The sequence below is a fragment of the Xenopus laevis genome, chromosome 1L (genome assembly GCF_017654675.1).
Source record: "Xenopus laevis strain J_2021 chromosome 1L, Xenopus_laevis_v10.1, whole genome shotgun sequence".
In the NCBI taxonomy this organism is placed as follows: Eukaryota; Metazoa; Chordata; class Amphibia; order Anura; family Pipidae; genus Xenopus; species Xenopus laevis.
Window position 1 is genome coordinate 163815716 of NC_054371.1, and position 126295 is coordinate 163942010.

Here is a 126295-nt window from a genome sequence, read left to right on the forward strand (position 1 = left end):
ACATTATGTTTTGTGCTTCTGTACCAGCCCAAGGCAACCACAGCCCTTTAGCAGTAAAGATCCTTGTCTCCAAAGATGCCCCAGTAGCTCCCCATCTTCTTCTCTGCTGATTCACTGCACGTGCTCAGTTCTGCTGTCAGTTACTGATAATTACTACATAGCAGCTAAGAAACCAGTGCAATTAGCATCAAAATTTAAAGTCAGCCCTGTAGGATCAGATTATATTACAGTCCAACCTCATTTTCTGTTGTAATTTACAACCCCTAAGCTTACCTTCTCAACAGCTGCTCAGAGCCCACTGAGCATGTGAGTGTCACAGACACTTTCCAAGATGGTGACCCCCTGTGACAAGTTTGAAGTCCTGTCTCATTTACCTAATACCCTGGGACGGTGCTCCTGTTAGCAGAAAACTGCACCAATACGGGTGTCTTCTCAGCAAGCACCATTGTGCAATCTTCTTCTTTTTTAAGGTGGGTGCGTATGCACAATAGCATGCAAAGTAGAACAAGAAAACTTATTCTATGTGCATGCATCAGCCTTAATGCATTGAAGAAAGAAGAAACGGAACAATATGATCGCTCTGAAAATACCCTGTGCAGTGCAGGTTCCTGCTAACAGGAGCCCCAGCCTGGGGTATCAGGTGATTACAATCACTTTGGGGGTGCCTAAGGGCTTTGTTATTTGATTATTCCATTATACGCAACTGTACCCAAGTTTCTACCCGAACATGAAACAAACCATAACATTTCTGCAAAGCACTGATGCAACTTAAAATGTCGCTGTAGAAAATAAAACGTTTTTTCATCTAGGATGCTTATTAAATGGTTAATTCTGGGTTTGTTTATATCCTTTTAATTTTTTACTATCAGTCCATGAATGTGTATCATTCCCTGAATAATTTCCCACCATATCTACAGGAAGGTTATTCACGTGAAGTATTGCCTTCTCTTTAAATAGGTTCTAGCCACAATTTCTTTCTATATATTTCAATAATTCTATCATATTGCACTTCTAAGCTGTACACATTGATCACAATACTCATTTTATGTAGTCCATGACTCCTCTTGGTTGCCCTTCTCTTTACAGTTTCTATTTTATTAATATATTACTTGTGGCCTTGAATGGAAATAAAATGACTTAAATGGTGTGTTTTATATTTAAATGTATTGCAGTAAAGGGAGCTGCCATGCAGTACCAAGTGTATATTAAAACACTGTTGTTCACTGATTCAGCGCTGGTATTGAATTCTCTGGTTTTCCAATGCCTGGCAGGGACAGGCAGCATGAGTGATTTGGTTCCACAAGGGAAATTATTGTTAGGTCACAGTAATGAAACATTAAATAACCGATAAACTAGAAGAAATGGATATTTGAGAGCAGTACCTATATTTATTTGTCACATTTAACGAGACAGAATAGGAACTTTAAAAGCTTTGAACTTTTTTTTTTAATTAAAAGTACCAAATATCACATTTTCAGGCAGGAATTAACAGGAAAAGACAATCATTGTTTATATCACTGGAGTTCTCACGTATCTCGCCTTATAGAAACAACTTTGGCTAGGGATGATAACCCTGCAGTGGTCAGTAGACATTTTTGTAACTATAACAACCTAATATTTTCTCTTTGAGAGGGAATAATGATTGATAATACATGGGGCTAGGTTCAGTAACCTGCACTGATCATTTTCTTTATTTCCTGTTATAAATAAAAACCACAGAATGCAGCGAAACATTCATATTTGTTAATTTATCATAGGAATGAAAACTGGAATTAGGAATTTAAGCTTTTTTTCTGACCTGATTAAGCCTGCTAATATTTCAGGCAAAAGTGTACAGTATTGCAGCTGTTATACAGAATGTTGAGGACCTGGGGTATTCCGGATAATGAATATTCCTGTAATTTGGATCTTCATACCTTGAGTCTATTAGAAAATCCATGTAAACATTAAACCCAATAGGCTGCTTTTGTTTCCAATAAGGAAGAATTATATCTTTGTTTGATTATTACAGAGAAAAAGGAAATCATTTTTAAAAATTTGTATTATATGGCTAAAATTAAGTCTTTGGGAGACTGTCTGGAAACAGGTTTCCAGATAACAGATCCAAGATTTTCCCATGATTAATTCAAAGTGATCACTGTGTTAGAAAGGGCATGTACCTATATTAAAGGGACAGTGAAAATGAAGATATTGAGGGACTGTTCTTGTTCATAAAAACAATGGGCCTATGGTTTCTGAGGATGAAAACTAGTTATTAGTCTAATTGAGTCATATATGACAACAATCCAATTCTTCCTTTTGGGCCCCACACAAGCATAACATATGGAGGCCCATTATATGGGAACCATGTAAAATATTGGTATGCAGAGAACCATCGTACTTCTATAAATGTGCCACCTCCCTGATAACTGCCCTGGTTACTGTAGTGAAAGAAAGATGGAGAAATTAATATTATATGGAAGAAAAAGCCCATTTTACTACTGATAAACAACACATCAGTATAACTTAAGGGAGACCAATGACATTAAGAGGACCACTATGCTTTTTCTTCTTCTTCTGTTTTCTATCTGTTATTGTTGAATTAATTGTATCACATTGCAGTAACTGAATGTAAGTGAAATTATGTTCCAAAAAAATGATAATTACCATATGCAAGCTGCAATTTAATGAGTGCAGACGGTGTGACTGTAACTACACTATGCTAATAAAACAATGTCATGTAAAAACATTAACAATATTTAATAAAATATAAACAGTCTCACAAGTTAGTGGGGGGGCAGGCAAGGGGGCATGCCTATAGCAGAGCCAGATATTAATCTGGCATTGCCTTCCTCCAGCAACAATTCCTGTACATGTATGAGATATATAATCCCGAAACCCATTATTCAGAAAGCTCCAAATAACAGAAAGTCCATCTCTAATAGACTCTATTTTATCCAAATCTAACCTTTTTTAAAATGATTTCCTTTTTCTCTGTAATATTAAAACAGTGCCTTGTACTTGATCCAAACTAAGATGTAATTAATCCATATTGGAAGCAAAACCAGCCTATTGGGTTTATTTTAACTTTAAAAGATTTTTTAGTAGACTTAGGGGCACATTTACTAAAGGTCGAATTTCAAAGTGAATTTCAAATTTGATACTTCGATAGTCAAAGTATTTTTTCAATCTAAAACGTCCGTTTTCGAGCAAAGTCAAAATTGGTCAATCGAACAATTTAATCCTTCGAAACGAACGATTTGAAGGATCGTACAAAAAACAACTCCGACTTCTAAAAAATTAGCCAAAGACTCAAAGGGGTTCTAGGAGGTCCCCCATAGGCTAAACAGCAATTCGGCAGGTTTAAGGTGGCGAAGTGTCGAAGTCAACGTTTTTTAAAGAGACTTTTTGAATGGTCGAATTTGTATTTTCCATTCGAAACGAATTTTGGCCTATTCGATGTTCGAAGTACCCGAAAATTACTTTGAATTTAGTTTTTTTTTGGAATGTAGGTACATCTCCCAAATATCACCCTAAGGGGCCCCCACATGCCACTTCTGTAGACCTCCTTGGATCATCACAATGGTTTGGAAATCATTGGTCTAGACCAGGGGTCCCCAACCTTTTTTTACACATGAGCAACATTCAAATATAAAAGGAGTTGGGGATCAACAAAAGCATAAAAAAAGTCCCTTGGTGCCAAATAAGGGCTGTGATTGCTGTAGATATTTGGTAGTCTCATGTCCCAACGTGAGGATCTATTTGGTAGTACACCTGGTTTGTATGCAACCAAAACGTACCTCCAAACCAGGAATTCAAATATAAGAACCTGATTTGAGGACACTGGGAGCAACATACAAGGGGTTGGTGAGCAACATGTTACTCACGAGCTACTGGTTGGGGAAAACTGGTCACTAACCAATGTTCCTTCTGTTTTTTCAGCACAGCCCCTGCCAGAAACAGGAAGCACTCTGAGTGCTAGAGCAATGTTGGAAAAACTGGAACTGGGACATCTAATTAATAACACTTTTCTTCTGGGGGAGATTGAGTATTAATTAGTGAAGCAGTTTTGATTTTGCAAAACAGTGAACAAAAATGGATAATTTGGGGAAATGTAATAAAAGGGGCTAGTTTTACCCAGGTTTAGTAAACTATAACAACCTATCAGCTGTTTGCATAAACTGTGCACCTTTACAGGATGATACCTATTATCCAGAATGCTTGGGACCTTGAGTTTTCCCGCATAAGTGATCATTCCATAATTTGGAATCAACTTAAAATTAATTTAAGCAATACATAAACAATAGAATTGTTTTGCCTCTAATAAGGATGAATATATCTTAGTTTGCATCAAGTGAAATGTGCTGTTTTTTTAATACAGAGGAAAAGAAAATCAACTTTAAAAATTGAAATTATTGATTAAAATGGGAGGCTGCTTTCCCTTAATTCTGAGCTTTCTGGATAATGGGTTTCCAGATAATGGATCCCATACCTGTATTACATTAAACCCTGTGAATGGATTCTATGCATAAACTGGAATGATTTTAATACATTATAGGACTAATATACAACTTGATCCCAACTAAGATGTAATTCATTCTTATTGGAGGCAAAACAATCCTGTTAGGTTTATTTTAATGCTCAAATTAATTTTAAGTAGACAATGTATGGAGATCCAAATTACAGAAAGATCCCTTATCAGTATAACCCCAGGTCCAGAGCATTCTGGATAATAGGTCCCATGTCTGTATTGTTCCATTTTTTCAGGCACATTATGGTTTAGTATTTAATATATAATTCTGTATACATATCAACTGCTAAACCCCAAGCATGTTCCCTTTGTTGCCACTGAGTTTATTTTGTAAGTGCAGTAAGTTGCACATTTGTTGAGTTTTCCCTTGACCCTGCCTCTGCAGAGCACAATCATGTTGTAAGTGTGGGCATCAGCCACATGAGATTGTATCTGCTGTCTCAAACTGGTTTCCTAGAAGGGGTGGCAATTAACGTCATGCAAAACTCAGTCTGCTTGGTAGATCCCATGCTCTGATTGTGCAAGCTCACTCCACCAGCTCTGATTTGCAATGTTTTTCATTATCCCAGTTTGTTTGCCGTTTCTGTGTTGGTTCCCTCCCATCTGCTCTCTCTGTCTCTTGTAAATCGGATCAAGCCTGATTCCCCTCACGTCAAACCACATGATCCCATAAAACATTCATCACCTCTCAATCCCTGATCCAGCTCCATAAAACATTCATCGATGCTTTTCCTCTCGCTGCTTTTCCCATACAGTACAGAGGCAGGAGAGGATCAGTGATTTCAGCACAGTGTCTGACAGCCACAAGAAGCTCCCTGCACGCTGGAGCAGTGTGGGAAACACTGGCACTGGGACATCTAATTAATAACACTTTTCTCTTCTTCTGCTGGAGGATTAAGTACTCCTTAGAAAAACAGTTATGAGTCTGCAAAATGAGGAACAAAAAATGGATACTTTGAATGGATTCTGTGCATAAACTGGGGAAGATTTTGAGACATTATATTTGCTCCTCCAAAGACTGAAGGAGACTGCTGAATGGGGAATTTTCTTTGCAAGATTTCGTTTTTGGAGTGTGATTAATTTTTTTCTCAAGTTTGACGTTTTTCCTGGGATTGCCATCATTCTATTTTCTCTCCCTATATTCCGAGTCTGCGCATTGAGAAGCATTGTTTAAAGAACCTAAAAATGAAGAGAATGCTTAATAAAGGTAGGGTGCTTTAATGTATAAGTAATGACTTGCTCTCTGCTTGTATCTGATGGCGTTTGATGATTTTGTAGGTGCAGTCTGTGTATTCGTGACTACTTTGCACTGTCCATGCTACTCATCTATAGGATGCTCGTTGGATATATATATTTTTTATTTTGGATTATTCTAGTGGGATATGTGTTGCATAATCTGGATTTGGGTTATTTAGCAGATAGGGAGCATTATTCTTTTTGTTTACTTTTTCTTGCACTGAAAATGACTCTCCCAAATACTTTGGTTCTGCAATGTATTTTATTTCATTGCTATTATCATTGTGTGGAGGAGACTCCCATGACTTTGTGAATGCAGAGGTGCTACAGTGGTAAGAATATAAACCTCACCTAAGATAAGGGTGGCTAAAATGTCATGCTGTGCCCTGCTCCACACAAGTCTAGTGCGATCCACAGCACAAAGTAGGTCAGGATTCCAGAAGGACGCTAGGCTTTTCCATTTTGGAGAGACATTCTGTATCTTGCAGTCTATCTATCCCCTGGGTGCTTTTGCCTCCAGTTCCTTGCTTTATGTAGCATGATTAACTCGTTTTTATGTTTGATGATCCAGCCTGGGAATGAAATTATGCCATACAACATTTTACTGAACATAGACCATAGAGTGTGGGAGGAAGTGGCTTGCTTTATGTCGTGTCCTCTACAACTACTTTTAGCCATTTTTTGTTTTCAGTGTCACACAAATTCATGCTGTTCAGCTAAAAAAGCAAACTAGAACTTGCTAATAAACTGCCTCGTGCCTCATGCATAAAGATAAGGGAATGCTGAATGTAGAATCTCTTGTATGTCTTCAAATGAATACGTTACTAAGAAAATCATTGTATATTTCATTTTTACTTTTGAAATTCTGTATTCGATGGGGAAGCGCCTCTCTTTCAAATACAGTATTAACAGCCGCCTTTGTCAGTGTAATATATATTTTTGGGAACCTGTCATATAGAAGAAGAACTGAATTATATTTCATTTGGGAAACTGTCATATAGAAGAAGAGCTGAATCTCATTTTATATATATATATATATATATATATATATATATATATATATATATATATATATATATATATATATATATATATATATATATATATCCACAGATTTGAAGCCTATTCAGATTTGGTATCTTCCAGATTAGTAAATTCTGCAAACCATGGGTTATGCAATAGTCTATATACTGTAGCGCTGCATATTCAACCTGATTGATTATGCACAAGGCAGACTGTGCACTCAGATGGGCAGGATTCAAGAAGTCTGGATGGCTGTAATGTAAATGCTCTGCTTAAATAATAGAGCCAACATTGACACATGCCTGAAAGTTGAATTTTGTAGATGAGAGAGAGAATAAGGTATACAATGACTTCAAGGATTGTATCTATGCTGAGATAACTAGTGGGGGGACAAACATGTATATATATATATCTAGCTATAGATACAGATATATATATATATATATATATATATATATATATATATATATATATATATATATATATATATATATATATATATATATAAATATATAGTTACTGTAAGTGAAACAGACATACAATACATACATGTTATTACAGCTAAAATGAATATCAGGAAAAGATAGGGGTGTGTGCATGTGTTTGTGTGAGTGCATATGAGAGAGAGAGAGAGAGAGAGAGAGAGAGAGAGAGAGAGAGAGAGAGAGAGAGAGAGAGAGAGAGAGTATGCGAACGTTAACATGCAGCCCTTTAATGAGGCATCATCCTTTGTTGCCTATAAAGTGGGCTTTACTGGAAAAGAAGGCTGCATGCTCAATTAAGGCTTTTTAAATCCACCTAAAACTTTGCTTTACCTTTATTCATTCTTCCAAAAATGTGCAATGTAGCTGGAATAATGTGCTTGTTATTGTGTGGTGTTACTGAAAGAAGAAAACTCTTCAACAATATCACTTGTTTAATGCCTTTAATTTAGTGAGTCCTTTTAAAGTCTTTTTTGACAAAACATTCATTTTGGGTGCTCAGTGCAGGCCGGGAATAAAGTGGTAACATGCTGAATGGCTTGTGAAGCCTCAAGAACCTGCATTCAGGCCTAGAGCATTGTACTCACCACCATTTAATAAATGGAGGTGTTCTTGGTGTAATTACATTATGGTCACCCGATTTAATAAAACTAATATAACTGCATCATTTCAGTTAGGATTTTTTTTCATTAAAACATGTAGGTTCCAAAAAAGCATAAGACACCAAATTAATATAAGTACCTTCTGCACCTAAGGAACTATGACTTCCAACAAGCTTGCTAGTCCCACTGAGAGTGCAGAACATTTTTATTCATAATATTTTCTTAATAGTCCCTTTGTGTAACTCCCAGATGTGCTCATTAGCCCTATATGCAGGCTTGTGCATACAGCAGCAAAACAGGAATGCTTTCTGTCGTGACTTTCATATAAATAACAATATTCTATGAATAGTGTTCACCCACACTGGCTTGCCTGACTTTATGTTATAATGCTTTCTATTGAACTTTAATTATGCAACATTTCATATTATTGATTTGTCATTTGTCTGTATGAAAAGGAAATGGGACGTCAGATTAACAGGACTGGGTATTTGAGTTTATATGTAAAGCTCTGTATTTGTTGCTGAATGTGTGAGCACAATGACAGCTTTTCCAGGTCTTATTTATCACTTTCTAAGTGCAAATTAAGTGCTGTACTAATAATAGTCTAAGGGAAGCCTGCCTTTTTTAAACTTCAAGGTTTTTGCTCATGTTTCTGGGAGGCAGGATTTACATAGTGGGCACCCCTAGGCCTGCTGACGTTCATCGCCACTGTTCCCTCCCTCATCTGGACTGGAGCAATGGGGATTGGTGCACGGGAAATTTAAAAAAAACTATTGTATCTCCTGTGCATCCCCAGTGTTTCTGAACCAATGTGGGTGTGGTTGGACAGCATGCCGCCCCCTAAAATCCTGCCGCCCTAGGCCCCGGCCTTGGTGGCCTTTCCACAAATCCGAAACTGATTGCTTGGTGTTTAAATTATGTTCTAGTTGCATTACTTTATTTAACTTTCAGTTGAACACTATTTCTGATTCTGCAACCTATCATTATCAATAAGGCAGTAAGTAAGTCAGCTGCATGGGCAGTCTCCCTAGAGCATTTATTAGCAGTTTGGCAGATCCAACATCTTGGGGGACCCTGCCTTCCTTCCTTGGGTTTCCTTCAAATATCTAGTTCCCCAAAGCTGTCCACATAAAAAATTTTGATTGATTTATGATTTTTTTATGAAGGAAATAAATATTGCCTAGAGATTTGTCAACCAAGCTGGAAAAAACAAGCCAATCAATCAGCCATTAGCCAGCCAATAAATACACAGCTGTATATGTATGTAATTGACTCAATTAATCTACTTATTCAATGCCTTCAGTGGATTTCCAATAAACACTGGAGCAGCATGTTTTTAGATATAGGCAATCCCAGCCATTTGCTTTTAATATTTCTTTTTCTTAAATCCTTGTAAGTCTTCCTCTGTATTAGCTACATCAATGAGCCCTGTTTTTTTACCCAACTAAATCTGGTGGAAATCTGAGCATTCTGATTCAATATTAGAGAAGTGTATGCTATGATTTAATGGGATTTGTGTATTTTGTGATAGTAATGTGTAGGAAATTGGAGGCAGTTTTGTAGACTCTTGGTTGAATGTCATGCAGCTTTGGGGCTCTGTCAAAGCCGGACCCTGTCCTGTTCTTTGGAGAGTCTGCGTACAAAGGTGTTGAGGAAATGCTGACACTATCCAGCACATCTGGGTTTCCTCAGTGGTCAGCTGAGCTGGAACTCCAAGCCATTTGCTCATAATAGGTCCACCATATTCTAACAATGACTATTGCATTATTGCTAGAGTTGGTAAAATGGGCGTATTGGAGGTTGGTAACTGCTGTAGAGAAAAATCTACATTTATTCTATGTGACTGCTATATTCTGTCCTCCATTCTCTAGCTTAGCTACATATACCCTGCGGCAATTAAATCGATAACCATCCTTCATCTTATTATACCCCCAAAGTACCCGCAAAAATAGCATCATTTTTGTACAAGCCTATATGTTGATTTACGGAGAGCTGCCTTTAGTGGGATCCATGCATGGAAGATGTCTATGCCATGTTGAAAAATGGGCTCCACAGAACAGCAGTTGTACCTAGGAAAATTTGAGGCTCCTCAATCTTCGAAATATTATCTATTGGCCTTATAAGCAAGCAGCAATAAGATAAATAGTGTCTGGGAAGAAACCATGCTTGCTGGATGTCATGTAAAGGAGGTCATGATGGAAAACTTTCAGTTATAATTGAAGTACATAGCTAACAGCTGTGATTTACAGTTAAACAAGCACTTATGGGCTAAACCCTGTCATACTTTGAAAAATGCAGACCCTCAAGTTACAGTATTCCTGACTGTGTTTGTGGTTTCATTTAACTTCAAGGAAAATATATTTATATACAAAGCCACTCACACAGCTGTACCTCAGATATAGTAGAATATAATCATACAATATAATGCATGAGCATGAACATGAAACCTATGATTACCTTTCAATGAAATAGTAGTCAGGACAGTAATCTAATGCTTTTAGCTATAATATACTGCTTAGCCTCAGGACCTATAGATTGAGAACAACGAAGGTCTATGTTGTTTATACAAGACTACCAAATGAAAACTCTTTTATATGGCTATTGCAAATTAACAACAGAAGCAGATGATCTTCTTGCTCACTGGTACATTTATTCTACTTTTAGTTAAAAAATTAAGCATAACCGAATGGTTCAAAGAATGTTGTTTACATAAAAAGTCATATGCAGCAATAAACATCAGAGGTACAGTACTTCTCTTTGATCACTGGTGCATTTTCAAGCACTAAATTGCCGCCGTGCAGCCGTGCTCATTACATCACTTCCACAAACTGGGTGGGGCAAATAGATCCAGTGCCTAGGGTGGCACCTAAATACTGCGCTGTCTAGCATTCTCCATAGATTTTTCAAAAGAGCACCATCATGAAGCAGACAAAAATACACAGTGCTATTGATGTTTTTTTGGTGGATGAAGAATGCTTCATCCAAGCCAGTCAGCCATACTTAATATACATGTAATAAAAAAGTCAGAGAAAGCATGTTCTGCAAAGTAGTATTGCACACCTCTCAACTGTCCCATTTTTCGCAGGTCAGTCCTGATTTTGACAGCTCAACCCGCAGTCCTAGATTGTTACGGAACTGTACCGACTTTCTTTTTGATCTCCTGCAATGAACAGCCAGAAAAAGATACAGTTCTAAAACGTAATTGTCTTTTGGCAGAGAGCCCAGAATACATGGCAGGTGCACTTGGATACTTTTTTTAACAATTTAAGATAAGGAAAGAAACAATTGTAACAAATTGAGATAAAAGCAGGTCTCTTGGGGGGACTGAGACTTGCAGCTTAAAGGGCAATTTGCCGTCATGCTGTAATAACACATGAAAACCACAGAAATGTGTTCAAACTTTCATAACTTGCCAGCAAATATTTTTGTGGGTCTTTCTATTGTCAAAATGTTGGGAGGTATGGTATTGCCCCCTCTACTGAACTATTTAATTAGAAATACTGTATATAGAAGATACAGTTAACTGCATGAACTTGGAATAAATTGACTTCTCACATTTTTTTTTTGCTATTAGTTCCTTTTTAACAAAGGCACATATTCAGAAGTGCTTAATAAATACAGGGCCTACCATGGCTCAGTAGCTCTGCAGGGGCTGACTTTACAAAAACAAGAATTACAGAGCAGATTGGACGTTTGTGTAAATCAACTACAAGCCGCTAAACATCTTTTGAACATGAGGTTATGTTAACTAATTTGCTATCTGACATGCAACGCTAGGTCAAATAACAAATAACTTAGAAGGGCTCTTTGTTTTAATCCAGAGAATAAAAACAACAGATGTCAAATATAGAATAAAAACAGTTTACTGGGGGTCATTTCGTTTGGGGGAGGGTTGCAGCTAAACGGCACCCTCACATGGAAACCCCTGTAATTACATTCCCCCAATAAAGAGCTTAGAGAGTCAGTTCTTTTGTCGTTTCCAACTCACTGCTAGAGCGATTGGGGTCATTGACAGACCAGGACCTGGAAATTAGCTTCTCAATGTGCGAACAGGAGGGAGGGTCAGGAAGCATGACTGCAACGCTAATAGCATGATACTTGACAGCATGTAACATATATAACATGTATGCAGGTAGAATAAAACAGAGTACGCACCATTTGGTAAGGGCATAGGAAATAATTGGTTTGAAAAGACTAGTGTATGCAAATATTCTGCAGCCAAATGCATCATAGATAGCATGGAAAGCCTGTTCTCCACTTGCAACACTGATTACAAGATAAAACTACTTTGCCTTTATAGATTTCCCCAATGTTTAAAATCACTTACAGTACATTAGACAAATCCATTCAAAATGATGTGTGACTGTAAATTTGCATTATGCATGAAAAATGGTTTAGTAAATAGAAATAATGCACAGCAAGTCAAACTACTTGATTTTTATATTGGAATTAATCAATCTTTCGTATTTGTTTTGCCATATTTTAAATTGTAGCAGGATTTGTCTACAAAGCTCTATTGTGTGAAAATCCCACTGGCATTCTTTTTACATTTATCTGGCCATTGAAGCCACCTAGTGTTCCCAGTTATATATAGTACAAAAGCAATGTGCTCTGTGTACTGTATTTCCTTATTATTAAGCTGCATAACGGTTTAATGCAATAAAAACCCAAACAACGATTCCAGAAATTACATTCAATTACACAGTAATACTTTCACCAGCAAGTAAAATAACAAGGACGTGAGCATGGAGTATGCTTGTTAGTATGTCTGCATTATATCATTAAAACTGTGGGTTTTATTTGATGTTTACAAGCTCCTGAATAAATTAAATGATGCATTCTTCTCTTTTTCAAATCCTTCATTCTTATCTTTCATCCGTGCTTTTCTCATTACTGATATGGAAATAGTTGAAATTTTATTTTGCCTAATGATTGCTTAGAAATTAGCAGCGATCTAGTGAACAGTCATGGCCTGGTAAAGGTAGAGTTTGCTGTTATGAGTGCAATGTTGGGGTTAAAATGCTCATAGCAGAAAAAAAAGGTTAGAGATGTGGGGGATGCACATAGTAGTATAGAGAGATAGAGAGAAAAAGACCTTAGGAAAAATACTATCGGAGAGAAGAGACAAGTATTGACATGAGAAATCCTCTGTAGCTTGTTTGAAGGTGGAGAAAACTATATGGAACTAAATGAGTGTAGGCTTCTGGAGGGCATCTTTCCACAGTGGCAGGCAAATGAAGCTGGGAAATACAGTCTGCAGTCAGAGCCATCCTCTGGGCCTCATGCTTTAGAAGAACAGTGGACGACCCTACGATAACAATATTTATATTTGATATATGTAGAACAGACAGGAATAGCAACTACTTTAGCATTAGTGATGGGGTACATTTCCATTGTTTGAATGCCTTGCCTGCCCCCGTGATGACTTTTATGGGACTATTTATCATGTTCTGTAAAAAGTGGAGTGAAACATTACCAGTGATATTGCTCAAAGCAACCAATCAGATCATTGCTTATAATGCTTCACTCCACTTTTTACACAGCATGATAAATATGCCCCTTGAGACTTGCTAGCTGCTCCAGGAACAAGTCTTATATCACCTGCTTATGGCATCCATAGAGTGGAGTGAACAGGCTGTACTGATATAGAGAGCCCTGCATTACATACTGTAGATTGCACAGATTGTCCCACCTTCAGTGTTTCTCAAAAGATTTGCACCTGTATGGCTGCAGTCTAGCTACAACCCTGGGGACCAGCAAGAACATTTTTGACACATTTCTAAACACAATTAATAGAGAAGGTACCTTGCAGTATATGGTGGTTGAGAAATTGAAACATACACAATGAGAAGATGGGCTTCAGACTTGAAACCAAGGAAATGAAGTATCATAGTAGATGAGCAGGTGAAAATTTTACCTTGGTTCACTCTTCATCAGTCAGTCTAAGTACTGAAGCAGTTACCAGACATTGGGCAGCTGATAGAGAAATAATGGTATTCTTCACAATTAGAAAGACATTAAGATTATTAATATTTGATTATGTCTGATGTGGTAGAAATGGGAATCATTCCCATCTGCATACACATCCACACAAACTCTGTTAATGCTAATGGAAAGCCATCAGGAACTAAATTAGGGTATTTTCCATTTGGATCCATTATTTCCTATATTTGCTAACTCCACTTATTTTTTACCAATACACTATCATCCCTCTCCTCATTGTAGACAAAAGGAAATTAAAACAACAAACAATATGGAAGAGGAAACAGCAAAGAGTAGGACAGAACAGACAAGAGAAACAGAAATCTTGAGAAGAGAGACTTCTCAAGATTTCTGTTTCTCTTGTCTGTTCTTTCCTACTCTTTGCTGTTCCCTCTTCCATATTGTTTGTTGTTTTAATTTCCTTTTGTCTACAATGAGGAGAGGGATGATAGTGTATATAGTGTCTTCTGTCACTCTCCTTGTGCAAACTATGTCCGCACTAGTCACTACCCATGCTCCTACTTATAATAGAATAACATCCCCAGTTACTGTGTTCATTTACAATCACAAGTGTTCAAAGTCACCATGGTTTTTTACTTCTACTGTAGTGTTATCCCCTACAGTTCCAAAGTAAAGGTGACCATATACCTGTCGGCAAGGTCGACAAACGAGCGGATCTAACGGCTGGGCAATATTGGATGGGGCCGAACGATCAGATTACAATACTACGAATGGGCTCCGACGGGTTGCAGGACCGCATCAACTAGCCGATGCGGTCCTGGATCGTACGAAAAATCAAACTTGACCAATCGATATCTGGCCAATTTTTGGCCTGATATAGATCGGGAGGACCCTGGACCTAACCCCACCTTTGAGGTCAACAGGCATCAATAAGCGTTCTTCTGCACAATTTTCGTAATGAACATGGTGCTCAGAGCAACTATGCGGAAGTTCACACAATGAATGCACCTAAAAAACTGAGTTGTTTTCTCAAGTAAGTCTTGATGTGTTCTCAAATGGGGTTTCTTCACCTACATTTCATTTTATTATAGATTATGATTCAAACCCTATTAGGATTCCCTGGAAAAAAGATTAACAAGTAGTAATGGGCGAAACAGCGATAAAATTGACAAAACGCTGAAAAAGTCAATGGGCGTCAAAATTATTTTTTGATGCAGCAGAATTTTCACCACGCCGTGCCTGGCGAATTTATTCGCCCATAACTATTCACAAGGAACATAATTTAGCACACTATTTTCTATTATCTGACTAATTGTTAATTTTCATTTTAACTGCAATCACCTTCTCACTGCAGGCTTCTCTAGTAGATGGAAACCAGATCAATGTTATTAAACTGCTACAGTTTAATACATTAACCCTTGCTGAGCATTCTCTTTACTAAAGTCTGCAAAAGGGCAACTGTTATACAGTAACTGATATTTTAACTGCGGGCATTTCTCTAAATCTCCTAAGAAATGTAACAGATCTGACTGTCAATTTAGTTTAATGATCTTTTGAAAATAAGAAGGTAATTTTAACTATTTAAATTTTGAAACAAAAAATGTTTTTTTTTAAATAAAATAGCAACTGAAAAAAGTCATTATATATATATTATACTACTTGAAAATAAGTTGTATGGATGTAGACTGCCCCTTTAAATTTAGTGAGGCTGTGTATTGAAGAGGATTGTACTGCACAGCAAAATGACAGAAGTACTTGTGTAGTAGTGTAGAACTATGTCCTTCTTAGACTTCCCTGCACATTGGTGTTCTCGGTCTGAGAATATATAGATATTTGTTTGCAAAATATGGATCGTGAAAAGTTTTTTTTTAATTAATACAGGAAGCAAGACTTACCCCCATATGTAATAAAAGGCACCCCCATATGTAATAAAAGGCACTAAGTTTGCCCAGGAGCAGTAACCCATAGCAACCAATAAGATGTTTGCTTTTAAACAGGTGACCAGTGAATGCTGCCTGATGATTGGTTGCTATGAGTTACTGTTCCTGGGCAAACTTAGTGCCTTTTATTACATTATCCCCTTAGTGCCTGAAATAATTGAAACCTTTCTAGTTGACCAGATTTGTATATGTACACTACATGAATCAGTTGTACTGGTAGAAACATTATACAGCTTCAGGAATGGGTGGAATGGTTTAGCAAGTAATGGAATACAGGGTTATGAAAGAAAGCTTTTAGTACAAATTGATCCAGGGACTGGTCCGATTGCCATCTTAGAAATTCAGGAAGAAATTTGTTCCCCAATGAGGCAAACTGCATAGGATTCCGTTGGGTTTTTGCCTTCCTCTGGATTTACTAGCAGTTAGACATAAAAGGTTGAATTCAATAAATGCCTTTTTTTATGTTAATATGCTATTTCATATTTAGTTCTCTACAAATGTTATGGAGATTTTTGTCTATGGGAAGTATTTTATTATCCCGAGTACATAAAAATACACTAGGAAACATACATTGTGAAGAAAGAATATTACAATTTACACTGGTACAGCAGTGTCCCTCTACCAGAAGGAATTTAGAAGATCCAGATTTCATTCCCTAATCTGTACAGGAATAACTGTTGTCAATCTTTCATAATTGGCTCCATATTAAGTGCTAATACCAGAAGTAAGACTGAGCCCCATGAAGCTACAATGCTTGTACCTGAGTTATATCCCTAAACTGTGATTTAGTGGATTTGTAATCGACTAAAATGAACCTCCCCTTTTTAATCCCTTTGTGATGCTACAGACATTTTGTTTTTTGTTCTGTATTTTACAATCAAAAGAACACATAAAGGATTTTAACCAGATCAGAAGGATTCCCCCCTTGCAGTACATGGTAAGTGGTGTTAGCCTTTCAGTCTTACACTAGGTGGCTGTCTTGCCATTTTTCTCGTGATAAGCAAGTTATGATTTTGAAAAATAATACAATTCATAATAAGGTAAAAATAAAAACCGCCTGCACAGTGAAAATGCAATAACCCACATAATTTTTCAGATCAAAACAATCTGTGGAAATATCACTTCATCCTTAATATTTTACCCACACACACACTGTTGTTAGTTCCAAGTTTAGCAAAAATACATGCAACTAATTGGTTTGATAGCCTAAGCATATTTGGAGGATTTTATGCTAATGAGATCTCATTTCATTTCATACCTGCAGGTTTTTCCACATTGCTGCAATGTATTTTAACTCGCATATGGAGCAGACTTGCTATTAATATAGCTGGCACACATGGCACAACACAGCCGCAGTATTCACCCAGTGGGTAAAATCATGTGGATATCAGATCCTTCATAAGATTTCCTCCATTTGTACATACTGTATATACAGTTGAGCAATGGATGGAAATACGTTTTTTCAGTCAGTCTGTTATCTCTATGTAAAAGGATTTTGAGGTCTTGGGTATTAATGCAGACATTCACAACTTGAGTCTCTCTCTCTCTCTCTCTCTCTCTCTCTCTCCTTTTCTATAAGTTCTAGTTCAGTAACAGCAGGATGTCTACAGGTTACTCACTGAAGGCTTGTGTTTATCCTGATGGGGGGCAGATTTTTCCCAGCAAAATAAAATAAGAATACATGTTGAAGATACAATATTATCACTCCAGTATCAGGTTGCATTCTATGAATCCAAGGATGTTTTGTTTCCTTCAGGATTGCAGGTCCTGGGAATTCTCTAGACCCAAGTTCTCCAACCAAGTCTGTATGAGCTTGATATTATCTGGACCAAGGGGAAGATTAAGGCAAATTACCTGTAAAAAGAATCATGTGTTTTTTGTTGAAACTAGTTTTTGTGTTGAATTGTTTCAAAATATGTCCTTTAAAATGACCAATTCTGCTATCCAGATAAGACAAAAGTATCAAGTTCTATCAATATTCCTACATATAAATTTCACCCTCACAAACATTAATGCAGTTAAATAATTGCAATATATAGTTACACTTTGCATTTAATAGATGATGTTGTTTCCCCCCATTAAGAAAAATAGGAGGAAATGAAACATGTTTCTGTAAGTCGTATACCATGTCTGATGTGGTGACATGGGGGTTTCTATATATACATGTGTGGTCAGAATTATTTTTGGATGTGACTAGATATCATTGTTTTCCTACACTGGAATTAGACATTGACTTTTTCAGAATAGGAGGAGTGACTCAATAAACTAAACAACAGAGCAATTATAATATTGAGTCCTACAGAATAGAAGGAGTGAATTAGTGAGTTAAACTACTGGGCTAACAGACTAAAATCAGATTTGTTTCAGCTCTCTGACCATAGGCACTTACTGTGCTTAAGGCACCAATAGTGTAAAATCAGAAAAGCCAGACGTGTATATGTTGGAAGCCATCTTTTCAACACTTGTATTGTACAATTTATTATATATCTTGTTATTGAAATAGAATATTCTGTCTGAGTGAACCCTCCTGACTTTTGATTCTGTTATCACACTAACTTTGGTCACTACAACCCTGGCCTTAAGGGCAGAGCCACCTATTTGGCTGTATAAAAGAAAGTTTTCTTGGGCATTTCATCATATTAATAACCAAATACAGAAGATAAAATGATTAATAATAATAATTACGTATGCTACTCGTTTCATACATCTAACTAATTTGTGTATTGCAAAATGCCAAATAAATAAGTTGAACCCACAGTACTGTAGGGTATCCCTGTTGCATTGTACAGGGTCAAGCTTTGCCTTTATTTATTATAAATGTATTTGGGGATACTTTCTATTTATAAAAAGGTCTGATCTAGGAAGGAATTCTTGTAGGAACACCCTTTTATATATGCCCATATGAAAGCATAGGATACATATCACTGTACCTTGTTAGTCACATGCTTTAATCATATTGTATATCACCTATATTATATCATTATAAGACATGAGAGCCATGAACATGCTGCAAATGATATAGTGAATAAAGTACCCCCTCTTGTAAAATATAAGGGTATTATAAGTTACCGAGGAGTTTCATGACCATATAAAAACACGAGGCCGAAGGCCGAGTGTTTTTATACAGGTCATGGAACTCCGAGGTAACTTCTAATATTTTCATATTTTACAACTGGGGGTACTTTATTTATTATAATACACAAATTTTAGTGAGTCATGTGACAGAAATGACATCACTACTCACCGTTTATAACTGATGACATCACTACTCACCGTTTATAAGGATATAATTTACAGGATATTCATGGCTTTTGTGTATTATATTCTTATAAACGGTGGTTAATGATGTCATTGGTTATAATCGGGGGTTAGGGATGTAATTTCTGTTACATGACTGACTGAACTTGTGTATTATAATAAATAAAGTACCCCTAGTTGCAAAATATGAGGATGTTAGAAGCCACCTTGGAATTCCAAGACTGTAAAATATATACCTGTGCAGTGATATATAGCAGTGCTTAGTGATGTCATCAGTTGTACTACATACTAAGTGATGTCACTTGCATCACATTTCTACTATATTTAGCATTTAATGTATCTCTATGAGCATTTATCTCTATGGAAAGTGAAAGCATAATAGACAGTTATTTTTGTAGCCCTATAAAAAGTATTGCAAAATTAAAATACCTACAGGTACTGTAGGTTATATTAACCCAACATTTAGAGGGACATAGTTTATCATTGCTGCTTTTCCTGCTACGACATGTTGTGGTTCATGAGTAGCTGTTACAACTGTGCCTGACTGCTGACATTGAACTCTACTTGCATATATAGTATAATCATGCTCTATAGGCAGGAAATTAAAATTAATCATGGAATGATGTATAACATAATAACCATGACCTGGGCAATGTGGCTGAACTCATGGACTGACAATTTCCAATTTTTTAGTGACAGTTTATTTAGTTGCATACGTATACTATATATTCTGAGTTCCTTGCTGGTTATTTGTCAAAATGCTAAATGCACAATGTAATGAACCACTGTATGAAACACATTACAATTTCCAAATGTGTTTGTACTGGTAATTGATGTATTTTTGCTGCTCAAAACCATGTTGATTGTAGTAGTTGACACAGAAAAATACCTTATTATGAAACCTGTGCTGTTTCATAAATATAAGGGACTTAAACCTTTAGTGCAGTTGAGTTTATACATTAATTAATTAATTATCAGACTTTAAATAGCACAATGGGTATAACATTAATTAGTCTTGTATTTGTTTACATTAGTCTTTATTTGTTTACAGTATTTTCCAGTAAAAAAAAAAAACAGAAAATTATATATTCTGGTCAGACGGAGGGCCTTAAGATGAACAGCCTGGTGAGTTTGAAAAGTTGGCTTCAACCATTTGTTCTCCATTTAAAGGAATCTAATAACCTGTATCTTTCAAACGTTTTTTCAATAAAAGAAATGCTGTAGCCTGTATATTTTAACCTCTAAGCCTTGTGGCTAAAAACTACCTTGAACATAAATCCATCCCTTTCATATTGATTTTAGGGGCATCAAAAACCCCCGAACACATAAACTCTGCACTGTGCTTAGAGTCTGTGTGTATTCCTAATTGTATACCAGCAGCTCTCTGCAGGTTATCAGAAATATAACAAAAATCCCATCTACAAAGAGACATCTTGACCTCATGCAAGCTCAATGGCTAACTTTGCTAGCACTATACCCATTGTCTTCCTGTATCTGTGTTATAGGAACTCCTTGTAGCACTGAGAGTAAGTAAAACTTCTGAGACTCATAGCTACTGCATAAAGATGCTGCTTGCCCAGAAATCATTAAGCTGTGGATAGCCTATACACTAGTCAGAATCGTTATAGAATCTCAAACACCCACACCATACTTTTCAAGCTAAATAAAGTAGCTGATACAGGTATGGGATCCGGAAACCAGTTATCCAGAAAGCTATGAAATTACAGAATAGACTCAATTTTATCCAAATATCCCAATTTTTTTAAAAAAAAATCCTTTTTCTCTATAATAATAAAATAATGTTCAGCTGGCACGTGCTAAGAATCACTGTTCCATTCATGGCAGATACCTGGTATAACTCGAATACTTGAAACCCATTTTATGTCATTGTCTTTTACAAACTATTTGTGGTGTAGAACAGACTTATCACTAGTGGTTTGATCACCATTTATGACTACTCGAGAGTTATAAGCGGCTATCCAGAAACCTTAGAGAAGCCTGTGTTGGTTCAGCATAACATGTTAGTTTACCAATATGAGAGGAAGCTTGGGAGAAGTTTTGGTCTGGCGAACTGCTATACTGTTGCGTTGAAAGAGAAGCATATGCCTTTAAGTTTGCTCATGGCTATAATTAAATACCTCCTAAATGTTTACAAAATGTATCACCCTCTTATTGCCAGTGGCAGCAGCTGAAATTATGGTTTCATTCCCAAAAGGGGTAATGAACTAGCTCGTATCTTTGTGTAAGGTACTTGTGCCAGATATGTTTAGTGCTCTGTCCGATGTGGGGCGCAGGCGCAGGGGTGCGCAGGCTTCTGGGCATCTTCGGCGTCTGACGCCCACGTTCGCGTCTTTGCGCGGGCGCGCGTCCGTTTATTCGGACGCGCGCGCGTCTCAATGGACGCGAGCGCTGCGGCGTCACGTTTGGCGCCAAATCTGCCCCTTTAAATAGTCTTCAGCAAAAGCAAACGGTGCTTGGTTATTTCCTTGCTTGGACTCGTTCCTGTTTGTTCCTGTTTGCCTTTTGGATTTGCTTCTCTCGTTACCGACCTCGGCCTGACTTTGGATTTCGCTTGTCTTCTGCTTGCCTACTGACTTCTGCCTGTTTACCATTTCGATAATCTTCTGCCTGCCTTTTGACCTCGGCCTGTCCCTCACTACGTCTTGTCTGCTGCCTGCCTATCGACCATTTGCCTGTTCTAAGACTACGACTTCGCTTCAACTTGCACTTGAATCATCCCTACGGGTTCAGTGAGCTGTACACTAAACAGCAGTTCTAACTGCTCTTCCTATATTGTCTCCAAAGAGCCTGACACTTTGCTCCTGGTAGAGCAACCAGTTAGATATATGTGTTAAGAACCAATAAATGTTTCCTGTCCACTGAATGTTGTGCATTTTTACAAATGGAGTATATTTTGTCTCAGGCTCCACTCTCCATTTTACCACCAAATTCCAAAAAACCCTATATGCATTTTTATCACTTTAACCCTGTGTAAATAATTTTTCTTCAGCTTCTAGTGGGAAAGAATGAATCCTTTGTGCTATCCCTGGTGCAAATGCACCTTCTGTAAGCCTCTTATGCCTCTGGCCCTTGTTATTGCATTTCCTCACTAATATAAAATGTGCAGCCTCTGCAGACTAAAAGAACACTATAACATTCAGTTAAAAATGAACGAAAGAGCTATTTCAGCTTAAAACGGGCTGCCATTTCTATGAGTTTTTTTATTTAAATGTTACTACATCTAAAAGACAATCCTAAAAGGTCTGCACTACCACTTGCCATGTGTTGTGCTGGCAGGCAAATATTTTCCATAGGCTTCAGTACCACTGGCTATAATTTGTGCACCAAACAAAACAACAAAAATACTGAGTCACAATATAATCCTTTCTATGATTCTGTAGAATTTACAGCACCCTGGTACTTCCATGTCCGTGTTGTAGCGTGCCCCAGTGTTATCAATACAGCAGGTTAAAATCAGAAAATGTATTTTAAAAATGTGTTTAGGTAAATTATCTTCAAAACACATTAAATTATAAATCACACCGTAAGGTAGTCCATTTTCAATACATTAAGAGGCCCATTTATCAAAGGTTGAATTTTTTTTAATTCGAATATACAGTACTCACAATTCGACTGGCAGGTAATTTAAATAAAAATTTGAATGTCTAATATTTGATCGAATGGTTCCGACCCGAAAATTTGAATCGTGTTCAATTCGCACGAATCCAGTTTTTCTCCCGAATGTCAGGAAAGCTATTAACATCTCCAAACTATGTAACTATGTAACAGACCTCTGCTATTGACTTGTACATGAACTCGGCAGGTTTTAGGTGGCTGAATATTCAAATTAGTACGGTTTCCATGGTTGAGGTTTGATAAATCTCACATTTAAATTTACATTCGAATAGGGGAATTCAAATTCAAATGTGTGAATTTTGAAACTCGAAAATTCTAATTTGAATTTACTATTCGACCCTTAATAAAGCTGTCCCTAAATTTCCAACCTTGTTAAAAAAAATTCATCCATTTTACAGTTAATCTGCACTGCAGAGATTTAGAACCTGTAAATGATTTCATAAGAGTCATAATGAAACAAAAAGTAAAAAAAATATGAAACATTGATCATTGATTGACTAAATCAGACCACTGAGCATTCACTGCCTACATAAATATATTTTTCTTTTTTATAGGTTTCATTTGATATCATTTGTGTTATTGCTAAATCTTAATTGAGTACGTCTACTAGATATTGCCCACCAAAATTTCTGTTAAACGCGAGGAATACTGAACAGCCAAAAAAAAACTGCTGCATGATTTTACAACATCTGACCTACATACAGTATAGACTACAGATCGAATTGCTCAATGGAATATGTATAGCTGTATAACTGTAATAACTTTAGAGATATACAGTATGTACCTCCATACCAACTCATCTGTCATTTAAACCGGTGGAATACTCTGCAGTAAACATTTGTGCAAACTGTCTAAAGAAACTGATGGCTAAAAAGCTGGAAAGTTCTTTAACCTATATAGGTTGACATATATTAGAGCAGTGACAAATTGTGCCTGTGTATTGTATAGAATAAAACACCTGTTAGCACTAGGTATGTCAGAAATCATCAGTCAATAAAATGTTTCATTTTTAGGGAATGGTAAAATAACAATTTATAAATCAGGAAATGTCAACTCAGTATATAAGATTGACTTCCCCTTAGTACCACCCACCCTGTTAACTCTTAAACAATTACTGGGCTCATTTGCCATGTCCCCTCTTGTGCAATCTGCCTCATTAAACACAACCTAATAGGGTAGTTCACCTCTAAGTTATCTTTTAGTAGGTTATAGAAAAGCTAATTCTAAGCAACTTTTTTTTTTTTAACTGGCGTTCGTTTTTTATTTTTTTAAGTTTTTGAATTATTTGCCTTGTTTTTGAGACTCTTTCCAGCTTTAAAAGAGGTGTCACTGACCCTATCTAAAAATAATTGCTCTGTAAAATGGCAAATTTATTGGTTATGCTACTTTGTATTACTCATCTTTCTATCCAGGCCTCTCCTATTCATATTTGAGTCTCTTATTCAAATTAATGCATGGTTGCTAGGGTAATTTGGACCCTAGTAAACCAAATATATTGCTGAAATTGCAACTGGAGAGTTGCTGAATAAAAAGCAAATAACCCAAAAACCAAGAATAACAAAAAAGCAATTGTACATTGTCTTAGAATATAACTCTGAATCGCAGTAAAACCACTTTAAGCTCACAGCAACCACTAAACACAAAATAAAACTACAACATATAGGAGCCTGTTTATTAAACCTCGATTTTTTTTTGTCAAGGTTTTTAGGGAGAAAATATGAATTTTGAGAGGAAAAAAACTCAAATTTTTAGAGAATTATCATAACCCAAAGCTGCTAAAAATCTGAAAATATGCCATCTTAAATCTGTGGAGGTCATGCAGATGTCCATGAAGTTGTTTCTTGACATCGTGATCTTCACTGGATAATCCAAAGAAGTCGGGAGTTTTCATCCGATAATCTGAAAAAAACTGTACTTGGACATTTCCAGCCACAATTACCTGGCAAGCACTGGCACAAGTAATTTTCAGACAATTTCAGAGTAAGTCAAGAGTGCTATTTCAAGTGCCATGTGCTTTACTGTAATTGTGTGGGTGTGTATATAATAATAAATATGAGTTGAGTTTTGCTTTCAATGCACTTGTCATATATAATGAGAAGAGAGGGAGAGAGAGTTGTGTGCAAACATGATAACTTGTAACTGTCAGACTGTCACTTAGCAGTAAAGCAAGTCTCCATTAATGCATAAAAAAAAGATGCGAATATATTGACAACCTGAAATCATGAACAAGCAGCTGAAAACCATAGGTGTAAAGGCAACTTTTTATTACACTATACTTAATTTAGATATATGCGGCACATATGTAATAAACTGTATTTCCCTGACATGGATCCATCACTGAGACAAAATGAAACCTTGTAATGGCATCTGTGTAATTCCTTTTTATTGGAGTTATATCAGGTTACAGGATATAGACAGCGAATATGCCAAGCTTTAAGAAATTTGTATAGATTTTGGCGAGGCATTGAGATAGATGTCTAATGGCCAATGATAACTCAATTCTTTATGGTGATTTATGCATGTTATTATAGAACAGTATTTATTTATGACTGAACTCGTTGTTATATTTTGGTTGGCTCCCTGTATTTTTTGTCATATCTTAGGGCATCATAATCATAAAACTAGTATGCTTCAAAAGACTCCAAAATGGTACAGTGGCAAATTTTAGGCCATGACTCCTGTCTAAGCAAGTTGCACCCATTTGCAATTCCAGTATGCCTTAAATGCCACCCATTTTCCAGTAAGTCCCACTACTTTTCCAATCAATGGCAAGCAGCAGCTCCATTTAAAGCAGGACAATGTTTAACCTATAAAATTCCTGGTTCAACACACATCACTGACCTGTACAGCCTCTGTATTACTTACATGAAAGTCTATATGGAAAATATCACAAGCAATCAGTGTATGATAGATCCCCTTTAAAAGAAAATCCCATTTTTACTTTCTTTAATGAAAAAAAAAATCTATCTCCAATATACTTTAATTAAAAAATGTTTACCGTCTTTATAAGAAACCTGACTGTATGCAGTGAAATTCCCTGTTTGTTTTACTTGCTCTGACTGCTGAGGATAGGAAACTTCAGACGGTCCCTAACTGCTCTGCAGGGAAACAATCATACTTTCAAATTACAGGGGAGAGCTGAGCTCCCCCCACCAAAACTCGAGCAGCTTTGTTTGTTTCCCTGTAGAGCAGCCGGCGACCGTGTAGAGATTCGTATCCGCAGACCAGTGCAGTCCATATATTCAGATTATTAATCAGTCCTGCTGTATCAGCTACTATGGCAGATATTATTTGACTTGTGCTGTTTTAATAATTTATGACGATCCCAAAGCTTAACCCTTTCAATAGCAGCCCAGACCACACTGAGCATGTGCATAGTCTTGGTCTTGCAAAGATGTTTAAAAAAGTTACAAGATGACAGCCCCCTATGGCCACCTTTGAAAGCAGAAATCATTCATTTAATTGGGCTGCTGGTGCAGTAAGTTCATGTTTATATTTAGTATACAAAGTATGGCATTTCTAGCATTATTCTATTTCAGACTTTAGTTCCTTTAATATGAGTTTTATAGTACTGAATGGATATATATAATGAAAGAAAATGAATGTAGGTGCTGTTATGGAACAGATGAGAATCACATTCAAACAATAACAGTATTTTTATGGATTAAAACTGTTGTTGTGTCTTTAGTTAAAATACATTCTAAATATAGCAACAGTGTTTACTTATTGTAACAAGAACCCAAGCTACATTAGTAGTGTCCCATAACAGCTGGCTAGCTATCCATTTGTTAGTAATATTAGTACTAGCAATTTTTGGATCCCAGATGCATCTATGAAAGAGAAAAGAGCTCCCATTTATGTTCACTGTTGAACTTCCATATGGACTATTTACAAGGCACCTGAATCCCTGATCTTAGGCAACAAATTCTCAAATGTATCATGGAGGAGCTGATAACATTTATTTAATTCAAGCTTTTAGGTTTTCGGGGGTTCTTTTGTTTGTATTTGCTGTAATAATTCAATGCTTTTGTATTAGTATTCGGACTAGTTGCACATTTTTAGTTTTTCAATTTTTTTGCATCAGGCTGTTTTAATTAATCACTTGCCATTTCTGCTTTTAGAGAAAATTAGTTTATTCATGATTTCTAAAAACCACTAAAATCAGAATGCTGATAAATGGGACCTCCTCGATATTTCTGTTCTTAAATTATACAGCGATAGTTTATCCCTTATATGAGTCCTTTACCCTATAAAAGATATGTGCCAGGGTCACATTCATTTGGAACCAATCAACCTCCCTATGGAAGTGTAGGCAGATAATACTTGTGCAGCTACATGGAGACTATATCAACTCCTTGCAGACAGTTTGAAACAAACTTATGACCTGAGCATTGTAAGGCAGAAACAATAACATATTAACATATACAGTATACTGCTCACAGTGGTAGAGGAGGCAAAGTTGAAGAACATGAAGTTAGATTCTTCTTAATATCTTTATATGTTAGGAAAGTTACAGGACTGACCCATAGATGTCCTGCTTTGCAGCATTGCCTCTAAGCTATGACACGACAAGAAATGTATACAAATATAACCACACAAGAAATGTCATGCCTTTGTTCATACTTCAGTATTTGCTCACATTGAATCAACTGTTCTCACAAGGGATAACCAAATAACATTAATTGAATGATACTTTTTTTAACTTATATATGAGTTTTAGAAATTATTATTATTTTCTCTCTTTTGTGATGGTTTTTGTTATTCAGACACATTCTCAATATGGGGGGGAGGTTATCAGTACAATGTATCAGTATGGCAAGACTGCAACATTTTCTCCAGAGCTCAAATGCCAAATCAATAGAGTTCTTGAATTCGCTAACAAAAATAACTTGGTAGCTATTGTGTGCTCTGAATAAATACATCATTTTATCGATCTGCTACTTGAGCTCAGAATAAGCCAAAACATTCAACTGGATTGTGGGAGAATTTGCTGATAGCATTCTAAATATAGATAAAATGATGGGCGGTTATGATTTCAAAAATTTTAATTAATTTTGGGGTTTCTGTGATGTGTTGTCTATTATGAAAGTTAACAAGGTGGTGTGGTGTGTCTGCTAACACTTCATCTTCATTTTTTCAGAAAGTATACAATGCTAGGAGAGGTTATGAATTGTTGTATCTGCTGTTATTTGCGCCTTGTACCATAAACAGTTTTCATATTACAGGTATGGGACCTTTTATCCAGAATCAGGACCTGGGGTTTTCCGGATAATGGATCTTTTCGTAAATTTGGAACTTCATACCTTGTCTATTATTATGAAATTATGTACACATTAAATAAACCCAATAGGCTGGTTTTGCTTCCAATAAAAAATAATCATATTTTAATTGGGGATCAAGTGCAAGGTATTATTTTATTATTACAGAGACAAAGGAAATATTTTTTTTAAAATATGGATCATTTGGATAAATGGAGTCTATGCAAGACAGCCTTTCTATAATTCCGAGCTTTCTGGACAACGGGTTTCCGGTTAACTGATCATATATTTATATATATATATATATATATATATATATATATACATATATATATATACTGTACCATTATAAATTTTGATTTTCTGGTAACATTAATGGATAATTAGTTGATACATTGACTAGTGGTGGCATACAGTGCCACTAGCCTTCCAGGATACACTGCAAGAATTTTACATATTTTGCTGTATTTGTGACCAATACAAGACTCCCAAACAGTTTCTTTTTACATTTCTTTGGTAAGACATTTTGGAAACATTAACCAATCATGTTCAACCCTTCCCAAACCCCACAGGCAATTACTACAAAACAGCAATTAGAAATCCTCCCTAATCAACATTTCTATATTAATCAATAGATCTCTGGCATTTTCCATGTATTAACCTTTGCAGTTTCCCTAAAGATTCTATACAGTTTTTTCAGTTTTTTAACATTCTTTGATAAAATGGTAACCATTGCTGCACTCTATACTCAAGGTCTACTTAAAAAAAAATCACAATAAAGCATAAAGGAAACTCAGAATGGCACTCTGTTGAGTAGGACATTTGCAAAAGCATTGTATTTCCCTAATGCATTAAAGTTTGCATTCATCAATACAAAACCACATCTGTCATTCAGCCTTGCAGCCCGCTGGTTTATCTCAAATGTCACTAGCTTGTATAATGTGTCGTCTGCAAACATAGTAAAATCATTTTCTTTGCCATCTTTAAAGATAGTAATGAATACATTAAAAAGGGGACCCAAGGATAAAACCCCTGAGGTAATCCACTTAAAGCATTGTCTGAACTACAAAATATTTCATTAATCACCACTTTATTCTCTGTATGCTTCATTCATATCCCTATGCAATTAGTTGGCCACAAGTATGCAATCCCAAAAGCTTTACAGAAATCTAAATAGATGATATCCTCTACATATCCAGGTATAAATGTCTTAGAATTTCAAAACTGAAAGCTAGTAATTTGCTTATTTGATATATCCATTCTTGTTCAGGTATGATATTGTTATTGAAACTGTAAACCTGAGTACAATCTGTAATAATATTTGCAATAGAATTTCCATAGTAGAATGTCAAGTTTACAGGTCTATAGTTTCCTGGGCTTAAAAAATTTCATGATTCATATATCCCCACATCTGCAATTTCTTGATCAATAAGCAAAATGCAAAATCACCATTTACAGTAGGGGGCACATTTACTTAGCTCGAGTGAATGATTAGAAGTAAAAAAACTTCGAATTTCGAAGGTTTTTTTTGGCTACTTCGACCATCGAATTGGCTACTTCGGCCTTCGACTATGACTTCGAATCGAACGGTTCAAACTAAAAATCGTTCGGCTATTCGACCATTCGATAGTAGAAGTACTGTCTCTTTAAAAAAAACTTCGACCACCTACTTTGCCACCTAAAAACTACCAAGCACCAATAGTAGCCTATGGTGAAGGTCCCCATAGGCTTTCCAAGCAATTTGTGATCGAAGGAAAATCGTTCGATCGATGAATTAAAATCCTTCGAATCGAACGAATTGCGGTAAATCCTTCGACTTCGATATTCGAAGTCGAAGGATTTAACTTCGATGGTCAAATATCAAGGGTTAATTAACCCTCGATATTCGACCCATAGTAAATGTGCCCCTAAATGTTTCATATGTCCATTATACTAACTACTGTATTTCAAGCATAATACGATTAACATAACTTTTCCTGAAAACAAAAGTGTCTTATGTATTTATGTATATAACGCTACTTACAGTATGTAAGCAACACTGTACCACAGAACAATAAATTACTAGAACAAACAGGGGTCATTACAATAATAAATACAAATAAATATAAAGTTCAATTGCATTAGATTTCCCTGATCTGAGTGTCAAGGAGACAAGAAAAAAAATGTCATTGCTTGGTAAACCACATAATAATAAGCCATAAGAAAACAGTTTAATGAGGTTTCCCCATCACAGCACTCTTAAGGGCTTGTTGGCCTTCAAATTAACTTTTAGTATGATGTAGAGAGTGCTATTCTGAGACAATTTGAATCAGGGATTCATTTTCTGTTATGTGTAGTTTTTTAAGTATTTAGCAGTTCTCCAATGTGGTATTTCAGCAGCTATTTGGTAGCTAGAATCCAGATGTCTATAGCAGCCAGGCAGTGGTGTGAATGAGAGACTGGAATGTGAATAGAAGAGGGCCTATATAAAAAAATAAGAAATAAAATGTAACAATAACAATACAGTTGTAGCCTTGCAGAGTTATAAATAGTCAAAAGATGAAGGTGGCATGGTACATCACATTCACAACTCCATGGACTTTGTCGACAAAGTGTATTGTCGTAAAACTGGAGACTGATGAGACAATCATGTCCTGTGATATGACATCACTATTGACATGATTGAGGCAATTGAAACTGTGAGAATATGAGACATCAGCCTCTGAAGCAGAACAAAGCTAGACCTAGAACAAGTTTGTTTATTGCTGACCTATGTCTTACTACCACTTACTTCAACCATAGTGAAGCTTTTTAGAGACAAAAAACTTGGCTGTGCCGTGGGTTTGCCTGTGTCTTCCATTGTAGTAAACCTTTACATGGAAGAAGAGTAATAGAAAGCCCTGAACACCTTTATGGGAACAGCACCAAGTCATTGGTCCAGATATGTGGATGATACCTGGGTCAAAATGACATCAAGTTCACATACCTCCCAACTGCCCCCTTTTTAGAGAGACAGTCACTCTTTTGACAGCTCATCCCGCAGTCCCTCGTTTGTACTGGAAAGCCCTGTTTTTGTCTGCACTGAACAGGCAGAAATAGAAACAAAATGTCTAACTTAATTGGCTTTTGGCAGAGAGCCCAGAACAGCCAGATCAGCAGATAAGATACTTTTGTAACAATTTCAAGATAAGCAAATAAGTCATTGTAACAATATAAGATAACAGGTCCCTTGGGAAACATTAGACTCTGCTTAAAGGTCAATTGACCTTCATTAGCAAAACTGTAATAACTGAAAAAAAATACATAAATATGTTCAAACTTTCATAACCTGCCAAATTTTGTAAAATGAACACGGTAATTAGGGAGTGTGACCACAAAAATGGGCGTGTTAAAAAAAATTAGGCATGATGTGCTTTTTTGTCCTTCTTTTTATTTCCAAAATGTTGACAAGGGAAAATGACTTTATATTGGCTTTTTTTGGACTGTGCAGTTATACATATATATCATACAGGGGAAACTGGATATTAAAGTATACAGGAAATCTACTCATGCTGATCAGTCAGTATTTGCATTACACTCTGGAACATAAACTGGGGTTATATGAACTAAAAATTTGTGGATACCCAGACTGGGTTTTTCTTCAAAACAAAATCAAAATCAGCATAAAGAACACAGAGCACTCATGGGACTTAATTTATGTGCAAAAATTTAATGATGTAAGTCAACATTTCAATATATGTATATGTAGGGGCACATTTACTTAGGATCGAATATCGAGGGTTAATTAACCCTCGATATTCGACTGTTGAAGTTAAATCCTACGACTTCGAATATCGAAGTTGAAGGATTTAGCGCTATTCGTTCGATCAAACGATTGAAGGAATTGAAGGATTGAAGGATTTAATCCATCGATCATAGGCTAACATTGAGGTTCGGTAGGTTTTAGGTGTCAAAGTAGGGGGTCGAAGTTTTTTTAAAGAGACAGTACTTCGACTATCAAATGGTCGAATAGTCGAACGATTTTTAGTTTGAATCGTTCGATTCAAAATCGTAGTCGAAGGTCGAAGTAGCCAATTCGATGGTCAAAGTAGCCAAAAAAATACTTCGAAATTCGAAGTATTTTTTATTCTATTTCTTCACTCGAGCTAAGTAAATGTGCCTCATAATATTCTGTATCATCATAATTTTTTTATATAGTGCCAGCAAGTTATGCAGAGCTTTATCATTTATAATTGAAATACACTGTACATTTGCAAATATTTTCTAAATATGTGTCTGGGTCTCAGAGCCAAAGGAGATCATGTTATAGTGACCATGTTACTATTCCTCTTCTGTGTGCCGAGTAGAAACTTGTGCTATTTGTAAAGATTATTTTTGTATTGATGGCTGCACTACCTGAGAAGTTTTCATACTGCTTTGTCTTCTTTTTCTGTTAAAGCTACTCTTAAAATAGTTTATTGGATGTTGGGCAAATTGAACTCTACTTGATTATTTGATACCTTTTCTATTTTCCTTTTCCATTTGTAGTAAAAGATCGGTTTCTTTGCCCTTACTTATAATTGGAAGTGTGCAGCATACTTCCACAGTCAATTTTGTGCCTTTTTCCATGGGGATCTCTGTAAACATTGTCACTTTAATCCCTATGTGTACATGAGTTTAGTCTTACTATTGCCATTTTACAACTTAAGAACTTCCAAAAAATATCTGCATGAAAGATATATATATATATATATATATATATATATTTTTTTTTTTGTCTTTCCCATGGAGTCATATAAACTGTATAAGGTATGAAGGCTCATCTTACCGGCAGCAGCATCTTCCTTTAGGACTAAACTTGGAGGTTAATGACCTCAAGGGCTAGAGAAATAATGTATAGCATTAATGTACTGTTTCTTTTTATAAAATTCACTCTCAAAATAAGATCAATACATCTCCTGAAAGAGTCACTCCTGGGAGATGGGTGCTGATGGTTCTCTGTGTTGCATTATGTTTCTGCTAAATCGGTAATATATGCAATCAATATTTATTTTTTTAACCACAAAGAACAATGATGTACTCCTCCAGAAACACCTGTATTCTCTCCGTACCAGCCAAAGAAAGCTTCCGCAGGTTTGCAGTGTATTTATTTTAGCCACTAAAGATATTATTTTTATGTCACTTTGGTTTTCTAAAAGGTGTTAATGGGATCTTATTGACAGACCACAAGATGTAAGTTAACAGAACAGTTTATTACCAACAGGAACAATAAATGTAGCTGACAAACTTGAAGCCAGTCCAGACATGAGATTTGCATGTGCTTCGTATCCAAACTGAAATCTTGAAGAGGTTTTTGATGGTGAAATTTAATATTTTGTGGTTCAACTTTGAGTTAAGTTATAGAATGGCCAAGTCTAAGCAACATTTCAATTTGTCGCCATTATTTTTTTTTTGTAGTTTTTTCAAATTATCTTTCAAATGGAGTTCACTGACCCCCATATTCCAGTCTCTTACTCAATTCAGTGCATGGTTGCTAGGGTAATCTGTACCCTAGCAACCAGATTGGTCAAACAGCAACCTGGAGAGCTGCAGAATAAAAAGCTAAATAACTCAAAAACCACAAATAAAAAATAAAAGCCAATTGTAAAAAGAATATCACTCTATACAACATACTAAAAGTTAACTTAAGTCCTTAATATATTGATAATGGGTTGAGTGCACAGATCCTCTTGTATTTGACTTAAATGGAATTTTCTATCTCTGCCTTTGACATTCAGTTACAGTACGTGTGATAAGAGGGCTCATTTTCAAATGCACTCCAATATTCAGAGACAAATTGCAGTGGGTTTTTTTTTCCAGAATTCCAGCATAATTGCAGGCTTCTGCTAAATTTCATCCAATACCGATTGCGTATGATGCACCAACATGGAGACAAATTAGCTTCCATTTTTGATTAATTGTGTGCTAGTATTGGCATATGATTTCTTTCCTGCATTTGTGTTCACATGGTGTCTGTTTTGGCACAGCATCAATATTAACATTAGTGTACCATTCACTTGTAGGGAACCCTGCAATTACTGCCAGGTCCAAGCTGACAGCAATTCCAGGATACTTTTGTGTTAATGCATGCACTTACAGCTCACCTCAAGTTACAAAGGAGCATGTATGGACAGCAGCATTATAAATTATTCACATTGGTGAATGGTCTTTCATTGAGTATATACAGTACCATTTCATTTTGATTGATCACTCATTGTGTACAGATTTGATTGAATATTGACACTTTGTGGACTACATATATATGAATTTCTTCTCATAATGGATAGGACTTTCACATAAGCTACACAAGGGGTCCTTCATACAGGGATATGCTTTGCCTAAACTGAATGTTTGCCCCACTAATTGCTTCCAAGGTGCTCCTGTTTGCAGATCTAAAACTAACAGACATCATTGATGGAAACATTTCCATATAGTGACTGACACTGACTGGCATTGCCATACAGTGACTGACAAAGCCTGGAATTGCAAAGTCTGTTATCCACAACCCTCAAAACCTTTTTTAGTGTAGGAGGCCTCAATCACAGTCCCATTTAGTGTAACACTAGCATTCATATTGGTTTTGGGGGGGCAGAACCCAGCCCTCCTTTATATTTGAATTCTTCTCGGCAAAATACAATTTCCATTTAATGGTAATGTAACATACAGTATCCCAAATACAGAGCTAACACCAAGGTCCTGGTCACAGCTCACTCTTCTGCCTATAACAGCAACTTTTTACTTTGGTAGGAGCCCTCCACTAATCGGATGCCTCCAGGTCTTAACAAGGACCAAAGAGAGAGTTCTGGGCAGGCAAGGGAACTGAGCATGTACAGAAGGGACAGGGGAGCAGACAGAGTAGATGTGGAATAGGCCGAGTCAAACCAAACAGTCAATGCGGTACCAAATCAGAAAGCAGAAGCATAGTCAAGATCACAGGCCAGGTATTGCAGTACAATAACAGAATCCAAAAGAATTGTCAATAAATGGGCAGAGGTCATTATAGGCAGCAAACTAGAAATGGTCAGGGACAGGCTAGGTCAGGAACAGGCAGACAAACTAGAAAACACACCCAGGAACTATGGCAAATAGACCTATGTTGGGCAGTGAGCTATTACCCATGACACCTGCTGCCTGATACTAGCAGGGAACTCCCCGTTGGGTAAACGTTGTGGTAAATGGCAATACAATATACCTGAATTAGATTCGGAGACTAGGAACGAGGTCCTGGACTAAATTTTTGATCATATAGTTGCATCCAGAGATACACTGGTACAATATAAATTCCTCATTCCAAATATGTTAGCCTAAATGTCCCCAACTTCATCCACATGGTCTGGTCAAGATACAATGGTTTTGGGGGGGCAGTAGCACAATATACCTCTGACACGATGGATATTCCAATAACATCAGGGAGCAGTATATTGTAGGGCTCCTACATAAATACATACATGTTTTCAGTATTCCCCATTTATTGATTTATTTAATTCATTTTGTTTTATTTCACTTATTCATCAATACAAGTATACGGTGTGACTTGTTCATATTTGATCTACTTTAGCTGAATACTTTTTCTCTTTTTACTAAACACATGACATGGATCTTATGTTATAATGTGTTTCTGCATAGATCCATAATATAAAGTTATTCCCCATATCTGTAGGACATACGCATGTGCATACGACTTTGTAGCAAAAAGATTACATGGTATTCTTCATACCCCCTTGAGGCACGAATGCGTTACTGATCTCCTAGCAAATAGATATTGGAGATACAGCGCAGCACTTACATGCGCATTGGAAGAGAAGCCAGGCTGAACCGCAATGACCGGAAATGACGGAGTAGGGCGGTAATATACGCATGCGCACTTGAATAGACCAAGTTGAACCGCATCTTCCGGAAATGACGTAATATACGCATGCGCACTTGAATAGACCAAGTTGAACCGCATCTTCCAGAAATGACGTAAGACGGCGGAAGTATACACTGAAAATACCGGCGAAAGGGTATTTAAACGGTCACTCCACGACGGCAACTCACTTATGCCCCTGAGGAAGCTGTTCACGCGGCGAAACGCGTAGGGCTAGGCGGCATAGGTGGAGGACGGTGAGACAAGCTCCCATACTCCCTACGTAGACAGGCAGGTGATCTGCATGGGATTGGAAGGGAGGGGGGCCTCATTTTGCGAACATCTACTCACTTTATTCTTAAACTATGGAGTTAATTTAGCTACTATTGTGCTACTGGATGTAGGTCTCACCATCCATCCACCTTTGCGAGTTTTTAATTAATTGTTTTTTAAGGACACGGTCTTGCATTGCGTCATTACACGCAGTGATTTTGTTGTTATTATTTGGGTTGTGGAGCGTTCTGGTGGCTCACGTGTTATGTGTTTACAATTTTAACGGCAACATTAAAGGTTAAATTTTAACTACTTCTTTGAATATAGATTTTTGGGGCTGGTGTTCTGAACTGGGTTGCAGAGGGGCGGGGCACGTCGCTCCTGTAGTAGCAGGGGGCACGACTCCAATCCTAGTGTTCTTTCTTTAATTACATATTCCAATAACTGTCAAGCCCCTATGGATGTTAACTAAAGGTTGGTAAAAAAAAAAAAATTTGTGCCAAACACGAAGGCATCATACACAAGGCTCACGTCAAAAATGGAAGCGGCACAAGCAACATTACAGATCAGAGCATGATGAAAGAGGACGTGATGGGCGTCCCCGCCGTGTGTGCAGCAGGCGTCCTGCCACACCACCGTTAAAGCACCAGGTATTCTCACAGGTCTATAAATTCCTTTCTCTGTAAATAGTTAATTTACATTTAGCTTTTGTGGTAGAGTGACCAAGGAAATGGTTACATATGTGTGTTTTGCCTTCTTCCCAGTGGGAGATGAAAGCTCCAAGAAAGGTATAACTTAACAGAGAATGGTTTCTCTGTTCAAAGACTTTAGTTGCCAGATCTTGAAGCTATAGTGTTCTGGAAGGAATAGACAAGCCAGACACTCCATTCCAGTTGTCCAGCTAGCATATTGCAGCTCACATTTCATATGAAGGTTGTCCTGTAGAAACGTATTTAATTGTAGTGGGAATGTTAGGAAGGTCTCTCTGAGCAGGGCACAGAACAGGAAGGTTACCTGCCTGTGTTAAGAACTCCCAGAGGGGCTGGATGTGCTGCTTGCCACTGCAAGGAGCAGAGGAAGCCCACGACTAAGTGGCAGATAGTCTGTCTGAATGAGAAAATGAGAAAGCCAAGAGGTTGAGAAATCCCCCACAGTATAGTGAGTACAGGGGTGACCCTAACTTATATGTTTTCGTTGGTAGAACACAAGGGGCTCAGTATAGAGAGGGAACTAATGATGAGCGAATCTGACCTATTTCCCTTTGGAGAAAATTCATGAAATGATGAAAATTCGCTGAAATGCATAGAAGTCTATGGGCGACAAACTTTTTTTTGCTGCATGAGCTGCCACGACCACAATTTTTTTTCCCATTGGAGTTTATGGGCATCATTTTCACTGCGAAACTTTTGCTCATCACTAGAGGGAACCCATCATATGTGTGAAGGTAGCGCCCAGTAGGCAGGATTTATTTTTATGACTTTGTTTTCTATACTGAAATGGTCACCCCTGTGTTTAAATAAACTGCCTTAAAGTGAAGAAAGTGTCTGTTGTGGAACTCGTAGGCTTACACTTTGCCAAAATAATAGGTTTTCTAAATCGAATTCATCAAAAATATGCACCATTATGCAGCATCGATACTGATCTGTTGCCCCGATGTTGATGTCCATATTGGATCTTGGTACAAAGTATTTGTTTACCTTAGAATTTAATACCAGACATTTTTGTCTGCTGAGCATATCAAAGAAGACATAATTATATAAATATATAGCAGTTAGTCTCATTCCTATTCTTTTGGAATGGTCTTATGGAGACAAGTGCCCAAAAGCTACTTTTGCCTTATTCTAAAATCCTATAGCCAACAGCAGCAGGCACAAGAGCTGTACCCATGCAGCTAACAGATCTGGGGAGTTATATAACTTTATATTTGGAATAGCACAATCTTTAATGTGTTTATATTTTGAAAACAAATATTTTGCTTCATTTTTATAATATACTGTTTATAGTTTTTGTTTCGATGATATTTTCCCTAAAAGAAGGACTTTCTAAATTGATTCACTCTACTCAGTGATTCTAACTAAAAAATAAACTGCAAAACCTACTTTTTCCAATTTCAGTGCAGTCATAAGCCAAATGGTCACTGACATGCATAAAAAAATGTTCTGTGAACATATTTGAAAATATGTGAAATATCTCCATGATAAAAGAATGTACAGCGCATAAGCATTTTCCTTTAAAAGGTGCTATGATGGTATTTATCAAAAGGCCTGTTGATACAGTACGATACATGAAATATATTGCTGTGTTATTCTTAGCCAGATTCTGACAATCTATCTAAATTACTTTTGTGATGAAAAAGCCCCTCAGCAAAACATAGAAAGACACATTATTTATTGCAAGAGAGAAAAATAAGAGTTTACAAAAAATACCCTTAGTCGTTTCCTGAACAATCAAATTCTAATTATGAAATTGTATCACTTCCTAATGTACGAATAGCAAAAGGAAAATGTTTAATGCATATACACGTGCCTTTGAAAGTCAATGGAAATAATAAATATAAGAATTATAGCCAGTTAAACAAAATAACACATGAAGGCAAATGGAATAATTCATTGAAAGGAAACCATTATTAAACAGAAAAAAAAAGAAATAAAATGTTTTCATGCATTTAAAAATTATTAGATTTGTCAAGGACATGTCTAAATAACAATCTTGCATGAAGGCAAATATCTGGAATGCTGCAGCTGATTTATAGCTCCCAGTCCCTTATAAATACCTTTCTCTCAGTGAGTGTATATGGTATCTAAGCTGTAAAGGAGATAGAGATGAATCTATATGTATCCCAGGCCCGTACTGGTTTTAGTCAAATGCCAGAGGGGCTGCTGTAAGATGTCATAGAAAGTCACTATTTTTTAGGCTTGTGGGGGCCTCTGTGTGATTGAAATGATGGGCCTATTTTGAATAACAGCCTGGACCTGTCCCAAAACTTTGAAGAATTGTATCTACATTACTGATATTGAATAAATTCGCCAGGCCACAATTTGCAGAGAATTTCTGAATTTTGCCGCCAGCAAATAAATTTACGAAACTGTGGAGAAAATAAATCGGCAAAAAATCCAATGCATCAAAAAAATTTGGGCGCGCATCAGAATAGTTGCGTGCATAAAAATTGTCACACATCAAAATTATTTGGACAAAAATAGGTGCAGTATAAAAATTATCAGGGGTGTCAAAATTGACGCGCATCAAAATAATTTTGACACCCATTGACCGATGCGTTTCTCAAAGTTTTCACTGTTTTGCAAATTTTTCACGGGAAATTTGCAAATTTTTCACGGGAAATTTGCAAATTTTTCACGGGAAATTTGCAAATTTTTCACGGGAAATTTGCAAATTTTTCACGGGAAATTTGCAAAATTTTTCACGGGAAATTTGCAAATTTTTCACCAAAACTGTACAAATTCACCCATCACTAATCTACATTTGTTAGTTCTATTGGTTGGAAAAGTTAACAAGATTGTGTAGATTGTAGAACTGTGGCAAGCTGAGGGGAAAATCTGTGTCTGCCTGAAATGGTGAGTAAAATCTCAGACAGCCAATGCAATAAATTCTTCAGTGCCGTCACTGTGGGAGACAATGGTACTACACATACAGTAGTATTGTAATGTTGTAACATCAGTTATCCAATTACACATCTTTGCAAGACCAAGACTGTGCACATGCTCAGTGTGGACTGGGCTTCTGTTGGAAGGGTTCAGATTAGGGATCATCATAAATTATCAAAACAGCACAAGTCAAATAATATCTGCCATAGAAGCTGATACAGCAGGACTAATTAATAATCAGAATATGCAGACTGCACTGGGTCTGCGGATACGAATCTCTACATGGTAGCTGGCTACTCTACAGGGAAACAAACAAAGCTGCTTGAGTTTTGGGAAGTAAGGTGGGGGGAGCTCTCCCCTGCCATTTGAAAGTATGATTGTTTCCCTGCAGAGCAGTTAGGCAACGTCTGACGTTTCCTATCCTTAGCAGTCAGAGCAAGTAAAACGAAGGGGGAATTTCACTGCATACAGTCAGGTTTATTGTAGAAACGGTACACATTTTTTAATTAAAGTATATTGGAGATAGATTTCTTTTTCATTAAAGAAAGTAAAAATTGGATTTTATTTTTTTGCCTTTACATCCCCTTTAAGGGGCCTATTTATGATTGATCAAGCCTCTGAAACCTTAAATTTGCCAAGCATTGCTTAGATTATCAGACCCAAAACCCAACATGAATATCTTAACTCAAGTGAGGTTTCCTTAATGCTTGTATGAAATTAGGGCTCACCACAGAAAAACTCACTTTCTATTCATTTCCATGGGATTTTTAGAAGACTATGGGGAAAATTTACTAAAGGTCAAAGTGACTAACGCTGGTGAAAATTTGCCATTGTGAAATCATTTTGGAACTTTGCTGATTCGCCAAACAGTCGTTAGCGAAGGAGATAGACTCTAGCGATACTTCGTTCCCTAACGCCAGGCCAATCTGTGCTCTGTTGAATGAAGGTAAGTATGCAAATTCACTAAGATTTGGATTTTACTGAACATTATCTTTTGCACCAGAATTGCCTTCAGCACCTCAGACCATTTGAAGTGCAACAGAGTAGATAGGAGTTCCTAAAAAAATAGTCCTATGAGTAAAAAAAAACATGGAACTTTAAATTTGTAAATAACATCCATGTTCAGTGGCTAAACAGAATTTATTTCTTCCCAAGTAGCAACTACAGTAAAAAGACGGTGGAGCTAAAGAAAGTTAATTTTTTCTGTCTCAAAAATATTTAAACAATCACTAAGATAGAAGATGTTCTTATACTGAAATCACTTGAAAATCATTGTCTTTTGAAAGACTATTCAGGGAGCTTTTGATTGAGAAATTGGATTTAATTGTACTGGTTCTACTATCCCTGTTTTGATGAAATATGAAAAATGGCAATCACTGGGTGTTTTTTTTAATTGTTGATGCTTTTATTTGACAGACCAAATGTAATTAGAGTTTTCAGTAAGTTATGGAAATTATTCTTCTGATCATTGAGCGATATGGCGTTGGCAGACTTCCCTGGCTGTATCAGAAACTCATTTTCATAATCTATGGCATTAAGATGTGAATATTTTGCTTTTCCTTCTGACAAAGCTTAAATGGTCTTGTTTCCTACCTCTTTATATTCTACCCTTAATGAAGAATTTAGCCACAGATAGTTTCATTGGTCATTTGTTTACAGGGATGACTATGCAAATATAGTGTGGTTATGTCTAAGGTGATATAGCATTCCATTTACATGAAGGCTCAATTGAAATGAATGAAACTCTTCAAAGGGAGCTTAAATCTGGGCCCTTTGCTGAGATACTACTCTCTGAATTCGTATTGAGTGCTGTTTTTGCCCACATTGTAATCACTCATATCTGGTATAAGATTTTTGATACACTTTTTTACTTAATGGTTCCTAACTCTTAGCAATGTCGTTTCCTTGTACAACGAATGTTATCATTTAAGAACGTATACAAAGTCAGATTTCAAAGTCATATAAAAAATCGTTGAATTTCTAGTTTTAATTACTGTATGATGACGGGGTCTGTGCAGTTCCTGGGTTGAACTGCGTCTTTGGGAGTGGGCTCTGATTATTTTTGAAGTTTATCATGTACTGGCCCTTTAAGAATTAAAATTCGACTATTCGCAACCTTAAACCTGCTGAATTAGCCTATGGGGGACATCCTGGAATCAATTTGGAGTTGTTTGGAGACATCCAGAAAATCGAGTTTTTTTTGGTGAAAAATAGAATTTGATTCGAGTTTGCTGGTCGATCCCATTCACCCAAATTTGAAAAATTTGTTATGTTTTGAAAATTTTAAATTAGTATTTTTTTTTTTGGAATTTCGGGTTCATGGGGGTTAATGGGAGTTTTTACAAACTCCCATGAAATCAGAATTCGACTCTTGATAAATCTGCCCCCTAGCGATCTTTAGTGATCTATTTGGCCAGAGGGGCTAAACAATTGTATAACTGAGTACAAATATGTGGTAGATAATATGGCTTTATATTACCATGCTAAGAGACAAAACAATATTTTAGTAGGTGTTGAAAAGAATTAAGAGAAACCAATATCACCAATAATTTTGGCGAGTCTTAAATCTGCAACCTTTATAGAAACATACATTACAAAGGCAGTCTACTGTAATATCATTAAAAACTCATCTTTTAATTGTTTTCTGTCACATATATATTGTTAGTTGTCACTTCTTAAACTGAAATACAGAAATAAATGCCTTTCGATAATATTATTAAACTTGTCAATATAGTGAGTAGTGTTTCCTCACTCAGTAGAAACGTGCACTAATAAAAAAAAGTGTAGCATCGGCACCCTTAAAATACCTCCATACAGAATGAAATGCTAACTCCTGTTCATATTGTAGACTTATTTATCAGTGATATAGACAGAAGGCGCATCCAAATCTTTGACTGATAATCTGTTTCAGTGTACTATCAGGATCGTACAAGAAAGATATCAAGAATCAATACATTTCCCTTCTTACGGTTTCCCTTTTCTCTACAGACAAGGACTTCAGACTGCCTGGCAACTTCCTGTATTACCAGCATTTAGTCCAAGTTTTCTGTTTGAGTAAACACCTTTTCAATTACCTGATATATATTATTCCAATTTTCATAATATAACTGGTGTCCTTTCATATAATTTGCTTATTTTTACTATCCCATCCACCCTATAATAAAATGAATAAATTCAGTTTTATAGTATATTTTGAGTATCAATATACAATAAAGCACAGATTATATATAGTTTATTATTATATACAGTGTCGGACTGGCCCACCGGGACACCGGGAAAAATCCCGGTGGGCCCCAGTCCTTGTGGGCCCCCAAGACCACACTCTACCCTATTTTTTTGCCAGTGATCGGACTTGAATTGTGCGCTATGCTCTGTTTTTTTGCTTCGATTGTGCGCTCCAATAACTATGGGCCCCACACGCTGTAACTAGTGGGCCCCGCTGCTGCTACACTACTCCGCCTGGCAACGCTGCTCATATCTTTGTATTTTGCTCTGGAAAGTTGAGCTTGTTGCAGCTGTGCGCGATGATGTCACTGACTGACCGGCGTCCATCACGTGGGGGGAATCAGAGAGAGGAGCGTCAAGGAGGGATCGGCTGTTGATACAATTCCTACTGGTGCGATGGGTAGATCCTGGCCGCATCTGTCTGTGCTAAATTTCAATCCGCTGGTCAAGTTGGGCTGCTGGTGGTCTGATACTGCTGCCTTCTCATTTTCTCCTCTGCCAGTGCAATCCAGCATCCAGGGAAGATTTGATCTGCTTGGCTCCTACTACAGTGCTGGTAAGTAAATGATCTAGGGGGAGGGGTGGGCCTAATTACCCCAATTACCCACATGGACTGTAAAACCCTGCGTGCCCTCCACCAACTTCTTTAATTTAGTTTAAAAATGTCGTATGGTCTCTTAACTCTCCCACTAAGTTTGCTGCCCCACTTTTTTTTATCTTAATGCCCATCTCCATGCTCCTTTCCAGTTGCTTCATCTCTCCCCTAGTTAAGCAATGAATTATTTTACTGGGATTGGGATGGGAGTGCTTAAAATTAATAAATTAAAAATGTATTAAATAATTGAAATGCTCACTTTTATTTTGTTTTTAATATTTTTATTTTAAATGAAGTGTACCATGAATTTTTAATCAATTAATGAATTATAAGTTGATTAAATTGAGTACTGTGTGCACATATCTCTCTCTATCTCTATATATCTATACTGTATGTATAGACATATAGCTATATAGTTTCACTTTCCCATCAGTCCCTACCCCATCTAATCTGAGATTGCTATCGAATTTACATCAGTTTCTGCATCATTGTATTGAATGCCATTTGTTCTTTATATGTCCTTTATTTTCCCTTGCGGGCTTCCCTGACTAAATGGAGGGGCCCTTCAGATCAAGTAATCTGGTGGGCCCCAGGTGCCCCAGTCCGACACTGATTATATAGTAATAATAGATAGATAGATAGATAGATAGATAGATAGATAGATAGATAGATAGATAGATAGATAGATAGATAGATAGATAGATGATAGATAGATAGATAGATAGATAGATAGATAGATAGATAGATAGATAGATAGATAGACAGACAGACAGACAGACAGACAGACAGACAGACAGATAGATTAGATAGACAGACAGACAGACAGATAGATAGATAGATGATAGATAGCATATTATATCGTTCATTTAACCAATTGTTTGACCTATTGAGTCTTTTCCCAAGGTCTTTGGATTTCTTACATTAACACTTATGCCTATGTGTTTCTCATAATATCTGTTAATATTTTAGGATATACTGTAATGATTACGGTATGTTTATTATGTATGTTTTACCCTTTCGATTTTTTAAGTTACATCTGGATGGTTAACGATTGGTCTAGGATCAATATTCATAGCAAACCATGTAGCCTTTAGATCAATATTTCTATATTTTTGCCTAGTATTATATTGGCAAAACAATAGAACTCTGCTTTTCATGTTTTTGTTGTTCATTTTCTCTGTAAGTTTGACCTTTAGTCCTTTAATAATGGCTGCTTTATGAAACTTGCTTTAAAATGTGTAAATGCTGCATTGACTATTATCATCTCAGATGGATTTGTGATATTTATAAAGTTATACAGATAACAAATATTCTAGAAATGAGCCTATAATGTTTCTTTACTATTATATTTTGTGATAAATGAATGGCCTTAATGTCACCAAGGGATTTTTTCTAAGAAAGTCACTTTATACATTGGCCACACAAATGAATTAGAAAGAAGGTTGTTAGCACATAAGGCAAACCCCAGGGGAGTGACTTGATTCCAGTCTAGGCATGCTCTTCAGCCTGCAAATGCCACTTCTGCCTTTGGACATGACCTTTAGCTACTTGGGAGCCACCATGTTTTACTGCATTTGAATCAGGGACACACATACACTCAGCCGGTAAAGATAAAACTAAATGTAGTCAGACAGGCTGGGTTAGAACCAGTTAGTAATCTCTGATTAGTGAGGAAAACTCAAAAACAGAAACAAGCCAGAGTCAAAACAAGAAAGAGTCAGAGAAGCAGGATTCACCCAGGTACAATCTAACTTGACTTATAACAGCAGTGAGTGTCCTCAGAACTGGGCATTATAAAGGCAGGCTGATGGCAAACTCTCAGGGGCCTATTTATAATGCTGTGTAAAACAAAATTCACCATAAATATGGTGTGAAACACTGTGCAAAAAATTGCCAATTTATCATGGTGTGTGTTATTTTCCACCATGCCAACGTCAGATTTTACACTGCTTCAGACCTTTGTACGTAAGTTCTGGTGAAAGTTGCTCCAAATAAATGAGCCTAAAAAAATGAAGCCCTTTTTATGACGTTTTGTACACAGCAATGCCTAACGATGTGTGGCAAATTATTCTGACAGTTTTTACACCACATGATAAATCTGCCAGTAAGCATCTGTAGCCAGGAGTGATGGGCAAATTTGTCCCGCTTCGCTTAGCCGGAAAATGTGAAGAACTCGAATTTGGACGCTCACGTCAATTTTGACACCGATGTTTAAGGCAATGGGTGTCTGAATAATGTTAACGCGACGTTTTGATGTGCTCGACTTTTCCTGCATGCGAATTTTAGCAAAACTCCCACGAAATTTTGAAGCAAAGTCGAATTTTTTCTCCCATCACTAGTAGCCAAATTAACAACAGCTGGCATAAGCCATGCCTACCAGAAAACTCAAGGATACCAAAGATACCAGGGCCTTAGCTGTGTGTTCATATAAAGCAGAGGTGTTACAGGCTGCATAGTGATCGGCAGGTTATTTGATTCAAGTCCATGCAGGATGTTATAAGTACATTACAAACCTAACCAAGTGTTCTTGGAGATGTACTTGTATATCCACAGGCTGAATAAAACAAATAAGATGATAATTTATTCCACAATTTGCCCAGGTGCATTTGCCTGTAGCCAACCATTCATCAGTTCGTTTTAAACAATGTACTACAAGATGGAAAACGAGAGCAAAGACCTTCTGCAGTTTAGCACCAGTGTTCATATATCGGCATCAAAAAGCATTACCATTGCAAATGTGCGTTGCTAGACTTGCTATGTCTGCCTAAAACTGCTGCTCTCTAGGGCTCCACAATATTCAGGGCCCTATAGCTATTGCCACTATTTGCTCCCTTCTAAGAACAGCTCTGCCTTTATGAATACATTTTTCAGTTTCCTGCAGCTAGTAAGATGTTTGATTCTACCGAACTTAATAACACTGTACTAAAATATATATTCTTCAGCTTTGTGTCAAAGAAATGCCTTTTTTTCCTTATGTCAGCTCCAGTACAAAGATTTTCAGCCACTATTTTTCTGTATCCCGATACATTTGTATGCTTATAACCTATTATTTAAATGTTTTGAAGGTGTAGAGAAAGGAGTGAAGTTGAATTTAGCATAGTCATTGCAATTAGTGAGACAGAGGGGTAGAATTGCATGGTGTACCTGAGTTGGTATTTTTAGAACAGGTACAAGAACATTAAACTTTTCTGCATAAAAATGAATATGCAAAAACCGTTTCCTTTAATACCAAAGGCATTCTATTCCAAAATGCATGGACACTGGATTTATGATGATAGTCATTATTTGATCTTTGAGCTTTGACATAATTAAATCTCTTTTCAGCTGCTTTGGACAAAAGCATGTCTTTTACTTATCAGTAAGGATAAATAAATTATAGAGCATACTACTAGAGCAGCATCTAAAAATACCATCTCATATCATGTACTGGATTTAATGATTTTAAGTAGAAACATACACGGAGCAAAACTGTTTTAAGAGTATCAGTCAGACAAATGAGTGTGTTGCTGCATTTGCTGTCTCTACATTTATACGCATCTGATCAGATTGATTTACAGTAAGGTGGAATAAATAAATAGTATCTTTTTCCATATCAGTCGAGGAAAACAAGAAGTGATTCAACTGAAGTCCTACTGTAATTTTCATAAACAGAAATGGATTCTCAACTCACACACGTTAAATAGGAAATGTTTTTGTCATAATAAAAGAACTTTCATTCTAAGCAACTTTCCAATACACATTAATTAATTTCAGTGGTTTTATTGTTATTTAATGGCTGCTGAAGGGGCAATTTGTCAGTCCATTTTTATTATTTGCACTGCTGGTTCTGTCTCTTGAAATAATATTGCAGAAGGGAATTAGAGTCTTGCTTGGAGGATAGGTGGCTTCTGCTACATAGTTTCAGAACCAGCAGTGCAGAAGGACAAACAAATGCTGCTGGCAGCCTGCTGATGTAGCACATATGATTTCAGGTTCAAGGTTGCACTATGAGAATAACATGTTGCCAAGCAATTTGCCTGCAATCTGCCAAAATTGAAAAAGGGTTAATTTAATGAATGACATTCATTAATGAAAATTGCTTAGAATAACATTTTCCTTATACAAAAAAAAATGTAGTGGAGTCACAAATGAAATGGAAAAGAATTGAAAATTGACTGTGGATTTTATATAATCATATGACTAACCAGTCCCCCGTAACCAAAGCATTTTAGCTTCATAGAACCTTCCACATTGTTAAAGCAGTAAACTCTCCATTTCATGCTATATTATAGTTTATAAGTTATTTTACCATTAACCTCTTCTTTAGAAAACATGGCCCTGGAAAAATAAACTGATTAAACGAAAGAAATAGAAATTATCGTTGAAACAATTGTTCCACCAAAAGCAATTGCTGCCATAAATCAAATATGTTGTTTTGACAGAGCAGTGAGTTGCAGATCCTATTTAAGAGAAATGGATTATTCTTGTATACATTTTTACCAGATTGGTGTAGAAATTGCAGATGGTAAAGGTAATTGGGCCACTGTTAGAAGTTGGCTGGAAAAGCTCAGTCTTTGTGCTGCTTAGCTGAAAATAGACTTGAAAAATGCTCTTACAGGTCTAGAAAACCTTCATATTCCTGCTGGTAAGCCTGAAAGGTAGCCAGACCTTTGTAGTTGTATCGAATTCACAAGGTCTTTTTATAGCATACACTAGCAAAAAAGAAAGGTTTATAACTTATGAAATTAATTGAATCCATCAGCGTTAGTATGTGGATATAAATACTACTTGGATGGACATTATATTTACTAACTAATGGACATTATATTCACTAAATGACTAATTATACCTTTACTTAGTATGACATTTACTGGTGCTCATTCAACAGTCCTATGAGTATCTAAAAAAAAAATACAAAAGTGGACTTTGTTCACGAATCAATGTTTTCTGGCATCAACTTACCCAGGCATGATCTTCTGGGCCTAAATGCAACCAATAGATACAAAAAGAGAAAATTAATTAATACTTACCGAGATTTTCTTTTCCTGGCCATCCCCCCTGGCAGCATAACAATTTGGGTTTATCCCTGCACTGGTCAGACACAGAAGGATTAACAAGCAATTTTACAAATACCCACCCCCTTCCTACCCTCACCAGTCTTTACCTGATGTACTGGTCGGACAATGAAAAGAGTGGGCATGCTGCCGGGGGGTGGACAGGAAAAGAAAATCTCAGTAAGTATTAATTAATTTTCTTTTTTCCTGACCATCCTCTGGCAGCATAACAATTTGGGTTAGTACCCTAGCAATAAAAGTGGCCAACTGATTGATGCTTGATAACAGAATTCTAATTAGATTACAGCTTTGGCCTGCATTACTGAACGCCCAACTGCGCCAAAGACGCAGATCTAATATCTAATTTATAATGTTTGATAAATGTGTTTGGAGTAGCCCATGTTGCAGCCCTGCAGATTGACTCAGCTTGCTTCTGCTGCCTATCAGTACATCCGGTATATGAAGAGCAGTGATGTGTAGTAAATGCTTCTGAGCAAACTCCATGATCAGAAGTAATTCTGTCATCATGTTGAGGCTCCTCATGCCTCCTTGTCTCTTTATATATGTGACAGCTGCCACATTGTACAAACTGACTCTGGCAGAGTGACCCTGTAGCTCTTTCCTGAAAGTCTGAAGTGCAAATGCCACTGCCACTCGAGGATATTTGATGGAAGATAGGACATCTCTCTGGCCAAAGTCCCTTGGACTGACAGATTTGCTACATGGGGTCCCCATCTTTGAACAGCTGTATATATTCTGGTTCCTACAGAGGCATCCCTATCCTTAGGATGAACAGGTTTGCCCACCATTGCAGATGATGCTTCTGCTTCCAAGGCAACCACACTGTCTGATACCAATCCAATCCTTGATGCTTCCACTGGTCTAAAATACACGTTGAATTGGGTGCATCTGCCATCTTACCCATCTTACCAATCCTAAACTTAAATATCTCATAAATCACCTATCTAGTTCCAACATGGACAAAGTCATCTGCCTGATCTTGGAGATTCTTGCTCAATGAAGAGATATCATTCCCAACACTGTGCTGTATAAATATGTCTCTCTCTCTCTCTTGCCACCAATAAGAGGTCATCAAAATAGTGATACACTTCTAGACCCTCTTCTCGAAGCTTCGCAATAACCAGCACCAACACCTTGGTAAACGTCCTGGGAGACGTGGCCAACCTGAATGGCAGGCAGGTGAACTGCATCTTCACGATAGACAGAATCCAGCAGTCTTGAAAATGTCTTGTCCATACTTCCTGAAATTGAAGAAGCCTCGCTCCTACTCCTTGAAGCTGGATGGGCCTCCTGTCATTGTGACTTCTGATGGGACTTGGGAGATCTTGGGGCCCTTGGTCTTTCCACTCTGACTGCCCTGCCTTCCAAGACAATGACCTAAAGATCTCCCTTCCAGGCTTATAAGCATTAAAGTCTTCCTTCTTCTTTGATAAATACCTGTCTGATTGACATTTTGGGGGATACTTGAACCTCCTGGGAGTCTGTGGCAGGAAAGTGGTCTTTCCTCCAGATGATTTAGATATTATTTCCTCCAAAGCTTTGCCAAATAACATCTTACCCTCAATGGGAGCCTGCATAATACATTCTTTGAGGCAGTGTCTGCAAACCAGTACTTAAGCCAAAGGGCTCTACGAGCCACTACCGATGAGGCCATAGATCTCGCAGACAGTCTTGTTAAATCACCAGCGGCCCCTAGGCAAAACAATGCCGCAGGCCTCAGAACCCCTAGAGCTGCCAAAATCTTGTCACAAGTCTCCCCTTCTCTAGTTCTTGGCTCTAAATCCTCTATCCACATCAGGGCCTCTTAACATGGCTCCCGTCATCATGTATAACTTCTTTAATTCTGTTTCCATCCTCCTCTCCATCGGCTGTTTCAGAGCGGAAATATCGTCTAATGGTAGTGCAGTCTTCCTGGAAAGTCTAGCGACTGGAGCATCTACAGCTGGAGGATTGCTCCAAATTTCCTGAGACTCTGGAGGAAAGGGATAAAGCTTCTCAATTTTAGCCTCCACGGAACCTTTTTAGACATTTTGTCTCTTCCTGGCAAAAAAAACAACACACCTGTGTCTGTCTGGCCCTGCTTTTTGAGGACTAAAGTGTGTCTCTCTGCTTTAATAAGGTCTGGAACATGCTTCATATTAAAAAAAAAAAAACTTTCTTCCTCGTCATCTGAAGAGGAAGAAGAAGAGTCTGAGTTAATCACTTCAATTCGGTTAGAATGTGAGTCTACAGGCACTTGACCTTCAGAACTAGTGATGGGCGAATCTGCGCCGTTTCGCTTCAATTCGCTTCAATTCGCGAAACTGCACCGGCGTCTCGTTTTTGACGCCGGCGTCCATTTTTTTGACGCCGACGCCCGTTTTTTGACGCCGCCGCCCGTTTTTTGACGCAGACGCCCGTTTTTAACGACAATTTTTTTTGACGCCGGTGAACTTTTGTCAGCGAATTTTCTCGCCCGTTTTGCGTATTTATTCGCCAGCGTCGAATTGCGCAAATTCGCCACAAATTCGTGCCTGGCGAATAAATTCGCCCATCACTATTCAGAACCTTTTGCTTCTTGAATTCCTAAGGCTACTGCCTGCTTAATCCAGGCTAATAAATCTGCCTGAGAAGCATCTTTTGAGCAGGTGGAATGTTAGCATACCCTTCTAAAATCTCCGCAATACAGTCACCACACAATCTCATGGAGCATAGGCAAAACTGCACCTGTTCGGAGGAAAGACAAGGCGCAATGCGATGACATAGGTGCCTCCTTGCGCCACTACAGATGCAACCTCCCCCAGCTGTATTGGGACCCACTCCTGAGAAGGCGCTATGGTGATCCCAGTGGAGGGGCTTCAGGCGGAGAAAGTGCATGAAAAAACGGCACCTGGAATCTGGTCCCGAAGAAACAAGTGTAGAGCAAACCAATCCGTGGTCCGGCCAGGACAGAAGGAAAAAAGACTGGTGAGGGTGGGAAGGGGTGGGTATTTGTAAAATTGCTTGTTAACCCTTCTGTGTCCAACCAGTGCAGGGATAAACCCAAATTGTTATGCTGCCAGGGGATGGCCAGGAAAGATACTCTTTCCTAGCCATCTCATTATCTCTATAAAACAAGTCCGACCAACTCCGATTGGACCTTATTTATGATAGAAAATGCTTGCTAAAATCGGTTCGGGCAACAAATCTGAAAAACTTCGATCTTCCTGCCAAAATGCAAAAGAAAAATAACAAATTTTTGGCCAAAACTCACCCAAAACTCAACGCGGACCATGATATTGAAATGGGACCTTTGCCATTAACTTCTACAGGACCCTGACAGCTTGGAGATGGCATATTTTCGGATTCAGACTTTTTCAGCCTCAGGGTATATAAATTCTGAAAAATTTTGACCAAACAAAAAAATCTGAATTTGTCTTGATTTTTGTATTCGGAGTTTGATAAATAACCCCTTAAATGTACCTACTACAGTCTACAACAGTACAGAAGGGGCTTATGTTTTTAGGGTATTTTGTATCACATACTGAATTTCCAAAACTTTTTTAAAAGTATTTACTTTTTTCTTTGTAATAATAAATCAGGGCCTTGTACGTGACCCAAGCTAAGATATAATAAATCCTTATTGGAGACAAAACAATCCTTCTAGATTTATTTAATGTTTAAATGATTTTTTAGTAGACTATGGGGCCGATTCACTAAGCTCGAGTGAAGGATTCGAATGAAAAAATTCGAATTTCGAAGTATTTTTTGGGTACTTCGACCATCGAATTGGTTAAATTCGTTCGAATTCGAACGAAATCGAACGAATCGAACGAAAAATCGTTCGACTATTCGACCATTCGATAGTCGAAGTACTTTCCCTTTAAAAAAAACTTCGACCCCCTACTTCGGCAGATAAAACCTACCGAAGTCAATGTTAGCCTATGGGGAAGGTCCCCATAGGTTTGCTAACCTTTTTTTGATCGAAGGATTTTCCTTCGATCGTTGGATTAAAATCCGATTAGAAGGATTTAATCGTTCGATCGAACGAAAAATCCTTCGATCGATCGATCGCAGGATTAGCGCTAAATCCTTTGACTTCGATATTCGAAGTCGAAGGATTTCAATTCGAGGGTCGAATTTCGAAGTATTTTTAACTTCGAAATTCGACCCTTAATGAATCTGCCCCTTAGAGTATGAAGTAAATTATGGAAAGATCCATTATCCAGAACACCCCAGGTCCAGAGCATTCTGGATAACAGATCCCATTCCTTTAGTGTGTGTCTTGGTACAGAAGAACCATAGCCTTTACAGAACCCCCCCTTATCATAGGAATCATTGGAAGTAATAAATAGAATGAATATATACTGCGGTGGGGAGTGTGTCATGCAAATATCTTCCTAATTTTTGCAGTGGAGCAATGCATGTGAGTCTCTTGACTTGCAAATATCCTCCTTCCCTAAGCCTGGAATTGAGTTCTGAAAAACAAATGTCCCTGCTTGCTTGCACATTGGTATGACGGTGTAGTTTGTAGTGTGGAAAAGGAGATTACAGTAAGCATAATCTATAGACTGTGAACACACATCCTTGGCTGCCATCTGTATTATGTGCTGTGACTCTAAAATAAATACTGTATGAGCCTGAAGGAAAAAGTAAGCCTAATATTCTACTTAAAGACCCATAAAATCCTGGTAAAATAGAGGAAGATTAGAATGAAATGTGAATGTGTTCACTTACTTGCATTGCATGCCATTGTTCATCAGAAATGGAATTGTCTGGCGTCAAAATTCTAGCTCTGTGTGATCCTTTATCACATACAATGTGAGCAGTTTAAAGGTAGAAAATGCATTGCTATACATCAAAATGGTATTGTTATCACCAGGTGAGGAGATCTATAAATTCAATGACTAAATAAGGGTCTAACCTCTATTAGGTAATGATCTGGAGAATACTACTAAAATCTTTTCAGAATCTAATATATAACAATAAAACAATCACAGGAAAATTGGAGAGATCATTATTTCCCTTTTTTATTCTTTCTTCCTACACTCTTTCCATTTAATAAATGGAAAGAGAAATATACTGCTTAAGCATAGGGCAGAATAGATAAAGACTGAGGAACAGCAATGCTACTCCTGCCAATTTAAAGTGAAATTTGCAGCTTAAGAATAGGGACCAGTGCACTTTGCTTCCCATAAACACCAGTGGTAAATGCTGCAAGCTAGCTCAGATTCCACATGGGTGTCAAGCACAAATCATTATCCACTGTACTTCCCATTTGTGCTAAGTAGAAGCAATTAAAACCATGAGGCTTAGTGATGGGCGAATTTACCTCGAAATTCGCGAAACGGCAATAAATTTGTAAATGTAGCAAGTCAATGGGCATCAAAAATTTTTTGGTGTGCTTCAGTTTTTATATGCGCGTCTATTTGTCCAAATATATTAAAGTCAATGGACGTCCGAATAATTTTGACACATGACAATTTTTATGCACACAACTATTCTGCTGCGCACCCAAATTTTTTTGATGCATTGGATTTTTCGCCAGTGAATTTTCACTGCAGTTTTGCAAATTTATTCCCTGGCAGCGAAACACAGAAATTCGCTGTGAATTTGCGCCACCCATCACTAATGAGGCTAATTAATTAACATGGGGTTAGAGGATACCAGTACAGATTGAATTCAGCAATTCATTAGATTAGTCTACTACAACCCAGAAAATATAAGCAAAGAATGAATTGGTTGTTATGGGTAACTGCACTGGTACAGATTTAGTACCTGTTGATAGTAAATTAACAAACTTGTGTTCCAGAGGGAAAAAAACAGAACTTCTGCCTCAAAAAAAGATTTATTTACATATAGCTGGTATGTTCATGTTATATTACCCATACACATTTTCAGGTTGTGTGTTTACTGGTTTTATCATAACAAAGCAAGGCAGTTGTACATTTTATTGGTCCTTTAAAATAACAGTGATGGAACAGGACAAAGGGACCAGGTGCAAGACCTGGGTAAACCCTTATTCCAGTGGGGACTCAAGTCACCCAGGCTTGATATGCTCCATTGCCTTTAAAATTCCAATTTTATCAGTGGTGAGTTGACCCTTTGCTACACATCTGCTGCCATGTCTTGCGGCACAGAATTCCCATGGTGCCAACAAGGGCAAGGGTGGTGGACATATGTGCAGGGAATGTCTGTGTGGTGAATATAGCACAATACAAGCCAGGATAAAACAAGAAATGGAGGACTTCAAACAGGAGTCATGGCTAACAGAAAAGAATCAGGCCAAGAAATCAGGATCAAGAGCATAGCCAAGAACTAAGCAAGTAAAATGTATAAATTAAACATCTCTGCACGAAAAACAATGCAAATAACTACTGCAATCGTTTTTACATGACTTATTTTTAAAGTTAATACTGTGAGAGATCCCCCATGACTTGGATGTATCTGTTCTCAAGTTAGCCTTGGTCACTAGTCCCCTGGCCTTGAAGCAGAGCCACCAGTTTGGCTGTAATAGCAGGTCTTTGTTTTTCTGTGCTGTGAAGAAATATATCTATGTTCTCCCACAATAACTAATTTTTACTCTTGTACGTTCTCATTTCATACATTCCCAAGTCTATAAAATGATATACATATATAGGGTTCTTTTATTTGGGGTAATGACGCTTTGTGACTTCAGAATCCACCAAGCTTATGTCAAATAATCAATGTCTTTCACCTAAATGGCTCCAGTTCATGTAATTCCACTACAATACCCACAACATATTTTTATACCAGAATTCTACACATATAAACTCATTACACATTCTATAAATGACTGATATTTTTACATGGTGTATAGTGGTGTTTTTATGGTAAAGTTTGGTTTTTACACACTTTAATCAGTAAAGGTGGGCAACAGCAAGAGTCTGTTTAGCAGTAACCGGCACTCCTAACTACTTGGCGAAAGGGTGCTGCTGGTAGTTGTAGGTCTGCATCTACGTGAGAAGGGAAAAGTTGCCTATTTCTGTTTTATTCATTATTTTGACTAAGATGCATCGTTCCCTTATAGAGATGTGTCAGTTTTTCCAATGCTGTGTAGGTCACTTCCCCAATTTACTCGATTTTCTGAACTGTTTCTAAAGGATGAGTAGTTGGCCGCCTGTAAGCCAGAATTTGCAGAACTCTTTATGAGTCATAATGGTGATTTTACAAATGTCAAAAGGAGCCAGGAAAGGTATAAAATCAGGTTATCCTAGGAAGGAATTTAATTGTAACCTGAGTCAGAAAACTTTGTAGATTGAATGAACACGTCTCTGACTCAAATCACAGGAAATAAGCAGCAATATTGTCAGTAAGATTATTTTTGTTCCCTTCAAACCACATCAAGAAATAATCCTTTTGCCAGCAGTAAAAATTGTACTATCTCTTTTTATAATGACAATACTTAAAATGTTAATTTACAAAGTCTCATATTAATTTTCTATTCTTTTGTGTAACAAGCTATACATATCTCAGACCATCACCTTCTTGCTATAGCATTGCAAAGACCGGCACAACAGGACATCATTGTCACAGATCCTGCTATACAAGACAGTATAAGGGCACTGATAATAAGATCTAGGAGTGCTATTCTATTACAAAAATCCACAATTGCTGGAATAAATTGGACAGCATAAAAAATAAAATTCTAGAGGCTTTCCATCTACAAAGCTGCCTATCACAAAACACTGCACACAAGCAACATGGAAGATTTAATTAAAGGGAGCAATGGGGAAAAAATAATATGCCAATCCATGCAGGTGCACATAGAATCTGCCATCTTAACTGGCAGATAGAGGACCTTTTAAGTGCAAAACACTGAAACTTTGTATTGAGTGTTTCAGCAATGATGGGTATCAAGCAGCCCAGAATCTAAAATAGCTAAGACTGGCAAATACACAGAACAAATACTTTTTAAGTGATGAATACTTTGCCATCTGAACTATATTAGCAGCTTTACAGGTCCAACTGTATAGAGAAATAGAATGTTTATGTAAAATTATAGCAAGTTTATAGATATGGGGGTTGTTTATTATCCAGCATATTCAATGGATAACAGATTGTATTATCCCATTAGTTTGGTTTTCCAGATATTAAAATGGAAAGTTATCTAATAGTTCTACAAAAATTAAAAAATAAGAGGAGACCATATTTTTAACTATGATACCATCATGTCTCTGCCAGCAGCACTGGGCAAGATACTGTAACAGTCATTGCAAAACACAGAAATGGATGTTTCAGAAATCTGCAAGTCAATAAACCAAAGAAATCTGGATTATACACAAGATGTTTGGAAAGGCTGCATTATTAAAGACTATCATTAGTGTCTAAGCTTCTAGTTGGAGTCGTCCCAGCCAAGTGAACGTTGCCAGAATAAAAGAAACTCTTGTGATGCTGTTTTGATTAGACGTTAGCAGCGTCTTTGACAGTGTTGATTAGAAATATCTCTTCAAAATGCTTGAAGAATTTGCTGCGACAGCTGCAATTTGAAAAACAAATGTTTTAACAATAAGCTGCACACTATGATCTAATTTAAGGGATATGTTAGTGAGTCTGCCAATGTATAGGGAGGATATAGTCATGTTTGGATGCCTTCCCTCTGCAGTGGGTAAAAAAATATATATCTAGATGGGTTTTACTGAAAATACATATTGTATCTGGTCGTGCAGTAACAAGGGGATCTGTTGCTGTTGTTGACATGACCTGGGCATCTCAGCTACGATCAGCCCATTAGGAGTTTATTGCTAGTCAAGTTCTTCTTGCTCCTCTCTATCACTGAAATAATTTTTGGCCATTCCTATAGAAAATAGGTCTGATAATTATAGCTTAGTCACTCAGCCTTTATATTTCTGAGGCCAGTGTACTTACCATACAGTATAATGGAAGTTTCCTTGGCGTTGATAACTTTTATATGACTATCGATTATTTCCAGACTCCTCTTGTAGGTGAAAGTTTTTAGCGTGGGCAGGGAATTACCATTAGACTGTGAAAGCCTGCAGAATTAATATTAGATATGCAATGCATATTTAATGCTAATAACAGTCGATGCCTTTGTTATATTCCCTGCCACAGGGTGTCTGTGATCATAGTGAGTTTTCATTTGCAAGAAATCCTTGACAGTTAACTGCTTCTATCACTGACCCAACCAAATGTGCTGACGCATTTCACTCATATGCAGAAGATACGAGAAGAAATGGATTTGCAAGAAGTCAAAGGTCCATATTTGTCGAGCAGTAGTAAAGAAGTAATATGCTGTGTTAAATCATAGAGCTTGGCATTTAAGTAATGAGATAGTTTTAACTCTTCGAAGGCTTCCATAAAAACAAAGACTATGATCAATTTACGTTGTTTTTATTATTCAACATAGTGAACTTTTTATTAAAGGACATCTACATTGCAGAATATCAGTGCTGAATTATGCTTAGCTCCCAAAACATTTATTTAAATAATTAAAGAAAATTTATCTTCATGCAAGTCCCAATTTATTAAATTTTATTAAAATGTATTAAAAATCGCCAATGGCTTTTAAAGGGGTTGTTTTGCGTTAACCTTTAGGGGGTTATTTACTAAAAATCCAAATTCATCTCATTGTTCCAATAAAAATACTCAGCCAAACTCCTATGCCAGATTTTTCCTTATTTATGAATAAATTAACTTGATTTAATCGGATTGGTAAAAATTTACTTTAAAAAATTGAGCAAAAACCCGATTCTCTGGCTTTTCTCCCAAAAAGCTTGACTTTTTTTTGCCCTAAAAAGTTGGATTTTTGGATCAAACCCAGCACAGACCACGATAACTTCAATTGGGTATAGGTGCCTCTTCCATTGTCTTATACAGGACCTCGACAAGTCTCAGATGGAGTCTGGCTTTTATGCACCATCGGAGTATAATAAAAATTTGGGTTTTTTTATAACAACAAATTGAAATTTTTGCCCCTAAAAGCTAGATCAGAAAAATTTGTGGTCTGGTAAATAACATTCTTAGTATGTTATATACTACATATTTGTAAGCAATTTTTCAATTGGTCTTCATTTTTTCTTTTTTATAGTTTTTGAATTATTTGCCTTCCTCTTCGGCCTCTACAGCTTTCAAATCAAGATACAATTATAGATCAGCACCACTGGCTATGGGAAAAAAACAAAACAGAACCTAGTGCAATATTAATATTCAGTGCGGTCACCAAAGTGTTACAGCACTAATCTGTGTGTGTCTTGAACCATTAAAAGTCTATGCACAGATTTTTCTTGTGTGTTCTAAAGTGCTATAGGGATTTCTACAAAATGCACTCTCCAAAATAAAATTATAATTAAGTCAAACAAGGTGCTTGTAGTGCTTTCTTCAAAAGGTAAAATGAATTAAAGCAAGGTGCGATGGTGTTTTCTTCAATCAGTAAAACTCAGCATGTGGCTTCTCCATTCTCTGGTGGAATTGTCAGTTTACAAGATTCCTGATTTCAAAATAAAATATCAATATCAACTTCAGTTTATTCCTTTTTCTGTAAAGACATTCAAAAGCAGGGAAAGCGCCCATAGTGTAATTTGTCTTTATTTTTTAAAAGGTTTTAAAACTTATTGCACTTACAAAAGTCACACTTACTAGATTTGCCTTTACAGCTTTCAAATGGAGGTCACTGGCAGTCAAAAGTCTTTTGCTCTGTGAGGCTACAATTATATTGTTAGTGTTAGTTGTTATTACTTACATTTCTATTCAGGCCGTCGCCTATTCATATTCCAGTCTCTTATTCAAATCAATGCATGGTTGCCAGGGTCATTTGGACCCTAGCAACCAGATAGCTGCTGAAATTCCAAACTGGAGAGCTGCTACATAAAAACCTAAATCATTACAAAAAACAAAAATAATAAAAAATAAAGACCAGTTGCAAATTGTCTCAGAATGTCACTCTCTACATCATACTAGGGGGCACATTTACTTAGGGTCGAATATCGAGGGTTAATTAACCCTCGATATTCGTCTGTCGAAGTTAAATCCTTCGACTTCGAATATCGAAGGATTTACCGCAATTCGTTCAATCGAACGATCGAAGGAAAAATTGTTCGATCGAACAGTTAAATCCTTCGAATTGAATGATTCGAAGAATTTTAATCCATTGATCGAACGATTTTTATTCTACCAAAAAAAGCTTAGAAAGACTATGGGGACCTTCCCTATGGGCTACCATTGAGGTTCGGTAGGTTTTTCGGTAGGTTTTAGGTGGCGAAGTAGGGGGTCGAAGTTTTTTTTAAAGAGACAGTACTTTGACTATCGAATGGTCAAATAGTCGAACAATTTTTAGTTCGAAACGTTCGATTCAAAGTCGTAGTCGAAGGTCGAAGTAGCCAATTTGATGGTCGAAGTAGTTTAAGTTAATTGTAAATGTAACTGTAACAATTGAAAGTAGTAAAGACTTTTCTTGTCTCTTTCTGTGCTTTGCACCTTTCGGTTCTGACACTTGAAACAATCAAGAAATTCTCCTCCAGGTCTTTTAATCAGCTGGCTTCTGCTACATTATATTAAAAGCCAGAACCAGCAGTGCAGACAATAGAAAGAGAGAGACATCTACAAATCTTTTCTAAACCGTTTTCTTTTTTTGCAATTCATTTATATTGGAAAGTTGCTTGGAATTACATTTTCTGTTATTATATTTTCTGTTATTATGCTATTTTTGCATGGTTTTCCCCTTTCATCTTTAGGACTGAATTAAAAACTAAGGGGGAAATGTAATACAATTCGCAAAGAGAACAAATTTACGAATAAAAATGTGCATGTCGTAATGCAATATTCTTCATTAATCTTTTATTGAATTGCGAACTTGCAAGCGTAATGACTTTTTCATTAAGTTTTATTACATACACTGCAAACTAGAAAATTCACAATCAATATGCTACTGTCGTGCAAGGGGCAAAGTGTTCACTTTGCAAACATTTATTCGCAATGCAAAGATTTTTTCATTAGGGACCAATATTACACAAATTAAGTATTCTGATCCCCTTAAGAATAAACAATGCAAAAGCCACCAGTTACAATAACAAAGTAATGTAGTATATATGCATTATATGATAAATACAACCAAGTTTAACCCTAGTAAACTCACCAAGTCACAAAGGTAGTCCAGCTGAGCTAGACCAATACACTCAGCTAGATAAGGGGAAATCCAGAAAGAACCAGAAAGGTGATTGACATTCAAGAGGTAATTTATACCATAGTCATGTGAGGCAACAACACAAAGAAACTGCATGGGATTTGTAGCTGTAGTGTACAACAAACTGTTATACAAAGAGTAAATTAAATGGAAATCAGTATGAGGATTAAGTATCAAACATTCTGTGCATGTGTGTGGTTGTCTCCATTCCTAAAATGTCCCTATGATCACTACTCTTTAATTTATAATACCCTTTACTTACTATTTAGTGCTTCTGTTGGCAGCTGAAGACTGAATAGCTGGTTACATTACAGGATGGTTATGAATGTTTCAGCCACTGGTTCGGCTCAGGTTGCCATCATTCAACGGAGTCTTGTTGTTGGCTGAATGTCTTGTATACTGCTTATTCTGCTGATAGATTATTTCCATTTGTTAGCTGACAAATTCTGCACCTTTGGCTGCGGACATTGTTCTTGCAATATTCTGCTCATCTAACCTGAAGTCAATCACATCTGCCAAGACCTGCTCAGTTTCCCGGTGGACATTATTTATTATGAATTTGCTGCCAACTCTGCAAACTTGTTTCAAGACACACAATGGACTTCATTAAAACCTGCTAACTTTTATCATGATCCCTTTGCATTGGTGTAATGAAAGTGTTTAGAGGTGTCTAACAATATTCCTGTTCCATGGCTTTACTTAAATACTTATATAACCTTATATCTGCAGATATGGGATCTGTTGTCCAGAATGCTTGGGATCTGGGATTTTCCAGATAAGGGATCTTTCCATAATTTGTATCTCAATATTTTGTCTACTAAAAAATCATTTCAACTTTAATTAAACCCAATGGGATTGTTTTTCCTGCAATAAGGATTACTTAGATCTCAGTTAGGATCACATACAAGTTTCTGTAATATTACAGAGAAAAAGGAAATAATCTCTTAATATTTTAATTATTTCTGGATAACAGGTTTCTGAATCATGGATCCCCTCTATATAATGTTGCCCTTGTGAACCAGTGTTCTTGTTCCCAGTATTTCACACAGTTTATGCCACAAACATCCTGTCAATCCTATTTATCCTGTTATAATAATATTAAATATTAATATTAATGGACAAGTGGGAACAGGACATTTTCTGACATCTTGAGTAATGGGAACAGGACCAGAAAAGCAAGTAATAGACCCAGCACAGGAAAGTATGCACAACTCATATGTATAAGCCCCTGCACCAGACAAGTTTACAGACTATGGTCTTTATCACACACCCTAGTATCAATTTCATCAGGAGCCAATTAAGCTATCTGTATGGTTTGGGAATGTTGTAGGAGACTCACACAAATCAAAGGAAAGGAGAATAAACAAAAGGTTTGCAGATATCACCCATTCTGAAATAGAACTCAGGACCCCAACACTTCAATTTAGCTGGGTAAACCACTGATCCATTGTGTGCTTATAGCAGTGATCCCCAACCAATGGCTTGTTTCTCACCAACACCTTGGATGTTGCTCTCAGTGGCCTCAAAGCAGTGTGCTTTTTGAATTGCTGGCTTGGAGGCAAATATTGGTTGCTTGACATCAGGGGGCAGATTCACTAAGGGTCGAATTTCGAAGTTAAAAATACTTCGAAATTCGACCCTCGAATTGAAATCCTTCGACTTCGAATATCGAAGTCGAAGGATTTAGCGCTAATCCTGCGATCGATCGATCAAAGGATTTTTCGTTCGATCGAACGATTAAATCCTTGGAATCGAACGATTCGAACGATTTTAATCCAACAATCGAAGGAAAATCCTTCGATCAAAAAAAGGTTAGCAAACCTATGGGGACCTTCCCCATAGGCTAACATTGACTTCGGTAGGTTTTATCTGCCGAAGTAGGGGGTCGAAGTTTTTTTTAAAGGGAAAGTACTTCGACTATCGAATGGTCGAATAGTCGAACAATTTTTACTTCGAATCGTTCGATTTCGTTCGAATTCGAACGAATTTAACCAATTCGATGGTCGAAGTACCCAAAAAATACTTTGAAATTCGAATTTTTTTCATTCGAATCCTTCACTCGAAGTTAGTGAATCTGCCCCTCGGTGTACTACCAAACAGCAGCTCCTGTGGGCTGCCACCTAGGGGCTACCAAATTGCTAATCACAGCCCTTATTTGGCACCCAAGGGCTTTTTTCATGCTTGTGTTCTTACCCAACTCTTTTTACATTTGACTGTGGCTCATAGGTAGAAAAAGGTTTGGGACCCCTGGTTCATAAACTAGCTCTAGCTCAGATATTAAACTCTAAAGGCACTGCTAAGCAAAGACCTTCTTTTATTAAAGAGAGCACCAAGGTGCAGACTAGAGGGACAGGCTGTTCACAAAAAAAATACAACTCAGTCAACTGGTAACCAGCTGCATTAAAAGATACATAGATTAGCAGGAGGAGGGGCTGTTCTTCCAACTATACAGTGCTCCAGTAAGGCTCCATTGAGAATACACAGTACAGTTTTGGTCTCCAGTGTAGAGTCCTGTGGGAGCCCATTTTCTTATACCCATACCTGACCCATACCCGCTACTCATGACCCACAACCCAGGAATTTCCCCCACTGATCTGCTACCCGACCCGCAATAGGTCAAGTTACCTTCCAACCCGGGGACACACGAACCCGGAAGTGCTGTCACTTTGGACCGGAGGTGATGTCACTCCAGAGCCAAATCCGAATGAAAGTAGAAAAATAAGAAGATAGCTCATAGTACAAGTTGATCCAGGGACTGCTCCTATTCTCATCTTGGAGTCAGGAAGAAAAACTTTCCCCTCTGAGGCAAATTAAAGAGGCTTCAAACAGGATTTTTGCCTTCCTCTAGATCAATTATCAGTTAGGCAGGTTATATATATTGACTTAAAAGGTTGAATTTGATGGATGTGTGTTTTTCAAACTAACTTACTATGTTACCCATTCACTACAAGTGCAGCAAGAGCATGAGTTGTAATGAGCATTGAAAGCCAAAACTCCCCAGCATAGGGGACAAAAATAGAGCTAGCTCCAGTAAAATACATACACAAAGCTCCTGTACTTGTTCATGGCTCACAGAGATAATCACTCATTATCTCTCAGAGGTTAAGCAGCGTTATTACTGCATACTATAACAGAGACTGTAAAATAGCATTGGGTTAATTGATTAGGAGTAACATTTGCTAATGGTCTAGTGACCATAAGAACCAAACACCATGTAGCATTTAATGGCCACCTGTGTAAAAACAATCATCTGTTGATGGTTGTTAAGTATTACTAGGCCTGGGCTAACTTAGAGTCATGTATTCCATTACCACATAAGCATAGAAAGCTGTTCTTAATAGGCTGAACTGCATTTTGCCTGCATGGTGGTGCAGAAACAACATTTAAAAATACATTCCTGCCTTTGCTATTTCCTATTGTTCACACTCTGTTTTATTCCTTCCTCACTCATTTTTATTTAAACTTTGATATTTGTTGATATTTGATATTTGTTATTTTACCGGGTTTGACCTGTTGTCATTATAACGGCATATTATGGAAGAAACTGATAGTAGATGTTTTTTGTCGGGAAAATAATACACTTGAAGAGGCCGCCAGAGAACCGTCTAGTAGAAATACAGCACTAGCAGGAGGCACACCAATTCAATGAACTGACAACAAATGGCTATAAAGGCAAGAACATTATTTTCAAAACTATTCTATTAATATTTCCACGACATCTGCAAAGCATCTATAAAACAAGTCACACTGGAAAAAAATCAGCATCTATCAGCAGCATATTTCATTATCATTGTTTTGGGGGGGTTTTTTTACGTGATCCCAAAATTTGATAAATCTTTGTTTAAAGTTTACCAAATACATTTATGTTTTGGCAGCCACGAGAGAGATTTCAGTAACTTAGGTGCAAAAAAAAATAATCCTGCACTATTTATGTGTCATAAGGTAGATGAGCCCCTGGGTATCAACAGGAACCAGAAGCACAATAAGGGCTTACATGTAGAGTTCTGATTTAAAGGAGAAGGAAAGGTTAAAACTAAGTAAGAGTTATCAGAAAGGCCTAAACATACAAGCAAACCCTCAAAGTAATGCTGCTCTGAGTCCTCTGTCAAAAGATACACTGCATTTCTTTCCTTCTATTGTGTACACATGGACTTCTGTATCAGACTTCCTGCCTTCAGCTTAAACCTCCTTGCCCCGGGCGTGAGCATGCTCTGTTTGCTCTTCTTCCCCCCCCCCTCCTCTTTGCTGTAATCTAAACCCAGAGCTATAAGTGAGCAGGGAGAGACTGAGGCAGGAAGTGATGTCACACCAAGATAATACTGAAGCTGCTATTCTAAACGAAAAGAGAACGTCGAGAGCTGTTCACTCAGGTATGGTGAAACATTCTACAGAATAAATATAGCATTCTAGTTTGCACTATTGCAGCTAATCTATTGGCAATAAAATGCCTCCGTAGCTTTCCTTCTCCTTTAAGTGCCAATAAATATATAATTTAACACCAAACAAGTTCCCATGTGCCAGTTTTTGTACCCAACTGTGTGTTAATCTTAGAGTTTAGAGAAATACACAAGCCCCATACAGTACTTACATACCAGATACAAGCTGGTTTCTTGTTCAGAATACCTGGTGCCACAATATATTTACTGAGGAGCCTTAGCATTTCTAGTGATTTCTACTTCTTTTGTGCAACAGCATGGAGTTTAATATAACTCCATCTCACCCTTTTGCCCTTTCAAAAGAGGTTCAACTTTAACCTTTCCTCCCACACCTTCAATGAATTCCATTTATTTGTTGTAATTATTGCTTTAATATTTTGTGCCGAACTGGAGAAATTGGTTTCCCATATTATTTTTCTTCGACTTTATCCTAAAAGTTTGACCTTGCTTATTATATGCAAGGGTTCCATCCATTTATCTGTACATCGCCATGTGTAATAAACAGACATACAGAGGTTACAGGTTACAAGGAGTCCCATTCCAGAAGATGATGGAAGCTTTCAGAAAAACTGGCAGTTCAGGAACATTTCAGAATGTTTACCTTTACCCTCAGATAAATTGCTAATATAAACAAATGTCAGGAAATACTGGGGAAGTCAATGATTCTGTTGTTACCAAGAAAATACATTTTTAATATAATTTAAAAAAAAGCATAATAATGCAAATAATGTATCTCAAGAAAGAGAGAAGAGAGAGTGAGGTTTAACACCATAAACATTCAAAATCATGCAGCGTTGGCCTAAATATTTTATTACATTTACATAGCACAGCACGATTTTATTCTCTTTCTGTAAATTGTCATTTTTGTTTGCAGTGTGTGTCAATGCTACTGAAATAGCTAGAGGCAGACAGGCTTAAATTAAGGTTCTGTACCTGAGCAATCCTACTCTTTCTTTCAACCCATTAAATAGTGTTTTACCCAAGTATTACTGCAGGTTAATTGCGAAAAAGGTGGTATTAAAAAATTGATGTTTTTCAGTTTGCTATAATATTTTTAAATAGAAATAGCTAAAATGTATTCCTTTTCTTTAGATATTAAATAGTCTCTCATGGTAAATTATCTGATAATATGGTATACTTAAGAAACTGAATTTAAATGAAATTTTATATATACTGTAATTAATAATACAATAACTTTTCACTTTAATCGTTGACAAATGAAATCATTTTTTAGTATTAATTAAGCTAAAATATTCTACAATACAAGCCATTCAATTTGTGAGTTTTCATTGCTGCATTATCAACAGCTAAGAAGCAAGATTCCAACCGTCTCCATGGCAGCAAACCACAAATTAGTGCTTGTTGGCAGATTTTTATAGGATAATTAGTTCACATTGTGTGATATCAATTAAATGGTCGCACTTTCTTTACATAAAAATCGAAGTTTTTGTTCTTTGTACCTTGCTAAAATATATTTACAGCACTGCTGAGCTGATGGTTACCGATTGCTGTTAGAGTGAGGGAGTAGGCGGACATAATGAATGTTGGCCTTCAGGACTATTAAAGCACCTTTTTTATCTGTATTTAGCTAAATGAAGCAAATAAATATTTCTGTTATTTTAGATACTATTAACGAAGGCACCAACTCTCTTTCCATATTCTGCATTATGTTCCAGTGGAAGGTCTTTGCAGAATAAGTTTAATTTGTATGAAAAAATTAGATGACAAATTATGAAAGCTCTCCAAACAAGAGCATGGCTGACGCAAAGGCATTAGCTATGGTTCTGTTTTTGTAGGTATACTCATGGAAAGAAAAGTGTTGTGTTTTGGTAGCCGAGGATGAGTAGAGTATAACAGTGCTTTATTAGCAGATTTGTGCAGCCATTATACATCAACAATAGCTTAACTCTAACACCCCAAGCTGTATAGAAAATACTGTGCATGCACAGCTCATGTGCACAGTGACACCTACAGGCAATTTGTATAAACACCACAAAAAGGTAGATGAATTTACTGTCCCATAGAAATGAATGGAGAGAGGTGGTATTTCACTCTGCGGACTGTGGAGATCTCTAACTTCTCTTTAATAAATCTACCCCAAAGACAGAGTTTATCTGGTTATTTTAGTAGAGTGAGCTCTAATTCCTCTTCTAGGCCAAAGGAGCCCAACCAAAGGCTGTATTAAACCCAACTGCCATTCCAAATCCACACTAGTAGACAATTGCATGAATTGGGACATTTGAAGTAGTGTTACAAAGGAAACCTACCATGTTATTATAATAAATGCTAGTGAATACTATTTGCAAGCAACCACTTTTTTCATCTAGTTTTCAGTACATTCTAGGCTCTATCTATCTGCTACCTCCTTACTCTCTTACTCCCTGAATCAGTGAAGACAAAGCCTACAGATAAGTGCAAAAGCACCAGTTGTGTTACATTACTTTTCCTCTTGATGTTTTTGATGCATATATAATAAGTACTAAGTTTGACTAAGTTGCCAACATTTGGATTCATGAGGTCAAAAATTCTATATATTTGAATGTAAAGAGTGAGTATATCATAAATATAACTTGATTTTGGAGACGATAGCCTGAAGCTTACATTACTTATTGCAGTCATTTATTCCATTTATATTATTAGAAAATTGGCTTCTTCCATTTATACATAATTCTCTTTGAAATTGTCACATGAATCAGTGAATCAGTGTGATGCATAAGATGTGGTGAATACCATATCTAAACCATTTATTTCTGTTATGTTCTTAGTTTGGCAGTAAAGTCCCCAAAGCCTCATTATTGATATCCTGGCAGACTCATTGGAATTAGTTTTTCATGCTTGAAATGCAAGTATTTTCATGTTTAACTTTGGACCTTGTGCATGAAAACAACACACAGAAGAATTAATCTGCGCTTGGTCTTATTTAAATGTCACTGAATGTTCTTAACTATTCTGTAGTCTGCTTTAAGTTATCAGATTCATTTATGTATATACAGTATCTGTATCAATGTTCCCTCTAATTCCTTCTCAGCTATGTGCGCAAAAAAACTACTAGTCAGGGCCATATCAGGGGGGGCACAGGGGGTACAGCTGAACTGGGCTCGGGCCTATAAGGGGGGGCCAGCTGTACTGCAAAGTTCATGCACCGCCAAAGACCCGAAGCCGTGCCGAAGACCCGAAGCCGTGCCGAAGACCTGAAGCCATGAAGCATCTGGGGTGGGCTTGCTGTAGGGGCACCGTGATTTCTGATGGCGGCCCTGTGTGCAGTTTTCTTTGTGCTTACCACAAATTGTGGAGTGCACTGGCCTGATATAGTGAGCTGATATTTATTTATTAGTTTCTGTATGTCCACAGAGACTAATAATGTTATGGAATACATCAGGGATATCCAATGTGCAGCTCTCTAACTGTTGTTCAACTCCCACCATCCCAAGGCTATCAAGGGAAGGGTACTGGGAGTCATAGTTTAATATAATCTGGAAGATACACCTCTAATTATGTAATTTATCTTTTCTTTCAAATGAAGGACCCAGCATGCTTGTAATGCACAGTAACTTCTTCAACTCTTGCTCTGGACTAATGAATAGTGTTTCGGCTCAGACAGTGGCTATAAGAATTTCCTTATGTAGCACTATAGTAAATTGACACTACTGTGGTCAATCTTAGATACTTTCCATGTGGTGTGGAACCACAAATGAGACCCTCTTTACTCAGGGGTAGGCCCTCGCAGCGGGGGTGGAGGCAGGGTGTAGTGTAACTGTAACTATGTGCCAATGTACAAGTATTTGGCGCTAGAGGTTCTTTTATGCTTAAAAAGAACCAAGAACAATATTTATTTATAATAACACAGATCCACAATGGAGCTTAGAGAACATATAGTACAAAGGTAGCATATACTCACAGTACTAGTATAGGCTGAATTCCTACAGGCCAGGGACACATCAGCAGAGGGTTATGCAGCTTGTTTTCAGGATCTCCTTAAGTTGCATCTAGGGGAATTCCTATCATCCCTAGTCTCAAAACTTGGTCCCTACTCTGGGTTATTAATACCCAGGGATCTTAATCCCTCTAACATCCTCGTCGGAGCCTTGAGCTGCTCAACTACACAACCTCTCTATCATTCTTAGAGTGATCTATGAAAGAGTATGCTATCACTTTACTAGGGCCGATGCTCCTAGGATTCACTACCCATTCCCTTCCAGCCTGCTTGGTTGGGCTAAAGTAATGAACCCAGACTGCATGGTTCCCAAGACCTTTATACTATGACACAGTGCCATCTAGCATACACTGTGTGAACTACAGGGGTTACATAAGCACAAGGTCCCCATTAGGCAACCATATTACTAGGGATGTGCCTGTCAATAATATGTGAAAGTGTCTAAATTTTCACATCCCTACACTAAAAAATGAGAAATGATTCCTAACTGTAATGGCTGAATCTTTATTAGGCATATTTTACCCACAGCATTGCGCCCCTCTCAAGTGCATTCATGGTTCAGTTTAACCATGTCCTTGAGTTCAGAATTACAAAGTAACATTCTGGGAGGAGTTTCTTATAAGACTGTCTTTGTGTGCTGTGATCATGAGAAGTCTATAAACACCCTGTTATTCCTTTGTTCAGTATTCTGACTCTTTAAGTTCAGAATCCAAGTGGTCCAACTCAAGTGGTCTCCGGTAAGCAGGAGGAAGCTGGGATTTGTCATTTAGCACTTGCTGGACCGCAGCCAAAACTAGCTTTTATTCCTCTGCTCATAATCAGGAGAAGAAAATACTGAAAATGAAGGTACGGCAGTTGTATCCATTTAAATAATTTTTTCCGTTTCATATGTTTTCCCTCTATTTTTCATACAAATAATTAGCATAATCACAAGACAGATACGGAATGCGGCAGATGTTACTCAGATGCTCAACGGAAACCCTCCACTGATTTACATGGTCTCTAACAAACTCTAATAGTGACAGAATGATGTCACAAGAAATGCCTCTTTTAGATCTTGTGTTAAATGATTTTCTTCTCATACTTAAAGTGTACTATTGTCCCTAACCATATGGCTTACTTTATACTCCATTTGCTTTATTATTTGCTACATAATGTTATTGATTTTTGTAACATCTGTTGCCAGCGCTCATTCCAAACCCAAATAATCCCCTGACTAACTCTTTAGTCTCATTCCATTTGGGTGAGCTGCCTGCTTCTCCCAAAGTACACAACCTCTTATACATTCTGGTCAGCCTTACTCCAGACTTTCTCTGTACTAGAGTAGAATCTAGGGGGGTCTTTTGTACATAATTGGTTAATGAAGTTCAGCTCTTATAAGTCTTTATTTTATCATTTATATTGTCACTGTATAGCTATAAGGCACACATTCATACATACATTATTAGAGTAAGAGTATAAAACAATATTTATGAGTATCAGCTACATATATAAATAGTAATACAAAGAAAATGGAGTATGAAGCACCGTCCACCAATCAAGAAAGCACATAAATGGTGTGCAGGGTCAAGGGTTAATGATAAATATTCAGTGGAGAGAAAAGAATGACCCAAAAATTGCACCACCCCATTTATTGTTCCATAAATCCCATACCACAGGAGGTAAAACTTAACCTTTATTCGTACGTATTAAAATAACCCAAAGGTGAAAAATCAAAAATGATTAAAATTACAAAATGGAGGAGCGCATTATTTGCTGGATTCAGTAGTCTGCCCCAGATGCTTAAAGATTGATCGTATTCCAACTGATAGGATCATATAAAAAGCATCATCATGGGGATAAGCTACATTAAGTTCTATAGGTTGTGGCAAATGGCAATAGTGGTAGCACTCAATTCCCCAAAGGGTTAATTAACTAGTAAGTGCCAAAATTATATAGGATGCGATCATTGATCACATCGAACCGGACTGTGGGCATCATTTCTATCCGTCCCACACACTAGCCGAAAACACCCTCATGCGACAGGAAATATAAAGTGCAAGAACCTGTCTTAAGAGATTCCGTTTTCGGCGTTGCTAAAATACAGCCACTATGGTGCCTTTAAGCCACCCCCCTTTGGTACACCCCCAGTGATGCTGCCGGGTATGCTGTGAGGTATGTTGCGGCACAAGTAACTTAAATTGCAGCAAATGGACTCCCTGCCTAATTGAGCTAAAATGAATGAGAGGCGCCTGACGCGCGTTTCGCTCGCTCAGCGAGCTTTGTCAAAGGTTAAGTTTTACCTCCTGTGGTATGGGATTTATGGAACAATAAATGGGGTGGTGCAATTTTTGGGTCATTCTTTTCTGTCCACTGAATATACATATATAAATATATAAATGTATGTCTACTAAAAAATAGTATGGTAGTGAAAAAGGTTGGAACAAATTCTTTGGTTTGCTTATTTGACATTCATTAATTTTGGGAAGTGTGTAAAAATATAAAGCTGTACAGAAAGTGAGTTTTCAGTAGCTAGATATGACTTTTAATGCAAATAAGAGAAGGGTCAGGCGCCAATTTTTGTTCAGTCTAATATACTGCCAAAGCTTATGGCAGCTGAAGAAAAAAAACAAGGGCATTGAGCCAGAATAGTAGTGTTTGTGTGTGTGTGTGTACAGTAGTGTGTTTCTTGCTCTACAGAACCTCTACAGTTACAGATCATTAACATAGTTCCTTATGCTGCCTAATTAATAGCACGTAATATGGAATCCCCCTTCTCATATGTATTACTGCCAATATACAGACATTTTCTATGCTTTCTAGATTATACCATCATACATTGCTGTCTACTCTAATCCTATCACACACAAGGGATTTTAGTCAAAACTATTTGGTTTGCTTAAAACGCAGCAATGGAAAATAGTGCTAATAGATCTAACAGTTATTACTTAAAAGTGGTTCTGGCCTGGGCAATAATGAAAAATCTGGGGTTACCATAATTGTTGAGTATAGCTATTCCAACACTGCATCTGTGAAACTCTGAGCCATATACCTTATGCCTGCCATAAGCGAATGGAAAGCCAGGACTCCTCAGATACTTGTATTCTCAGTTCTCTTGGCTTTTATGCCAGGGGACATTAATGTGCCACCCACAGGGGTGTACTATAGAAGAAGCAGACCCTGCGGCTGCAGGGGAGCCAAGGAGGTATGGGTATAATTTGCAGTTGAGCCCAATAATATCTAGTTACGCCACTGGTCACCCACCTCCTGTCCATGCCAAATGCAGTGCTGCCAAATGCATACAGAGAGAGATCCAACCCTATACACCTCAATCTTGGAGGTTAAAATGCTGTGCCTCAGCATAAAAAGCAAATTGCATTCAGCTAAGGTTCCCATTATTTTAAATGTTCTCTGTGGAGTACTATATATATATAAAACATAAACCTTATATACAGTAGTTACACCGAGGGGCAGAGTTATCAAGGGTCGAAGTGAAAATTCGAATTCGAATTTCAAAATTATTGAGTTTTTTTAGTGGAATTCGACTAGGGAATAGTTACAATTCGATTTGAATTTTTTAAAAAATGCTAATTTAAATTTTCAAAATTTATCATGTACTGGCCCTTTAAAAATTTGAATTCACCTTAAACCTGCCGAATTGCTGTTTTAGCCTATGGGGGACATCCTGGGAGTCGTTTGCAGACTTCCTGAAAATCGCGTTTTTTTCTGAGAAAAATTCGATTCGAGTTTGTGGGTTGATCCAATTCACCTGAGTTTGAAAATTTTTTTCTTTTTATTCGAATTTCAAGTTCATGGGAGTTTTTACAAACGCCTATGAACTCTAAATTCGACTCTTGATAAATCTGCCCCTGAAAGTACCATCACCACAATCATTTACCATGAGGCCAATTCTCTTACATTTCTCACAGTATATCAAGTTAACACTGTTCACCTCAAACATCAGGAGAGGGCCTTTTGTTATCTAATATAATAGATATACAACCTTGTTTCTGTTACTGAAATGTGAAGTTAAGGTCATGTATAGTTTTTTCGGACTGATCATTGCAATAAGTTTAAGCTTTTATATTGCAACAAATATTATTTCTTGCACTTGAAACCTTTGCATACTGTAATGAGATTATTTATTTAAGACTAATGATCATATTCAAAGTAGATATCTGCAGTTCTGCTTCTACCTATCCACCAGGGGATTCTGTGTGCGGCTTGAAAATGCTGTTTTGCACACTAAAATTATGTTTCCAGTAATAAATATCCTTTCTTGAGTTTATACTTTGATTAAGTAATGTTCAAAATGAAGCTGGATAGGTTTTTTGTGTGTGTGTGAGCATGCTACTCTCTGTAATGAGGCTTAATATATGCCCAATTGGAATCTTGGCAGGTGCACACATATCTTCATTCCAACTCAATAAACACCAAATTCTGGAATAACAACTCATTAAGAGTGTGTGAAATACACCTTACATAGCCGCTTTAACAGCACACGATACGCCTGGTAAGATTACACATAAAGCTGCGTTATCGATATTGGTGCATGTAAAGTCAAGTAAACAAATCAAGGTTAAAAAAAAACTATTCAATCTATGGTCCACCTATTTTACCCAGGTTCCTTTACTAAGAAATACATTCAGTTCTTAGTTTAAATATACAACAGCCTTGCATCATTCCCAAAGGACCAGATCGACTACTTTAAATTAGCCTGCAAGGTAATAAATAACTGCCTAAATAATGCCCAAGAGATGTGCAAAAAGACTTAATGGACCCCATTAAAGTCTAAACCCCACAAAGAAATGTAGAAACGTCAAGTCTTTTTGCACCTTTTTGATATAGAAAGAACAAAGCAAAGACATTTTTCTTCCCAGGATTTCTTCTGTTTAGCATGTAGTTGATAACAGTCTCCTCATTCAAACTGCTTTTCAAGTTACAAAACATGCACAATCTATATCAAATGTATGCACTTTGAGCAATGAATTGGTTGTTAATATTAAAAATGACGCTGTTTGTTTGTGTTACTTTATTTCACATAGTGAATCATAGAAGGTTCATACAGTATTAAAGGGATACTGTCATGGGAAAAAAATTTTTTTTCAAAATGAATCCGTTAATAGTGCTGCTCCAGCAGAATTCTGCACTGAAATCCATTTCTCAAAAGAGCAAACAGATTTTTTTATATTCAATTTTGAAATCTGACATGGGGCTAGACATATTGTCAATTTCCCAGCTGCCCGAAGTCATGTGACTTGTGCTCTGATAAACTTCAATCACTCTTTACTGCTGTACTGCAAGTTGGAGTGATATCAACCCCCTCCCTTTTCCCTGCCAGCAGCCAAACAAAAGAACAATGGGAGGGTAACCAGATAGCAGCTCCCTAACACAAGATAATAGCTGCCTGGTAGATCTAAGAACAATACTCAATAGTAAAAACCCATGTCTCACTGAGACACATTCAGTTACATTGAGAAGGAAAAACAGCAGCCTGCCAGAAAGCATTTCTCTCCTAAAGTGAAGGCACAAGTCACATGAAATGGGGCAGCTGGGAAATTCTAGCCCCATGTCAGATTTAAAAATTGAATATAAAAAAATCTGTTTGCTCTTTTGAGAAATGGATTTCAGTGCAGAATTTTGCTGGAGCAGCACTATTAACTGATTCATTTTGAAAAAAATGTTTTTTCCCATGACAGTATCCCTTTAAGGGCTTTCAAAAGAGTCATTTGAAGCATTTGCTCAGAGCATAGATATTGCAAACTGAAAGTGGGACCTGTCATGGAAAAAAAACCAAATTCTTTTATTTTGCAGGTGCCATTATGTGGGCACTGTTATTAAAACAAGCTTTTCATCATCCCAAAATCTAGTGTATGTGCCAGAATGTGGGGCCCATGCACAGGCTACACAATTAAAGACAGACAGTGAGGAGGGAAGATCAATTTGAGTATAATTGCCTGCCCGCCTTTATTTCTCAGGCATAGAATATGGGTTTCATGTTTAATTTGTAAATAACTTTTATTTAAACAGCTTCTTATTCCTGGGTGGCAGAAATCTGAATGGCAAATGTCTGTAGTCTGTAAAAGACACTGAACTACCCGAGAAAGTAAATGTGATAATTTGATAAGTATTTGAGCTAAGAGCAGGTTAGACTGCAAGATTTGTAATTCATACAACTAAACATTTATATGTATATAAAAAATATTTTTCATGTACTCATGAGACTGAAAGTAGCGAACCAGGACTAGTAATAAAACCAAAATCAAGGGGCAGATTTACTAAGGGTCGAATATCGAGGGTTAATTAACCCTCGATATTCGACCAGGAACTAAAATCGTTCGACTTCGAATATCGAAGTCGAACGATTTAGCGCAAATCCTGCGATCGAACGATCGAAGGATTATTCGTTCGATCGAACGATTAAATCCTTCGAATCGAACGATTCGAAGGATTTTAATCCAACGATCGAAGGAATATCCTTCGATCAAAAAAACGCAGGCAAGCCTATGGGGACCTTCCCCATAGGCTAACATTGAGTTCGGTAGCTTTTAGCTGCCGAACTAGGGGGTCGAAGTTTTTCTTAAAGAGACAGTACTTCGATTATCGAATGGTCGAATAGTCGAACGATTTTTAGTTCGAATCGTTCGATTCGTAGTCGAAGTCGTAGTCGAAGGTCGAAGTAGCCCATTCGATGGTCGAAGTAGCCAAAAAAACAATTCGAAATTCGAAGTTTTTTTAATTCGAATCCTTCACTCGAGCTTTGTAAATGTGCCCCCAAATGTTCTATTTTTGTCAGTAGACTAGGTTCTGGAACTGGAGGAAACTTTTATACAGCAGATGATGTGCTTATTTACTAACATAGAATACATCTTAAAAATGGGGTCAAGTGTCAACCACAATCTACAAATAATATACAGAAAAATTATTAAAGGAAAACTATACCCCCCAAACAATGTAGGTCTCTATTAAAAGATACTGAGTAAAACAGCTCATGTGTAAAACCCTGCTTCATGTAAATGAACCATTATCATAATAATATACTTTTTTAGTAGTATGTGCCATTGGGTAATCATAAATAGAAAATTGCCATTTTAAAAAATAAGGGCCGCCCCCTGAGATCGTAAGATTCACTGTGCACACATACAAACCACATGTAAGGTCACATGAGCCAATTAACAGACAGAGTTCTGCCTTTTGCTTCCTCACTTCTTCCTGTTAAAGTTAGTGTTGTAGTATTTCTGGTCAGGTGATCTCTGAGGCAGCACAGATAGAGTCACGAAATGGTGGTTCAAGGCAAGAGATGTAAAAGGGCAATATTTATGTAAATATATATTCCAGTTTGGTAAGATTCTTTAATATGTCATTCAATTTGATATAAACTATCTGTTGCTTAAGTATTTATTTTGGGGGTATAGTTTTCCTTTAAGGGAGTTCAGGATCAAACTTACTTCCATATCGGGCTTACTCTTTTCAGTAAGAGGGGTAAAGAGTATGATCATACATTACATATTACATACATATTATTTATTTTTACAAGGGTATGTAAAGTCTTATCCATAAAAATAGCTGGACTAGCACCACTGTTTACAAGAAATAAGAATAGTTTAAGAGGCATAGGATAACTCTGCTTAAAGGGATACTGTCATGGGAAAAAAAAAAATTCAAAATGAATCAGTTAATAGTGCTGCTCCAGCAGAATTCTGCACTGAAATCCAGATTTTTTTATATTCAATTTTGAAGTCTGACATGGGGCTAGACATATTGTCAATTTCCCACCTGCCCCAAGTCATGTGACTTGTGCTCTGATAAACTTCAATCACTCATTACTGCTGTACTGCAAGTTGTAGTGATATCACCCCCCTCCCTTTCCCCCCCCCCAGCAGCCAAACAAAAGAACAATGGGAATGTTACCAGATAGCAGCTCCCTAACACAAGATAACAGCTGCCTGGTAGATCTAAGAACAGCACTCAATAGTAAAAACCCATGTCTCACTGAGACACATTCAGTTACATTGAGAAGGAAAAACAGCAGCCTGCCAGAAAGCATTTCTCTCCTAAAGTGCAGGCACAAGTCACATGACTGGGGGCAGCTGGGAAATTGACAAAATGTATAGCCCCATGTCAGATTTCAAAATTGAATATAAAAAAATCTGTTTGCTCTTTTGAGAAATGGATTTCAGTGCAGAAGTCTGCTGGAATAGCACTTTTAACATGTTTTCCGATGACAGGATCCCTTTAAACATATACTTGGGCCATACATTCAACTCTCATTTATTCACTGATACATCTTTACAGAAAATTCAAGGGCTTATCTACTTACATAATACAATGCATTTCTTTTGGTCAGTCAGCTTCACCTAATGTTGCATGCATACATTATAGTTACTGTGCTAAAACACTCAGCAGAAATTGTTATTGTCATGTTTTATTCATGAAGTGTGCACCTTCTCACATATTGAAAACGAGGAACCAATATATACATTTATAGATAAGTAAGTACAGGAAGGAGCCTAATGTGGGATCTTACATCTTTTTTACCAACAATAAATCAAGATTAATTTTAAAATAATATTAATTTTAAAAATGTATTTTTAGAGATAACATTTTGAAAATTGCATGATTCAAAATTTGGTTGTATACAACCAACCAAAATATGTCTATAAATAATTTTCTGTTGTACAAATACATTTCTATTGCTATTCTTTGGCTATTTTTTGAAGTCAGAATTATAAGCATTAATTTGCCTGTTTGTGTTAATTCCTAATGGAAGTAGAAAGTGCTATACTGATTATTACCCTAATGAGGACATATATAAAATATTCTCCATCGAGCCCTAATGAAATAATACCCTTCATTTTAAATGTTTTCATTAAAAAAGTATTGTATTTATTACTTTGGAAGATTGGCACAATAATTTTTTAATCTAGAAATAAAAATTAAAAATGTTTGTCTTCATTAGAGGAAAAGAAAATTGTTTCTAAAAATCTGAATTAAAAAAAAATCTTATTAAAATGAAGTCTATGGGAGATGGCCTTCCTGTTAGTTGGAGCTATAAGTAATCAGTCACCCTGATGACGGGTAGGGCATATCAAACATTGATTTGCTTTATACGAAGTCATAAGTCCAAGGGAGGTCTATCTAATTTTTTTTAATAAAACAAAGTTGACCCATCCACATTTTTTAAGGTCTTGACAAAATGGAACAAAAATTTGAATTGTACCACTTTTTTAGATTTGATGCCTGAATCAATCTATGTGTTTGAGTTGCCCTCTGAAAACCCCAAATTTTCCAGGTTATCGTACAAACCCAGGGCAGAACCCGACCTCTTTATATTGTAAAAGGGACATCTGTCATTGACTTCTACATTACCTCGACAGGTTTTAGATGGAGTATTTTCAGATTTGGATTTTTAGCATCTTTGGGGTATGATAAATCTCTAAAAAGAAATGTAAAAACTCATCCAGAAAAAATAAATAAGCCCCCTTAATTTTTAATTTCATGTTTAAGCCAAAGGAGCATGTACAGAGAGTAGCTTTCAGTGGCACATTCTCTAAATAAACTACAGGTATGGGATCCAGAAACTCATTATCCAGAAATCTCCAAATTATGGAAAGACTCCATTTTATTCAAATAATCCATTTTTTTTAAATATTCTCTGTAATAATAAAAAACAGTACCTTGTACTTGATTCAAGCTAAGATATAATTAATCCTTATTTGAAGTAAAGCCAACCTGTTGGGTTTATTTAATGTTTACATGATTTTCTAGTAAACTTGATGAATGAAGCTCCAAATTACAGAAAGATCCATTATCAGGAAAACCTCAGGTCCCGAGCATTTTGGATAACAGGTCCCATACCTGTAAGTGATTTTGCAAAGGGTTCTGTATTGGGTTACGTTTTTAATTTAACATTTAATTTGTGTTTGTCAATGATGCAAAACTATGCAGAGCAATTGAATTCATTAGGATGTGTTATCCTTGAAAAGGGATGTTGACATACTGAGGATGTGGTTGACTAAGTAGCAGATGACATTCGACATTGATAAATGTAAGGTATTGTTTTTAGGATTATAAAAATTGGCAAATTACTTTGGACTAACATAACCTAATCCACGATTGAGAAGGGTTTATGATAATTTAGCATTTGCTAGCAATACCTGTCAGCTGTAGCAAGGGCCAGAATTATGTAAGAATTAAAAAAAGAAGAGAGGGTGATTCTTACCCTTTAAAATAGGGTAATGCTCCATTTAGAAAATGCAGTGCAGCTGTGGTCTACAAAAATGAAACAAAGGACATTACTGAAAAAGGGAAAGTACAGAGAATAGTGAGTAAGCTGATTAACCTATAGAAAAATCATGTTGGTGCTTAAATCTCTTCCATGAACATCCTTTTAACCATGATAATTCAAAGAAGTAACCTTATTTTACTAGGCAAGATGATCTATGTAATATGTATTGTTGTCCTTCAAATAGATCTATAGAATACAATCACCAGAGGGAACACAAAGCCTTATCGTTTCAAGGAACTTGTGAAAGCTGTGCATTCCATTTCTAAAATAAATGGTTAGCCAATTAAAATGAGTTTAAACTTTAAATGAAATGGAAATGGAAAATGGAGCAAAAAAAGCTATACAAGAAAATTCAAATGAAATCTCAAAGGGAAAATAATAGCATGCATTCAAAACACTGTAAAAACTAAAATACAAAAAGCAATAAAAGCAAATGCAGCAATAGATGTTAAGGTAATAACATCTGACAAGGTATAAAACTAGATCACTAAATATATGAAGTCTGCAATCTGCACTCTGAGTCCAGTGAGTATTCCTCTTAATGGGATTGAACTAAAAAAAAATTAAACTGTTGATTTTAGCCATTTCTAATGTTCCCCAAGGATCTCGCTACAGAAGGAAAGGAATAGCAGAGTGAGAATTGATAGTATAAATCTGTCTGACATCAATACTGGTCATTTGTTTTTCAGCAGTGAGTTATTTGTTATACCAATGAAAAGGCAACATGAATATACAATTGACGGAAGGTTTGAGAGAGACGATACAACATCATAATTAAAATATCTGCATGGTAAGGTTTATGTGCCAACACAAAATAAATCAAAAGTGGCTTTTTTTAATTCAAAAATAGCGGAGGGTCCTAGTTATCTGTTAATCCCTCATCACTTTAGCACCAACTGTGCTTTATTTTCACACTTTCAGTCTCACTTCGATGTCTATAGTTCAGTAGTGTTCACCTTAGATAGTGTTATAACCAGATGATTGAGGATTTTGGTAGCTGCAATTCACTACTGGACGGTACCACTCAGGCACATACTTTTTATATAAAACTGTCACTTAACCACAAATAGCATTAAACTCTTGTGTGGAAAGTCAATTGATCTATCTGATTATTTTATCTGATTATTTTACACTATGTATAAATCAATGTATTAACCTTTTTAAATAGTCTATCAAGGCCTGTTGGTTGCAGCCAAATTCTAAATATGTAATATTACATTTGCTCAGATCCTACTTTTACAGTCAACTGATCATTTATACAAGATGACAAATATGAAACCGTGCTTTATTCAAAAAGTAAAATTTGTATAAAACTAAAAAAGCAATATGCACCGAGCACAGTTCTCCCTACAATTAAAGCTTTCATATAAAGGGACTATGGCATTATTATTAATATTACTGCTTTTCAGTACTGATTTATTTTTTCAGAACTCATTACAATAACGTTTATATTGTTGGGCCTATTCAGCATGTAGGAGAAGGACTTGTATACATATAAATACTTGTAAAGCAGCTCTGAATTAGCACATTAATTCCAAAGTCCTCATTAATTCAAGTGGAATGTAATAATTACTGCAGTCTTCTATGCTTTTTATAAGGGTGGATTAGCTATGGGGATGGAGCTGTATCTGTAAAGGATAAACATGCTTGCAGTTTGGCATATGTACTGCTCATGTTTTTGCTCTGAGGTTTCTAAACTCTGCAATATTCACATGTAAAACATGCCAGCACTTTGCTCGAAAATCTTTCCGCTGTGACAATCTCTTTGCAGAACAGTAAACATAATAATATATTAACAGAGTAACATAAAGAAAAGCTTTTGCATAATTAAAAAGGGGGTGGTTGGTAGTGATGGGCGAATTTATTCGCCAGACGAGAATTCACGGCGAATTTGAGCGATTTGCCGCCAGCGAATAAATTCGCGAAACGCCCACGAAAACGGGCCGCCGTTTCTCGAATTTTTTGCCATTTTTTTTCAACGAAGCGAAACGGCGCAAATTCGCCCATCACTAGTGGTGGGCATGCTGCTGTCCCCAAGCTTCTCTACCTGGAACTTGTTGCATAGGGGAGGGTTGCAGGAATTGTGTGTTCCCCTTGTCCTGCGCCTAGCTAGTAATGAGCGGCGCCTGTCGACAATGTCACCACCAGGCGATGCACGGGGGGGGAAGCAGGTAAGGCTGCTGCCTCTCTCCCTGTAGTCACAGCGTGCCTTGCTAGGCGCTGCGCCGCTGCAGAGGAACCAATGGTATAAGTAGCCTATTTGCTGAATGACTTGTGAAATATAATAACAAGTGTTCAGTGAGCAATTAAAATGCACCAGACCGATATGGGTGGATCCTGGCGTCAGTAAGTGCATGAGGGCTGACTTTCAGCAGGATTACTACACATGACAATCAAAAACAGATATCAGTAACTACTTAAAGGAAAACTATATTCTAACAATGTAGGTCTCTTTAAAAATATATTGCAAAAAACAGCTCATATGTAAATAAACTATTTTCATAATAAGATACATTTTTAGGCCATTTTAAGAACTAAGGGCCATCCCCTTGGGATCCTTCCATTAACAGTGCACACTAACAAACCAAGGGCCATGTACATGTTAGGTCACATGAGCCAATTGACAGACAAAGTTCTGCTTCCACACCTCTTCCTGTTACAGTTAGAACTGCGTTATTTCTGAAGCATCAGAATTTTTTTTATATAGCTCAAAATTTCATATAAAAATAAAAAAGTATTTTCTCAAAATTACATCTTAAAAATGTATACGTACAGAACCATACATCACATGTTAGGTCACATGAGCCAATTACTGGACAAAGTTTTGTCTTTTGCTCCCACACTTTATCCTGTTACAGTTCGAGTTGTAGTATTTCTGGTGATCTCCGAGGCAGCACATAGACCATTACGAAATGGTGGCTCAAGGTAAAAATGTTAGGGATGCACCGAATCCATTAATTTGGATTCAGCCGAACCCCGAATCCTTCGCAAAAGATTTGGCCGAATCCTGCTGAGAAAGGCAGAAACCTGGCCGAATCCCGAAACAAATCCTGGATTCAGTGCATCCCTAAAAAATTTAAAAAATGTAAAAGAGCAATATTTACTGATATATATATATTCCAGTTTGGTAAGATTCTTTAATATGCCACTTAATATGATATAAATCTGTTGTTCAAATATTAATTTTGGGGGTAAAGTTTTCCTTTAAACCCAAAACAGCATCGGCACAATAGTATCACACTTTTGTACTTCCTTTTTTTTGTTTTTTAATGCTGTAAAAGAAATTTGATTCAAACATCCGACAATAAATTACATTTTAATGATATAAATGAGAGGTGCCATACCCACTGCTCTACTGCAGCAGCATTTGGCTAAGGACCATGGGATGTAACCCAGCAAGAGCTTAAGGGCACCTGTGAAATATCTCAGAACACTAAAAAATTGTAATTTTGTGGTGGACAGTGAGAAGAAACGGCCTATTTGCCAATGTCAGAAATGTAATTGTTACTTTCCAGAGCAGTTTAATGATGCCCAAAGGTCTAGTACTTGAAATTTGCTCTTACAACTTAATAGATATTACACAGCTGATAATGCACTATGCAGGCTTGAGGTACAAAGCAATCTGTCAGCACTCCACCAGAGAGCTGAGAACTAAAAGTGTGAATTTGTGGCTTCATTAACACTACATAGCCATAAATAATGATATAATGCCATAGTACAGGCTATGTAAACTTACTGAGATAACCAGTTAGCTGCTTGAGTCTTCTAAAGTGGCTATTTATTTTAAATCAGATAATATTCACTTTAAATATCCATTTGCCTAGCATTGCAAATTAGAGAAACTGAAAAATAAAATTACAGTTCTGGGATCCCTTATCCAGAAAGCTCTGAAAAACAGGAAGGCCATCACCTATAGACTCCATTTTAAGCAAATCATTCTCATTTATAAAATTATTTTAATTTTCTCTGTAATAATAAAACATTATCTTGAACTTGATGGCAACTAAGCTGCATACATCTATATTGGTGGCAACACAATCCTGTTGGCTTTACTTATTGTTTAAATGTTTTTTAGTAGACTATGGGGTGAATTTATTAACATTGGAGACAAACATCACTGGTGATTTTGCCAAAGCAACCAATCATCAATTACATTTGAATAGTCGCCTACAAGTTAGAAAACAAAAACAAAGATCTGATTGGTTGCTGTGGGCAACATGGGCAACACTGGTGATGTTTGTCTCTGATGTTAAAAAATATAAACCCCTAAAGTATGGAGATCCAAATTATGGAAAGACCCCTTATCCTGAAATAAATAATAGATTCCATAGCTGCATGAGCATTAGACATATACATTTTGCTGATTTCTTTTCTCTGGGCCAATAAGGCACCCAGGCTTTCCTGGGTGGCCTTAACTGCTCCAGTCGACAAAGGGGGTCTTGCTCTCCCTAATCTCCTCTTTTACTATATAGCAAGTCAGCTGTACCATATCCACCCATGGTTCCACTCTGATGTTGAAAATTCAAATACTGGGAAATTTACTGGGCTCTTTAGAGGCACTGCCTAACATCCCGTACAGGAAACTTGATGATTATGATGCTCTCCCTTCAGTAGTCTCCACTCCCTATTGAGCATGGTTGACAGCATGCAAGGTCTCGAAAGTAACTGCACCTCTTATCTCCCCGCACTTGCCTCTCTGGAAAAATGCCAACCTTCCCCATTTACAGGGGTTGCAGGACTTCCACTATTGGCCCCAGCTACATATAAAAAACCTAAATGACCATTTGGTAGACTCCAAATTCCCCACCTTAGGCAAACTGAAGCTCTCAACAGCTCAGCAAACGATTCAATGGTTCCGGTACCTGCAATTGAGAGAAGCCTTTCATTCACAATTCTCCACTCTCCAGATAACGTATGTTGCCCCCAAGTTTGAGGTAATTCTGTGGGACCCCAAGGGAGATAAATTGATTTCTAAGTTATACAAGTCACTAATTGTTTGCCTCCCTGCACCATTTGATAAGGTCCAACAAAAATGGCTAACAGTTGTTCCATCACTGGAACCAGATACCTGGGAGACCACAGAGGGCATATATGGATTCCTGGTCTCATAAAGAGACCGTCTCATACAATTTAAGTTTGCCCACCAACTGTACATCACACCAGACAGGAAGAAAAAAATATGGTGGAGCTACTGATGCCAGGTGTCCCAAATGTCACTGCCCAGAAGCTACATTTTGTCATATGGTGTGGGAATGTCCACAGGTCTTCCGGTTTTGGACAGAAGTGATGGGTCATTTGCAAGGACATTTGTCATTCACTGGGGCCTGTACACCGGCAATATGTTTGCTGGGAATAGTTGAAGACATGCTCCCTTTGATTAAAACAAGAATTCTTATAAAAGCCCTAATCATGAAGTGGATGTCCCCCCAACCCCCCACAATGCAACATTGGCTGTCACTGGTAGAGAGGGCCTTGGTAAATATAAAACTGACATATGAAGCAAGAGGGTGCCTTAAAAAATTTGACAGAATATGGTCCCCCTGGTTCGAACTACACTCAGAGCAAGAGCCATAAATATGTAATGTGTTGATCTGATTGTGAGACCTTATGATAATTATCTGATATGTAATTGCCAAATACAACTTATAACACTGCTTGAAAACAAGCTGAATACTGAATGTATGTAATTTTTTTCTGTTTGTCTTGTAACCTCTTATCCCCTACCCATTCCCTCCCCTCCCTGTTGAAACGAAAAAAACACAAACTTTTAAAAAAAAAAAAAGACATATACATTTTGCTGGGTTTTGCAATATGCATTTTGCACCAAAATATTCATAAGGAACGCCACTGCTTATTTATTTCCTTGTGACCCATCCATGTTGTCTCTGCTGCGTGATTCATTACTACTGCTACAGCCGTATCCTCCTCTAATATCTGTAGTTGAATAATAATAGGAAGAAGCTCCTTTTTACTAAGGATTGCAAATCAGCAGTTTCCATTCCCACATCTCTGGTTTTCTTCTTCCCCTTTAGATTATGAGCTCTCATATCCTTAAGCAAGTTGTTAAAGGGACAACATCCTTAAAATAAATGATTCTTGTATGTGCTTACCTTTATTGTAAAGTTGAAAAATATTACAATAAAGTGGTAATAATCTGCTGTCATTTTTATGCTTTTGCTTGCATAAAGAAAGAAATTTTTTTTAGATACCCTTCATGCAACTCTCTTTCTTCATTCTGTATAAATATGTAGCCCACTTATTTTTTTCAAGAGACATATTTCATTAAACCCTTAATAGTATATTGCGGATTCTTAATCATTCTATGCTTTCTATGCTAGAAACAATGTTTTTTTAAAAAATACATTTCTAATAGTCAATTTACATTACAGTCCAGTACTGTCCATCTGCTTCTAAGTTATTAGATGATTATTTGATAGAGATAATGTTTGAGGGCAGAATTATATTGAAATGACTATGACATACAAATGGAGCCCTTGAAAATCTGGTTATCATAAAATTCCTCTGAATGGCCAATTCAGGCCAACAAGTCTTCATTTGGATAGCCCTTTTCTATTCTGACCCCTTGTTTAAGTCTTTGTATGGGATCTGAACCACTTATAGTACCTGACAATTAGCATGTCAGTCAGCAGAATGAATGACCAGTACTGTAGTGCAGTATTCATACTCTCTTTCTCTCTCTATGGAGTTATGCCCTGTGTCTTATATTGGTTCCCATACAGTTAAAGACAAGGGGGCTCGTTTACGAGCATTGGTACTAAGTTTCACCGATGTAGTTACCCTTTGTCATACCTCCCAATTATCCTGTTTTTCGAGGGACAGTCCCAATTTTGACAGCTCAGCCCGCTGTCCCAGATTGTTATTCAAATGTTCCCAGTTTCTCATTGATTTGTTTACAGCTTAAAGTGATACTGACACAAAAAATTTTCTTTTGAAAAGATTAATCTACATTAAAAGTTGCCTATAGGCCACGTTTATCATTTTTCATTGATAGTTCTGCTTTTGTAAATATTTGTTATTTGAAGTTCCTAAACCTGGCTGTTTTGCCAACCTGACTGTCCCTTCTTGACCTGTCAGTTAGAGTTTCTAATGCTAACAGACTACTGCTGCACAAATACGGCAGCCGCCTCATAGAGGAACATTAGGGGTAAGAAAGGTAATGTAGAAGTATCAGCCAAATACTTTTATGGCAAAATTATAAATAGCATTCAAAGATAATGTTATAATACATAAAAAAAGGTTATTTTTTTTAAAGGAATTGTTCAGTATAAAAATAAAAACTTGCTAAATAGGCTTTGCAAAATAAAAAATAGTTAGTTAGCCAAAAATGTAATGTATAAAGGCTGGAGTGACTGGATATCTAACATAATAGCCAGAACACTACTTCCTGCTTTTCAGCTCTTTTGGTTTCCACTGATTGGTTACCAGGCAATAACCAATCAGAGACTTGAGGGGGGGGCACATGGGTCATATCTGTTGCTTTTGAATTTGAGCTGCATGATAAGGATCAATTGCAACTCACTGAACAGTTATGTCCCATGTGCCCCCCCCTTCAAGTCGTTGACTAACTCAGTTATAGAGCTGAAAAGCAGGAAGTAGTGTTCTGGCTATTATGTTAGACATCCAGTCACTCCAGCCTTTACACATTACATTTTTGGCTAACTAACCATACTAAAAACTTTTCTTTATTTCGCACAGACTATCTATTTACCCAGTTTTTATTTTTAGACTTAAGGCAATTCACCTTCATTAGCAAAATTGTTATAGCACATAAAACATGACCCTAAAACCCAAACAAATATTTTCACATTTTCCATAACCTGCCAAATTTTGTAAAATGGACATGGTACTTAGGGTTGTGATCACAAAATGGGCGTGGTCAAAAAAATGTCACAGCGCAACGCACAGCTGAGCTCTTTGTCCCTCTTTCTGATTTTGTTGGGAGGTATGCTTCGTAACAAAGGGTAAACATTTGCTCATTTTCTAACTATGAAAGATGTTTAGAATTACATTTTTAGATTTCACTTTTAGATAACTTAATGTGTATACAATTTCCTAGTTGAGCAATGCATTAATAATACATTTCTACCTTCAGAATAGACAAATTACTCTATGGAATAAGCCTCTCCAATGTTCTCTCATTCCCCATTCAACAATAACAACAATAATATTTTGATGGCTTGGATACTTTATGAGGTCCCGTGTTATTGATGGGATGTCAGGAAAAGTGAAGGTGGCCATGGCCAAACAGGTCAATCTGATGGTGTTCCCTAGAAAGGATCACCACCAATGTTCTCTCTAAGGTGTGCGCTCGTGTTTGCGTGCATAAATTGTGAGACCAATCGCACACAACATATTGTGGTGCGCACAAAGAATTTTGTGTGAAAACACAACATTTTCTATTAATTCTAACCTGAGTACACAGTTTTTAAAAACTGCACACACATGTTTAAAATGTGCTCACAAAAGAATTTTGTTTATGCACATAGTCTAGAACACCAGTAAAGAAAAATGAATTGAAGATGCAAGATGCAAGATGGAGGAAGCTGGAGTGGGCAAGCAGTAGTAGTATGCACCAAACTCAGCTTTTGGGGGGGTTGGCCAAGCCCAGCTTTTGGGGGTTTGGCCACACCCTCTAATCCTGGGGAACTGATCTGGATGAATACCAAACCAAATCTGAACCCTCAGGAGCACTGGAATTTCCCTTCATGGGCAAATGCTGATGATTTGCCCATGGCAAATTTAACTGCTGTATAGGGTTCAGATTTGGCTCAGACAGGCTCTTGGATTCAGCCAAATCCTGCTAAAAAAACAAAAACGACTTGAATTCAGCAAAATCTCAAACTAAATCCAGGATTTGGTGCATTCCTACCAAGCAGAGGCTGCAGGATATACTGACACTCTGGATCCAATACAGACAATTTGGAGGAAGAAGATATCACCTTGATCATTCAAGCTACTGGTGAATGGAATAATAAACTGATAAGTGCATCTTAGCTGCCATGTACGGTAACAAGTTGTAGTTTCCATGTTTGCTGTCAAGCTGTGGACTAATGTACCCGCATTAGTGGAGTTCTTCTTGCTGCTCTCCCCACCCGCCACCTTATACTGCCGACTTCCTTTTTTATAGACGCGCGCCTGCTTGCCTCACCCCTTTTGTGATGTTATTGGCAGGGCGTGGGTGGAGGGATGGCGTCTTTAGGTCGAGTGCGGGTCGGGTTTTACCCAACCTGCACATCACTAATGTCTACATCATTCTACATCAAAAGTTAAGTTGAACTACCACTTTAAAGCATCTGAAGTTATTTGATATAGCAGGATCCAGTGAAGAAAAAACAGCATTAGCAGAGCTAAGCACAGAATTCAGGTGACTTGGAGAAGACATGCACATGCTGAAACACAAGCCCCTCCTAAGATACACTGCCAAAGCCAATGGATATTGGCCAAAGTGCAATTCACTAGTGATAAACAAGGGCTGTTTGAAGTCATAATTAGTAGGACTTTCAGCTGATACAAGTTCCCCTTAAAGTATATAAAATACTTAAATATATAAAATATATATATATATATATATATATATATATATATATATATATATATATATAAATAAGTATTAATACAAAAGGTGTAGTTACTGCTCCTCTAGCTCATGTAAGAGTATTATTTTAATACTTACAGCAAATATTTTACTTGTCTGACTTAAAAAGGCAAGTTTTCCAGAGGATAAGAGAAGATTCCAATAAATTGTTCAAACATCCCAGTATTGATCTGATTATGATGAACAAGAGAGGAAAATAAATTGTGCTTGGCTGTGATGTCTTAATATTTGAACAATAAATCTTGTTGAGAAGCCTGAGCTTATGGCGTGACTAGTAATAATAACACAGATAATCATAACATTGATATGCTTTCGTTATGGTGCTGCTCAAAGTTTCTCCTGGTGATAATGTAATCTTACTATATTACATTACAAAAATCCCTTTCCTGACATCCACTACACTTTTTTTCCAAGAATGGCCAGGAGATCCCATAGCATTTTGTTTGACTTTTTGCTCTTGCTGTTTTTTGTTGCCGTTGTGCTTGAGGACATTTAAATATAAATGAAATGCCTCCCTTTGACAAATAAAATTGCAAAACAGCGGGATAATACACCAAACATCACCAGGCTTTGCTGTGTAAAACGGCGTAAAATTTTACACGTTGTTTCTTAGAGTGACTTCCACCAGAAGCAATGTGAAATAACGGCGGCAAATCTGGAATTTGCACGGCGTGATATTACACATGCCATGTGATATTTTACACAGCTTTTTACACAATTTCTGCATTTTACTCAGCATAATAAATATGCCCCTATATATGAGAGCCATATTACTGTGCAATAAAGCACTTCAGTTGAACTGAAGAAGCCACTCTGATAAGTGGTAAAACCTTTTCAAGAACGGGGTTATGGGGTTATGTAATTAACAGGGCCGGATTTACATAGCGGCCGCCCCTAGACCCACTGCCGTTTGTCGCCCCTGTCCCCTCCCCTTTATTCGTGCAAATTTTCATCATCTGGACTAGAGCAATGGGGACTGGTGTATGGGAAATTTAAAAAACGATTGTATCTCCAGCCCATCCCCAGTATTTTTGAACCAATGTGGGTGTGGTTGAGCAGCATGCAGCATGCCGACCCCCTAAAAGCTAAAGGTGGCCTTTCCACAAATCTGTGCCTGGTAATTAAAGGCACCAAGTTTGCCCAGGGGCAGTAACTCATAGCAACCAATCAGCAGGTAGCATTTACTGGTCACCTGTTTAAAAGCAAACATCTTATTGGTTGCTATGGGATACCACTCATGTGCAAACTTAGCGCCTGTTATTGCATATGGGGTAAATGTTCAGTTGCCTTTGACTTAATTCTACTAGATATTGTTCAAATGCGTTAGAAAAGGTACCTTAGTTTACATGGTTTATTGCTATCCTAATTAATTGGGCTCTTGTGAATGTCCCCATCTGTTAGGATTTATTTGCTTTCCTGTGGATCAGCATGAAGGGGTGCACAATGTGTTTTCCCAGCTGGCGGGAAAAAATGCAAATGCTGACCCATTTGTGTAGTAATAGATATGAATGGGATTTGCTTGTCACTGCACACATGGAACAGATTAGAGACAGAGAATAGTATGTGTGCTATGAGAGGTGCATCCTATTCATGCCTGTTACATACACACACAGGGCATCATCACATCACTGTGCCATACACATGTATAGGATCCGTTATTCGGAAAGCCATTATCCATAAAGCTCTGAATTACAGGAAGGTTGTCTTTCCTAGACTCCATTTTAATTAAACAATTCAAAATGTTAAACTATATTTCCCTTTTCTCCTTATTATCAAAACAGTACCTTGTACTTGATCCCAAATAAGATATAAATAATTTTTATTGTTGATTGGGTTTATTTAATGTTTTATTAAATGATTTGTAGTAACCTTAAGGTATAAAGTTTCAAATTACAGAAAGATCTAGAAAACCTTAGATCTTGAGCACACATAACAGGTCTCAGACCTGTAGCGAAGATGGAAAAAAATGAAAATAAAGACATGACTTTAGGTTAATGTAATGAGAATGCATCATGTGACATTGGCCTAAAGACACAGTTTTATGGGGGTTTTTTGTTCCATCCTCACAATGTAATTGTCCATTATGTAGATTAATATTCCTAGGATACAATGAGTAGCATGGTTTATGTTGTCCATTGCTTTAAATATATGTTGAACTTCCATCTACCAATCTGGTGCTCATATTTACTGTACATATTGGAGGAAATCAATGATGACACAGTCAGCAGGGCTTAAAAGAGAAAAAAAAGCTTCTGCAATGCGTTTGTTAATTAAACATTCACTGGAGAGATTATGAGATTATGAACATTTACAGCATCCTGTTCATTTTGTTAGAACATTGTAAGTTCTGCAATAGTAAAATGAACTATCATTACATAGTGATGAAGGTGGTAGACAAAATACGGTAGTCGGCAGGTTTGTTTAGTGCTTTGGAAATTCATAGAAATCGAAATCAAGCCATGCAGTTCAGCTATTGAAAAAAAATGTAATTTGAAAAGAGGATTAGCATAATATGGCAGTCACTAGTTGTGTACAGAAAAGCAGATCAAACGAAATTGACAGAGGAGAATATCTACTGAAAAAAAATGTAATCAAACTGTATTAAACAGTTATATAGCATGTCACAACAACCACTGCTCCATCGATCCTGTAATTACTAGTACATCCAGCCACGAGATCTAAGTCTCTTTAATCTACAAATAAAGGCTATGATATTGAAACTGTCACTACGTGAGTGGGACCATTGATATCAGTTTTGTTCTTTATGAATCCTGCAGTCAAGTTGAGATAATTAGCTGCTGGTATAAGTGTAACCTCTGGAGTAACAAATTACAAGCCTGCAGTTTTTGCCTTACAGGGTTTTTAAACCTGCCCAATAACTATCAAGCAGCGCCCCTGCCACATATAGGCCAGATAATCTATCATTTTGGCCTGAAATGTAGACCAATAAGCTGCCAACTGAGTCTGGAGTCCTGGGACAAAGCTAACTATGATGTCTGAAAATAATTTTTAAATATATACATTTCTGGTGAAACAAAGCACAACATGGATTAGACATAGACATATACATACTGCAATTCCTTGAAGGTAGAGCATTAAATACTAGTAGTAGGGCATTGACATCTGATATTTTTTTAGGCTGCCTGTACTTCTGTGAGCAATAGTCATAGCTGTTTAAAAAAATGAATGATATACAATCTTTTAAATTGTGGTGCCTGGACCAAATCAAATGCGAGGGATAATGATCCTCTTCTTTAGTAGCAGGTCCTTGAACATCATCTTCCTAGGAAGGTCCTTATTAATTCTATTTAAAACATTATACATGGTAGATATAATAGAAGTTAGCCTTGTGAACCTTAAAACCTTTCAGATAGGTAACAAAGGAGTTCATTCAGATACAGATAGACTGAGCCTTGTAAGGTACAATGAGCACAGGAGCCTTAACTTGTATAAATGGACATAATAGTCACCTGGAAAACTCATGCATCGTGAGTGAGGCAAGTGATAAAGGATAAACCCAGAGCTTGGTGGATATTTAGTTTACCAATTGCAACGTGCAAAGTGTAACAAAATAGTAACTGGTCATTTTTTTGCACTTTGCACTGCGTTCTGCCTTCTTTTATGACCGCTGGTCTCTGCACTCCATTTCCACTTGCCCTTAAAATGCAGCTCTGACTGCTTAATTTAGCACCTTATTGTTGAAGAGTGGGGGCATTGTTGTAACTGCACCAACTCTAAGATGCAGGTCATCCAGACTGATGGCAGGCGGTAAGAACAGAACTGGCCTGCACCCCCTGATGCTGCTCTCTGCATTGAGTGCTGGGTTTTTAATCTAAAGCATTCCCTAGAGCGCAAGTGCTTGTTAAGGGAGCACTAAGGGGTGTGTCCTTACGCTATAGCACTTGCAGCCTGGGGATCAGTAAATAACCTCAATAATGTTGTATTTTCCTGTCTATCCACTATATATCCAGGTTATTTAGTGATAATTGTTTCCAGATACACCAAGTCATTATTTTAATTTATTAACATGCTATATTCAACTCAGTGGCTCAGCATTTAGCACTGAGGACCTCAGCAAGCAAGATGTTTCATGTTCTTCACATGTCTGTGTTGGTTTCCTCCAAGTACTCTGGCTTTCTGACACACACTAAAAAAAAGGCAGGATTATTGGTTTTTGATTCAATTAATCTTATTGTGTTGGGTTGATGTGAAAAAGAGTAGTGGTTCCCAAACTATGGGGCTTGTCCCCCTGAAGGGCCTGGAACAGTGAAGGGGTGCACCTTGATTGTCATTCATGGTAGTATATGAGGTGAAAATATAGCTGCTATCCTGTTTTATCTGTGAACTATTGTTGAAGCCTGCATAACTGCTTGCTGGCCCCTCATGTCCCCAGCTCCCTGCCAACTGTCAGGTAGGACAGCAGATGGGGGGATTACTATATAGAAGAAGCAGACCGTGTGGTCCTGGCCCCCACTTCCACTATAGTTATGCCATTGTTTATAAAGAGTCTTCAACTTCATTATCAGCACAAAAACCATAACAATATACGGTTATGGATAATCTCATTCTTATACATAAAACCTATTAAAATCCTTGTCAATGTCAACCAATAAAAGAATGTAGTCTTATAATGCCCCTTATGAAGCCTAATTAAGACAATTTGGTCAGAGTGTGGTCTTTTTAAATAGCTCTGGACCTAATTTTGTTGGAGACAATGACAATAATGATAATGTTTCTGGCTGCTGTTATTATATGTTATTGAATTGCATGACAGATGGCTTAAAATCATAACTAAAACATCTTGATGAGGCAGATTTTAATTTTAAAAAGTATTTTTATGTGTTCAAGCCGATAGAAATGGAATTTGAATAATTATGATTAACTGCATTTTTGGTATATTTCCAGGAAGGCAGCCATTACTGTGTAATTACCTTTTGGTTAGCTGTTGAGACTAAGAATTAAATTATGTTTTGAAAATGCTCTTCTGCTTGCATTTTGGATTCAGTATGTTTCAGGACGTCTATTTATCAAAATTCAAATTTGTGCATTGCAGAGTTTCTTTTACTTTCATTTGAATAAACTCAAAATGTTATCATATGCATATGTTTATCTACAAAAAAAACTGAATCCAAAAACTCGAAAACGAAACGAAATCAGGAAAAAAAAAGACTTGAACAAATTAAACTTGAATTCATTTTTAATGGGTCTACAAACTCTCTAATGAGTTTAATAAACAACAAACCAAAAAAATCTTTTACTTTTTGCCTAGGACAACTCACAACTTACATTGACTTATTTTAAAGTTGTTTGAGTTTTTTTAGCTTAAAAAATATCGATCATTTAGTTCTAATTTATGGGTTGTAGCTCAAAAAAATTTGAATCACTGGAAAAATTGAAACATTGATAAATCAGCCCATACGGGTAAAATATATACCTATATACAGTAGAGTAATTCAGGATGAAGTTCCATCTCCAGTCCATTTCTAAGCACCTGTATTATAATGCTTAACACTTCTGTACTCCTCCAACTGTTACCAATAGATAAAAAGGAATATACATTTGCATCCTACTTGCTGAGCACTGACATTTTAACTTATTTTTGCACAATTGCCAAAGCTTTTATAAAATGCTAAGAAAATGTCATTATAGTAGTCTTTTTACCAAGAATGTGTGTTTTTTAGACATGTATTTTTTCAGATAGGTCACCCATTACCTTCTATTCATCCATGTAATCATGTAATAAGACCATTTTGTTCCACGTAGTTGGCGAATAAGAAATGACTGTAATAACTAATATTAAGCCATACAAGATAAAATGCAAAAGTGTAAATAAAATAACACTCTATCTGTCAAGCAGTTAAGAAAACGACATACTGATGTATCAATGTGATTTTCAATGATTATATACGCTTATGTGTAGTGCTGTGGAATATGTTAAAATCATGATATTTTGAAATAACACACATGGAACCTGAGTTTTTATGAAAGAAATGTTCTTATATTTTGCTTTGATGGGTCTTTTTAGAATGGCTAGCTGAACTAGTTGAAAGGAGTCTACATGCTGTGGACTACTAGCAGATATAGAGAGACTTGACAAAGAATTGTGTTAAAAAAATGTAATAATAAATAAAAAAACAAGGACCCCAGGAGAAATATATAAATATGTAGAAGGAGCAGCCACAAAACAAGTCCAAGAAACAGGCATGGGTCTGGGTAGGCGGCAGACAAATAAAGGAAATGGTCTGGGCAGTCAAAATGCAGGCAATAGTCTGGGCAGATGGTAGTCAAGCCTGAGTACAGGTAATGAGCTTGGCTTGTGACCGCCTGAGGGCAGATGACAGACAATCAGTCAGAATATAGGGAGCAAGGACAGGGCAGGAGGGACTTACATGACACTTAGAAAGGAACTCAGGACAGGTCACAGCAAAGAACTTAAAGGAACAGTAACACCAAAAAATGTAAGTGTTTTAAAGTAATGAAAATATCATGTACTGTTACCCTGCACTGGTAAAACTGATCTGTTGGCTTCAGAAACACTACTATAGTTCATATAAACAAGCTGCTGTGGAGCAATGGCGGAAATTGAAAAACGGCTATATGGCACAGGATAACTAATGGATAACAGATAACACCATTAGACAGACAGAGCTTATCTGCTATCTGCTGTGTAACTTGAGCTTTTTCTCCTTTGAATGGCTGCCCCCATTGCTACACAGCAGCTTGTTTATATAAACAATAGTAGTGTTTCTGAAGCAAACACACCAGTTTTACCAGTGCAGGGCAACACTGCATTATATTTTCATTACTTTAAAACACTTCTATTTTTTGACGTTACTGTTCCTTTAATGATCCAGCATAGATTATAGGAGGAGTAAGGCTTAAATAGCCTTTTAATTGGTCTGTTTGGCAGGTGTCAGCCAGGGAAATACAAATAAAAAGTAATTTATTCTGACCTCAGCAGGAAAAAAGCATAATGCCTCGTTTGATACTTGTGACAAAAAAAACAATCTCTTGAAAAATTAATTTTGAAAAGAGAGCAAAATGTAGTGGATGTCAATCTGCAATATTAAAGCATAAATAAAAGGACATTGATAAAATACAAAAAGAACCTTTTTGTCTAGTAAACACCAAGTTTTCTTTAACCTCAGGGAACACGGAAGTCAATCTCAGATCTTAATGTGTGTTTGATCCATAGCAATACATTTGGTTAAGGCAATAGATAAGATGTTAAGAAGTAATTCTCCCTGCACCCACCACACAAATATTTTTGTTTTATCCTTGTAGAGCAGGGTTTGTTTCGTGCCAATTATTTAAGCAAGCAAACGCCACATGACAGCCTGTGTTCAGGTGTGCATCATAGTATCTTTGTTTGTAATCCTGTGTTTCTGCATTGCTGGCACTGTCTATTTGCTTTGCTGGAATAAAGAATACAGTTGCAAGGCTATTTAAAATGTGCTGAAACAAACATTTTCCATAAAAAGAAGGAAAACTTATATTCATGCTATTAAAGGGCTTAAATAAAGGATACTTCATAGCTTATTATAACCACCTATTTGTTTTATTTATTCATTAAATATAAAATAAATTGTAAAAATTCTTAATGAAAATAGTCGTTATGTTTGCCCCAAAAGATTACGACACCTTCATGCACTTCTTAAGAGTGCACAATTAAAATTCGCAATGCGCAATTAAAATACACAATGCAATAACAGTATAAGTAACAGTATTGTAATGTGCTGTACTCCAGAAAGGGCCCACTAAGTTCAGGGCCCACCAGGAGAATTCTTGATATCCTGGCTTTTCAGTTCAACACTGTGGTTTTATTGTAGGTTATGTAGGTATTGAGGATACATGAAAGTGATTTAGTGGCTAAGCTAAAGTCATGGAGATGGGATTTAGGATTTTTTATGAACTTATGAGAAAGTATTAATGAAATAGTAGTTCAACAAACAACTTTGGCTGTAACACACTGAATATCTCTTCTGAGACCCCCTGCTACCTTACAATAAGGTTGAAGTCAAACAGGCTATTTTATATTTAATTTTGAAATCTGACATGAGGCTAGACATGTTTTTACTTTCCCAGGTGTCCTCAGCCATGTGACTCTGATAAACTTTAGTCACTCTTTACTGTGCTGCACTGCAAGTTGGAGTGATATCACCCTATCCCTTTCCCCCCAGCAGCCGATCAACAGAACAATGGGAATGTAATGAGATAACAACTCCTGCATTGCTAAAAATGCTCCCATGCCCCTACCTAGTGTAGATCACACTCCTTCAGTTACATTGAGTAAGAGAAAGAATAGCCTGTCTTAAAGCAGTTCCATAGTGAAGTGCTGGCTCTTACTAAAAGCACATGACCAGGCACAATGAGATGGCTGCCTTCACATCAATATTACAACTAAAAAAAATACATTTATTGGTTCAATAATAAAATTTTAAATGGTAAATTGAATTACTTGCAATGTACACAGTGTAATTTAGTAATAAAAACTATACCATAAGTGTAAGGCCACACGAGGAGATTCGGGGATATTTTGTCGCCTGGTGACTAATCGCCTCGTCTTTTGAGCGACTATCTCCCTGAACTGGGAGTTCGGGGAGATAGTCGCGCAAAAGACGAGGCGATTAGTCGCCAGGCAACAAAATCTCCCTGAATCTCCTCGTGTGGCCTTACCCTAAAAGTCATGACAGAAACCTTAGTAAAGTCATTTGCAGGTAAAATGCAGTGCCTGTTTTTAATGCATAGTTGGAATTCTAAATTGAACAAATTAGTATAGGACATGTCAAATCTAGGATAGCATTTTATAAATATATTGAATGATATAGTTAAAAAATTATATGCCTTGTTTAAAGCAAAGAGCACTTTAGTATCTTTTGCATAAAATGCCCCTAAAATAAATACATGTCTCCTAATATATTGTTATAGATGAGTTTAAATGATATGGATATTCTTAAGGTGCTTCTTCTGAAGTCAAGATTTGAATTTTGATGTCAGAGTATAATTAGGACATCAGGAGCACAACAGTTCTTATCTTTCTGCCCTGAGTCTTTCTTTCGACGGCTCATGAATTTCTGAAGCTATATGTTCATAATAGGACAAAAAGGCAATAAATAAGAAATTCCCAAAGTGGTAGTGGAGTGGCCCCTGCATGGTGGCTATTTGTTGTATAGTCAACATGATTGATTTTTTACAGTTCTTTTGAAAGCCCTTAGCTATTTTCCTTTTTTCCAAGTGAAGTGCTGATGCTACAACAGTCTTCAAGAGAAGTATGAAAGGATTAGCATACATTAGTGAATGATATGCCATAGCTGGAGCTGAAGGTGAGTAAATCGTAGGGCTACAAAGTCATTATGCACATTCCTCCTGAGAAAATTAATTGTTAAGTGGATTAAATGTTCCAAAAGTACCTTATAAATTGACTGTCTTGATTAAGGTCATTGTTAGAGTTCAAATGTAGAATTTATTTTAATGGCCACATCTTTCTTTGTGTATAACACGACAGTATTAATCTTAGCTCGGTAAGGGCCTTGTTTAATGGAGATCTCAAGCACTTTTGTTCTCAAACCTTCTTGACAAGTAATGAGAATTAATATCTAATAAATAGAGCTGCACAACGATATTAGAAAAAGGCCTTAAAGGGGAAATGTAGCCTCTAATTCATAACAAAAGAACCGCATTTTGTAATAGGAATTGACTATATTAGTGGGTATAGTATGCTATGTTTAGTCTCATTATTCATCACTTATAATATAATGCATTCATTTATATAGATTCATTTGAATATATGCCTGGTTGTGCTAATTTTCTTCAGCCACTAGGTGTAGATTTATTTTTATGAATGCAGTTTGCAATATTTCCAAACTGGAGAGGGGGATTCTACCTTTTTATACCAAGCTTTTTATGTTCTCTATAAAGCCATAGCTATATGCACAGGGCCGGATATAAATTACTGCACCCCTAGGCCACCTTCCCGTTCACCCCCGATCCGTCACCCATGATCCGAGAACCCCTGCTTGCACACGATCTGACCCGCACCCAACCTCCTTCCTGCTTGCACCCACCCCTGCCGATCACAATTGTCTTACCTCTGATGCTGCTGGCCCAGAGCAATAGCTTCCTTTGGGGACTGGGTGGGCAGTAGATTTAAACCAGTGTTTCAGATTCCCACCCTGTCACTTGTGGAGATGCGACCAGCGGGCGGCATGCTGCCCCCTAGTGTTTGCCGCCCTAGGCCCGGGCCTATGTGGCCTGCCCACAAATCCGGGCCTGTATATGCATATATTTGTATCAAATAAGTGTGTTTAGTATCTTGGGAATATCTGTAAATATCACTGCCTGGTAAACATGAGACAAAGCTAATGCCCCATCAGTGTTAGAAATCACCATGTATTATCTCAGTATTCTCATGTTAAAAAAATGTTCCATATTCTGGCTTGTGATGGAATTTAACAGTTGGATGGGTTAGAGTTTTCTTAAACCTTCCCTTGGGTTATTATCCACTGGTTTCGGTACCCAGGCAAGGGGTCCCACTCCCAGCAGCTCCCAGTAGTAGGCATGATATAATTAGACTCTATCTTCAAGTGGGGCCCCATCTTATGTTATGGGAAGGGATTACCACTTGGTTTAAGCACACACAGTATTCACTCTTGATCAAATAAACTTTGGGCGCCAGTGGTTCCCAACAGCTTCCCTTGTATAACTGAGAACCCAATCTAGGTGTCTAAATTATGCCCAGGGGAACAAAACCTTTATTATATATATATATATAATGGACAAACCCATCCACTTTCCCTGTAGCGGAGTTCATGGAAGTTTCTGTGGGGGGGGGGGCCTTAATAAGGTTTGTCCTGTATGGGACTGCCCAAGGTAACTCTTTTCATGAATGTCTTTTGATTATATTCTTCAGACACATGATATAGGTCCAGAGCAGGGGTCGGCAACCTTTACTATCAAAAGAGCCATTTTGCCTCCCTTGTCCACTAGTCTGAAGCCGCAAAACATATAAACATAAACTTTTAAAAGTTTTTTTAATTTTAACTGTTACAACAACAGAATACAACAAACAGACGTGCAGTGTGTATGTGTAGGTCTACTTTGAAATAAATTAAACACTGAATAGCCTATTAAATGTTAGTGTTCTCATTTGTTTTATGTAACTTCAGCTCCATGCTGATCTTCCCTCTCTTGTCTTGAGTGTGTGACCTCAGTAAGGACCATGATGAGCTACAGCTCGGTCTTGCCTGTCACTCCTGGGATTTCTATACAGCCCTCATACCTGCTGGCGGCTTTCTGAGTGTGCTACTGCGGCAAGCTAACCGCAGTTTCACACTCAAGAAGTCGCCGGAGCCGCAGGTTGCCTACCCCTGGTCCAGAGCCTGCCTGTTGAGTCTCCATTATGAAGAGCCTATTGTGGGAGGTCCAAGTAAAGAGCCAAAAGGAAAATTTCCAGATAAGAGTTTGAATTTAGCCTGTTACAGTAGCATGATGTAAGATTACTAGCTATAGAAGCAACTAGTAAGCTGTTTTGAGTATTAATTGTATGGGGTAGACATTCATTCACTCTATAAAGGGGAACCCAGTGACATGGAACAACTGTGAGCTTGAGATGAAAGCCTACTTGAGATGGAATCCCGCTGTATACCAGCCAAATAAATGAACGCACTCCCAGCACATGCTTTGAAAAATCAAGTTTAATAAATGCTCCAACAAAGTCTTAGCAAGGTTATTTCAACTGAATTGTAATCATAATTTTTATTAAACCCAAGCTCATTACTTCAAGGTATTCTACTAATTCATCGGTAGGAATAAGTGGAAGGTATTAGAGCTGGAGCTGAACAATCCTGCTTAAAACCAAGAGGCACCAGGTGGTTAATAATATAATAACACATCAGTGTTGTGCAAGATCCTTTGGCACTCAAAGTGGTAGAGCTACAAGATTCTCGACACACTTCACGTAAAACTCCTATAAACTGAACAGGATAATTGTGGGTTTTTGCTGTTTCTAATAAGTCCTTAATCCACCGAATAACGCTCAAACTCCTGCAGAGCCAAGGCAATTTTGCCCGCATGTTATTTGCACCAAGGCAAGATCTGTTTTGCCCACTAGTAATACCTTAACATTATGCTGTGCCGTTGAAAAGGAGAGGGATGATGTCGTTATTCCTTTGCTGAAAAGATGAAATCATAATGCTGGATTTAGCTCTCTGCTGTGTTCTCCAGTCATTATTTCATTGCTGCGTGTTGTGCCTACACGCTTATATTCTAGGCATTGTGGGACATCAAGGAATTAAGATTTCATGCTCATAGTTCCCATTAGAATTTGATTCTGTATTGGATCAGTTGCTGATTTCTAAAGCAGTCCAGATAAGCCATCGATGCTATTTAAGATAGGAAACTGGAAGCTTTGGGATCATTGTGCTTAACATTTTGAGAGGCTTTTTTTCCTTTAGGGCCAATGCATGACGAAGATCTGACAGCTGCCTTTCCGTTCTCTTCTGAGGCTTATGTTTTTGGCTGCATCCGCTTTTTCTGTTTAGCATGGTCTGCACTGGGGGGAATACATTTTAAAGAATAATACAAACTCTTGACAGCCAATCTGAAGTGAAGGAATGACCACTATAAAAGTGTCTTTGCAGGTTATATTCTATCTGTGTTGCCCAACAATGTTAAATGAATACACTGGAATAGGTTCCACGACTGACAGTTTTCCCCAGCACATGCATTCAGATATGTCAATCTATTCTGTGACTGCCTAAGCCCAATTACATATCTATCCTCTGCAATGCAGAGTGGCAGCATATCTCTGGTTAGCAATAGACATAGCTATGATATTAGAATAAAGTATTTTTAAAGTCTTTAATCCAGTGCTGATTGAGTTTATGCATATGAGTGTCATTTTAAATGCCTTCTAAATACAAATAATCATATATCTCAGAATCCTAGGGCATTCTATGTAATCGTATTGTTCTATGTGATATTCTTTTTTGTCTATACAAAAGGCCTTTGTCAGATTAGTGTTTGTACAGTTAAAACCACTAGAGAAACAAGAAGAAAGCAATTGTTATATTTGTCTACTAAACTACTGTACTCACTTCTCTGCCTTAGTGCCCACTGTAACTACCCTAAGCCGCTGTTTGGTGAGCTGTGTATTTATAATTAGTTTCATAAAATCAACTGCCATGCACACAAACCACAGTCTCTTCCAAAACCAGAGAGTGAACCTGCGAGGTCCGCGCTTCATTATCTTCCTGCTGACATTGCCTCAGTGCCAGTAGCTACATCTGGTTACCTGGCAATAAAGGACCCTGTGCTAGTCTCACATAATATGTTTCATGATCAGAATATCACTTCTGCAAAGACTTCAGCAGCATCGCAGGCAGGCAATATATTAGTATTGTCCAATATTGCCATCTAGTGGAAATATTAAATATTGACAAATGATTAATCATATCAGCTATGAAATCATACTCTATGCATCATTGTTACAAACTCATTGCTTATACAATAACAATACTGTTGTGCTGCATTTGTTTGTCTTGATGGGTTACTCTGAGCAGATCAGAGGCTACACTCCTGAGCCCTCATACACAAGGAGGAACTTTTGCTTCCACTGTAAGATGATTTGCATTATCATGAGTTGCACATGCATGGGCACCAGTGTGGTACTTAACTGATTGTTAACAATTTATTAACAGAAACAACAGAATTTAATGAACAGAGACAGTCGCCATTCTTACACAAAGTGACTCTACAGTTACAGTACTCACATTTAGATTCCAAATACAGAGCAACTCTCTACTGCATTACTGGGGATCCCCTCTAATCTAATTCTATGTAATTAATTCACCTGCTTGTGGATTCATCACCCTGGGATCTAACCTCCACTTACACTACTCAGAGGATTCAAACGCTGCTTACTAAATATACATTCTTACCCCTATATGTAATAAAAGTCACTAAGTTTGCCCAGGAGCAGTAACCCATAGCAGCCAATGAGATGTTTGCTTTTAAACAGGTGACCAGTAAATGCTTCCTGCTGGCTGCTTATGGGTTACTGCTCCTGGGCAAACTTAGTGCCTTTTATTACATAACCCCCTTAGTATCTTATGCTCTAAAGCACCTGAATATAGAATCGAACCATCTGCTAATTTGGCCCTAATTCATAGGCCCTTCTGTCTGATTTGGGATGAGAGATCGGATGCCAAAGGGCTTACCTGGGTGCTTGCTATGGGTTTGCAAAACTTAAAGGGATAGTTTACTTTCACAAAATATATTATTTTCAAATAGTTTGCCACAAATAATTAATTTTTTAAATTGCTTGGTTTTTTTTTTGTTTTTTTTTTAATTCAGGCTTCATTTCCCCAGTGTTACACTTTCCAGTAGAAACTCTTTAAGCCTGGTTAAAGTATCTCTAAATGTACATTAGCAGATACATTTCTCAGAAGCAGCTGTATTACCAGCCAACTAAGCTTACAGAGATTCACTAAAGTCTAGAACAGAGCAACTTTTTTTTATTTCCATAAGGTAAAACATAACTTATTTAAATTGTCATTATAGTTCCCCTTTAGGTTTTACATAGATGCCGATATCATTTCACTGACTGGCAGGTTTCCCTGAAGACTTGTAGAATAAGACTAGTACCCAGCAAAACTCCATAACTTTCCACATCAACCATAGATACAGATATTCACCCACAGAATAATTCCATGTGCATTGCACCAGAGCAGTGGAAATTCAATTCTGTATGTCGGCATATTTCTTTATTTATTTATTTATTTACCATACATGTCCAAGGTTCTCTTCTCTGAGCGGAGAAACATGCAGTGACACAATGTAAGACCCTCAGCACTTTAGCGCATTAAGCTTGCTGAGCACATCATTTTACATTCCTGCATTATCCCTTTTAGCTTTTAATACAGGGAATCCTTATGTATAGGATTCATTTCACATATAGGATTATTTTGTTTTCTGGTAGAACAGTTTGTACCCAGAGGAGTCTGCTGTAGAGGATTAGGAGCTTTACCTCAGATATGTCCAACCTCTGATTTTTCAACTGAATTTATAATAGTAGTTGTAGCATGTGTTGCAAGCAAACTGTTGTTGCTTTAGGTCATTAATTACTATCTTATGTGTAAGATGTTCCCTTCTTTATTGTTTTTCAGTGCTCATAGTCACGGAGGCTCATTTACAAAAGCAAGTGCAAGTGTGTCTCAGTGAAGATTGTGCATTAATGTCATTCATTACTTGCTCCTAGGGATGGGCGAATTTTATCGCCTTGTTTCACCGTGTAAATGACGCCCATAGACTTGTATGGCGCCGTGCGTCAAAAAAAAAAAGACAATTTTTTTTTTGCTGCCCATAGACTTTAATGGGCGCCTGCAACATTTCACTGGCGGCGAATTTTTGGCGGAACGAAACAGGACAAATTCGCCCATCCCTACTTGCTTCTGAAATCGCAATTGTAAAGGAGCCGTATTGTGTATAAACTATGGACATTTGTAAATCAGATCCTTTTGAGAAATCCAGGTTCCTTTTTCAGTGTAAAACTCCCCAATTTCTTCCTTGCATTCTATTCTTTATCTTATAATTAGTGCAGCAACAAGACAGCTTGAACCCAAAAAACTTGAAATGTAATTAGCAGTGTGAGAATAGCGGAAAAGATTATCGGGGTCTCTCTTCCCACCATTATGGAATTTAACCACAAACACTATATCCGCAAAGCCACCAGCATTGTTGGTGATTCTACACACTCCTCACACAAACTTTTCAACCTCTTTTGGCAAGAGGAATTACAGCATTTGCTGGGGCGATCCTGGTAATTTTGCCGCCTGAGGCGACCTTCCTTTTGCCTCCCCCACCCCTCCCCACATCACTTACCTCTTCAGTGCCGAAGAGGTCGGGGTGGTTCACATCGATAGTGCAGAGAGCGCAATTGCGGGTTAATCTGCATATTCTTTATCTGCACCTTATTTTCCAGGACCATCTACTTGTCAGTGTTGCACTGTATCTTGCCTTGTCTCATGTTGCAGTGATTTGCCAGTGTTTGCACATGTCTGCAAATGTGCACAATAAAAACTCACTTGACTTGACTTGAGTTCATGTAAGTAGGAGCTGTCTCAGCAGGCTTTAAGTAATGGCGACAAAACCACCTTGGCCATATATAAAATAAATTACACATATTTAAAGGAGGAGGGAACTCAAAATCGCATGTTTAAATAGCTTACTTTCTATCCTGGCAGACATTAACATTATCTGTCCCAGGATACTTTCCAGCAGACCACTGTGCTGTCATCTTTCCTTCTCCAACGGCACCTTGATGGTGCATGTGCAGTAAAGTTTGTTAAAACTGCTATACTACTGGAATGTACCTGGCCCGAGGAATGCAATAACAAATTTAATCAATGGCAGTTGTTGCATACATTGGCACCTTTTGCATTTTTTCCCCTTTAAAACTATATAGCTAAAACAGAAATATATATATTGGAATAATATTGCAGATGACAGATTAGCGAGCCAGAGGGCCTCAGTGTGACACACGGCACCTGTTTTTTTCAGCGTGATTCATCGTCCAACAGTAAAAAATAGAGCTTCCCTCAATGATTTATCCTCCAGGGCCCGTGTCCTAGTAAGAGCAATGCAGCTGACAGAAGCACATGGCTGAATTTATGTTACAAAAATAATAGTACGTTTTCAAATTGCTCTCAGAGCCTTCAGATAATTGGGAGTAGTATGGTTGCATGCAACGCCATCTATCTTCAGTTGTGTTTCAGGGAATTTGCTTATTACACAGCTTAAAGCTTTTAGATTTTGTTTTCGGTTGCAGAGTAAGAACTTGGCTGTTAATTTAATTTTTTTATTTTGATTGCTTCATTTTTACAGTAACTTGAGGGGAATTGCAGTGTAAATCCATATTCAAGAAAACCGAATAATCAGCTTTTCTGGCTCGTCGTTTACATTTCATTTAAATGGGATAAAAACTTAAGACAGAGGTGGCATCAACAAAGAAACACAGCGTGACTAAAAGCATTTGAGACTATTAATGAGGCATTCTGCAATAGGAGGCAACTGAAATGTGCACCAATGTATGCTCATACTCTGTACAAGAGAAGAGTGTATACAGATTACACACAAACATTGACTGATAAAGGAGGGCTCTGCTTAGTAGAGCTTACAATCTAAAGGAAGTAAACATGTTTTGGTCTGACAATGATGTCCCTATAATGTTGCACCCCAGGCAAGTGCCTGAAGTACCATTTTAATAACAGAACCAGAAGAGTGGTCCTACCATTGGCCATTACTTATTCTCCATCAAGTCTGTGCTTGTATTTACAACTACAATGTTCTGGCACCAAGTGGGTTAGAGCTTGTTCACGTGATGGGGAATCAATGGACTGGGGGATTGTATTGGGACATGGGGGTTAACCAAGTAAGAAATGACACAGAACATAAAGATGTTCAGAGGAGATAAAACAGATTGCATAAAATAAATGAAAACATGCATGAAGAGGCTTGTTTTGTTTTCAGTGTATTTTCCAGTTTCTTGGCTTCATAATGCTCATTACAGCTTTTATTTCCCTCTGTGTTTTGTGTATATTAAATGTACTGTGCCAGCGTATAAGCAATGTACAGTTTTATTGTATTTCCCAGAATTAGATGCACTGTGCCTCCCCAGAGATATTCTTGGGTTTCTTGATCTCTGGGTTTCTTGTGCAACACTTCATCAGCTTTGCTGAGTTTTATTTAATTTTGTTTGTGCTTTGTAGAGTTTAGATACACAGTTCTATGCCTCATCCTAAAAATCAATGGGTTTTTGTAAACTTTCCATTTCACTTTATGATCATTGCATTTTTTTTTTGCTGATACTTTTCCTTCTTTCCATATGATTGGAGGTTATTATCTGCACTGTGTTTTATCCCAGACACTCTCCCCTCATGTATACAGTACCTTGTTTTTTTACATTATTCATTATTATTATACAAGTGAGTGTGAACATTTATTTACTATCACACTTAGAACAGATCTAAGTGCATCCAAATGCAAAGTGCACAGTTGCATCACACATTAATAGCTTAAATGCACTGATTCAGCTTATCAATTGTATAGATATTGAGATAGTGACCTGAACATCAGCCTGTTTTTAGTTTAAGTACAGGTATACTTCTGTTAACCAGAACACTTTGGGCATGGGTATTCTGGATAAGGGTTTTCAGTAATTTGGGTCACCATAACTTAAGTCTAACTAATAAACATTAAACATTGTGTACAACATACTGTTTTATTAGTACATGTATGAGATCTCTTATCTAGAATGCTTGGGACCTGGGGCTTTCCAGAAAAGGGATCTATATGTAATTCGGGTCTCCATACCTTAAGCCTACTTGAAGATAATTTAAACATCAAATAAATCCAATAGGCTGGTTTTGCCCCCATTAAGGATTAACTATATCTTAGTTTGGATCAAGTACAAGGTACTGTTTTATTAATAAAGAGAAAAAGGAAATCATTTCTAGAAATTGTAGTTATTTGCTTATAATGGAGTCTAAGGGAGATGGCCTTTCAATAATTTGGTGCTTATTGGATAACTGGTTTCCGGATAATGGATCCTATCTGTACAAAGAAAAAGAAAATCGTTTTAAAAATAAGTATTGTTCACTTAAAATGGGTTCCATGGAAAATGTAATTTCCCCAGATCAGAGTATTTCACAGCAATCGAATTGCAACTGTTACTAGAAACATATACAGTATACGCAGTCTCTGATGTTGACTTTAATTATTGATTCCATGTCACTTTTTGCTATATACTCCCTAATCAAAAAGATAAAACTTTTAGAGTTGGGCAGGGAAACCCAGGACAGTCCATTGCCCAATCAAATTATAAAGTTGGGGTGAAAGCAATAATTATAGTGATATTTAGATATACTGTGGGTAAATGAAGGTAGCACATAATCTAAACATAGCTCCCCACCCCTTACTGAATCAACCACTCTGCATTAAATCCAGGGATGCTGTTCTTATTTCCAAAATAAGTTGTTTACCAAGTGAGAGAATGACACTTGAAAACAGGTTTCTTTTAATATTCATGAATATAAAAAAAAAATACAGCTAGGCTTTTAATATGCCATAGTTCAACATATTTGCAAATTAGCAACCAATACAAATTCTATTTCTTATCTCCTCTGCTTCTAGCTTATTCAACAGGTTCATAAATAGCATTTGATTTTAGCACTTAAACTGCCATTTGATTCATTTATTACGTTTGGTAGATGTTGGCCTTAGTGAGATTAATGAAAGGAAAACATGTTGCGGGGAGAAAAAGAAGGATTATCTCTGCTGGAATGATAGATTGTGCCTTAATGAGGAGAGACACTGCTGTTCTGGGAGGAATAATGCCTTTTTGGTTTCAGAGAATTGTAAACTTGTAGAAAAGCACACCATATTGGTTTAAACATGTGGGTAATAGTAATTGTCAAAGGGCAAGCTAGTATATGAGGCATATGGTAAAGAAATAATTGGTAAAATACAGAAACAGCAGGATTTGCTTCTTAGCAACACAGCAAATCATTTTCTCTGAAATCTCCAAGTCTATGAGCTAACGTTATGAACTGCCACAATCTGCTGCTTTTAACACTGAGCCAGGGACCAACGTAGCAGCATTCCGTTGTACCCAAGAAGTATTTCCAGTAATGAATGACATGCTCAAGTCGTGGCATTTGAAACAATAGATCAAGAAGTATGTGACAAACAGAAAGATATCAGATGTTTAGTAAAAGGGCATCAACTCAGCACAATGCTAAAGGCTGTAATGTAAATACGTTGTTCTTTATGGTAGTGTTAATGACTGCAGTGGTGAACTACCTCATACCATTCCAACAAAACTTGCAAAGCTGGTGTGTTGTTTTGTTTATTGCATTTCTACACAGAGCTTTAGACTTTCTGCTGGGTTTAATGCTAATCTTGCCATAATATTTGTAATATAGTCACTAGAGGATACAGAACTGTGCTACATCTTGAATTGTCAACTTGCCTTATAGTTCAACATAGCCAATTATCATGCCTAAAAGAAATGTGTATATTCTGAAGATATCCATATTATTAGTCTTATGTAGTTCCTTGTTAAGCGATTTAACACAATTAGGCAGTGATTCCTTAATGCCAGCTGCTTGTATGTGAAAGTCTTGTGTTGTTAAATTTGCTGTCATGTTGATTAATAACAAATAATAAAATTGCAGAACATTGTACCTTTAAAAAATATCACAAGAACCTAGATTAACTGGATGGCTTCTTTCCAGTAGCATCACATTATCTCAAGTCTGGTGTAAAAACCATGAAAACATCTAATACAAAGCTTCTCCAGGTAAAAGCAGTCAAGGTCCCATAGAATTCAATGGGAGCTGCGCTGATCCTACTGGACTTTTTTTTAGTCATTCAGACTTTTAGAGGTTCTCAGATTTTTTTCACTAGTAATTATCCAAAAAAATTCAATTTCCGAGGTTTGTTTAGATATTCTTATTTTTTATATTTGGATCTTTTTATAACTTTCATGGCATTCGTGATTTTAGTGGTTTCGAAATGCTCTTACACCAATAAATTCAACCTTCAATAAATAGACCTCCCCATCTGCTAAAAATAATTTAAATATTAAATAAACCCAAAAGGATTGAGGATTAATTATATCTTAGTTGGGGGTAAACTACAAGGTACTGTTTTGTTATTACAGAGAAAAAGGAAAACTGTTTTAAAATTTAGAATTATTTACTTATTTACCTTTATTTACCTTTGAGTTAACTTTTAGGGGCACATTTACTTAGTTCGAGTGAAGGGATAGAATTAAAAAAAACGTTGAATTTGAATTTTTTTTGGCTACTTCGACCATCGAATTGGCTACTTGGACCACTACTTCGACTTTGAATCGAACGATTCAAACTAAAAATCGTTAGAATATTCGACCATTCAATAGTCTAAGTACTGTCTCTTTAAAAAAAACTTTGACCCCCTACTTCGCCACCTAAAAGCTACCGAGGTGCAATGTTAACCTATGGGGAAGGTCCCCATAGGCTTTCCTATGGTTTTTTGGTAGAAAAATCGTTTGATCGATGGATTAAAATCCTTCGAATCATTCAATTCAAAGGATTTAATCGTTTGATCTAATTACGGTAAATCCATCAACTTCGATATTCGAAGTGGAAGGATTTACATTCGGCAGTCGAATATCAATATTAACCCTTGATATTCGACCATATGTAAATCTGCCCCTTAGTATGATGTGGAGCATGATATTCTGAGACAATTTGGAATTGGTTTACATTTTTTATTATGTGTGGTTTTTTGAGATATTTCTTTTTTTAATTTTGCAGTTCGTCAGTCTGTTAGTTCAGAAATCTGGTTGCTAGGTATTGATTTGAATAAAAGACTGGAATATAAATAGGAGAGGAATAGAAAGACGATTAATAAAAAGGAGCAATAACAATAAATGTGCAGCATTACAGAGTATTTTTTAGATGAGGGTCAGTGATCCCCATTTGAAAGATGGAAAGAGTGTGGAGGAATAGGCAAAGCATTTAAAAACTACACAAAATAAATAAGGAAGACCAATTGAAAAGTTGCTTAGAATTAACCACTCTATAACATACTAAAAGTTAACTGATAGGAGTCTATGGAAGACAGTCTTATTGTAATTCAGAGCTTTCTGGATAATGAATCATATACTGTACTTGTATTTTGATGAGACAAAAATTAGCCAGTGAGATTCTGTGTAGTACATACTACTACATAGTACATACATGTAGTACGTGTAGTACATACTGCTCTGTGCAGTGACTAAACATTTCCTATATATACGATAGATACATTAGGTTATTGGTTCTCTACAAACTTTCCCTTTGGGTGTGCAGGTCTTCCAAGAATTTTACAAGAAATGCCAGAATAGGCAGCATGTTAATCACATATTAAAGAGGTAAAATTTTGGAGTACATGTCCATGGTTAAAGATGAGATACTGCAAAAATGTGTCCAGATTTTTTACTCACAGCAGTTGAGCCTAACCTTGTTCCTAACACCAACGCACCAAGTGTGTCTCAATGAGAAGCTAAGCACAGAGGTACATGGTATTGAGCAGATTCATTGAGTGGCATGAAAATATACCTAAATACACTCAGCACATCAGATGCAGTAACACCCGAGTTGCTGGAAATAGCAAAATATACCTGTTTTTAATTTTTTTTGGTTTGTTTGTTTTTTTTTATTTTACTTTGCAAATATATGATATTAAAACATTGCAACTTTTATCCCAGATGCCTAACTGCTTTTATTATCTCGAATTGTCCAGATCTTTACCTCCCTGCTTTCATCTTTTTCCTGAACCTAAACATAAGTAATTGTTGTTTGGGGGCTGGTATATTCTAAAGAGATTCCTTAGTATGTAGCACTGTACATGCACATGATTACATCATTTATAGTATTAGCAAATCTTGGTCTTAATCCTTTAAGTACATCTCCTGTCTTTAAGGCTTTTAGCTTGTGTCAGAAAAGAAAATGAATGTATAAATAAAAAATGAGTGCAGAGCTTAATTGTAATCATTTTGGATTTTGTTGGAAAACAAGTTTCCATGATAGATTTACCAAGTGTGGTCAGATGAGTTCTGCATAATCTGGAGACCTTGCCTAAACAGTTGTGTGGGTGAATATAAAGTATAATAAATGGAACATGCCTGAATAATGTTAGAGACACAATCAAATATTTTTAACATATTAATGGTCCTTTTTTTCTCTTTGTCTTTTTAGGCACTAAATTGCTGTTCCTTGTGGCTTGCTATATCAGTTTTAAATTCAAAGTGGAGTGTTGTCCAGAAGCATGCTTATGTTACGATGAGCCGAAGATCACGTTCAGTTGTCAACAGCAGAGACTAACTGCCATTCCATCCTATATACCAATTCAAACTCAAAGGATCTTTCTCCACAACAATAAAATAACTTTAATACGGTCGACAAGCTTCACTTCCTGTCAAAATCTTACCATTTTATGGATTCACTCAAACAATATAAGTCATATTGAACCTGGAGCATTCCATGGGTTGAACAAACTGGAAGAGCTAGACATGAGTGACAATTTCAACCTGAAAACAATTTCGCCTCTCACTTTTAGAGGACTTGTTCATTTACACACGTTACACCTTAATCGATGTGGTCTGCAAGATCTACCCCTGGGAATTTTCCAAGGTCTTTTCTCCTTGCAGCACTTGTACATTCAAGACAACAACTTGCATTCTTTGCATGATGATACTTTTTTGGATCTGGGAAATCTCACATTCCTGTTTCTCCATGGAAATAAACTTAATAGATTATCTGAAAATGTTTTTAATGGTCTGGCAAGCTTAGACAGATTGTTGGTGCACCAGAACAGACTAGATATGGTCCATCCCAGAACTTTCCATGATCTAAAAAAGGTAACAACATTATATTTGTTCAACAACAACTTGACAGTGCTTAGGGGAGAAATACTAGCACCTCTGGTATCACTTCAGTATTTACGTTTAAATGGAAACCAGTGGATCTGTGACTGCAGGGCTAAGTCACTCTGGAACTGGTTAAAACAATTTAAAGGCTCCTCGTCAGAGGTGGAATGTTATCTCCCCTCTAATTTCACTGGTGTCGATCTTAAAAAACTTCACAGCAGCGATATTAATGGATGTGCCAATGTTTCATTGCATCAAATGAGAACAGGTAACTCTGGGTCCAAGACCAGATCTGGAAAACAGACTGGCATAGAAGTTCCGTGGGGTTCTGATGATATTTCAGATAACTGCTGCCAGCATGTAATTGATAGAGCTCCCACTTCTGGAATAAATGCAAAGACAGGTCCATCTTCCCACACTAGCAGACTCTCACCTAACAATCCTGTAAAAGATAAAGAAAATATTTCCAAAACAAAAATTGTTGCTGGTGTTGACAGTAGGAAAAACAGAACCTTTAAGCAGATAAATGATTCCCCCTTTGGAACATTCACAAGTAAAGTAGATGGTTCCATAACTAAACTGAATCAGAACAATGTTTTTGACTCGGTTGAACCATCCACAGTTCCAAATAAAAAGAAGCAAACTTGTTTAAAAAAGGTCAAGTCAAAATCACAATGCCGAACCTATCAACCAGGAACTAACTCCGCTTTGCTGGCGACTACAAATCTCTTCTTTGTTACTTTGTTTTTGGTCATACCCATGCACATTTAAAAGTCTATATTTATTTTGATTTTGCTTTAAAGTGATCTAAAGAAAGGACAATGGACTGAGAATCACACAATGTTATACAGCCACAGAGGAAAAAAAATATATGCTTAAAAAAAAACGCTTCACAAAAGGTGATTGGATATTTTTTTATGATTGTGTACTATGAGTTTATAGAGTGAAGATATATTACTTTATTCCTCATATAAATAAGGAAACTATGCTGTAAAAAAAAAAAAAGATATCTAAAATGCTAAACATGAGTTTAGCCTTTATTTGTAATTAACAAAATTTACATTGTAAAATGCTGTTTGTCTGCTCTGTTTATGAAAATTCTAATTATCTGTACTTATTTCTGTCATTAAATGTCCCTGGGTAGCATTTGTTGAAGAATGTTATCTGTTTACTTACACATGCTCCATGTATAAACATAAAGATATGCATTTTATTTTACCTGTGCTCAAATATAACTTCAGCCAAACAAATAAACATTTTCTTTTTCCTAAATCTAATTTCATTCTAATTATGTATATATTTTGAAAGTTAAAAATAGCATATGATAATGCTAATAATTGTTCACATTTAAATGAACTTTATTTAAATGTAGAGATTGTAAAAGGTAACCGTAACAATAAAATTGTAGAAGAGTTTTTCGGCTGCGGGGGTGACCCCCATTTGAAAGCTGGAAAGAGTCAGAAGAATAATGCAAATAATTAAAAAACTATAATAATGAAGACAAGTTGAAAAGTTGCTGAGACTAGGCCATTGTATTGTATGCTAAAAGTTAACCTAAAAGTGCACCACCCTCTTATTTGCAAGTAATTACAGCACCAATAACCTGGATAAAAGACACAGCACTACTTCTGTATTTAAGATAAAGGAACTACAAACAGAATCCAAACTCTGCAGAAACACACATTATCAAATATATATAGCTCACACTAAGAAGACGGACAAGGTGCATTTAACATTACACATCTTTAAATAAAAATAATAATAAAAATCAAAGGGAACGGTTCCTTACAGTGGGGATAGTAGCCTCTCGGAAAAGCCTGTGGCTGTGGGAATGCTTGTATAGTAGGAAGATGGTTCTTCTACCAGAGTGCATAGTAGCCTCTAGAAAGGGACTGTGAACAGCAGGTATAGTAAGATGTGATTTTGCCTGTAATCATGAGAATAATAGCCTTTGGGAAGAGACTGTGGCTGTGGAATATTAAGGACATGATTCCTGTAATTGCCCCTGGGAAGGGGTTTTCTTGTTGTGCCCACCTTCCAGAAAAAAATCTGTTTTTTTATTTAGATGCTATGAATAGTTTTCAAGTATTTTTATACTTATATGAATTCATCTATTTGGAGAAAAATGCATTATTTTAATTAATACTTCTAATTACTTCTGGTCTGTTTTATCTTCTGTATCTAACAGAAACAGTGGTAGCTCTTTTTATATTACAAAGGGATACCATCATCATAATTTTTTCACTTTTATTATTACACATTTATTCTTTCAATCAAGAGTTAAGAATTGCTGTGTTACTTGCTAATTTGAGGTTGAGATTTAAATATATTTATACACCTTTAACATTCATGGCATCTATTTACACTTCCCTAGTTAATCTTGACGATCTCCTTCATTGTGATTCTTAAATCAGTCACAAACATCTCCAAGCAGCAGTAAGGTAAATGTTCATGGACCTCTCAGCTACTGATCCTGCTTTGCCTTTTGTGACAGTGGCTTAAATATGCAGTGTGTATCTAAATCCCTGCCTTAGAAAGATAGAGGACGTCACACACACAGGACATCTGTTTGTCAGAAAGAAACAGAAATAGTCTCTTAAAGGAATAGTTCAGTATAAAATTAAAAACTTGGTAAATAGATAAACTGTGCAAAAAAAAATGTTTCTAATAAAGTTAGTCAGCCAAAAATATAATGTATAAAGGCAGGAGTCAGCAGATTTCTAACATAATAGCCAGAACACTACTTCTCTAACTCTGAGTTAGTTAGCGAATTGAATTTGCAATTGATCCTCAGCATGCAGGTCAGATGCAAAAGCAAACAGTTATGGCCCATGTGTCCCCCCCTTAAGTCCCTGATTGGTTACTGCCTGGTAACCAATCAGTGGAAACCAAGAAAGCTGCAAAACAGGAAGTAGTGTTCTGGCTATTATGTTAGACATCCAGTCACTCTAGCCTTTATACATTAAATTTTTGACTAACTAACTATATTGGAAACATTTTTTATTTGGCACAGCCTATCTATTTACCCAGTTTTTATTTTTTTACCAAACAATTCCTTTAAAGGGATAGTGTCATCAGTTAATAGTGCTTCTGTACTGAAATCTGTACTGAAATCTGTTTTTCAAAAACTATTTTTATTTTTTTTATTTAATTTGGAAATCTGACATGGGGCTAGACATATTGTCAGTTTCCCAGGTGCCCCAAGTCATGTGACTTGTGCTCTGATAAACTTCAATCACTAGTTACTGCTGTACTGCAAGTTGGAGTGATATCACCCCCTTCCCTAACACAAGATAACAGCTCCCTTGTAGATCTAAGAACAACACTCAATAGTAAAACATTCAGTTACATTGAGAAGGAGAAACAAAAGCCTGCCAGAAAGCAGTTCCATCCTAAAGTGCTGGCACTCTCTGAAAGCACATGACAAGGCAAAGTGACCTGAGCTGGCTGCCTACACACCAATATTACAACTAAAAAAATACACTTGTTGGTTCAGGAATTAAACGTTACAATGTAGAGTGAAATATTTGCAGTATTAGTGTAATTTAGAAATAAAAACTACACCATTAAAATCATGATAGGATCCCTTTAAGTACAGGTTTGGGATCTATTGAGACCTGGGGTTTTCAGAATTCAGAAGAATCGTTCCATAATTTGGATCACCATAGTTGAAGTCTGCTAAAAATCATATAAACATTAAATATCCCCAATATGATTGTTTTTACCACAATATTAATTCATTCAGCTTAGCTACCATCAAATACAATGTACTGTTTTATTATTATTTGTTTGAAAATGGAGTCTATAGGAGATGGTCTTCTCATAATTTGGAAATTTTCTCAATAATGGGTTTCTGGATAAAGAATCCCATACCTGTACCAAGAAGATAGGTTGCTCCAAGATAAATAAGAAGTGTGAATAACTTCTCACAACTACATTACTTTGCGCAATATTACACAGTTTTTATTTTTACTTTTTTTATTCCGGTAATGGTAAGATCCAGAACAAGTAAGATCCACAGAGGCACATTGTTGTAACTAGGTGTAAAGTGTTTGCATCCATATTGACAAACCCACATTATCCAGCTCTTTAGCCTAATACGTGTTTTAATAGCCAATGATAGTATAACTGAGAAATCATAGACTCCTCTCTGGCATAGCTCACACAGGCAATAAAGAGTTGTTTGCATTCATATTGACGGCTCATTATGTAGTAAATAAGTATATTTGCAAATGTGCCATAATCAAGGGTCTATTAAAATTTAGAATGGTTGCTCAGCATTTCCTCTATATCTTCCCACTAGACACTAGGACATTAGGATATATTTTCTAGAGACTTCGGCTTTTCTGTAGCCTTTATGTCTCTTTATATCTCCCAAAACACATTTTAAATATATGTAAGAGCAAACACATTTCAAAATGACTCCCTTTTGTCTGGCAAGGTACCCACTGGAATGCCATTAACAGCCTGAAATGTGAGTGGTGAGCTTTTCTATATGCAATTAATATATATTGAGTCAATGCATTATTTCTGTATTGTTAGAAAATTCATTAAAAATTTACATTGTCCATCTTTTATATAAATCATCAATAGAATTTGGCACTTAAGTGTATAAATGAAAGAAAATGTATAAATTAGAAATGCAAAGCAGGAAGAGCTGAAGAGTGTTCATTCCCAGACAGCTGATGTGGCAGGCAGGGACGGATTTGCCCTGAGGGCGCTCAGAGGCTGGCGTCCTCCGTCGCCCCCTCCCTCTCTAAAGATAGCGCGCATGCGCATCCGCTCAGAGGCCATCGTCCTTCGTCACCCCTTCCCTCTCTCAAGAGCGCATCCTCTTAGCTTGGTTTCGGAGCACTAACCGCTCGGCACTAGTGCTCCGACAAAAAACTGCTTGTGCAGCTGGGCGGCATGCCACCCCTAAATTGATGCCTTGCCGCAAATCCGGGCCTGGTGGCAGGATCCCCTGCATATCTGCAAGGAAACCAGAAATCAAAGGATTAGAACACACTGAATTAATCAAAATGAATAAAGCATTTCAAAAGTTTTCTAAAAAAAAGCCATAACATGTCAGGTATATGACCTTAAAGGGGCTGTTTACCTTCCAAACACTTTTTTCAGTTCAATTGTTTTCAGATTGTTCACCAGAAATAAAGTATTTTTTTAATTACGTTCTCTAAACTGTTACAATTTTGCAACATTAGAAACATTCAGCAGCATCTCTGGAGTATTTGCAACTATTGTATCAATTACAACAGCTGAAACTGAGGGATTCTGCTCAGCAGGGACAAAGAAAAGAAATGGATCAACTAAATCAGGGATCCCCAACCTTTAGAACCCGTGAGCCACATTCAGAAGTAAAAGGAGTTGGGGAGCAACACATGCACCTGGGGTGCCAAATAAGGGCAGTGATTGGCCATTCAAAAGCCCCTATGTATATAAGCACCTGCTCAGTTTTCAATTGGCCATGTTGTGGCCTGGAGGCTGAGAGAAAAAGACAATTACTGACACCCCTATGGTATAATATGGAATATTTAGACTGTATGAACATAATATGTTTCTGTGTTTCCATAAAGACCCTGTTTGGATACTAGTAATATAATTTGATAAGAGGTGCTATATAGCTATAGTAGTCAGTAGTAATCAATGACGTGTATAACCTGTAAATGCTATCTGTTCATTGGTTGCTATAGGCTAATATACCTGCAGTTTATACCTTTTATTACATTTCTCCCTAAACTGCTAAAGAACCAAGCTTCAGGACAATAGTATATAAATATATTGCCTTCTGTCATATTCGTGAGATGTGGTATTGCCTTGGTATAGCTTACACATTTGGGCAAGAAGATGTTGCACATGATGGCAATGGACAAAGATGTAGATTTCCTGCAAGATAACCAAACCCTGGGATGACCTGGAAACCAGTAGGTAAGCAGTATTTAGGATATTATTATTATTATTATTATTATTAACATGTATTTATATAGTGCCAACATATTGCGTAGCACTGTAAAGTAAATGTGATTTGTACAACTAAATCACATGAATTATATACATAGAACATATGGAGTTACATACATCACAATCAATACCAGTACAAAAAGGTGAGGAAGGCCCTATGCATAGTAATACAGCATTTTGTTTACAAAAAAACTGTGAGGGACAAAACTAGTAGGTAAACATTTTAATAGCCCCAACCACAGTCTGGATGACTTACAAATTTCTGTTATCAAAGCCAATTTCAAAACAGAAAATGAACGCATGAAGTGTGGGAATATAAACTTATGAAAACCTTTTTCAGGAATCTGTTATCTGCTTCACACCTTAGGTCTAATTTATGCCTGGTCTGGACTACTTTGCATAACCAACCTCCCTATAAGTCTGTCCCTGCTTGCAATACAAATTATGCTTATGTGTATAGGGTTGACACCTTTTCCTGAAAAAAAATACCGGTCTTCCTATATATTTATCTTTCTTCCCTATTAATAACATTGGGATCAACCATCACTTTTACCGGCCAGGTGGCAACCCTAGTTGTATATACAGTATGTCAGTGCCAACATAGCTTCATTTTTATCAGCTTTGAAGAAGGAACTGCAATGTTCTGAAAGCTTGTTGTGATTATCATCTTAGTTAGCCAATAAAGGTATCACCTTTACACCACTTTTGTTATGCTTCATAGCAAAAGTTCTATCCTATAACCTTTTCAATGGGCTAACACGGTACAAGAAAAGTTACATGAAATTACAAATAGATAGAGATAACTTGTAGAGATAATAAAAGTAATTAGGGTGGGTTGTCTGGAATCCAGACCCCTGGACTGTTTACAACCCACCTTAATTACTTATGTGAGCAACAATTTGCTTGTGTAAACACAGTTAATTTGGACTGAAAAAAGACCCAAGTCCATAAAGTTCACATATATACACATTTGTATACATAAAATATATTTTATCTGTATACTCACATATATAAATTATATACACAAATAACTATACTAACCACCTGTAGACCTTAAGATAGTCTATGATATTATCTTGGGCCATATATTATCCAAGCCCTCTTAAAAGCATGAACTGAATCAGCCATCACAATATCACCCGGCAGTGCATTCCACAACCTCACTGTCCTCATTGTGACGAACCACCTACATTGCTTCAAATAAATGAAAAAAGTTCTGTTCCTCTAGTCTGAAGGGGTGTCATCTGGTACAGTAATCCATTTTATTGGACAGCAACTCAAACCTTGGCAGTCTACCCTCATAGTTTACATTTTCCATCCCCTTAACCAGTTTAGTTGCACGTCTCTGCACTCTCTTCAGCTTATTTATATCCTTCTGAAGGACTGGAGTACAAAACTGCACTGCATACTCAAGGTAAAGCCTTACCAGGGACCTATAGGTAAAATTGCGTTAATATTTTAGTTTAACAAATTACAAAAATTAAAACTGCACCCAACCCAGTAATTCTGGAGCCTCAACATGTATTATGCATATTTATTATATTTAATATTTGTAGGCAAACACTAGCAGGAAGGAACAACATTTTGAATGGGTATACAGTAGAGGCAAACACTAGCAGGAAGGAACAACATTTTGAATGGGTATACAGTAGAGGAAAACAATATTCCTTGCCTTGCAATTGTAATAGTCTTACTATTAAGACATGCTGTGGCAAATGAATAAATACAGGTATGGGGCCTGTTATCCAGAATGCTCGGGACCTGGAATTTTCCGGATAATGGATCTTTCCGTAATTTGGATCTTCATACCTTAATTCTACTAGAAAACCATTTAAACATTAAATAAACCCAATAGGCTGGTTTTGATTCCAATAAGGATTAACTATATCTTAGTTTGAATCAAGTACAAGCTATTGTTTTATTATTACAGAGAAAAATAAAATAATTTTTAAAAAGTTGCATTATTTAGATAAAATGGAGTCTATGGGAGATGGCCTTTCTGTTTCAGAGCTTTCTAGATAGTGTGTTTCCAGATAACCGATCCCATACCTGTATATATATATCATAATTTTCAGCACCAAATATATCAGTTTGTCTGTGTTTTTACACTACTACTACAATTTCCAAAATTAATTTAGAATGTTTTTAATCTTAATACTTAAAGAAACAAAATAAGCAGACTCATTACAAGGTGCTAGCAGAACAAGCCTTTCCTCAGCCCCATAAACTCAACTCAATAGAGGGGCCAAAGACGCCATGTTTCATATTAAACACTGACTTATTGATAGGGCAGCATTTATCTTGAAACACAGATGCGTCTATGGCACCACAATAAACATGGCAGCACCCCACCCTCTGCTCAGAAGGTATTATTGCTGCTGTTAGCATGAATCATAATATTTGCATATATTCAATTAGAACTAACATTTTACCTGATTGTTTCTGAATTTTATGATTGAAAGCACCATAAACTTAACTTATTTTGCAAATTAGTTCTCACACAATTGGTGGTTGTCATACTTTTCAGATCCCTTAAAGGTGCAGGTTTTGTTCAGGCCCCTGCTGCTCATGCCAATGTTACAGATATAGGAGAATCTTGGTTTATCATTCAATCAACCATATTCCCAGGAGAATTTAGGGACAGAAATAAGTGTTTGCCTCAAATCTTACTAATTAGTCTTCAAGAAAAGCTTCCAGGTGTATCTTTGGTAGCAAATTGTCATTCTTGCCAAATCTCACCCTGAGTGACACCCCCCTTCCACCTTGGCTACAACCCACCCTTAGAGGGGCAGGAGCCACAGTTTGAGAACCACTGCCATAATTTATCAAGAGTTCAAATCAGCATTCAGAAAAATAGATTTTGATCATCTCTAAATGCAAATGCTTTTCCAGACTGTTCAAAGTGGCTAAAACCTTTGCATTAGAAACTTTATATATTTCATTCTTTTATTGATTTGACTTTTGTTATCATTATGTACTGGATGTGACTAAAAATACATATACCACTTTAAAGTCTGTAAAACACAGATCCATAACTAATGTTTTTTTGGGAAATAAGAACAGTGCAATTCCCAAGTCTTGTCAACTGATGCCACTTTCGTTCTTTTTTTTTATCCTTCAGTTGTGAATTTCCAACCTTAAAACCCTCCAGGAAAACACCCAACAACAGTCCTTTCAAAGACAAAAGGAAATATTTGAAAAAAAAAAAAAATTATATATATATATATATATATATATATATATATATATATATATATATATATATATAAAACAAATACTCTCAGGATGTTATTAATTTTATATGAATGTTTAGGTCTGCTGAGCAGTCAGAATGATTGATGTAAAGTTCAATATATTAATTGTGTCTATGTCCCGTGAGTGCAGTTTTTGTACTTGGATGGTATAAAACCATTACAGATGAATTGAAGTAGAGTGTATATACAGTATAATGCAATGAGTTAGAATAAATCTTAAGATAATAACCCTTGGCAATATACAAATGAAGAAGTAAATGCAAAAAGAAAGATCTGTCTCTTATTTCCCCAACAGATTATACATCATTCCATGGCAAGTAGAACTTACAATATAAGGGCCATATCACATAAACTATGGTCCTTTTTTCTGTATGTTTTTAGAGTGTGAGATGTAAGTAGTAGTAATAAACCGTTGTGACCAGAGGGCAAACATAAAGCACTGTCTGCTAATTTTTTGCACAGGGATATCAAATCATCATGGGTGGGAGAGTTGTATACAGTTAGAAAGACCCTGCAAGAATGTCACTAAAAGTTCCTCATTATTCTAGTCAGTGTCAGATAGTGAGATGGGAAACTGGATGAACTGACTGACCGTCCAATCAACTGCAAAGTAGACTGCTGCTAAAGAGGACTCTCACCCAAGTTCATGATCAAAACCTTTAATAAAGTGGCATTGGGCATATTATCAGAATTACAACAGCAAATGTAATCAGTTCGGGTTGATGAAAGCATGCAGTGGCTTCACTGGCTTCTATGTATTCAACTGATAAATGTGTGCAGCTTGTCATGTGATGTCAGGACCTAGAGTTAGCTCCATAAATCTTTGGAAAGAGACAACTTTTTTTCTAATTTTGGTTCTGTACATTACCACAATGAATTTTAAATGAAACAACTTAGACTTTTATCTTTAATTCAGTGGGTTGAACAAAAAGATTGCATAAAAATGTGAGGAACTAAACCCTTTTTTTTTAACACAATCACTTCATTTCAGGGGCTCAAAAGAAATTGGACAATTGACTCAAAGGCTATTTCATGGGCAGGTGTGGGCAATTCCTTCATTATTTCATTATCAATGAAGCAGATAAAAGCCCTGGAGTTGATTTGAACACATGCGGTCAAAGGAGCTCTCCATGCAGGTGAAACGAGGCATCCTTAAGCTGCAAAAACAGAAAGAACCCATCCGAGAAATTGCTACAAAATTAAGAGTGGCAAAATCTACAGTTTGGTACATCCTGAGAAAGAAAGAAAGAAAGAAAGCACTGGTGAACTCAGCAACACAAAAATACCTGGACATCCACGGAAGACAACAGTGATGGATGATCGCAGAATAATTTCCATGGTGAAAAGAAATCCCTTCACATCAGCCAAACAAGTGAACAACACTCTCCAGGAGGTAGGTGTATCGGTATTCAAGTCTACCATAAAGGTGCAAGCCACTCATAAGCCTCAAGAATATAAAGGCTAGATTGGACTTAGCTAAAAAAAAACATCTAAAAAAGCCAGGACAGTTCTGGAAAAACATTCTTTAAAAAGATGAAACCAAGATCAACCTCTACCAGAATGATGGCAAGAAAAAAGTATGGAGAAGGCAGAAAACAGCTCATGATCCTAAGCATACCACATCTCTATAAAACAGAGAGGCTTGGGCATGCATGGCTGCCAGTGGCACTGGGACACTAGTGTTTATCCATGATGTGACACAGGACAGAAGCAGCCGAATGAATTCTGAGGTGTTCAGAGACACTGTCTGCTCAAATCCAGCTTAATGCAGTCAAATTGATTGGGAGGCGTTTCATAATACAGATGGACAATGACCCAAAACATACAGCCAAAGCAACCCAGGAGTTTATTAAAGCAAAGAAGTGGAATATTCTTGAATGGCCAAGTCAGTCACCTGATCTGAACCAAATTGAGCATGCATTTCACTTGTTGAAGACTAAACTTCAGACAGAAAGGCCCACAAACAAACAGCAACTGCAAACCAATACCGTAAAGGCCTGGCAGAGCATTAAAAAGGTGGAAACCCAGAATCTGGTGATGTCCATGAGTTCAAGACTTCAGACTGTCATTGCCAGCAAAGGGTTTTCAACCAATTTTTAGAAATGAACATTTTATTTTCAGTTTTTTAATTTGTCCAATTGCTTGTGAGCCCCTGAAATGAAGTGATTGTGTTAAAAAAAGGCTTTAGTTCCTCACATTTTTATGCAATCCTTTTGTTCAACCCACTGAATTAAATCTGAAAGTCTGCAGTTCAACTGCATCTGAGTTGTTTCATTTAAAATTCATTGTGGTAATGTACAGAACCAAAATTAGAAAAAAGTTGTCTCTGTCTGATTTATGGACCCAACTGTATAGTGTTTGTTGAGTTTTAAGGGCAGATTTTTACTCTTCAGATTTAAAGTTCACAGGATACAATGTAAGAAAATGTAAGAAAAATGTAAGAAAACATTTTAATACATTGTATTTTCTTACATGAATTGCATCTGTTCAATAACTGTTTTTTATTTCATGATAATCAAAAAGAAAAAGCTCGCCAAACATAATCAGGGATTTGAAAACAACCGTAAAAAAAGTAAAACATAAAGATTCAATGTTTCCTCACATGACTCAAACTCCAGGTATGACAAATAATAAATACATTATAGCCCAATATATTATGTATGCAGAATTTCCTGGGGCCCCTGGGATTCTTAATCCATTGCTGGGATTTGTATTTTTTAATACATTAAAGCAACAATTGATACAATTTATATTGAACGATAAACTGTTGTATAATAATTCTGGCATTATGAAAAGGACAAGTATCTGAACACATTTAGTGCTGTGCTAAAAAGGCACTACAAACAGTAATCTTTGATAAATGCTAGAAAGCCAGGCCTCTGGACATCTTCTATTGCAAAGCTCTGTCAAAGTATATTATGTGCAATTTGGTGTAAGAACTTTAGAGTATGGATAGAAATGATCATGCCTGCAGGATTATCATTGGGTCAAGCACTTGATTTCCCTGCAGCAAAGACTGATGTTGTTCAGAGCAAATATAAGCAATATAAATATATTTATTAATATGTATAAGCAGGATATATTATTGCCATTTTCAGCAAGCTCTAGAGTAGTGGGTTGACATATGGCTCTGTTTCAAGTTGTTAAAGCCAGTTTTGTATGAAAGTGCATTAGTATCAAGTGGTTTTATAAATGTTTGTGACTTTCCTTAGAAAATAAGGGCAGCTGAGGAAAATAAAATGTCCTACTACAAGAAACTACTGTAGGTTAAAGTGGGATTTCCATCAGTATCAATAGAGCCCTTCACAATGCAAAATGTGTAGTGGAAGCTAACATATTCTGCAGTGCTGTACAATAAAGGGTATATATTGAATAAACTAAATAACATAACAAAATAACCAATAACCGATACAAGAGGTAAAGAGGGCCAGGGCTGGGATACAAGGTATGGGACTGAAGATAATCACATACATCATGCTACACACATAGTACTGCCTTAAAAACAAAAATGCAAGGCTCACTTAAAGGGGACCTATCATCCTAAAAAATAATTCCAAATTCTTTTTTATAGTATTTGTTAAGCCAAATAAGACTTAAATCTTGGAGTAAATAGTAAAGGTAGTGGTGCGCTTCGAAGGCTTGAAGCGTGTCTGTGGGAAAATAGATGAGCTGATAGTGTGATATCCCAAATATACAGGCGACAGTGTGATATGCACAGAATCCTCCCCCGGGCTGGACGTGTTAATTGAAAGCTACATATGGCAAAGCACAGTGAGAGATTGCGGATCAGCCCCATTTAAAATGTACTCACAGCGGATGTCATATCGCATATAATTGGTTGGTTAGCCGGTTCTGTTTTGCTGATGTCGTTCGTAGCTAGGCGTTACAGGGTATTGCCTCTGGGGGCGGTGCTTCCTCCTCGTGTGTCCCAGTTCCAAAATGGTTCCGGTCTTCAAACGTTATCCGAACTCTGTGGGACTTTGTTGGTCGTTAGTTCAACTATTATCCGATTCATTTGGATTAATTTCACTTTATTGTGTAAAAGTTTTACATAATAAAGTGAAATTAATCCAAATTAATCGGATAATAGTTGAATTGTGTTCCAAAAAACTACTCCCACGCAACTAACGACCAACAAAGTCCCGCCAGAGTTCGGGACTATGTCAGTGTTAGTGATATTCTGTGTTTGTGTCTGCCTATGCCTGGTAAGAGATTATCTGTGTTTGCTTCATCTAACCCAGTCGTGGACTATCCTTCACGATAGTTCTTTAGAGGATAGGTTTGGATAATTTATTATCACTTAAGTTATAGGCCATGGAATGAGCTACTTGGTTAATGCTTTATACACAATCATAAGAAGGTTTCCTTCCTATAATATGGAATTCCTACTCAACAGGCCATTGTTTGAGATCATATTCATATAAACATTGGACTTCGTTTATATAATATAAGCAATGATGTCGTTTTATTACTTTGCCAATTTACTAACTGGTGCTGGCGTAAATTCGCTCTAGCTCTACTTCGCACCCTTACACCAGGCGAAGTTGCGCTATGGCGAAGGGAGGTAACTACTCTAATTCACTAACTTGCGGATTTTACTGAACTTTACCTCTTGCGCCAGACTTGCCTTCGCCACCTCAGACCAGGTGAAGTGCATTAGAGTAGATAGGGCTTCCCAAAAAACGCTGGCGTCTTTTACTTTTTTAAAGGTGATAGGCTGAAAAAGATTGTAAATTTTTTTGGGGGTACCCTCCTTCCCCCCTACATTTCCTAACATATG

The 126295-nt window shown here is 36.9% G+C and overlaps 1 protein-coding gene across 1 annotated transcript; it reads left to right on the forward strand.

Annotated features, from left to right (window-relative positions):
- The first annotated feature begins 5141 nt into the window (after positions 1-5141).
- On the forward strand, positions 5142-113575 carry rtn4r.L (reticulon 4 receptor L homeolog). The gene is made up of 2 exons (XM_018261459.2): positions 5142-5717; positions 111633-113575. Exons 1-2 carry the CDS (start codon positions 5696-5698, stop codon positions 113072-113074), a joined length of 1464 nt encoding a protein of 487 aa, XP_018116948.2. The 5' UTR covers positions 5142-5695; the 3' UTR covers positions 113075-113575.
- Positions 113576-126295: the final 12720 nt, after the last annotated feature.

Excerpts from the sequence above, each read along its gene's own strand:
- rtn4r.L (XM_018261459.2), top strand. The coding sequence starts at position 5,696 with ATGAAGAGAATGCTTAATAAAG. Across the intron at positions 5,718-111,632 it reads GAAGAGAATGCTTAATAAAG|GCACTAAATTGCTGTTCCTT; the intron begins GTAGGGTGCTTT and ends TTGTCTTTTTAG.